Here is a 144,179-nt window from a genome sequence, read left to right on the forward strand (position 1 = left end):
CTAGAAAGAGCAGTTAAGCAGTTGTTAGCATCTCACTTAAACAGTGAACCGAAATCATTTAATTTCCTTATCATAGACGTAGACGAATTGCTGGCAATGTTTAAACAGATCGTGGTCTGGAGACGTAAGCACCTAGCAAGTGGATTAAGCGCGGCAAAGGCTCTCCGTGATTTACAATCAAAAATCGGAAAGTGCTGAGGAAGCAAAAGTTGTGGCGCTCTCGGTTCAGAGGAGAACTCTCAAAAGACGATAGGCAAAGTAATTTGAAGCTGACCGCCGGACGATTCAACTGCCTCTAGCAGACATTACGCGTAAGGACCACTGACACAAGATACGAGAAAAAAGGGCTTATAATGAGGCATACAGATAGTCGTTTATCTCTCTCCCTATTTGCAAGTGAAACAGGAAATAAAATGACGAACAGTGGCACAAGGTAGCCTCCTCCACGCACCGTACGGTGGCTTGCGGAGAGTCTATGTAGATGTAGACGTAGAGATTCGTGTGTAAGTGAAAAGGTGTCTGCGCGAAGCATACAACAACTACCAGCGTCATACCTTAGAATAAGATCTGTCCTCGAACCCGAGAAAACTCTGGTTCAGTCTACAATCGCGGAGCAGGTGTAAGGTTTCCATCCAGTCACTTATTGTGCCATCTGAAGATAGCAAAACGAAAGCCGAAGTTTTAAATTTGACGACCGTTGGACCATCGAACAGATTACAGTATGGACGACTTAGTATTAAGCATCCCTGGCGTAGAGAAACAACCAAAGGAGCTGAAAACAAATAGGTCACCAGGACCGGATAGAATCCAAATTCGGTTTTTCAAAGAGTGTTCCACGGCGTTGGCCTCTTACTTAGCTTGCATTTATCGCGAATCTCTCTCCAGCGGAGAGTCACAAGCGACTGGAAAAAGGCGCAGGTACTGTTGTGTATAAAAAGGGAAAAAGAACGGACCCGCAGTAATACGGACCTATATCCCTGACATCGGTTTGCTGCAGAATCTCCGAACATAAATTTTCTTGAGACTGAGAAGCTTATCTCCACGAATCAATATGATTTTAGGAATTCAGATTGCCCTTTTTTCACGAGATGAAACCACGGATGAAGGACAACAAGTTGATTCCATATTTCTAGATTTCTGGAAAGCGTTTGACACGGTGCCCCATTGTGGGCTGTTAAACAAGGTACAAGCATGTGGAGTAGTTGCCCAGATATATGACTGCGTCGAAGACGTCTTAATTTATAGAAAAATGGCTCTGAGCACTATGGGACTTAACATCTGTGGTCATTAGTCCCCTAGAATTTATAACTACTTAAACCTAACTAACCTAAGGACATCACACACATCCATGCCCGAGGCAGGATTCGAACCTGCGACCGTAGCGGTCACGCGGTTCCAAACTGAAGCGCCTAGAACCGTACGGCCACACCGGCCGGCTTTAATTTATAGAAACCAATAAGTTGTCCTCAACGGCGAGTGCTCATCAGAGACGAGGGTATCGTCAGGAGTGCCCCAGGGGAATGTGACAGGACCGCTGTTCTTCTCTGTATACATAAATGGTTTGACGGACACAGTGGGCAGCAATCTGCGGTTGTTTGCTGATGATGCCGTGGGGTATGGTAAGGTGTCGAGTCTAAGATAGAAGATAGAAGACAACTTAGATGTGATGAATGGCAGCTAGCCATAAATGTGGAAAAATGTAAGTTAACGTGGAATTTAGGAAACTTTTGGAATGAGTGGTTCCCCTGTATAGGAGACAGCATATGGGACGCTGGTGCGACCCTTTCTTGAGTACTGCGCGAGTGTTTCGGATCCATACCTGGTCGGATTAAAGGAAGACTTCCGGCAACTCACAAGGGAACCTCCCCATCGCACCCCCCTCAGATTTAGTTATAAGTTGGCACAGTGGATAGGCCTTGATAAACTGAACACAGATCAATTGAGAAAACAGGAAGAAGTTGCGTGGAACTGTGAAAAAATAAGCAAAATATACAAACTGAGTAGTCCATGGGCCACATAGGCAACATCATGGAGAATGTGAGCTCAGGAGCGCCGTGGTCTCGTGGTAGCGTGAGCAGCTGCAGAACGAAAGGTCCTTGGTTCAAGTCTTCCCTCCAGTGAGAATTTTACTTTCTTTATTTTTACATAGTTATTATCTGTCCGTTCGTTCATTGACGTCTCTGTTCACTGTAATAAGTTTAGTGTTTGTGTCTTGCGACCGCATCGCAAAACCGTGCGATTAGTAGACGAAAGGACGTGCCTCTCCAATGGGAACCGGAAACATTTGATCGCAAGGTCATAGGTCAACCGATTCCTCCACAGGAAAACACATCTGATATATTCTATACGACACTGGTAACGGCATGTGCGTCACATGACAGGAATATGTTGTCGACCCACCTAACTTGTACACTTGGCGAATGGGTAAAAAGATTCTTCTACCTTGCCCGATTTAGGTTCTCTTGTGGATGCGATAATCACTCCCAAAAAAGTGACGAAAACACAATAGTTTGTCACACAAACTGAAAATTAAAAAAATTAAACTTTTCACTCGATAGAGGATTTGAACGAAGACCTCTCGTTCCGCAGCTGCTCACGTTACCACGAGACCACGGCGCTCCTGTGTTCTTAGAGTCCTTGATGTCGCATATCTTCCCATGAACTACTCAGTTTGTATATTTTGCTTATTTTCTCACAGTTCCACACAACTTCTTCCTGTTTTCTCAATCGATCTGTGTTCAGGTTTTCAAGGTCTATCCACTGTGCCAACTTATAACTAAATCTGAGGGGGGTGCGATGGGGAGGTTCCCTTGTCAGAGGCAGGGAAGGTTTGATCAACACGCAAGAGTTACGGAGATGCTTCAGGAACTCTAATTAGTATCTCTGGAGAGGAGACGATCTTTTTCTCGAGGAACACCACTGAGAAAATTTAGAGAATAAGCATTTGAAACTGAATGCCAAACGATTCTACTGTTTCCAACATACATTGTGCGTAAGTGGTACAGGGCACCCTCCGGCACGCGCGGTAAGGCGGACTGCGAAGTGTCGATCTCCGGCGAGCCGGCCGGCAACAGGCATGGCTCCTGCAGTGCTGCAACGTGCGGACACTCTCATTCCAGATGATCGACGGATCAAAATCAAAACACCTTGCTGCGCAACTGAACGTCCCTGCTGAGTTACAGAGCAACGAAGGACCATCTGTGCGGAATTGCTGGCAGTACGAGACTGATTGTGACAATTGTTTGTGGAACATCGCCACAGGCGGTGAAACGTGGGTTCATCACTTTGAACGGAAAACAAAACAGCAATCCATGGATTGGCGCGACACCGCCTGTAATCCGACGAAAAAGTTCAAACACGCACACTCGGCTGGTAAAGTCATGGCGCAGTGCTCTGGGGCTCTGAATGAGCTATTCTGCTAGACGTCCTCCGTCACGGCACAACCATCAACTCTCAAGTATGTTATACGACTCTCAGTAAACTGAAGAATCTGCTTCAGGGTCTTCGTCCCCACAAAAATGCAAACGAACTTCTCCTTCTCCACGACAACGCAAGGCCTCACACATGTTTGTCCGTCAGAGAGAATATCACAAACCTCCTGATCCACAGCAAGACGTTGGCTTCGACTTCCACCAGTGTGGTAGTACAATGCGGGCATAAAGGCTCTCCCAGTAATTTGGCATAAGGCCGTCGCATTCAACGAAAATTACGTTGAACATAATGATTTCATAGTCAAAAGAGTGGGGAATAATATGTTGTATTGAAATCTTGATAAAAAATCGGCCTGCTTTCAGACAAAATAAATATGTTGCATTACTTACTGAACGCTCGTCGTACAAAGTTCTGCATACAGTCTTCAACATATCCTCAAATACTACAGTGCGAAAATTTTGTAAACGAAGAAATACAATGGCTGTAATGTGAGCAACAGTAAAAATTTTAACCAAGAAGAGAACATTGGAGTACGTAACAGAATTCATAAATTTGAGTAGCCATATTTCGTAGCTCAGAAACCAAAAAGGCATAAATAAGAACTACGTTAACTATATTGGAATTAAATTAAATGATAACTAAAGAGGAAAAATTTGGTGAAAAAGCTGGAAAAGAAATACAAATCTAATTCCACAGTGTGGTATGACAATCGGCTCTTCTGCGTGGGACTGAGTGTTGAACTCCTGGGTCGAAGAAAGAGCGCACATACATTGTCGAAGTACCGTAAAACGGAGAGACAGAGTAAGTAATGCAAATATAGTAAAGCGATGGTGTGCACAAGAAACTGACCTGCGGTTTGACAGGTTACTGTTGAATATTAAACATTGATGAAGAATATATTTTGTGATATCACCCCTGACTGCTATAACCACCACAAGTGCTTCTGATGCTTCACACTACATCGTCGTTACAGTTCAGTGGCCCTTTCAGTATAATGAATTTTAACTTGAACGTAGATTTGAATTAAACTTCTGAGTCTACGGTGCAGACTTCTATTTTCACTAAATAATTCCTCTGACTGCGCTCTGTTAATTTATTGTACGAAGGAATTTCGATTTGTAAGTTACACATTATTATGCCACGCTAAGTAACGTTTATTGAACTGGGCAATAAATTTCAGTCACACAGATACATGACTGTACTGATCAACATAGTCACCGAGTCTCAGTATACATCAAACGGAATGTCTTTTCAATCGTTCAGTTCCCTGGCGATTGAAATCTGCTCCTTCGTCACAAAGCCATCCGAGAACTGCTGTGTGAACGTCCTCACTGTTGCACATGCAGTGCTTGATATGGGAAGCTGGATAATTTGCTACCACCGAGGTGTCACCGCCAGACACCACACTTGCTAGGTGGTAGCCTTCAAATCGGCCGCGGTCCGTTAGTATACGTGGAACCCGCGTGTCGCCACTAGCAGTGATTGCAGACCGAGCGCCGCCACACGGCAGGTCTAGTCTAGAGAGACTCCCTAGCACTCGCCCAGTTGTACAGCCGACTTTGCTAGCGATGGTTCACTGTCTACATACGCTCTCATTTGCAGAGACGACAGTTTAGCATAGCCTTCAGCTACGTCATTTGCTACGACCTAGCAAGGCGCCATATTCAGTTACTATAATCTGAACAGATAATATTGTGAATCATGTACCGTCAAGAGCGACGTTCATCATTAATGGATTAAAGTTAAGTATCAAACTAATAACCTCCGCTTTCTGAATTCTAATTCCTTGTCATGTTCCAGACCTCACGGCAGTATAGTTCTTCCCTCCTCACGCCAGCCTGCGTGCGCTAAAACGCGTGCATTTCGGCCTCCTCTAGTAACACGGTGTTGGCTCTTCTGCCACACCACAACCACGGTTCTGAGTTCCACCATAAATTTGGTACAGAGTTCGTGGAAGACAAAAATTGAAGCACCTAGTGAGTGGATTCACTGGAACAACTTCTAGAATCTAACATATGAGACTGAAGACCCGATTCTCAAATTACTCATTGGTCAATGTACATGCACCTACAGAAGTATCAGATAACCAGGATAAAGACACATTCTTTGAGAACCTTGCGTATGACAGTGAAATAATTATTGGAGACCACAATGCACAGATTGGTAAAGAGGACCATTACCTCCTAGCAATAGGAAAGCACAGCCTCCATGAGTACACAAATGACAATGTCCACAGAGTCATTCAGTTTGCACTGTCACGTAACATGGCTGTAGGTAGCACTATGTTCCCACACAAAAGGATTCATAAAGCACCATGGTACAGCCCTATTCCTCAAACTTACTAGATGTACGTATAGCAGAGGAGATTCAGACCACTACCTCGTAAATGCGAAACTGTTGTGTTGTTGTTGTTGTGGTCCTCAGTCCTGAGACTGGTTTGATGCAGCTCTCCATGCTACTCTATCCCGTGCAAGCTTCTTCATCTCCCAGTACCTACTGCAACCTTCATCCTTCTGAATCTTGGTCTCCCTCTACGATTTTTACCCTCCACGCTGCCCTCCAATGCTAAATGTGTGATCCCTTGATGCCTCAAAACATGTCCTACCAACCGATCCCTTCTTCTAGTCAAGTTGTGCCACAAACTTCTCTTCTCCCCAATCCTATTCAATACCTCCTCATTAGTTACGTGATCTACCCACCTTATCTTCAGCATTCTTCTGTAGCACCACATTTCGAAAGCTTCTATTCTCTTCTTGTCCAAACTGGTTATCGTCCATGTTTCACTTCCATACATGGCTACACTCCATACAAATACTTTCAGAAACGACTTCCTCACACTTTAATTTATACTAGATGTTAACAAATTTCTCTTCTTCAGAAACTATTTCCTTGCCATTGCCAGTCTACATATTATATCCTCTCTACTTCGACCATCATCAGTTATTTTACTCCGTAAATAGCAAAACTCCTTTACTACTTTAAGTGTCTCATTTCCTAATCTAATCCCCTCACCATCACCCGATTTAATTTGACTACATTCCATTATCCTCGTTTTGCTTTTGTTGATGTTCATCTTATATCTTCCTTTCAAGACACTGTCCATTCCGTTCAACTGCTCTTCCAAGTCCTTTGCTGTCTCTGACAGAATTACAATGTCATCGGCGAACCTCAAAGTTTTTACTTCTTCTCCATGAATTTTAATACCTACTCCGAATTTTTCTTTTGTTTCCTTTACTGCTTGCTCAATATACAGATTGAATAACATCGGGGAGAGGTTACATCCCTGTCTCACTCCTTTCCCAACCACTGCTTCCCTTTCATGCCCCTCGACTTGTACAAATTGTAAATAGCCTTTCGCTCCTTGTATTTTACCCCTGCCACCTTCAGAATTTGAAAGAGAGTATTCCAGTTAACGTTGTCAAAAGCTTTCTCTAAGTCTACAAATGCTAGAAACGTAGGTTTGCCTTTTCTTAATCTTTCTTCTAAGATAAGTCGTAAGGTTAATATTGCCTCACGTGTTCCAACATTTCTACGGAATCCAAACTGATCTTCCCCGAGGTCCGCTTCTACCAGTTTTTCCATTCGTCTGTAAAGAATTCGCGTTAGTATTTGGCAACTGTGACTTATTAAACTGATAGTTCGGTAATTTTCACATCTGTCAACACCTGCTTTCTTTGGGATTGGAATTATTATATTCCTCTTGAAGTCTGTGGGTATTTCGCCTGTCTCATACATCTTGCTCACCAGATGGTAGAGTTTTGTCATGACTGGCTCTCCCAAGGCCATCAGTAGTTCTAATGGAATGTTGTCTACTCCCGGGGCCTTGTTTCGACTCAGGTCTTTCAGTGCTCTGTCAAACTCTTCACGCAGTGTCTTATCTCCCATTTCATCTTCATCTACATCCTCTTCCATTTCCATAATATTGTCCTCAAGTACATCGCCCTTGTATAAACCCTCTATATACTCCTTCCACCTTTCTGCCTTCCCTTCTTTGCTTAGAACTGGGTTGCCATCTGAGCTCTTGATATTCATACAAGTGGTTCTCTTCTCTCCAAAGGCCTCTTTAATTTTCCTGTAGGCAGTATCTATCTTACCCCAAGTGAGACAATCCTCTACATCCTTACATTTGTCCTCTAGCCATGCCTGCTTAGCCATTTTGCACTTCCTGTCGATCTCATTTTTGAGACGTTTGTATTCCTTTTTGCCTGCTTCATTTACTGCATTTTTATATTTTCTCCTTTCATCAATTAAATTCAATATTTCTTCTGTTACGCAAGGATTTCTATTAGCCCTCGTCTTTTTACCTACTTGATCCTCTGCTGCCTTCACTACTTCATCCCTCAGAGCTACCCATTCTTCTTCTACTGTATTTCTTTCCCCCATTCCTGTCAATTGTTCCCTTATGCTCTCCCTGAAACTCTCTACAACCTCTGGTTCTTTCAGTTTATCCAGGTCCCATCTCCTTAAATTCCCACATTTTTGCAGTTTCTTCAGTTTCAATCTGCAGTTCATAACCAATAGATTGTGGTCAGAATCCACATCTGCCCCTGGAAATGTCTTACAATTTAAACCTGGTTCCTAAATCTCTGTCTTACCATTATATAATCTATCTGATACCTTTTAGTATCTCCAGGATTCTTCCAGGTATACAACCTTCTTTTATGATTCTTGAACCAAGTGTTAGCTATGATTATGTTATGCTCTGTGCAAAATTCTACAAGGCGGCTTCCTCTTTCATTTCTTCCCCCCAATCCATATTCACCTACAATGTTTCCTTCTCTCCCTTTTCCTACTGACGAATTCCAGTCACCCATGACTATTAAATTTTCGTCTCCCTTCACTACCTGAATAATTGCTTTTATCTCGTCATACATTTCATCAATTTCTTCATCATCTGCAGAACTAGTTGGCATATAAACTTGTACTACTGTAGTAGGCATGGGCTTTGTGTCTATCTTTGCCACAATAATGAAACCGTGAGCTTGAATATCCAATGCAAGAAAAGTAAAAGTAAGATCCCAATGTAAGTACATGGTATCAAAGCAAAAAATGAAGACATCTCTAAAACGTACTCTGAGAAGGTTGCTGAAAATCTTGCATTATACACCCCTAGTGTAAGTGATAATTTGGATCAGGAATGTACGGCTTGCAGAGATGCAGTCATTGAGCCAGCAGAAGAAGTGCTAGGGAAAGAAGGAAATCAATCGAGGAATTCCGGGTTTGATGAAGAATGTAAGAGAATAAGTCAGGAGAACAATCTGGCATACAGGAAAATGCTTGAGAAATCGTATACTCGTCTAGCGGTAAGAAATTATCAAGATAAAAAGGAAGAACGGAAGAAACTGTATAGAAGAAAAAAAGGGAATGGAAAAGAAAACAGATTGAAGAACTGGAGACAACAGTAAAAACAAATAAAGGTAGAAAATTTCATCAGAAAATTAATAGCGAAGGAATATCATTTAAGCCGCGCATTAACCTGTGTAAAAGTAAAATAGGACACTGGTAACTGATGATCAAGAGGTATTGGAGCTTTGGGTAGAGTATTTCAGTGAACTGTTGGATGCTTCAGAGTCCCCTATTGAAGATATCCCAGTCTCCCCAGAAGATGATGTCATTGTACCTCCCCCTTCCCAAGGAGAAGGAACGAAGCAATTGTCCAATTGAAGGACATTAACCCTAGCATTACCAACGTATTTTTTGTTACATGTAATACCAACGGGGGGCCTCAAAAGCCCATAAAGAATACCACAATTTATTTTATCATAAATCAAGTTTATTTACTTCTGATACCTCTAATAACAATTCAAAATGCTTAGACATTGTTTTTGTATACTGGATAATAAAAGATGTTATTATAATAGGAATAAAATGAACAAATCACGAGATTCAGTTTATATATTTTTTGGAATAATGTTTCAAAATAGTGTTTTCTTATAAAAACGACTTTTTTAATTCGATACACTACATGAAGCAAACAAAATTTACTGTCTCATTCTGCAACGCATTTTTCACACAACACTGTCTTCCTGCAGTGTTTCCCACAGACGTGTTTGTGGCACTGAGAGCAGGTAACAGTTGACTTTCCCAGATTGTTGTACTTGATCTTTTTAGATGCAGCTTCTTGGCAGCATAGGTGGCACCGTCCACGTGTTCCTGGTTCTGCTGTTGAGGATGATGGTTCTACAGAGCAGCTGAGCTTCCATTGTGTGATGCTTTCCATTGCCATTATTACTGGCTTCTGAAGTCCATACAAATTTTGTGCCCGTTTATCTACTTGAGATCTTATTAGTTCGAGACCTAAGTTAGTGATAAAAACTCTTCTGCGGTTTAGCAAATTCTTTTTCCAATTCGGAAAGTTGAGGAGGAAGAGTGAATACGCATTTATTGCTGCTATGTCAATGAGTGTGTAGAAGAGGGACAAAGGCCATCTTCTTGTTCCTCTCTTTGTGTTGTAGTGTCTTGCCATCTGGTCTATGGTGTCCACGCCTCCCTTTGTAGAATTATAAAAAAGATTTATGTTAGTCTTTTTTGAGTCTTCATTCAACACCCCTTCTGAGTGATAAGTTGAAAGCATCAACAGCAGTCGTTTTGGCTTCTCGCGGACTAGCGTTGATGCAAGAGTAACTGGTGGCCTCTGTGTCTGAGGGTCAGTATAAGCAAAGATGGAAGAGTGTAAACTGCGGCCAGTTGTAGTCTTCAGCTCTTCAGGTATGTGTCGTCTGTTAGACTGTAGGGTGCCAACAAGTGTGAGATGAAAATCATTCCATAGAGTCTCAGCAAGCTCCACTGAAGTATAGTACCGATCTGTGGTAACATTACGGCCTGATTTTTCAATAGGTTTTATTAGTCTCTTTACAATTTCCATCGGTCCATTTGAATGCTGTGTATTTCCTGACTTGCCTGTATAGATGTCCATGCTGATCACATATCTAGTCTCAGAATCAGACAGCATTCGAATTAGAATGCCGTATTTTCCAGGTTTTTCTTTTAGAAACACCTTGAATGGACAGCGACCACGGAACAAAGACAACATCTCATCCACTGTTGTATGTAGACCAGGAATGAAATACAATGGAAGTGAAGAATTGAAGCTTTCAAAAATTTCCCTCATTGGAGCAAACTTGTCAGTCTGGCGACGAATTTCTCTTGTGTTCTTATCATCAAACCTCAATATTTTAGTCAATTCGAAAAATCGGGTCCGACTCATTGATCCATAGTACACTTGTCAGCCCTGAAGCAAAGACCATAAATCTTTGACAGGTATCTTATTGTCATGATTTGAACCCATGATTAGCAAGAGTCCTATATAACAAAATAACTCATCTTCATCTGTGTGCTGAATACCTAGTCGAGAAGCCTCTTCATTTGAGTGTAGTTTTATTAGATTCATAATTTGAGGTGTAAAAAAGAGCTGTATAGCCTCTTTCGGAGACGCAATTCTTCCTTGTTGTCCTAGCCCCATTCTTTCTCGCACCGTATTTTGTACAGAACGCCGATATTGTCGAGATGGCTTCGTAATATACTCTCGTCCACTTTTTGCAATGAATTTATCACATTCCGTATCATTATCATCTGGTGGATTGGCTTCAACCTCATCTTCATTCTCAGACGATGAATCAGTTCTAATTTCTTCCACATCATCATCCACTTCACTTTCCTCTAAATCTGATTCGTTCAAAACTTCTTCTAGCACTCTTTCAATGGAACTATCACGTAAATGATGTCTACTCATGTTGCTGGTTCAACAGCAGCAGAAACACTGAAAATAACAATGGTCCGCTTCATAATAATATGTCTGAAGGCAACAATGCCAAAATTCGTTTCATGGTAAGAATTTGAAACGAGAGACTCAACCTCGTAAATCTTTCCTTGCTATTACCAACGGGTGGGCTTCTAAGGCCCACAGAGAATTAAATCAAGTAAATGAATTTTAATTACATTTTTATCCCGAAATTCTGTAATGACTCAATAGTACATTCAATAACGAACAATTACCTTTGCTTTCAAGTTCATATATCAAAGGGTGTGGATACAACATAGAAAAACTGAGTCAGTGGGCCTACGAGGCCCCCCCGTTGGTAATGCTAGGGTTAAAGCACCAGGGACTGACTATATAACATCGGAACTATTGAAAGCTGGAGGAGTTTAGCTAAATCATAGGATCTACAAGATTGTGTGCCTCACCTGGGAAAAGAAACGGGTGCCAGAAGAATGGAATGTAGGGATAGTGTGTCTGGTGCATGAGAAAGGAGAGCTATTTGAATGCAGCAACTACAGAGGTATAACACTCTTATATGTTACATATAAAGTACTATCAAATATCCTGTTCAGTAGACTTTCATGCATAGCAAAAAACATTATTGGAAGCTATCAATGCGGGTTCAGACCAGTAAAGTCGACTGTAAACCAAATATTTACTTCTTCAATAAAATTCTTCAGGGTATCAGACCGCATCGTCATAATTTAAAATGCGCCAACGTTTCGGCCAGCGTTGCAGCTAGCCTTCATCAGGCCCTGATGAAGGCTAGCTGCAACGCTGGCCGAAACGTTGGCGCATTTTAAATTATGACGATGAGGTCTGATACCCTGAAGAATTTTATTGAAGAAGACAACGGCCGCGGAAGCCTACGCTTACAAATATTTACTCTCCGACAAATATTAGAAAAGACCAATGAATTCAATGTTGGTGTGCACCATCTTTTCATTGACTTTAAATCTGCATGACACAGTAAAACGGGACAAACTTTATGAGGAAAATGCTGGAATTCCGAGTGCCTGGAAAACTGGTGTGTTTAATAGAGGCCACCCTAAAGTACCCCCAGTGTACCGTGCGAGTGCAGTCCACGCTGTCCCCGGAGTTCCCCGCTCGAACTGTGCCAAGGCAAGGACGTGGGCTCCCCTGCCTACTTTTCAACCTGGCACTTGAAAAAGTGGTACGGGAATCGGGTATTCGGACAAGAGGTACTCTCTACTACAGGGTGTTACAAAAAGGTACGGCCAAACTTTCAGGAAACATTCCTCACACACAAATAAGAAAAGATGTTATGTGGACATGTGCCCGGATACGCTTAATTTCCATGTTAGAGTTCATTTTAGTTTCGTCAGTGTGTACTGTACTTCCTCGATTCACCGCCAGTTGGCCCAATTGAAGGAAGGTAATGTTGACTTCGGTGCTTGAAAGGCGACTCATTGCTCTACAGTACTAGCATCAAGCACATCAGTACAACAGATTAGTGTTCATCACGAACGTGGTTTTGCAGTCAGTGAAATGTTTACAAATGCGGAGTTGGCAGATGCCCATTTGATGTATAGATTGGCAAGGGGCAATAGCCGTGGCGCGGTACGTTTGTATCGAGACAGATTTCCAGAACGAAGGTGTCCCGACAGGAAGACGTTCGAAGCAATTGATCGGCGTCTTAGGGAGCACGGAACATTCCAGCTTATGACTCGCGACTGGGAAAGACGTAGAACGACGAGGACACCGGCAATGGACGAGGCAATTCTTCGTGCAGTTGACGATAACCCTAATGTCAGCGTCAGAGAAGTTGCTGCTGTACAAGGTAACGTTGACCACGTCACTGTATGGAGGGTGCTATGGGAAAACCAGTTGTTTCCGTACCATGTACAGCGTGAGCAGGCACTATCAGCAGCTGATTGGCCTCCACGGGTACACTTCTGCGAATGGTTCATCCAGCAATGTGTCAATCCTCATTTCAGTGCAAATGTTCTCTTTACGGATGAGGCTTCATTCCAACGTGATCAAATTGTAAATTTTCACAATCAACATGTGTGGGCTGACGAGAATCCGCACGCAATTGTGCAATCACGTCATCAACACAGATTTTCTGTGAACGTTTGGGCAGGCATTGTTGGTGATGTCTTGATTGGGCCCCACGTTCTTCCACCTACGCTCAGTGGAGCACGTTATCATGATTTCAAACGAGATACTCTACCTGTGCTGCTAGAACATGTGCCTTTACAAGTACGACACAACATGTGGTTCATGCACGATGGAGCTCCTGCACATTTCAGTCGAAGTGTTCGTACGCTTCTCAACAACAGATTCGGTGACCGATGGATTGGTAGAGGCGGACCAATTCCATGGCCTCCACGCTCTCCTGACCTCAACTCTCTTGACTTTCATTTAAGGGGGAATTTGAAAGCTCTTGTCTACGCAACCCCGGTACCAAATATAGAGAGTCTTCGTGCTCGTATTGTGGACGGCTGTGATACAATACGCCATTCTCCAGGGCTGCATCAGCGCATCAGGGATTCCATGCGACGGAGGGTGGATGCATGTATCCTCGCTAACGGAGGACATTTTGAACATTTCCTGTAACAAAGCGTTTGAAGTGGCGTTGGTACGTTCTGTTGCTGTGTGTTTCCATTCCATGATTAATGTGATTTGAAGAGAAGTAATAAAATGAGCTCTAACATATTTTCTTTCTTTGTGTGTGAGGAATTTTTTCTGAAAGTTTGGCCGTACCTTTCTGTAACACCCTGTATAAGTCTGTACAATGCTGGGATATGCAGCTGACTTGGATCTAATGAGAAGAACACTTAGAGATCTACAAAATGCGTTTTCAGCTCTAAAACTGTGCTGAGAAGATAGGCCTGAGAATTAAAGAAGGAAAGGAGAAGTATATGTATAATGACACTAACCAACCCCTACAGCCCACAACAATCCTCGATGGAATGACATTTGAGCGAGTAGAACGTTTCACCTATCTGGGCTCAGAGACAGAAGCAAATAGCAGGGCTTTACAGAAATTATGGATCGCATAAGCTCTCTAACCGATGCTGCTTTGGAATGTTGAGACATTTTGAATTCAAACTTTTATCACGAGGGACTATGTGCTGACTTAACAAAACGCTGATACGCCCAGTACTTACTTATGGCTCAGAAACATGGACAGTACAAAGTAGGGTGAAAACAGAGATCACACGGAAGAAGCATATTGAGTTGGATTTTTGGACCTGTATATGAAAATGGGACCTGGAGAAGACGAAGGAACGACAAACATTTGACTGCTATAAGGTTGATGATGTGGTTAAGTTCATAAAGCTCTGTAGACTGTGATGGGTGGGACGTGTAATGCGACTCGATGAGACAGATCCCGCAAGGAAAGCCTGTTGCAGTGAACCTGGAGGGAGAAGAGCAAGAGACGACGTAGGTGGAGATGGAGCGACGAGGTTGGAGAGTATGCTGCCCGAGACAGTTGCCGCAACTGGAGGTCCACGGCGAAGTCCAGAGAGGAATGGCAGAAAATTATTGAGGTGGCCAAGTCCCACCCTGGGATGTAGTGCCAATGGAAGAAGAAGAAAAACTTCCATATACACAACAGCCTCGAACGTTTGCATACTCTACAAATCAGTTAATGTGTTAAATATTAGACTTTAAGGGGGTAAGAGAGAAAAAGTCCAGGAAACCGTTGAAATAATGATTAACGTTAGTTGGAAGACGCAGACTGCTCTGATTATGAAACACTGGTTGAATACAGCCTGAGTAATCTGCGCTCCATCTTAAGCGAAATGTAGTTTTCCACGAATCTCAATGTTTATTACGTGAAATTTTCTGAACTAATTGTGATGCAATGGTATAAATTTTCAGGTTCGTTTAGTGGTATATACGGATACTGTCTGCAAAATGTGCTGCAAGTAGAAGTACTACTAAAGATCTAACAAATTAAACGCTGAACTTGGACTACATGAACAGAAAAAATGTCGGAGGGGACAAACATAATTTTATGTCATCAGTTTGTAGAAGAGTCAGCGAGAAAAGTTTCGTAAGATTTCAAGTTATGTGAATTGTGACTCTAGGAAACCCCTTACGTGGGCTCTCTTGTGACGATGAGCCACGGTTTCAATCTGGAACGACATGTGTAACTATTTCTGAAATACTTACTAACGTGTATCTGCAAATTCAGCACATTTGTGGAAGAATAAGGCACAGAAAACAAGACTTTTCTCTACGATCACTTTCGAAAATCGTTATGTTTCTGTTCCATTCGCTACTCAGACAGCCAGCGATACTGTTTACACAGACACTCAATAAATTCGGTGAATCTTTGATTTTTGAAAGCAAAATTTTTCAACATTCTGGTACCATAGGATTAATTCCAAGATAATTTGGCTGCGTACTTTTCATTAACACAAGGCTTGTATCTCTTTTACATCATTGAAACACGAATCCATTTTCTTTCAAACTCGCGTGGATGTATTTTAAGCCTAAGATATTCCTATGACTTCCAGCGCTTTTGAAAATTAAACAATTTCTTCACATATATTTGACCTGTTAATTAAAACTCCCTAATAATTAGCAGTCAAATTACCTTCCTCTCTGGTGACTAGGCTAGTAAGTGTGATTCAGTGAATATTCATTATGCTTTAGAAGGCTCTTTGTTAATGTCACCAATGACATACTGAGGCTCGGCACGAAATAAAATGTTTTATGTCATACCATAAAAATCAGCTTTATTTCAGATTGGCCAAGAGGAGTCTGACTTCATTTTTGGAGACGTACGTGACATTCATTTTTCGTTCATGTATTTCATAATAAGATCATAACCGCTACAAGAGATGTAACAGTGCTTCAGGCCTCTTAGGAGCAAGACGGCGTCAGCTGTCGGATGACGTGATAAACTCGCACGCTGCGATGCTCATCTGTCAGCTCACACGATATGTCTGTAACGTAAACGTAGTAGGCTAAATCAAACAAATCGTTTTGTATTACATTCAATAAAAATATTATTACGATAAACTCATTTCATTAACAACTTACAGAATGTCCCAGGGAAGTGTGATAAGGCCGCTGTTGTTCCGCAAATACATAAATGACTGGTGGACTGGGTGGGCATCAATCTGCGGTTGTTTGGTGATGATGCTGTAGCGTACGGCAACGTGTCGAGGTTGGGCGACTGTACGAAGATACTAGACGACTTAGAGAAAATTTATAGTTGGTGTGATCAATACCAACTAGGTCGAAATGTGGAAGAATGTAAGTTAATGGGGATGTGTAGGAAGAACAAACCTGTAATCTTCAATTACAATATTACTAGTGTCCTGCTTGACACACTGAAGTCGTTTAAATACCTGGGAGTATCGTTACAGAGCGATATGAGGTGGGACGAGCGTGTGAGAACTGTGACAGGGAAGGCGAATGGTTGACTTCGGCGTATTGGGAGAACTCTAGGAATGTATTATTCATCTGTAAAGGAGACCGCATATAGGAGGCTGGCGCGACCTGCTGTATTCAGGGAGACATCGAAGGAATTCAAATGAAGGCCACTAGTTTTGTTATCGGTAGTCTCGAACAACATGTAAGTGTCACGGAGATGCTTCGGGAACACGAATGACCATCCCTGGACGGAAAGCGACGTTCTTTTCGATAAACACTATTGAGAAAATTTAGAGAACCGGCATCTGAAGCTGACTGCCATACGATTCTGCTGCCGCCGACATACATTTCGCGAAGGAACACGAACATAAGACCCCCCCAGGGGGTCCACAACTCTTTTGTGGATATGTGCGTAGCGAGCACGGGACCCCGAGCTAATGTGGCCCTCCTTCCTTTCCGGGCTGCACACCTTCCCTTTCCGCATCCTTCCCCGTCCCCCATCTTCACCCCCCCCTCACCTCTGGCTCTTTCCTTCCCTTTCTCCCCCTCTGGGAGTATGGTTTGTGCCTACGTCCGGAGACGGACGCTCGAAACTGTTACAAATTCCTTGCTTTCTACACTTGCAGGTCTTCGTCCTTCCTCTGTCCTTCTCTTTTCCTTCCCTCTTCTCTTTGCCCTTTTCTCTGCTGCGGCGTTTGAGACCCCTCTTCTTTCCTTTCCCTTTCTCCTTTTTTCTCCCTGTGCGTGTCTGAAGGCCGACCCACGCACTCCCATGCGTAGCCGGTGACGGGGTAACGCGTAATTCCCCGCCCCGGGTAGACAGGTAGGACACGTACGTACCCCCTGGTAACGGCCAGGCCCAGGGAGGGGTGATTACCCGAGCTGATACCTTCCGAAAGTGCCGATTGGTCCCTCCGTCCGGTTGTCGGGAGGTGTGACCTGAGGTGTGAACAATCACCTAAGGCGGGAGTGCCCTCAGAGAGGGCCCCACACAAGGGAGGAGCGCGCCATCGGAGACGCCGGTAATCGTGGGGGATTCTTCCGCAATGGTTTCCTCACCTTCCACTTTGTCTGCTCACAAGCGTAAGTTCACTGAGTCTCAGCCACAGACAGTTCTTCGATCGTTGCCACAGTTCCTTGTTGTTTCTCGGTCTGACGAAGGTCACGACTTCTCCACGGTCAACCCTTTCATTATTCAGAAAAGGTGTCGACGCAATTGCAGGTCCTGTAAAGTCTTGTTCCAGATTACGGAATGGCACCCTATTCTTAGAAACAGTCAGTGCCCTCCAGGCACAAAAATTGCTGTGTACCTCACTACTACACACCTTCCCTGTCCGGGTGGAACCGCACCGTACTTTAAATTCCTAACGTGGAGTCGTTTATACACGCTCCCTCGATGGATTGTCTGACGAAGAAATTCGGCACTACCTGTCTGACCAGGGCATAACGGCTGTTCATAGAGTTATGAAAATGGTTGACACGAACATCATTCCAACCCGCACTGTCTTCTTGACATTTGACAAAGTTCAACTCCCATCGAAAATCAAAGCAGGCTATGAGATAATTTCCGTTCGCCCTTACGTCCCAACCCCTACGCGTTGCTATCGGTGTCAGCGGTTCAATCACACCAGCCAGTCCTGTTCCAATCCGGCCAAATGTGTTACGTGTGGCAAGGATGCCCATGAGGGTGCTTGTCCACCTCCATCCCCTCGCTGCATCAACTGTATGGGTGACCACGCTGCTTCCTCTCGAGATTGCCCCGTTTTTAAGGACGAAAAGCTCATCCAGGAAATCAGAGTGAAGGAAAAGGTGTCAAAATGGCTCTGAGCACTATGGGACTCAACTGCTGAGGTCATTAGTCCCCTAGAACTTAGAACTAGTTAAACCAAACTAACCTACGGACATCACAAACATCCATGCCCGAGGCAGGATTCGAACCTGCGACCGCAACGATCTTGCGGTTCCAGACTGCAGCGTCTTTAACCGCACGGCCACATCGGCCGGCGAAAAGGTGTCGACCTTTGCTGCTCGAAAATTATTCGCCAGTAGACAGCCCACCGTGCCTCAGACAGGAAAATACAGCACTGTCCTTGCTTCTCCTCGGCCAACAAAGGAGGTGGCCACGCAGACTTGCGACCTCTCCTTTAGTGCCACGGTCGTCAGATCGTCCAGCGCAAAGATCGCCCGTTCAACCTCACCACTTTCGCTTGCCCACTCTCTGGCTCACCCTTCGTCGGGTTCTGCTAAATCTCGAGCCCAAAAGTCAGACACCAAGACTTCGAAAAAAGAGCATACTCGTGAAGAGTTTTTACGTACCGCAACTTCCCAACCATCGGTTTCCCCTTCGTCTAAACATCATACTTCCAAGAAGGCTACAAAGAAACCCAGTTCATCTCCTTCTTCGCCAAGGCGTGTCCCATCTACAGCACCACCTGGCGGTAATCGCCCTCGGCCGTCTTCTGTGTCGCCGAGGCGCACTGCTGGCGGCCGATCAACCGGCCGATCGCTGGTGGCAGGAGCTGCTCCTGAACAACCTATGGATCAGGATCTTCTGCCTTCGGCTGAATGCCATTCCATGTTGTCGGTCGCAAGCTCTGAGCAGTCGTTGACAGCAACCTTGGTCACATTCCTCCATTTTCTGTTCACCCTATGTCCATTATCCACTGGAATATCCGCGGCATTCGAGCCAATCGGGATGAATTGTCGATCCTCTTACGTTCCTACTCGCCGGTCATCTTCTGTCTCCAGGAAACAAAGCTGCGTCCCCATGACCGCTTTGTTCTCCCTCCTTTTCAGTCCGTCCAATATGATCTCCCCTCTGTTGCAGGCACTCCAGCACATGGAGGACTCATGCTTCTTCTCCATGAAACTCTCCATTATCACCCGATCCACTTAAACACTTCCTTCCAAGCTGTCGCCGTCCGTCTTTCCCTTTCCGGATACACGTTCTCTCTTTGTACTGTATACATTCCATCGTCCACACCATTGGCACGAGCTGATCTCCTTCATCTTCTTGGTCAGCTTCCACCCCCCTATTTGCTGGTTGGGGACTTCAATGCCCACCACCCGCTTTGGGGATCTCCACATCCTTGTCCACGTGGCTCACTATTGCTAGACGTCTTCCACCAAGCGGATCTAGTTTGCCTCAACACTGGGGTCCCTACATTTTTGTCTGCCTCCACGACAAATTTATCTCATTTGGACCTTGCGGTCGGTACTGTTCCGCTAGTTCGGCGCTTCGAATGGTTCGCCCTTAAAGATAAACACTCGAGTGACCACTTCCCATGTGTCCTTAGACTGCAGCCTCAACTGCCATATATGCGCCCGCGACGCTGGAAGTTTGCCCAAGCTGATTGGACACTTTTTTCGTCTCTAGCGACATGCGATGACCGTCCCTTTCCCAGCGTCGACGATGAGGTCACACATATTACCGACGTTATTCTTGCAGCTGCGGAACATTCAATACCACGCACCTCCGAATTGCCCCGGCGCCCCCCAGTTCCTTGGTGGAACGAGGCATGCGGTGATGCAATACGTGAGCGGCGACGTACTCTCCGCGTTTTCCGCCACCATCCTACTTCGGCCAACTGTATCCGCTATAAGCAGTTCCGTGCGCGATGCCGTCGTGTCATCCGCGATAGCAAGAAGGCAAGCTGGAAATTCTTTATTATCTCATTTAACACCTTCACTCCCTCCTCGGAAGTTTGGAGTCGCCTTGACGGTTCTCAGGCGCGCCTAGTTTCTCCCCGATCTCTGGGCTCACTGTCGCGCATGATACATTAGTGGACCCCGTCGCAATTTCTAACTCGTTGAGTCAGCACTTTGCTGAGATTTCGAGCTCTTCAAATTACCCGCCAGCGTTTCTCCCGAAGAAACGTGCAGCGGAAGTGCGACCTCTTGCTTTCTCCTCTCAAAATCGCGAAAGCTACAATACTGTTTTCCCCATGCGGGAACTCCAACATGCACTCTCTTCTTCTCGCTCCTCCGCCCCAGGACCGGATGGTATCCACGTCCAAATGCTGCTGCATTTATCAACCCATAGTCTGCGTTACCTACTCCGCCTTTATAATCGAATTTGGACCGGCAGTACTTTTCGTAGACGATGGCGGGAAGCTATCGTCGTTCCTGTTCCGAAACCTGGAAAGGACAAACATCTCCCCTCTATCTATCGCCCCATTTCTCTCACGAGTAGTGTCTGTAAGGTTTTGGAGCATATGGTGAATTACCGTTTAGCGTGGTGGCTGGAATCCCGCAGTCTTTAACACCTGCCCAATGCGGATTCCGAAAGCATTGTTCTGCAGTTGACCATCTTGTTGCTCTCTCCACTTATATCATGAACAATTTTCTCCGGAAACGCCAAACAGTAGCAATATTTTTTGATCTGGAGAGAGCATACGATACCTGTTGGAGGACAGGCATCCTCCGCACACTGTTCTCTTGGGGCTTTCGAGGTCGGCTGCCCCTTTTTCTTCGCGAATTTATGGCAGAGCGCACATTTAGGGTGCGGGAGCGGACTCCCGGTGGTAGTAGGGAGGAGGGACGGCCTGCATACCCTACATCAAAGGAGGCGTCGAAAAAAATGTCACGGGCTGGATTAGCAGGCATGGAAGACAGATGGCTAGCATAACGGCTCAGAAGGACTGCTCGCCGATTGGACAGCGGAGGTTCAGCAGTCTCAGCATAAAGGCTTTCCACATGGCTGGTGTAAAAATCTCCAGACACTAAACGTAATCCACGGTGGTGGATAGAGTCGAGACGCCGAAGAATAGACGGCCGAGCAGAGGAGTAGACTATGCTTCCATAGTCCAATTTCGAGCACACTAAGGCGCGATAGAGGCGGAGAAGGACCACTCGGTCCGCTCCCCAGGAGGTACCATTCAGGACACGGAGGGTGATGAGGGATCGCAGACAGCGAGCCGAAAGATAGGAAACGTGGGAGGACCAGCACAGTTTTCTGTCAAATATAAGACCCAAGAATTTAGCGACGTCTGAAAACGGAAGGTTGACAGGACCTAGATGTAAGGAGGGCGGAAGAAACTCCTTACGTCGCGAAAAATTAACGGTCTTACTGGGAAAAAAAACGGAAGCCGGTTTCGATGCTCCAAGAATGGAGGCGATCGAGACATCCTTGAAGACGTCGTTCAAGAAGGTTGGTCTGTTGAGAGCTGTAGTAGATCGCAAAATCGTCCACAAAGAGGGAGCCCGAGACATCAGGAAGGAGACAATCCATAATTGGATTTATGGCAATGGCAAACAGTACAACACTCAGCACGGAGCCCTGGGGTAACCCGTTTTCTTGGGAGAAAGTACGGGAGAGAGTCCCCAAGGATGGTACCCCTTCACTTGTTTATCGTCGGTCATTTGCTGCTCTCTGTGCAAGGACGCCACATTTATTTACACCGACGGCTCGAAAACGTCGTTAGGTGTAGGGAGTGCCTATATCGTTGGCGACACCCCAACTCACTTTCGGCTTCCCGACTAGTGTTCGGTTTATACTGCGGAGCTTTACGCTGTTCTCCAGGCTGTCCACTACATCCGCCGCCATCAGCGGATACAGTACGTTATCTGCTCAGATTCTCTCAGCTCTCTCCTCAGTCTCCAAGCTCTTTATCCTGTGCACCCTCTGGTCCACCGGATTCAGGACTGTCTGCGCTTGCTCCACCTGGGGATCGTCTCGGTGGCGTTCCTCTGGCTCCCGGGACACGTTGGTATCTGTGGAAATGAGGCGGCAGATATTTCAGCCAAGGCTGCAGTCTCTCTTCTTCGGCCAGCTATTCAATCGATTCCCTTCGCCGATCTACGGAGCGTTTTATGTCGTCGTGTTGTTCATTTATGGCACGCGCATTGGTCGACACTTCCCCATAATAAATTGCGGGACGTGAAAGCTCTTGCTTGTGCTTGGACCTCTTCTTCCCGAACGCGTCGTCGGGAGGAGGTAATTTTAACTAGACTCCGGATAGGGCACTGTGTTTTTAGCCATCAACATCTTTTAAGCGGCGATCCTCCCCCACTCTGTCCCCACTGCTCTCAGCTGTGGACGGTAAGACACCTTTTAATTGAGTGCCCCTATTTTAATCCGTTACGCTCCCGTCTACAGCTGTCGCCTGATATATCGTCCATTTTAGCCCATGACACGCGCTCGGCCGACCGCGTTCTCAAGTTTATTAGTGCCAGTGAAATGACGTCAGTCATTTGAAGCTTTTTTTGGGGACAACCAACCCCTTTCTGTAGTGGATTTTTAAGCTTTCCTTCTGCTTTTAGTTTCTCGAATTTTATGACTTTCGTTCCCATTGCTGCTGGATTTCAATTTCGGTTTTTTACTGTTTCCTAAGCCACGGACCGGGCGCTAATGACCATAGCAGTTTTGCGCCCTAAAACCAAAACAAAACAAAACAAAAACGAACATAAGATACGAGAAATATAGGCTCTTACGGAGGCATGTAGATAGTCGTTTTTCCCTCGCTCTATTTGCGAATGGACAGGAAAGGGTACCCATCACCACCCACCGTAACGTGGCTTGTAGATGTAGATGTAGATGCAGAATCATACAATATGTAGGCAACATAGTGATACTGTGCAACATACGATTCCGAATGGTGAGAGGAATATCTAAGACCCGTCTCATGTCTTTCTGCCTTTCGCGTTGTTCATTACCTTTTGCCACTTGCTTTTTGCAGGTTTTATCAGCCTCGCAGAAGGAAGTATGTGATTGAATTCCTGACGTTTTCACGATTAATAAGTAATGATATGTGCCCGCACTCCGCACTCCTTTCGAAGAAAGCATAAGCATAGCAGAAGCAATTGTGGTGTCACCGCCAGACACCACACTTGATGAGTGGTAGCCTTTAAATCGGCCGCGGTCCGTTAGTATACGTCGGACCCGCGTGTCGCCACTATCAGTGATAGCAGACCGAGCGCCGCCACACGGCAGGTATAGAGAGACTTCCTAGCACTCGCCCCAGTTGTAAAACCAACTTTGCTAGCGATGGTTCACTGACAAAATACGCTCTCATTTGCCGAGACGATAGTTGGCATAGCCTTCAGCTACGTCATTTGCTACGACCTAGCAAGGCGCCATTACCAGTTACTATTGATACTATGAATCATGTACAGTCAAGAGCGACGCTCATCATCAATGGATTAAAGTTAAGTATTCCACCAGCTACGTCCTTTTTTTTTTAATTCTAATTTCCTTGTCCTGTTCCAGACCTCACGCCAGCCTGCGTGAGCTAAAACGCGTGCCTTTCGGCTTCCTCTAGTACCCGGTGTTGGCTCTCCTGCCAACCCACAACAGCAATAATTGCAGTTACCCCGGCAGCAAGGTACCTTTCTTACTAACATGAGTAATTCGTTGCTCCTCTTAAAATGAGTAGAAACAGTTACGTCACGTTTTATCAGAGTAATTGTATTTTGCATCTGGTGTGACAGGATTGCCACCGGAATCGCTTGATAGGCCTGTGTGTTCCTCAGACAATATGGAACGCCTCGCTACACCCCGCCCCCACCTCCACCCCCTCGCATAGTGCGTAACAGGCGACCCTGAGCCGGGCGGTCCCCCAGGCACGCCAGACGTGCTTCTCACTTAAATTTCACTGGAATTGATGACGTATGATTTAATTTCACTTAGACTGCCTCATTGTGAATTTTAGGGACCCCACGATTACGCCAGGTGTTACTCGTGACTCTTATTTTTGTTATTTAAATTCTTCCGCTCTTTGGGAGTGGATGATTACTACAGTGACCCATGTGTCTTGCTCATTACCTTGGCAAATGCGTGTAAGAGTTCTGGTGTATGCCTGTGTATATCTCTCTTTGTGCCATGAGTAGAGCAATTGTTTCTACGTTTTACTACGTTTCCCAGTGTTTAGCATGGCATTCATGTGTTTATTATGTATAACTGAGGCAGTTTAGTGCTTCGTGTGCATTGCATTAATTTTGAACGAATACTCTCGCCATGTTTATTTGTCCCACATGTGTGTAAATTCTTGTGAAAGAACTGAACTCATTTTACTATCGTTTGCGTTGTTATAGCTCTGACACTCTTTGATTATGCATTAAAATGGGGCACCACCCATGCTTAAATATGAAGGATATGTTTATCTGACAGTTAGTTTCTACAATCCTTTATCCAGATGGCACATATCTTCCATTGCTCGGACGGTTTCCTTTCCTATGTACCGGCGATCAAAAAGTCAGCATAAATTTGAAAACTTAATAAACCACGGAATAATGTAGACAGAGAGTTAAAAATTGACACACGTGCTTGGAATGACAAGGTGTTTTATTAGAACAAAAAAAAAAAAACACTCCATATTGCTAGACGCGTGAACGATCTCTTGAACGTGTCGTTTGGTGATGATCGTGTGCTCAGCCGCCACTTTCGTCATGCTTGGCCTCCAAGGTCCCCAGACCTCAGTCCGTGCGATTATTGGCTTTGGGGTTACCTGAAGTCGCAAGTGTATCGTGATCGACCGACATCTCTAGGGACGCTGAAAGACAACATCCGACGCCAATGCCTCACCATAACTCCAGACATGCTTTACAGTGCTGTCCACAACATATTCCTCGACTACAGCTATTGTTGAAGAATCATGGTGGAGATATTGAGCATTTCCTGTAACGAACATCATCTTTGCTTTGTCTTAATTTGTTATGCTAATTATTGCTATTCTGATCAGATGAAGCGCCATCTGTCGGACATTTTTTTAACATTTGCATTTTTTTGGTTCTAATAAAACCCAATGTCATTCCAAGCTTGTGTGTCAATTTTCACGTGTCTATCTACATTATTCCGTGATTTATTCAGTTTTCAAATTTATACTGACTTTTTGATCACCCGGTATATTGTCGCCCGATTAACAGACTTTCATTTAGCTTACCCTGCCATGATTGTTAGTACACATTAAGATACATTGGAGTGGTTCCCACATCTTATTAGTAAGCTAGAGAATGAGTTACCACGTAGATGCTACGTCATGAAAACCAAGTGAGTAAAATTAGGAAAACCAAATCGTCGATGTACCAACCAGTTTTTATGAATGAAAACACACAACATTGGTGTAATATTCTACAATGTATTGTAGAACGTTACACCAGTGTTGTGTGTGTTTCATTCATAACTGTGTAAAATATTCCACCAAGAACCGACGGAACAGCCAATGGACGAAAGTAAGCAGTTATTTTGTAGTCACAGAATGGGAGAACATTCAACAGTGCTAATCGATGACAACGATAATATTGACAGTGTGAGAAAATTATTCTCAGGTCAGATGCGTTGCTCCCACAACAGCCCACGCTCAGAGACTAAGGCATAAGCACAAAACCTCCTACAGCGTGGGAGGCGACAGTTGCGGAAGTCACTGAGGCGCCCGCCATCGACTGCCTGACGCTTTGGTTAATCCCGGAAGCCGCTCCGGCTGACAATTGTGAGCTAGCGCTTCCTCGACACCCACGACTCCTCTTCCGCCTGCAGGAGAACAGAACACGGGCATTTCTCCATAACTGCTGCACTTCACAGGGCCGTCTACGATGTCTGGACCTATATTATGCCTCACAGCTAAACATATACTCGGTGTATGTGAGTTGGAAAGATCTGTACTCTCACTTTCTGTGTTACATATGACCTTTCCATTATTGCCCTCTACTGGGATACCGTTATTTCTAGTTCCTTACATCTTTCAATCATCTTACCTGACAACATTCAAAGTCATTCAACTTACAGATTCCCTTTCTTTTTTCCTTAGCAATACAGACACCCTTTGTTTTAAATTGATTATTGCTTCCCAACAGACAAGCGCTTTCATACCTCGTGTGTAATATTGTGACTGAGGCAGCTGCACATACCATATTTCACTGGCATCAGCATCAGCACTTCCTTATCCCTCAGGTCATTCTAAGAATTACGACGTCCCGCCAAGTGCTGAAGCCAAGCAGGGAAGGGCCCTACCCCTCTCCTGCACTTCTGTACATTTTGCACGGAACAACACCCGCCGTGAGCAAACTCCTCCCTGTACTCCGAATTCGCGGGAGCTAGACCCGATGGCAGTTGCATGCATTAAATACTACCCCACAAACCAAGAAAACATAAAACGACACTAAATCCTACTGTCCTATTGTCACCAGTAAATAAATGGCTGCACTGAAAATATTGTTCTTCGTTCGATCTTTGTACCACACCAATAGCTGGCTCCACTGTTAAAGGTCGTTGGTTGTACTAGAGCGAAACGCAAATGAAACTAGTATTGACATACGTATTCGTCCGCAGCTCGTGCTTGTGCGGTAGCGTTCTCGCTTCCCACGCCCGGGTTCCCGGGTTCGATTCCCGGCGGGGACAGGGATTTTCCCTGCCTCGTGATGACTGGGTGTTGTGTGATGTCCTTAGGTTAGTTAGGTTTAAGTAGTTCTAAGTTCTAGGGGACTGATGACCATAGGTGTTAAGTCCCATAGTGCTCAGAGCCAATAAAGAGTGCCAATAAGACATACGTATTCAAATACAGATATATGTAAACAGGCAGAATAATGAGCTGCGGTCGGCGGCTCCTATGTCAAGTTACAAGTGTTTGGCGCAATTGTTAGATCGGTTACTGCTGCTACAATGGCAGGTTATCGAGATTAAAATGAGTTTGAACGTGGAGTTACGGTCGGCGCACGAGCAAGCTAGAGAATGAGTTACCACGCAGATGCTACGTCATGAAAACCAAGTGCGTAAAATTAGGAAAACCAAATCGTCGGTGTACCAATCAGTTTTTATGAATGAAAACACACAACACTGGTGTAATATTCTACAGTGTATTGTAGAATGTTACTCCAGTGTTGTGTGTGTTTCATTCATAACTGTGTAAAATGTTCCACCAAGAACCGACGGACATATATCCGAGGTAGCGATGAAGAGGGGATATTCCCGTACGACCAGTCCACGACTGTATCGTGAATATCAGAAAACCGGTAAAACATCAAGTCTCCGACATCGCTGCGGCCGGAAAAAGATCCTGCAAGAAAGGGACCAACGGCGACTGAAGAGAATCGTTCAACGTGACAGAAGTGCAACCCTTCCGCAAATTCCATCAGATTTCAGAGACGGGCCATCAACGCCTGTCAGCGTCGAACCGTGCAGCGAAACATCATCGATATGGGTTTTCCAAGCCGAAGGCCAGCTCGTATACTCTCAATGACTGCACGACACCAAGCTTTACACCTCGTCTGGGCCCGTCAACACCTACATTGGACTGTTGATGACTGGATACATGTTGCCTAGTCGGACGAATCTCCTTTCAAATTGTATTGAGCGGATGGCCGTGTACAGGTATCGAGACCTCATGAATCCATGGACCCTGTTTGTCAGCAGGGGACTGTTCAATATGATGGAGGCTCTACAATTTTATTTATTTATTTATTTATTTATTTATTGATTTATTTAACCTGGCAAGATTAGGGCCATCAGGCCCTCTCTTACATCTAACCAGGCATTATACTTATTTTACATTCATATGTTTTAGTAGGCATGTTAAACTACATCTAGTACAAAAAGTGAAATAAACAATTTGAAAGGTACACCTGGAAAAATACATACATATAGAGTTTATATTCTTAGATCACAAGTACTGTTATAATTAGACATTATTGAAGAGACAGATTTTAGATAGGAGTGCTGGCAGCAGGGAGTATGAGGGAGACTGACGGTGAAGGGAGGAGAAGAATAGAGAGACATGATGAAACATAATTAAGGAAATATAAAGAAAAAGAAGATTGCATGACTAATAGAGATAGATGAAGAGGAAGGCATCTCAGGAGCAAGGCAGGAGACGCTAGCTTTGCTATTTGACAGATGAGAGGATTGGCCTTGTACATTAATTTTGTGGAGAACTTTATGAGGATGATAGTAGGAAATGCTTCAACTTCTTCTTAAAAGCAGCAGGAGATTGAATTTTGCGCAAGGTAAGGGGCAGTTTGTTCCAGAGGCGGACAGCGGCAACTGAGAAGGAGTTTGCAAAAGTTTTTGTTTTGTGACTGGGCACAGTTAGGATACCAAATAAGAGTGACCTCGTGTTTCGATTATGATGACATGACAGGGTTTTAATCTCTGAAGCAAGGTACTGGGGTGCTAGCGCGACGAGGAGTCGGTGGAGTAGACATAGAGTGTGGTAGTCACGCAATTTGTCCGGCCGCAGCCACCCTAGCTCGGAGTATGAAGCACTAACATGATCATATCGGCGAATGTTGCAGGTGTAACGCACACAGGCATTCATGGTTAGCTCTAGCCGTCTTTTGTTTTCACTACTCATGCCTTGTTGAATCACATCACAATAGTGGAGGTTCGGTAGAACGAGTGCTTGCACGAGCTGGCGTTTGAAGTCCTGTGGAAATATGTTCCGAAACTTTTTGAGAGCATATAGACAAGCAGACGTCTTTCGGCACACTGCGACTGTATTCTCCGCCCAGTTGAGATGCTCATCCAAAGTTACACCCAAGTTCTTCACTGTTTTCTGATATGGTATTGGAGTACCGTCGAGCAGAATAGGAGGTAGCCGTTCGCGGAAATCTGAACTTATTAATTTCTGATGGGCTATTAAGATTACTTGCGTCTTTTTTGCATTTAGTTTAAGCCCCAGGTTTTTCGCCCATGTCACTACTGAAGACAGATCATCATTCATCTGAGCGATTGCAGTGTTTACATCTTCAGGTCTGACGCTTAGGTAGAGCTGGAGGTCGTCGGCATAGAAATGATATTTACAGGAGGACAGAACCGACGAAATATCGTTGACGTATAAAGAAAACAAAAGTGGTCCTAAGACTGATCCTTGGGGCACTCCCGAGGAAACATGTTTCCAGGAACATTTTTCATTTACGCAGACAACACATTGCTGTCTGTCTTTTAAGTAGCTTTCAAACCATCTCATTGCAAAATGGTGTGGGACGTGTGCAGCTTGAGTGATATGGGAACCCTGACACGTCTAATTTGACAGTTGACACATACGTATGCATCCTGTCTGATCACTTGTATCCGTTCCTGTCCGTTGTGCATTCCGACGGACTTGGGCAATTCCAGCAAAACAATGCGTCATCCCACACGTCCATAATTGCTGCAGAGTGCCTCCAGCAACACTCTTCTGAGTTTAAACACTTCCACTGGCCATCAAACTCCCCAGACATGAACGTAATTGAGCATATCTTGGATGCCTTGTAACGTGCTGTTCCCCACCCTCTCGTACTCTTACGGATTTACGGATAGCCCTGCAGGATTTGTAGTGTCACTTCCCTCCAGTACTACCTGAGACACTAGTTGAGTCCGTGCCTCGTCGTGTTGCGGCACGTCTGCTTGCTCGCCGGAGCCCTACACGATATGAGGCTGGTGCACCATTTTCTTTGGCTGTTCAGTGTAATAACTGAGTTGTGGACATATCAGTATACCGATGCAACCAATTCATACATTTAAAAGAGGAAACGTATTTATGTAGAAACTATTTAATTGTGTATCTCTGTATCAAGTGTAAACAAAAATATCTGTTACACGGACAACGGAAATAACTGTGTAAATGTTACGTACAGTGCGAGAGCATACAGGCTCGTATGCCAACCTTTACGTATCCGAACATTTCATGTCCACTCTATCGCTCTCTCTCTCTCTCTCTCTCTCTCTCTCTCTCTCTCTCACACACACACACACACACACACACACACACACATACACACACACATACACACACACTCACGCACATGCACATACTCCAATTTAAATATACCATTGTGTTTTCTGGAGTGCGTCCCTGCCATTTACGTATTTTTCACAGCCTCGTGTTTCTCATATCGCCCATGTCACATAAAGATTTTATAAGTACGAGGAATGAATCTTCTCACAGAATGTCAACTGATACTAGCTGTAAATGCGTAGAAACAGCTGGCCTAATAGCACCACACACTCCCTGGCAAGGCATTTCACTGTTATCAAATAGAGACGAACAAGAATTGATGCACATTGTTCTAGCATGGTTGCTACTCTCTCGGCCTACAAACTTCCAGTTTTGGCAGGGCTGTTTCTTATGGCTACAAATCAATCTCTAGATGCAGAATGAGAAAGGATATTCCGGAGACATGGCTTAGCCACAGCCTTGGGGAAGTTTCCAGAATGAGATTTTCACTCTGCAACGGAGTGTGTGCTGATATGAAGCTTCCTGGCAGATTAAAACTGTGTGCCGGATCGAGACTCGAACTCGAGATCTTTAGTTACCCAGTGTATGAGAATAAGAGCACTTAGCGACATGCAACAAACTTTACACGTAATTTCATACAGTTACGAAACTTTTTCTCTGCAGTGACACCCCCCCCCTCCAAAAAAAAAAAAAAAAAAAAAAGCACCTGCGGCATAATAGCGTACACAAACAGTGATCCAATACTGTGAAATGTTTTTTATTCCAGTCTCTGATCCCAATATGAACTCTTTACATGATCTTTAGGACATGGTGTAAAAAAGATCTGAGGATGGTCATTACGGACTGAAACCGGTCATCGTCTAAAGAATTCATACTGTGATCAGAGACTGGAATAAAAAACATATTACTTTCTTAATGTTAATTGTACTAGTGACACGTTTTGCAGGCAGTATTGAAATGTGCCGCTGAATGCACTTGCAAAAATATATCATTGTACTACACATTGTCCAGGAGACATGACGTCATAAACATTAAGCTGCCTGAAAATGAAACTAGAGAGTGAAATTCGCTTGTCATGCAGGTGCAATATGTGTACAAATGGGCGTGAAATATGTTAAATATCTGTGAAATACATTTGTCATGAGCGGACTCATCTTGAGTCTCTGGAACGATTTCAGTCAAATTTGTACACGTGTTAGTTACACTCTGTAAAGAAACACTGTGTGGATAAAAACAACCAGTTTCCTGTTTGGGTAAGTGTGATAACATGGTGAGACAAGGGAGGACGCTGTGATGGACGGACAGCGAGGAAGAAGGAGGACATAGACACAGATGAGAGGAGAAGGAGATCGACAGGGAATGGGGGAGAGGGAAATGGATAGAGAGATGTGAAAGCAGGAAGTGGACAGAGAAAGGAAAGAGGAGGGCATGGACAGACACAGGGGGAAGAAGAAACAGGCAAAGAGATTGGGCAGGGAGAGATTAACAGTGAGAGGGGGAGAAGGAAATAGACAGAGAATGGCAAGAGGAAGAGATAAAGATGGGTGAGAGGAGGAGATGAACACAGAAAGGAGAGGAGATGAAGAAGGATAGAGGAAGGAGCAGATGTACTGTAGGGGAGGAGCAGATTCACAGAGACAGTGGGCAGAGGGAGATGGAAAGAAACAGGGTGAGGTGGAGAAGGACAGAGGTTGGGTTGAACGTGATGGATAGGGACATGACAGGGGCGATGGACAGAGAGAGGAGGGGAGATGGATTAATAGAAAAGTGGAATAGATAAATACCAGTGCAACGCCGGGATTCTCAGCTAGTCATTAGAGAAAGCATTACGCATCTCTGGATTATATGTTCTATGAGCTGTGACACTCTACGATCTGTATCGCACATTAGCGTCACATACAACTGCGTCAACATTTCGTTCCCTGTAAGAATTTTGGATTGGCTTGTTTCGTCATTATTTACCTCTCTACTTTCACTATGCCTTGTGAAATTCATTGTCAGATTTGTTTCTCAATTCCCCACTGTACAATTAATTTCATTTTCTGCCTAATCTGAACTCATCTTCAATCACTATCGACTTCAAAATATCAACTAAATTCATTCCTCAATGCCACTCTTCTGCTGAATTTACTATGTATTTATTCTAGCGGCCTCCAAAATCAGATAACATCAGCCCTATGCGGATATGCAACACAAATGGCACAGAGTATGAAACAAAAAACACGCAATTGAAATATTGCTTGAAATGATAACCACATTCAGGCAACATGCAGCATAGGTTACGCATTTTGCTCATAGGTTTACTGCTGACAACTTGCCAAGCAAGTTACATTAATACTGAATAAAGGTTCTGAGAGAATCGGCATGGTCGTCAGATTTTCTCCTGATAATCCGACGAATACAGCTACGGATCGAGATAGTCCTTTAGATGAGAGTGCTGATTGATTGAGCTGCGCAACGGAATTTAAGAACGCGATCTCTCATGGGGCCCTGACCGCTGTATCCTGACCGTCTCAACCACCTTAGCCAGTGCTCCCTTCGGGTATGGGTTTCATTAATTACGAATGGAAATACATATCAGATATCGATGGAATCAAACATTCCTTATAAACAGCTGCGAATCAAGTAGTGCGTAGCTGGTCAAATTAATATGTAGGTAATTGTTGGCAAGGTTATAAGGGGGATGGATGCAGTACTTAGAGTATTCCAGTTTCCTCTCACTGTTATCCCAGCGCGACGTTAAACCACAAATACGCAGTGACTGCATGACGAGAAGATGGCGATAAGTGAAGCGAAGCGCACTGCTGGGGCACAACGACTCGTCGGGGGTTAACGACTTCCATAGAGTCAGCGAGGCGTGCCTACCCAGCCCTGTTGCGCCATTGCTGCAGCGTCATCTTACCCGTGTCAGACGAGGCTGGCGGCGAGCGTCTGAAGGGCACCCCACTCTCCTCAGTGGACGTCTACAGAGCCAACGTGTCCTCTATCATCCCTGTAGACCAAATCCGTCTTCCCCTGCCTCTGCCAGTTGACTCTCACTCCTGAATGTCTAAAATCGCACCTTGTCTTGGCATGGGGGCTGTTTATCGCGCGACGGTCGCAGGTTCGAATCCTGCCTCGGTCATGGATGTGTGTGATGTCGTTAGTTACTTTTAAGTAGTTCTAAGTGTAGGGGACTGATGACCTCAGATGTTAAGTCCCATAGTGCTTAGAGCCATTTTAACCATTTTTGTTTTTCGCGCGCCTAAAATTTTCCTAACAATCACCGAAATCATCTCCAACACAGGCTAATAGTATAAGTGGCGATCAAAGAGTTTCCGTTTGAGGGCATTTCTACAACATATATTCAACGTACCGCGGCTCTGTATAAGTAGCGATTTGTAGGCAAGGGATTACTGTGGCATTCGCGTCTTTCCGACTTGCGTGCGGTGAATGTGAAATATGGCGAAGATGTTGCCAAATGCGTCCAAACAGGACCAGCGCGCTGTTATCTATCATAAAATATTAGGAGTAACTGTCCAGAGCGCCCTTAAGTGGACTGATGACGTAAAACAGTGGGGAAAGCAGATACCAGCCTCAGATTCATAAAAAGAATGTTAAGGAACTGTAACTCATCCAAGAAAGAAGCGGCTTATAAGGCACTTTTTCAATCGATTCTTGAGTGCTGTTCATATATTTGGGATTCATAGCAGCTAGTACTGATAGAAGAGTTATAGAAAATCCAACGTCCCCCCGTCGGAGGTTTAAGTCCTCCCTCGACATGGTTGGGTGTGTTGTCTTAGCGTAAGTTAGTTTAAGTTGGATCGAAATAGTGTGTAAGCTTCGGCACATACGACCTCAGCGGTTTAGTCCCATAACACGTTACCACAAATTTCCAAATTTTTTTCCAAAATCCAACGAAGGGCGGCGCGTTTCGTGACGGGATCGTCCGGCGGCCGCGAGAGTGTTACGGAGGTGCTGAACAAACTCTATTGTCAGACGTTGCAAGACAGGCGTTGTGCATCACGGACAGATTTACTATTAAAATTTCGAGAGCACTTTCCGGGAAGAGTCGGATACATATTACTTTCCCCCGACATATATCTCGCGTAATGACCACGAGGAGAAAATTCGAGAGATTAGAGAACACAGATTCTTACCGACGATCATTCTTCCCACCCGTTATTCGCGAGTGGAACAGGGTTGGAGGGCTCATTTAGTGGTACAAAAAGTACTCTCCGCCACACACCATTAGCTGGCTTACGGAGTATGATGTAGATGTAGATTGTTTCCTTGCTGCCGGAAGAAAAACCCAGGTAGACTTCCAACGGAGAATGAAGACTGTGCACAGGGCGGCACGTGCGTCGAAAAGCATCGTTGTGGAACGGTGTGCGGCGAGGGCTGCTGCTGCTTCATGATGACGCACGCCCGCACATCGCGAATCTCGTAACGCAGAAGCTGCGCCAACTCAAGCGGGAGAGCCCCTTACCCGGCTGTCCGCGCAGGACATCGTGTGTCGGTGCGGTGATTGCCTGACCGCTCACACTCATTTTGCTCGGTTGGCACACCGATTCTGGACTCTACGGCCCTCGAACCCAAACTTTTTTATCGTCCCGTACTTATCTTTGTAATATTTTTCATCATCTCTCAGAGTCTCTGTAAAATTTTTCTCCCACTCAAACGCATTACTGTCCCTCTTTGTTCAAAAATTTGGACTCAGGACATACATCATAGGCCGTCTATCAATACAAGATCGCGCTTATCTCATCGGAGCATTTTCACCACTGTGACAAAACAAAAAGGGATAACGCCCTACTCCTCCTTTGTTGGCTTGCCGTGCCACCGCCAAACTCAGTGGTGTTTTGGGATCTCTTTCTAAACATGTTACCTGTGGTCGCAGTATATGCTTTTTCAAACCAAGACATGCAGACTCGCTTCTCTGGGATCCCTACACCACCGAGCAAGTTTTTCTTGTTAACCTGTGTCTGCGTGTGTGTGTGTGTCTGTGTGTGTGAGGTATGCACCGCAAGGCAGACTGGAGGAACGGGGAGAGGGGTTGCGTTGTAACACTGCGGCTGCGTCTCTGTGTGTCGCGTCCTCGCTTTGGCGTGTGCGGCCCGCTGCCCGTGTGGCCTGCACGAGGCGCCCTACCTCGGCTGTCCCCTGGCCGCCAGTCTGGTGTCCGGCTTGCAAGTTCGCCGCCTCCTGCGTCCCAGGGGCAACCCCTGGTGCGGCCCTTAACGTCTCTAGAGTGCTCACTCTCACTTTCTGTCGCCTCTCTGGGTCGACCACTTCCTTCTAGACACTGTGTTCGGCCACGGTTCATCCACTCCTGAAAGCATCGCCGAATAGTGGCATCCCATTCAAAGGTCTAGCGATTCACCAATTATTCCAACTGGCTTCACGTCCTCCCTAAAATCTTGACATACGCGTATAATGTTCATGCGCCTGTCTGTGAAGCGTAGTTACTGTCCAACAGACCACAAGGGATGAGCTTCGAAAAGACTTTCTGCCCTGGTATCGTCGTGTCCCCTATTTATTATCCTTGTCAGCTGCACGATGAAACTGCACTGAAGTGTCACACATTCATCCGTCGACCGCCAAAGTTTATAATTTTGTAGTTTTCATCGACAGACGTTCTACTCCCGTGTCTGACTGCCGTTTTGGTACCATCCCATCATACAGTCCATTAGTTATTATCACCAGCTCCTATCTTCATAGTTTTTTTTTTTTAAATTATGAATTTGGCCAGCTATGGACCGCATACAACTTAAGACTTATGATGTTTCTTTTTCTTCCGTTCTTCCCAGTACTTCTTCATTTTCTCGCCAACTGCTCGTCTCTGCTCATCTGTCCACACTCTCTTGGGTCGAGGTTTTGGCGCATCTTCTTCATAGTTTGCGTTTTCTATAAGTAGCCTAAAGTTATTCCTGTCACGTATTATTTCTTCTGTAACACCTATTTTGTTGGCGTCTTTCTTTACTGCTTCTACCCATCCTACAGTGTTTTTCAGCTTACTAACGTAATTAAAAATTTTCTTTGTAATCCGTGTTTCTTCCATTCCTTTTAAATGTCCATAAAATTTTAGCCGTCTCTTCCTCATTGTATCTGTGATCTTTTCTGTATTTTTGTATAGGTCTTCATTTCTCCTTTTAATCCACCTGTTTTCCTTGTTTTTCTCAGGACCTAGAATTTTTCTTAACATTTTTCTCTCTCTTTTTTCTAGTTCTCTTAATTCGCCTTTCTTATTCAATGTTAGGCACTCTGATCCATATGTTGCTTGTGTCCTAATAACTGAATTATAATGTTTAATCTTTGCTTGTATGGATATTGATTTCTTATTGTAGTAGTTTTGTGTTAATTTATATGCAAATTCCAACTTTTTTATTCTTTATTTGTTGTGTTATCCAGTCCATTGGCTTGGATCCACTCCCCCAGGTATTTGAATCTATCAACTCTTTTAATTTTTCCATACTTTGTTTTCATAAACTTTTCTGTATTTTTAGCCCAGTCTTTTCAGCAATCTCGTGTAACATATCAAGCATAACTGTTGCGTCTGTTCGGTTTTCAGTTATCAATGCCATATCATCCGCAAAGGCTAAACATTTTACTTCAAATTTGTTCTTTCCTTGGCCCATGCTTATACCCTTTGTGCCTCTGTTTTTTAATGTGTTTTCCCATGTTTTTACTACTTTATCTAAAGCCAAGTTAAAGAGAATTGGGGACAGTCTGTCACCTTGTCGAACTCCTGTTTTGATTTTGAATGGTTCAGAAATTTCGCCTTGAAACTTAATTCTTGATGTTGTATCTGTGAGCGTTTGTTCAACAAGTCTTCTGGTGTTTTCATCTATCCCAGATTCATAAAGTATCTGGAATAGTGTTTGTCTGTCAACTGAGTCGTAGGCCTTCTTGAAGTCTACGAAAGTAACTACTGTATTTTTATTTTGTATAGCTCTCACTCTCAAAATTGTTTTTAAATTAAGAATCTGTTCTGCACATGATCTACCTTTTCTAAATCCTGCTTGATAATCTCCTATATTAGGTCCGGCTTGTTCCTCTATTCTATTTAAAAGTGCTTTAGAAAGTATTTTGTATGTCACTGGTAACAAGGATATGCCCCTGTAGTTGTTGGTGTATGTTTTATCTCCTTTTTTATGGAGAGGGCGGATCAATGCTTGTTTCCAGTCACTGGGTATGATTCCTTTTGTCCAAATGTCTTTAATTACTTTGCGAATTTTCTGACATGCGGATAAGCCCCCTAGTTTCCACATTTCTGCCACTATCCCATCCTTACCTGGTGCTTTGTTATTCTTCAATGCTTTGATAATCTTTTCTATTTCTTCTACTGTAGGTGGTTCCGACGGTGGATTTTCATGTTGTGGTTTTTGAAATTGTAACCTGTCATTAGGCTCCTCACAATTTAATAGATTTTCAAAGTATTCAGCTAAGATTTGGCAGTTCTCTTTATTACTTAAAACCATTTTTCCATTTTTATCTTTAAAATGTAAGCTTGGTGACTGGAATCCTGTTAAAACTTCTCTGAAAGTCTTATAGAAGTCTCTAGTGTTGTTCCTTTTGAAATCAGAATCCATTTCTTCTAATGTGCCTTTGTCATATTTTCTTTTCACTGATCTGATCATTTTTGCTGTCTTTTTCCTTTCTTCTTTAAACTCTTCCCAGTATTCGTGTTTCTTATTACTGTTCCATTTTTTCCATGCCTTTAGTCGATTGTCAATTGCTTCATCACACAGCTCATTCCACCATCTGTGTTTTGGTATTCTTCGTGGCTGTCCCATTTCTTTAACTGACTCTATCATTGTTTCTTTAATTTCTTCCCAATTATCCATTTTCTTGTGTTTAGTATATGACAGAATTTGTCCTGCTTTTGCAGGAGAAATTTAGTGTTTACTCTTGGAAATCTTCTTGGTTTTGGTTTAGGTTTGTTTGGTGGGAACATGGTCTTTATTTCTGTCATATAATGATCTGAGTCTATGTTTAGGCCCTTCCTCACTCTGACATCCAAGATTTCCTTGTAGTTGCGAGTCGTTATTGCCACATGGTCCAACTGATATTCACCTTGATTTGGATTAGGTGACACCCACGTTTTTTTCTTTCTTGCAAGTTTCCTGAAACATGTCGACATTAATTTTAGATTAAACTCTCTACAAAAATCTATTAGTCTTTCCCCATTTCTGTTGGTTCTTGCATGTGCTGGATAATCTCCAACTACTGATTTAAATTTCATTTCTTTGCGCACTTGTGCATTAAAGTCTCCCACTAAAATTTTTATATGGTCTTTTGGTAATATGGATGTTTCGTGTTCAAGCATTTCCCAAAAATCTTCCACTTTGTCAACATTTGTTCTGTTATGTTGGTTAATAGGTGCATGTGCATTTATAATAGTGTAGCGTTTACTGCCTGACTTGAACGTCAGAAAAGAAATTCGTTCTGATGGGGAGCTAAAATTAGTTATTGATTCCGTAAGTTGCTGTTTGACCATAAACGCGGTCCCTAATATAGTCGTATTATTGGAATTTTTAATGGCTGGTTTTCCTTTCTTCATAGTATTAATAAATACATTTTAATTTAATTTAATTTAACTATCAGCAGCTTGTATCTTCACAGTATTAATGACACAAATTTTAAATAAATTAAATTTAATTTAATATTAAATTAAAATTTGTGTTACTAATACTGTGAAGATACTATCTTCATAGTATTAATAAATACATTTTAATTTAATTTAACTGTCACCAGCTTGTATCTTCACAGTATTAATGACACACATTTTAAATAAATTTAATTTAATTTAATATTAAATTAAAAGTTGTGTTGCTAATACTGTGAAGATACAAGCTGGTGATAGCAGCCAAGGGCGTGTATGATGGGATGGTACCAAAGTGGCACTCACGTATGACAGTGGAACGTCCATCGACGATAAATACAAAATTTCGTCAGATAAAGAGGAAGTTTGTTTTGCAATAAGATATATTAACTAGTCAGCTATGGATAAATAAGTAAAATGTGGGTTATGAATCCTGTGCAGATATAATTTAGTGAAAACAACCAATGGACTATACATATATCGTATAGATGCAAAAAATTTTTATCACATCTCTATTTTTCATTCCGTCACTTGCATTATGTTAAAGAGACCTGTTTATAGAAAATTTTCTAACGGATATCATATTATTTCCTTTCCTGCACATATTACAACATTGTTAATTAGTATTTGTTTCTTAATGACATGGTTGTACAACCCACCTTTTATGTACATGCAACTTCATCTTCATTCTTCTCTGCTGTTAGTTTCTGTAGATATCTACATTTTCGCTTTACTTACTCAGATATAGAAAAGAAGACGTGACATAAGGTATACTTCGCCCTTATCTTCTGCATGCTGGCCTCTTAATCTTCACCCCTTCCTCTCTACAAACCTTTAAGCATCCCACCCTTCCCACAATCAGCTACGACGTGCACTTCTTGCTGCCGTTGTTTCTGAGCAAGTACCTTGTTTGTGCGAATATCAACGACACAGTATTGGCTCCTGTGTGACCGTATTACCAAAACAACTAGATTAGTGGGATATCCCTTTTGTCTTTTATCATCGCCGTGACCAATCATTTGCGCGGCCTCTGGGGCCAGTTATTCCTGTTCTTCTTACCTTCCACTATGGCCGTTCGTCGAGTTGTGGACAGCACAAACACTTCGCCCCGCTCTATAAACTCCTTCTTCTCTCTCCGTCTTGTATGTTACCACTTCGGCCTAAATGTAACAAAACCAAACAAATTCGTATGTACTCTAAGCCGTCAAAGAAGACACGCACTTATACGTCGACCGTCCACTGCGCTCAGTCGTGCCGAAAACATAGCTATGTAGGCTTTCAATAGAAGAGTACTGCGGGTAGGCCGTTTTCGGTGGCGACCATCCTGCATGATTCTATTCGAAACTTCGTTGTTTTCGTTTTTTTTTTTCAACTGGGATCGAAGTGGTGATACTATGTCACGTGCCCAGTGACCCTTCCTGAGCACGGTGCTGTAGACGCTCAACGGCGAGCCTCATTCGACACGCTTCCTGTGCTGGTCGAAGACTGTGAGACAGTCAATTGGGCGCATACTTCCCAAAATTCCAGTCTGTCCTTAATGATGGCGAGGACACTGTCGATTAGAACGACCGCTTCTGCAGTGGCTGCTACTGTAACTGGCCAATTTTGAGTTATGAATGCATATACCGGCTGGACGCGGATGTGGGTAATGCGTTCCAGACAGCGCATCATCGGCGAACGACATCCGTCATACTCTGAATCGGTTGTGCCACACCTGCGCTATAGCAAATGACATGTAGACCTTCCATTATATCCTGCCTCGGTCATGGATGTGTGTGATGTCCTTAGGCTAGTTAGGTGTAAGTAGTTCTTAGCTGACTGATGACCTCAGATGTTAAGTCCCATGGTGCTCAGAGCCATTGGAACCATTTTGAACCTTCCATTACACTTGCGCCATTCTTCGACGAATCACCGTTGCCTGCACTCCTTGCGCCTCCAGGAAATGCATTACACGCCTTCGATCTATTAAAGCCTCCACTCTGCTGTTTTCAGCACGACTGATTGTGAGCACAGTGGACGGTCGTCACGTGCGTGAGCTAGCTCCGTCTCCACGTGTGTGGACACCCATGTACCTCTAGTGGCGAATTGTGGACCTCAGCACTTTTATAGAGACCACAGCTTCTTCCTAAAACTGTTTGGTTACTATCGTTTCAATTGTCCCTTGTTTGGTGAGCAGAGGTTCGACGTGCCGGATCATGGGCCATTGGGCGCCACCAGATGCAGGGCCTGGGTTCATGTCCGGATGCCTCCATTACCATATCATGGGCCAAAACTACTGTTTATGTCTCCTCTACAAATCGAGCACTGCAGTCTGTGACTTCGACGTCGAGCACCCTGCGCCCTTTGGGTGTGGACCCGAGCCTGCTGTGATAATTTTTCATCTCACAGTAGCACTTGCAACCTATGTCCTCAACTGCTCGCTCGTTGTATTCCAATCTCCGTCTTCTCCTTACGTTTTTAGCCTCTACTGTTCTCTCTAGTACCATGGGAGTTAGTCTCTGATGTCTTAACAGATGTCCTATCAGCCAGCCCCTTCTTGTTGTTAGTGTTTTCCGTGTATTGCTTCCCTCACCGATTCTCTGGAGAACCTCCTAGTTCCTTACCTTATATTCTGTCCACTTAATTTTTGACATTCCTCTGTAGCACCACATGTCAAATGCTTCTATTCTCCTCTGTTCCAGTTATCCAACAGCCCATCTTTTACTGACATACAATGCTGTGCTCAAAAAGTACACTCTCAGATATTTCTTCCTCAAATTAAGGCCTACGTTTGATACTTTTAGATTTCACTGGGAATGCCCTTTTTGCCAATGCTAGTCTCATTTTTATGTTATTCTTGCTCTGTACATCATGAGTTAGTTTGCTGTGTAGGTAGTATAATTCCTTAACTTAATCAGCTTCATAACCAGCAATCCTAATGTTAAGTTTCTCCATGTTCTCATTTCTTCTACTTCTCATTACTTTCGCTTTCTTCGATTTACTCTGTCCATAATCTGTTCTCATTAGACTCATCATTAAAGTCAACAGATCCAGTAATTCCTTTTCATTTTCACTGCAGATAGTTCCGTCATCAATGAGTCTTATCATTGATATCCTTTCGACTTGAATTTTAGTCCCGCTCTTGTGCCCCCTTTTCTGATTTCCATCATTTCTTCTTCGATGTATAGATTGAACAACAGGAGCAGAGACTAAATCTGTAAGGTGGTAGAATAAATGGTCAGATTCGCACCTTACATGAGATCTTTACAAATTGCAATGAGAAGGTGAAGATGACACCTAACGTAAATCGACAGTTATGAGAACATTTACCTATTAAAATGTAATGCAAAATGGGATGACAGCCAATTGACGGTAATTAACACACCATTCCTATACAATGCATGTGTTTGAGTGGAAGGTAGAACAGGGAACGCAAGTCGAGTCACTTTTAGTTTTGAAAAGTCAGCTCCACAACGGCGTAGCGAAGCCGCGCTGTGGGAGTTACGCCGGCAACCACTTAAAGCGGTGGCAGGAAGGAGGACAGCGACCCCGGGCCAGGTGATTCAAGCTGGAGGGCCGCTTGTACCGAGGGCACTGGTATAAGAGCAGAGAAGAAGTTTTAGAAAACTGCGTTTCAAAATTCCGATGGGATACGAACAAAAGTAAGTGACACATTTTCGTCCAGCGAGTGCGACACACAGAAAGGTCAATGTATGTTAGGCATCTAGAATGGGTACAAAAAGTCTGATTGGCGGAAACTCACTAGGAAGGAGAAAACTACCGAAGTTTCGACGCAGTTTGATAGAAGGGACGTTGCGATTGGTAGAGGGTGTTTCTACAAAATAAGAGGAACACTCCTGTTGGTCGAAAAAGCCATGACGTGAAAAAGGAACCCAAGTGGAGGGAGGCAGTTCAGCCATGAGGCCGGCCGCGGTGGCCGAGCGGTTCTAGGCGCTTCAGTCCGGAACCGCGCGACTTCTACGGTCGCAGGTTCGAATCCTGCCTCGGGCATGGATGTGTGTGATGTCCTTAGGTTAGTTAGGTTTAAGTAGTTCTAAGATCTAGGGGACTGACGACCTCAGATGTTAAGTCCCATAGTGCTCAGAGCCATTTGAATCTGCCATGAGGAGGACAAGAGAGAACGTTTGTGGGGGACTCTTCTCTGAAGTTGTAACGCCGGAAACGCATATCCTCCTATTTCCATCTATTGTACTGTGAATTTTTTCCTCATTTTGCTACCTGAATATATGACATTTCTGTGCCTTTATATATAGTAATTGTTTTACTGTTTGTATATATATATATATATATATATATATATATATATATATATATATATATATATATGCATTTTTGTCGATGTATAATTGGTTTGTTTCGTAAATATTATTTGTATTTTTACGCTGGGTCTTGCCTAGGGAAAACTGCTATCGAACGATTACATCGATAGGTCGTGTGAAGAATCAAAGTGTGTAGGATCTTTGGGAGTGTGAACTCTGCCGCGTGGAGCGCGGGCAGAGGGAGAGTCTGGCGGGAGTAGCGAGTGGAGCAGGTGTGTTGTGTGACGCTCCCGCGAGTTGCCGCGCTTTTGGGGTTTAGCAGCATGTAATTCCGCTCGACTTGCGATGATAGTTTCTGACATGGTGTCGCGGACGGGAAGCATTAGCTGGCGCACATCAAGAGCCCGTTTCGCCTGGTGACCGTGTCGAGAAGAAGGCGCGCCAGCATCCAGCTTCTGCAACAGCGACGGCCGACAATGAGTGACTGTCGCCACCTCCTCGAACGACGGCTTCAAACCTTCAATCAACCAACAAGGAAGACTAAAAGCACGTAAAGTTTCAGAACTGTATGGCAGACCTCAGCTTTTCAAATTGTTCCATTTGCCTCGCAAAATTACAGCAACTTAGCATGAACCTTTGTTGCTCACTGTCCCAATTGCATTGCCAAGCAGGGTCCCTTCCTTTTCAGAAATGAACCCGAGTGTCGTTGAAATTCAAACGCCAGCATTAAAATAATGTAATTAGATTTCACTGCTTTAATTTCAAAGTTCAGTTAAAGTATTCTTAGCTGGCTACAATATTTAGATTACACGAGCACAAATTAAGAGTGCGAGTTTTATTAGCATATTTTAGCTTACCTGTGACTGCAGCTCAGCTTGGTACGTACTAAATTTTACTGTTGTTAATTGTTCAGAATCATCTAATTCAAGTTCAAAGTTAAATCTCTTGTTTCTAAATTGCGTAGAGTCAAGTTGCTTTTGAAATGATTGTTGAGGTAGTCCAAGACTAACCGTATTTTACTGAATTTCGATGTGCTTCAGAAAGAAAGCTCACTATTAACTTCAGTCACTAAATTAACTTTCGATTTTCCGGCTTTATTAATTCTTTTGCTAAATGAAGTCAGAGTGTAGCGAAATTTATTACTTCTGACAAACTTGCAGTTTTCACACTACACGTGTCAACCTTCAGTCGCCACGCTTCTAGTGCATATTATATGTGTAATAACCTTTCTTTTTCAGCTACTATAGTAATTGTCCTCAGGACTGGCGACCGTGATTTCCCCCAAATCTCAAATATCCAATTACCGCTAGTTAATTGTTAACGTAACGGCCGCACATTTACTTTCTTTATTAACTTTACCCCTTTTCAAAATTAATTTCCACCAGTTTCATTTGCATTTTTCCTTTCATTTAGATGTAACCCTTTCCTCCCTTTTTACCAACAGATTAACTTCGGTGACGATTGCTTTCCCAAATTTCCATTAGGTACACGCGCTTAAATTTTTCACTGTCATTAAGGTCGATAAGTGAGGGGGAGGTTACACGTGGCGACCTGGTGACAGGACAATCTTCAAATTTGAGGTTGTTCTGGACACGAATTTTGCATTGTGCAAATTTCGTAACAAAGTACTGGTTACGAAATGGTCGATACGTCAGCGAGAATATTAGTGTGAGGAATCCTAATTAGATTTGAGATTTTGCATTAATATTTAAAATTAATAAAATGAGTGAAGGCAACAATTACCAAAATTTGGTAGACTTATATACGGAACAATCGGTCGGACAGTGGGAAACGCGCACCGCGGTACCCATTGTTCTGGGGCAGGCGGCTAGCATGAAAGACGCGACCGCCGAAATGCAACAAAGAGCAGAAATGGAATTCCAGACTTTAGAAAATGTTTCGGAATCGGAAGTGAAAATCAAATCTGAATCCCTTGATCACGAATACGAGGGGACAATTAAAGAGGAAGCCGCTACGGAAGTAAAACCGGTAGTTTCCGGGAATTTAACTGATTTATTGAATGTTTTGATTAACGAAATCAAGAGTCAATCGGCAGAAATTAAAGCTCTGGCTGCCAAGCAAGACGATCAGGCTGCCAAGCAAGAAGCTCAGGCTGCCAAGCAAGAAGCTCAGGCTGCCAAACAAGAAGCTCAGGCTGCCAAGCAAGAAGCTCAGGCTGCCAAGCAAGAAGCTCAGGCTGCCAAGCAAGAAGCTCAGGCTGCCAAGCAAGAAGCTCAGTCTAAAAAAATTGAACGAAAGCTAGACAATCAGAAGAAAGCTATTAATGTTGTTAACAACAATGTTGAAGTTGTTAACACAAAAGTTGATAAAATCAAAGACGATATTGTCGTGATTAATACCGAAATCGGTAATCTTAAACAGGAAATGATAGGCGTTCAGGCGGAAATTGCGAGCATAAATACTCGTTTTGATTCCGAAATTAGCAGAATCGAGAAAAGTGTAGGAGAAGCAGTTGCTCCGATCATCGAGAATAAGGTGACGGAACAAATTCAATTAGTGAAAAAAGAGGATCAAAAGAAGGTGGAAACTTTAGAGGCTTTAGTATCCGAAGTAGATACCAAAGTGACGAAGCAGGCTAATACCTGCGAAGAGAAAAAAAGGGAAGTAGAAACGCTTGCGACAACCACTTGCCAAGTAATTACGAGAGTGTCGGAATTAGAAAAGAAACTTGACGAAAAACAGAGCTATGTGCCAATCTGTGCACATAGTTCGGAATTGTTGACGAAATAGGAGCGGTTCGACCCCTTGAAAAAAGGCGGTATACACGCGACGGATTTCATTAAAAATTGTGAAAGACTTTTACCCAGATCATGGGCTAATGAGAGAAAAATTAATGCGGTTATCGATGTGTTGGCTAGTGATGCCAAGCGTTGGGGCTTAAACCTCAACATTACGAACCTGACTTTTGACGAGTTCAAAAATTTGTTTCTGGCTGAATACTGGTCAGAGCAAAAACAGCAAAGTGTCTGGCGCGAATTTGTCGTATCGAGGCCTTTCGATGCGAATTCGCGCGGCTTGATGAAGGAGTTTTGTGAGGGCTGGATCCGCAAGTTGGAATATTTGCGTGATCGCCGCACGGAATCCGAAATAGTCTGGGAACTCTACAAGAAGCTTCCAGATGATACAAAACGCTACATAGGAAGCAATTACAGGACAATCAATGATTTCCTGGAAAGAGTTGAGGACGAGGACAATTGGCGCAATAATCGCGACAGTGGTAGAGGCCGTGGTAACAACAATGGGTACCACAACTACGATAACTATGGCAATAATGAATACCGCAATCTTGGCAGCAATAACAATAGTGGTTCGGGCCGTAATGACAATCGATACAATGCAAATAATAACAGGAATGACGGAAACCAGTATCATACTAACGTGATACGGGCTTCACAGAATAGTAATAACGCCAGAGGGTGTGATCAGCCGCCTCAGCAGCATCCGGGGAGCGTATCTGCTGGGACGAGACAGGGAAACCATTAGCCGCGCCGGTGAGGGGCCGACCGGGCGTGGAGAAATTTTGGCAGCCCAATAACAGGAGAAAACCCAGGTGTCGTAGTTATGAAAATTCCGTGTGGAATAATCAACGGTGGGAGAGTGTGCCAGTGTTAGGAGAAAGGAGTGCGCCCACAAGTAGTAGATCAGCTGTATACACGGCAGTAGGAAGTACATTCACTGTCAGTGAGAACAATTTAAGTAGTGTTCCGGAAATCGATTGTAAAGTGGCAGCTGTAATACCCACAGCGGAACTGGAGATTGAGTTTAAGAATGATTCGCAAGTGTTGAGAGAAGATCAGATGTCGGATAAAACGTCCGTCATCGAGCGAGGGGATGCAGAGAGGGATGAGGTCTGGTTAAGGCAATTCGGTCGCTTATACGACGAACTAAGAGATTATAGGGGCCTGTATGGGAGAAGTGTTTATGGGGAGCGCGGGCAGGATTTGCCGCGTTTCGTCCCACAGGAAGATAGTGTTTGTGAAGTGATAGAAAGTTCTGGCCCTAACCGGCAGACTTTACTAGAAATAGTTGATGTTAATGGGGAGCACGAGCAAGATTCGTCGTGTTTCGTCCCGCAGGAGTTGGATGTTGAAGTAGTAACGGAAAGTTCTGGCCCTAACCGGCAGTCTTTACCGAAAGTTATAGTGGTAGAAGTAGCCGACCCATCCGACGCAAAACTCCAGTTTAAACATTGCGAAAGTATTGAGGAGAAAGATTACGAGAATTTTAGTGATAGCCGGACACGATTGGTAGAAAATCATGTGGATTGCAGCGTGTATGAGGTTAGAGCTGACATTATACGGTCAGACGATGGCAGTGTGGGTTGCGCAGATCCAGAGGAAGTAATTGCAGATACTACTGGGCACATTCCTCCAGGTAGATTGGCAGATGAGATCGATCTGACCAAAGAGGAATCAACGAAGGTGACAATTAGTGAATCGATAGCAAAGCAACACTCACTAGTTGACGAGTTACAGGATAAGGTTTCGGTATTGGAGGCGAAGCTACAGACTGAGGCTCAGGACAAACGTGTTGAAATTAAAACTGTATGTGAACAGAGGCTGAAAAAGCCGCCAGATAAGCCGGATTTAGGATCAAAGCCGGATGGTTTTTTCTGGAATGACCTGGATATAGACGAGGATTTATTGTGGGAAAATAAAGAAACAGTCGAGGACAACTGTAGACAGATAGTAGTGTCTGTTAATATGCACGACCTACAACTAAACGTGTTGATTGACACCGGTGCAGAATTGAGTGCTGTATCTGGGAAAATATTTAAGTTACTGAAAGACAGACCTGGCATCGTAGTTATGCCAGTAACAGGAGTGAAAATTATCGGTGCTACTGGGAAGGCCAGTAAACCGGTCACAAAACAGATTTTTGTCAACTTCGAGATATGTGGGGCACGATTTGAAAAAGAGTTTGTCGTCGTGCCAGACTTAACTACAGAAGTAATTATCGGGTTAGATTGGCTATTAAAGTACCGTGCGGTGATTAATTGCGAAAGCAAAACTTTGACATGTACCTCACAACATAAAACAATAGTAGTTAGCTTTGACGAGGCAGGAGACTGTGTGCACAGGCAATACCAGCCTATACACATTGTTAACTGGCCAGATGCTATTGATGTAGGTATGAATTTGAACTACTGTAATGTGACGAATCTCGGCATTGACAATAGTGTAGAAAGTGAATTGGAAAGTATTGTAGACGGTGTGTCAAACGTAACACACGAACAAAGACGAGGCCTGTATGAAGTGATAATGAGGAATAAGAGTGTGTTTTCAGACAAACCGGGACTTGTGGAAGGATATAAATGCAAGTTGCATGTAATTCCGCACGAACCATTCTTCGTGAGACCGTATGCTATACCGCTGTCCAAAAAGGAAGCAGTGCAACGGGAGATAGATAAGATGATCGAATGGGGAGTGATTGAAAGAAGTACGAGTCCATACAATAACGGTTTGGTCATTGTAGCAAAACGGGATGGTAGTGTGCGTATTGTGATTGACGCACGCACGTTGAATAGGGTCGTTCAACGTGAAACAGACAGACCAGAGAGTATGGAGGAGATTTTGCAACGTTTTCATGACGTTAAGTTCATGACTAGCCTCGATCTGACGGCTAGTTACTGGCAAATAGAACTCGAAGAAGAATCTAGGCCATACACTGCCTTCTTGTTTGCGGGCAGGTGTTATCAGTATAGAGTACTGCCGTTTGGACTTAATATATCTGTGTCCGTATTCATCAGGGCCCTAGATAAAGTGCTAGGACCGGCTTTGAGTTCAAGGTTAACTCTATATGTTGACGACCTATTGTTGGCCAATGCCACTTGGCATGACCATTGTGACCTGTTAGATGAAGTTTTTAGAGCATTGCGCCGTGGCGGAATGACTCTAAAGCTAAAGGAATGCGAATTTGTAAAGCAGGAACTGAAATTTTTAGGGCATGTAATTACCATTGCTGGTATTACGAAGGACCCAGAGAAACTAGAGGCAATAAGGAATTGTCCTCCACCCAAGTCTAGGAAACAGTTAAAAAGTTTTCTAGGGCTCACAGGATTTTACCGTAAATTTGTAAAAGGACAAGTGTTTAATGATGAAAATTTGAATAACCTCTTACGCAAAAATGTTCCGTTTGTGTGGACTGACGGGTGTCAGGCCGCTTTCGAGAGATTAAAAGACGAGTTGTTAAGATCTAACATACTATTTCATCCTGATTTATCGCTACCCTTCCATCTGGGAACGGATTCGTCGAATTACGGGGCGGGGGTAGAACTGTTCCTAGAAGTTGGTAAAGGAGAGGATAAGGAACACCGGACGATAGCGTTCGCGAGTCGAACTTTATCAAAAAGTGAGCGAAACTACACGATTTCTGAGAAAGAGTGTCTCGCTATCGTGTGGGGATTCAAGAAGTTCAAGGGTTACCTATGGGACCGTAAGGTGATTATTCATACGGACCATAAGGCGCTCACTTATCTGAAAGATTGTAAACTACTTCACGAAAGACTGACTAGGTGGTCGCTGTATTTACAGCAATTTAACTATGACATCTGTTACGTAAAAGGGACCGACAATTGCGTTGCGGATGCGATGTCGCGGTTGCCCGAGTCTAATCAAGATGTATTGAAAGAGGAGTCAGATGGAGTGGTCAAATTATACTATTTTAAAGAAGTTGAGGGACGCAAATTAATAGTGAACATCTGTAAGAATCTACGTCGTCATCAGAACGAGGATGGTTGTTTAAATATGGTGAAAACCCGATATGACGAAAGGAGTCCAGAAGGAGAGAAATTAAGGAAGTATTACAAGATATACGATCATATCTTGTACATACGTAAGGGTGAAGATAGTAATATTTGGCGGGTATGCTGGCCCACCAAATTCGTCACGGAAATAATAGACTACTACCATTTGGCGTATGGTCACTGTGGACCGAAGAAATGTACGGAAAAGCTGTGTGAAGTAGTGGATTTTAACAACATGTTAAAACGCGTTACTGACAGAGTGAAAACTTGCGATTTATGTCAGAAGGTGAAGGTTACCAACTGTACGAGTCGTGGTCCTATGCAAAGTATAAGGCCTAACGAAACCTTTGAATTACTGTGCGTGGACTTGTACGGACCTTTGCCCAAGTCATCAGGAAACTTTGCCTACATTTTAGTAGTGCTAGAAGCCTTTTCCAAGTTCATCAAGCTATACCCGATTAGGAAAGCTACAGCCAAAGCGGTCTATAGCAAGCTTGTGAACGATTATTTTGTTCATATTGGTAAGCCCAAGGCGATTCTATCAGACAATGGGGCACAATTTACTTCTAAGTTGTGGAATGAAGGCATGGAAAGTAATGGGGTCGAGGTGATCCATATTTCAGCTTATTGTCCGGCTGGGAATCCCGCTGAGAGGTATATGCGCGAGCTAGGCCGACTTTGCCGTACCTATTGCCATCACAACCATAGGGCATGGGGCAAATATGTAGCAGTATTTGAGAGAATTATGAACACCTTGAGACATGAATCTACGGGATTTTCTCCAGAGGAAATCCTGTTGGATGACAGAAGTAAAAGTTTAGTGGAAGAGATAATCAAATTCCCTCCACGGATTGACATTAGTATTGGTGTGAAAAACGATCGTTTGCGAGAAGTAATGAAGCTAAAAGCGGATGCTCGCATACGTCGTCATGACGCTAAAGCGCGTTTTGCTAAGTTTGCAATCGGAGACTTAGTACTTGTAAAAGCTCATGAGAAATCGAGCGAGATAGACAATGAAATCTCTAAATTTAAGTTTGTTTATAATGGACCATATAAAGTCATTAGTATACCTCACACAAATGCTTATTGCTTAGAGTATCCAAGCTCTGGAAAACGATTAGGTATACGGAATATTGTAGACTTGAAATTGTACCAACCTAGAATTGAATAATACCACAGAATGGGTAATTTGTACAGTATGTGAATATAGAGCGTAAGATTTAAACGATTTGCTAGATTGCCATGCTTCTGCCTGACCAAGAGGACATTAAAGAAGTTGTAATTAATAAGTAATTAACTTGTACTAAATGATTTAACAGAGAGTGATTATTTATCAATTGAAAAATCCAAGCTGCTAGTTTAAGTTTTCAGCTGAGTCACAGTAGATTAAGTAATGTAAATATGATTTTGTAACTAGTTGTAAGATTTCATGAATATGTGTTTTACTAGTCGTTGCCGATGTACTTAGACGCTGTTTTAAGTTTCAGGCTAGTACATGCGTGTGATGATGGACAGTGTTGAGTTATCCACTGTGATAGTGTTAATGGACTCCTTGAGATTACTCGGGAGTGAGTTTTTCCCAAAGAATTCAGTGAAGCGGACGTTCTGGAAATGCCGTTACACAGGGCGAGTGAGATCAAGCGTGCCGCACAGGCGGGCGCAACAATACTGACGAGGCGGAGCCGCTGTCGGCTTTTGTGCCGCTGTAGGCTCTCCGTGCCGCTGTCGGCATTCTTTGTACTTGCGGGTACGAAAGGCGGAATAGTTTTTCTTCCCGGACAGCTGATGTGAAAGAATTCTGCTGTCAATATTTATGTTTTTTTCGATCTACTGAATATTATTTTCTTGTTTAGCGTTAGGTGGAATCTCATGACGAGATAATAATTATGAAAAGGTTATATAAAATGTGTATTCTATGTAATTAATAATTAATTTGCGTATTTTGATCTACCTGTTTTTATGACCATGTACTCTGATTGATTTTGTAAATAGTATTCCATTTCTTGATAGTGTTACGAATTTTAATGATTTTGAAGTAGCTAAACCATTTTCTATGCTTTCTATGAATTTTAATATGTTGTCAACCTGTTTTATTTTGTGCAAGATGACAGAGTGGAATAAGATTAGGACTGTCTCCACTCAATTTTTATGGTCCAAAAATTGATTTATTCTTAATTAGACGAATGCTAAATTTTGATGATGTTTTGAGCATATGCATTTCCGCTGTTTCTTTTTTGGGACATTTTCTGAGTCTGTTTAGGTTACACGAACATCCTCAGACAATGTGGGGCACGTGTAACGCCGGAAACGCATATCATCCTATTTCCATCTATTGTACTGTGAATTTTTTCCTTATTTTGCTACCTCAATATATGACATTTCTGTGCCTTTATATATTGTAATTGTTTTACTATTTGTATATATATATATATATATATATATATATATATATATATATATATATATATATGCATTTTTGTCGATGTATAATTGGTTTGTTTCGTAAATATTATTTGTATTTTTACGCTGGGTCTTGCCTAGGGAAAACTGCTATCGAACGATTACATCGATAGGTCGTGTGAAGAATCAAAGTGTGTAGGATCTTTGGGAGTGTGAACTCTGCCGCGTGGAGCGCGGGCAGAGGGAGAGTCTGGCGGGAGTAGCGAGTGGAGCAGGTGTGTTGTGTGACGCTCCCGCGAGTTGCCGCGCTTTTGGGGTTTAGCAGCATGTAATTCCGCTCGACTTGCGATGATAGTTTCTGACATGGTGTCGCGGACGGGAAGCATTAGCTGGCGCACATCAAGAGCCCGTTTCGCCTGGTGACCGTGTCGAGAAGAAGGCGCGCCAGCATCCAGCTTCTGCAACAGCGACGGCCGACAATGAGTGACTGTCGCCACCTCCTCGAACGACGGCTTCAAACCTTCAATCAACCAACAAGGAAGACTAAAAGCACGTAAAGTTTCAGAACTGTATGGCAGACCTCAGCTTTTCAAATTGTTCCATTTGCCTCGCAAAATCTCAGCAACTTAGCATGAACCTTTGTTGCTCACTGTCCCAATTGCATTGCCAAGCAGGGTCCCTTCCTTTTCAGAAATGAACCCGAGTGTCGTTGAAATTCAAACGCCAGCATTAAAATAATATAATTAGATTTCACTGCTTTAATTTCAAAGTTCAGTTAAAGTATTCTTAGCTGGCTACAATATTTAGATTACACGAGCACAAATTAAGAGTGCGAGTTTTGTTAGCATATTTTAGCTTACCTGTGACTGCAGCTCAGCTTGGTACGTACTAAATTTTACTATTGTTAATTGTTCAGAATCATCTAATTCAAGTTCAAAGTTAAATCTCTTGTTTCTAAATTGCGTAGAGTCAAGTTGCTTTTGAAATGATTGTTGAGGTAGTCCAAGACTAACCGTATTTTACTGAATTTCGATGTGCTTCAGAAAGAAAGCTCACTATTAACTTCAGTCACTAAATTAACTTTCGATTTTCCGGCTTTATTAATTCTTTTGCTAAATGAAGTCAGAATGTAGCGAAATTTATTACTTCTGACAAACTTGCAGTTTTCACACTACACGTGTCAACCTTCAGTCGCCACGCTTCTAGTGCATATTATATGTGTAATAACCTTTCTTTTTCAGCTACTATAGTAATTGTCCTCAGGACTGGCGACCGTGATTTCCCCCAAATCTCAAATATCCAATTACCGCTAGTTTGCATTTTTCCTTTCATTTAGATGTAACCCTTTCCTCCTTCTTTACCGACAGATTAACTTCGGTGACGATTGCTTTCCCAAATTTCCATTAGGTACACGCGGTTAAATTTTTCACTGTCATTAAGGTCGATAAGTGAGGGGGAGGTTACAAAGTGGCGTCAAGTGCAGAACGGAGCGCTTAACGCTCCGTACGACGCAGAGAAGAAATTGGTGTGCACTCTGAGTTCACAACGGCTGCACTCCAGCTAAAATTAGCTGTAGCAACGTTTAGCTCCAACTGTGGAGAAACGAGCCAGCCAAATTAGTTAACTGTCCTTGCAAGAACTGAGAGGTCACTATAATATGCATGCTGCTCCAACCATGCACGCGTATATCGCCACATAATAAGACTAGGGCTGAGTACATGTTTCCTCGCATAACGAGAAACATAGGGAAAGTTTCTAATGGAAAGTTCAGCAAAGGCCACATTAGTTTTATAAGAGTTTCAGTGGGAGAGAGCAGCCTTGCAGACAGCAGCACGTCGCAGCTTAATGTAAATACCGCGTGCAGAGGCGTAAACTTCGTTGGTTCACCAGCATGCGTCCACTGTAAACTCGACCGGCCTTGGGTAATCTTGCACTCAAATTTGTCGCTTGAATAACCATCCACAGTAGACTTGATTGTCATCCTAAATAGTACCGAACTTTGAACCGGAATCAGACGATTTACGTAGTACTGACCAACATCATAATGTACGTGTAGGGGCAATTTTGTAAAGAAACGTCCAATTAAATTTCATATTATTGTGCTTAGGATTAATGTAAGGAATCTTTCAATTACACTTTCATAATATTGTGCTTAAGATTAATGTTCTTTCAGAGAGTTAGTATTTAACATTGTTGTGTATAAACTTATTTCACTATTTGATGTTGGCAAGATACGTTATTCATTGCGCTGTTTTTACGTTGGCGGGTTGAAAACTGTGTAAAAAGCTGTAATTTGGTGAGAAATGTTGCGTCATTAAACTTTTCATTTCACCTCCCACAGTTGTTCTCAATTCAAAACTAAAGCCACACCCTTACACATCCATGTCTTACATCCTTTTTAATGCGTTCCACTCTTATTGTTACCTCTTGGTTCTTGCACATATTGTATATTAGCCATTTTTCCCTACATCTTACCTCTATTTTTCTCAGGGTTCCGAACATCTTGCACCATTGTACATTGTCGAACGCTTTTTCCAGGTCAACAGATTCTATGAATGTGTCTTCCTCCCACATCAACCCTGCTCCCATTATTAACCCATCGGATTTAACCGTGGAGTTCCTGCTGCACTCTTAATGTGACAGCCCTTACTTTTAATTTCACCAAAGGTTGTTTTGACTTTCCTATATGATAAATCACTCGTTCCGATAATCACTTCATTTTCGATTTCTTCACATTTTTCATGTTGCCCTTTCGCTTTACCTTCCCAGCACTTCCTATTTATGTCATTCCTAAGTGACTTGTATATCTGTATTCCTTAATTTCCATAAACATTTTTGTACTTCCTTCTCTCGTCGATCAACTGAAGTGTTTCTTCTGTTACCCATGAAATCTTCGCAGTTACCTTCCTTGAAACTACGTTGTTCTCTCCAACTTCTGTGATTGCCCTTTTTAGAGGTATCCATTCCTCTTCAACTCAACTGCTTACCAAGCTACTGTTTATCGCTGTTTATAGCTTCAGATAACTTCAAGCGTATCTGTTGATTCCTTAGCACCTCCGTATCCCACTCCTTTGCACGCTGATTCTTCCTGACTAGTCTCTTAAATTTCAGACTACTTTTCACCATTATCAAATTGATAATGGATACGCCTTACAATCTAGTATCTGATATCCGACTCTTTGCCTGACCAGGATGTAATCTACCTGAAATTTTCCTACATCTCACGGCATTTTCCAAGTATACCTGTTCTCGTGTGACTCTTGAACAGAGTATTCGCTATTACTACCTGAAATTTATTGCAGAACTCAATTACTCTTTCTCATCTCTGATTCCTACTACAAAGTCCATACTCTTCCATAATCCTTTCTTCTACTTCTTCCCCTACAACCGCGTTCCAAGCCCATGATTATTAGATTTTATCTCCTTTTACGTAGTAAATTACCAGTTCGATAATCTCACACACTTTCTCTACCCCTTAATCTTTTGCTTGCGACGTCGGCATGTATACCTGAACTATTTTTGTCTGTGTTTTTGTACGGATGCTGATGAGAACAACGCTATCAATGAGCTGTTCACAGTAAGCCACTGTGAGTCATTCTCGGCCCTACCTTCTCATTCATAACCAATCCTATTCCTGTAATTCCACTGTCTGCTGCTGTTGCTATTACCCCATACTCCTCCGAACGGAAATCCTTATCTTCTTTAGATTTCTCTTCAATGACGCCCTCTATATCTATACTGGTATCCAAAATTAAGGCAACGAACCACTGTTTTCCCGTTCTGTGTCTAAGTTACGATATAATCATACCAAACGTCAACAGATGTCCGTAAAATCGTTTTCTACACGGAAGACGGTATTCCGGTCAACGAACACCCACGCCCGTGATGACCTCAGGGCACCCACCAAACGGGGTAGTGTTTGTCGGATTGCCCCACATCCACCATCGGCGTGTACACGGTCACAGGTGGTGTAGTATGGTACAGAGAAGATGCCTACCAGACTCTCTGCAATGTAGAGCCGTAGGAAGAATGGAAACAGAACAGTCGCAAACTGATGTGGCCCAATGGTTTAAGGTGAATCGTTCTGTTGTTTCTCGGCTGTGGCTACAGTTTGTAGAGATCGTAACTGTATACCAGAAACCAGAGCAGAGTCTACCACCCGTGACATCAGAAAGAGAGGACCGCTATTTGGCTTTAAGGGCATGGCGGTACCGCCTTAGTACTGCGCAGTAAGTGGAATCTGACCTCGCAACATCCAATGGACGCGTTGTATCGACACAAACGGTGTGAAGAAGGCTTCGGCAGAGTGGCTTTTACTGTCGGAGACCTGCTGTAGGTGTGCCTCTGGCGCGTCGTCACGGATCCCATTTGGTCTGCAGAGTGATTCTCGACGGATTCGCCTCTGCAGTGAGCGTGGAACACTATTTCAGAACCCAAACATTGTGGAAGGAGGCCGGCATCGAGGAGGATCCCTAGTAGTGTGAGCAGGGATTATGCTGACATGAAATTGACAGGTGAGTGGGTAAGACTTAACTGCTGTCACGTGTCGTGACGAGATCTTGGGACCGCATGTGCGGCTGTTACAAGGTGCTGTGGGCCCAGACTTTGTGTTGATAGAGAGTAATGCCCGACCGCATAGAGTATGGGTGGTCGTTGATATCTTGGAAACTGAATATATTGCAAGCGTGGCGAGGCCTGCTCGCTGTTCCGATTTGAAATCCACAGAGCGTGTCTGAGGTGCACTGCGGAGACCTGCTGCAACACGTCAGTGTCCACCAACCACTCCCCGAGACTTGTTACCAGCTCTGCAGGAAAAATGGACGTTGTTGCCTCAAAACGAGACTGATCACATCGTTCATTGCATGTCCCGTCGTTGTCAGGCCTGTGTTGCTGCCAGAGGTGGTCACATCTCATATTTAGCACATTAATCATTTGTCGGAATGTGTGAGCAAATCCGTTTAAGAAACTTCCTGGCAGATTAAAACTGTGTGCCCGACCGAGACTCGAACTCCAGGAAGTTTCATATCAGCGCACACTCCGCTGCAGAGTGAAAATCTCATTCTGGAAATCCGTTTAAGTTGGAAAAAACGAAGAACATTTTTCTCTGCCATTAAGCATGTCGCAGCTGTTGCGTTCTGTATTCCTTACATTGTTTCTACTTTAATATCACCTTTTTATACTGTTTTGTGGCAAAATTTCCGTTTGTTGCTTTAATTTTGGACACCAGTATATAATGAAATTAGCATTTCCCATTTTAGATTTTCTATCTTCCCTATCACTTTAAAAACTTCTGATATTCCACCTTCCAACTCTAAGAACGTTATCCTTCTGTTGGTTATGCAATATTTTTCTCATGCTCACCTCCCCTTGGCTAGTCGGAATCTTTTGCCAAGGGAGAGATCATCATGACACTTTTCCAATTACAGGCTACGTGTCCTGTGGATACACTTTATTGTCTTTAATGCAGTGGTTTCCATTACCTTCTCCATCCTCATGCTATTGACCACTGCCTCTTGGGGGCAGTTTCCCGCCTCAAGAACAAGAGAGTGCCCTTAACCTCTGTCCGCTTCTCCGCTCTCTTTGACAAGTCCGTTAGTAGACTGGTGGTGATTTCCGCGCTGTAAGGCTTCGGCCGCCATTGATGAGGATTTTTATTCAAAATTTAAGCAGTGACGCGCTCCAACCGAAGACGTTTTTATTACAAATCAAAAACCCTACGCCTACACCAGGAGTCGGTTATAATCCACTGGCAAATAAGTAAAGATTTCAACTTTCCCTTATAATATATTCACAAGGTAGCTTTCCTTTTGTGATACTTTTATCCAGGGCTCTGTACCGCAGGAAACCAGAATTGAAAACAGAAACAGGGAAGATTAATGTTTAAAGCCACATGCCCAACTAGGTAATTAGATGTGTGTGAATTCCTAATGGGCCAAAATGCTTAGGTCATCGGTCCCTAGACTTACACACTACTTAAACTACTTTACGCTAAGAACGACACACACTCCCACGCCCGAGGGGGGACTCGAACCTAGAGCGGGAGGGGCCGCGCAGTCCGCGACATGGCGCTCCAAACCGCACGGCCACTCCGCGCCGCCGAGGTCATTAGAGGCCGAGAAGAAACTCGGATTAGTGAAGAATGGAGAAGAGAATCGGCAGTGCCCTTTCGAAGGAAGTGTCCTAGCATTTGTCTTAAGCGATTTGTCGAAATCACAAAAAACTAAATCTGAATGGCCAGGCGCGGATTTGCACCGTCGTCCTCCCGATTGCGAGTCCATTGGGCTGACCGATGTGACATCTCGCGCGGTAGGCGAGAGTTCAAACCGATTAATAGATGTGCATAATGGGGCAGATAGTATTCCATATTTTATGTTTTATTTTTGAGTGTGTTGGCTCAGCTTCGTTTTGATATAGGATCCTTTGTTGTACTGCACTGTATAGGTTTTTCGTCATGACGTTACAGTTCATTGATAGCCTGTAGGGTGGTTGGCGCTTCTTCGGTTTGCTCTGTTGTTTCTCTAATTAAGTAACCGGTAAGATTTTCTGTCGCATATTTCCAATGATGCAACATATTTTTCATCAATACAGCAATGGATTGTGCCATAATATTGACTAATTTAATAACTTTAACTCCCCTTATCATTTGCAGGATTTCAAACGGGATTTTCACGTTTACGTCCAAACCAGCAGACTGCCATTTCTAACACGCATGTGTTGTTAAGGGAAACTGAAGCCGACGCTACTCTCTCGTACTTTCCGCAATTCGCTTGTACCTGCCGGGGCCGCACGTTTCTACTGCTCCGTAAAACCGCCGTCTGCCGTAACTGCCCACAGTCAGACTGCTTTAAAACCGAGTTATTGCTAACCAGCTATTGTCTCAAGCTCGTTTTCCTGTGCTGCGAAACCTTCTGACGGTGTGATGAAAGGCTCTTTCATCAGCATTATAATCGTTGCAGCTGATCCGCAGGAGTACTAACCTATTTCACTAACATCTGTGACAGATTTCTAGAACGTATTCTAAACTGAAACGAAATTAAAATTTCCATCGTTTACGACGATGAACTTCAGTGGCACGCAGTGCAATGCATTTTATGACGTGGAAGATTGCAAATATTGCTCGGGCTACACTTTACTAACGTCGGTTGTTCCTACAACATGCGAGTTCGATTTCAGAACACCCGTTCTATCCTCAGATAATCTGGGAACCAGTCACATATGTATCGATGTAGTGAAGTACGTATTTGCATTGACAGCCGATTATCACTGGTGTGCTGCCATACCACTTTACCACGGAAGTAAAATTATGCAAAATTACGCAGCAAGTATTTTCTTCTATTTTACAAAACATACGAAACCTAAACTGATCGTGGAGCATACCAGCCAAAACTAATGAAGCAGGAAAAAAATGACCCTTCAAGAGGAAACAAGCAACAATTGCAGAAGGTCCGAAACCAAAATCAAAAGCTTCGTGCGCAAATCTCTAGAACTCTTTCTAAAGGCAACGACATGGATTTGGTGTTTCTGTTTGCGACAAGATTTTGATTCAGTGTCACACTGATGTGCATAAAATAACATAGGATCATGCGAGATGTCGAGCCACCTTTAAAAAAATAAAAAAATTTAAAAAGGCTTAAATTTTCTTAAACTGTGCGATTGAGTAACCACAAATATCTAGGTTGCCATAAAAATATTTGAAAGTAACTATTTGTATAGGCAAATTGTTGATGGTGAACAGCAGGAACTAATCACAAATTTGTTTTATGGTACTTTATATGAATATCAACAAAAGCAAAACAAGGATAATGGAATGTAGTTCAATTAAGTCGGGTGATGTTGAGGGAATTAGATTAGGAAATGAGACACTTAAAATGGTAAAGGCGTTTTGTTATTTGGGGGGCAAAATAACTGATGATGGTCTAAGTAGAGAGGATATAAAATGTAGACTGGCAATGGCAAGGAAAGCGTTTCTGAAGAAGAGATATTTGCTAACATCGAGTATAGATTTAAGTGTCAGGAAGTCGTTTCTGAAAGTATTTGTATGTAGTGTAGCCATGCATGGACGATAAATACTTTAGACAAGAAGAGAATAGAAGCTTTTGAAATGTGGTGCTACTGAAGAATGCTGAAGATTAGATGGGTAGATCACATAACTAATGAGGAGGTATTGAACAGAATTGGGGAGAAGAGGAGTTTGTGGCACAACTTGACAAGAAGAAGGCACCGGTTGGTCGGACATGTTCTGAGGCATCAAGGGATCACAAATTTAGCATTGGAAGACAGCGTGGAGGGTAAAAATCGTAGAGATGAATACACTAACCAGATTCAGAAGGATGTAGGTTGTAGTAAGTACTGGGAGATGAAGAAGCTTGCACAGGATAGAGTAGCATGGCGAGCTGCATCAAACCAGTCTCAGGGATGAAGACAACAACAACAACATATGAAAGTACCGTTACTTGTTTCGAACTGATACAATTCATCATCGGAGAGCTCTCATGCTTTCGTTAAAACACATGTTGGTTTACAGTAACAATAATTCGCAGATACAAAAGTGTAATAAATTGTTTGCATTAAGGTACAACTTAAGTAGTCCACAAAACAAATTATCGATGCACACCACATGTCTTGCCTCACTTATAACTTATGAAAACAATTACAGAGCCGTTACAAAGTGTGTGAGTGTCAAAAATGGTTCAAATGGCTCTGAGCACTATGGGACTTAACAGCTATGGTCATCAGTCCCCTAGAACTTAGAACTACTTAAACCTAACTAACCTAAGGACATCACACAACACCCAGCCATCACGAGGCAGAGAAAATCCCTGACCCCGCCGGGAATCGAACCCGGGAACCCGGGCGTGGGAAGCGAGAACGCTACCGCACGACGACGAACTGCGGGCTGTGAGTGTCAAAGATGCAGTGTTAAATTTACAGTGATACATTACAAAGACATGGTGTTGCGGGAAAAAGGGGCGAATATTGCATATTTTACACCAAATATAGGGCCTTAAATACATAGGAATAAATGGAATTTCGTTTATTAATGAATTAAAATCTTCTTTACGAAAGTGTTAAAGAAATAAATGTTGATAAGGAAGTAGGTAAAAATCATCTGTTGTATTAACAGTAATGACAACTCTACATTAAAATTTATTAATATTTAGTAGCATAAAATTTACTGACCATATCCGATACATATAATATTATAAGACGCTTCACTTGATCTGCAGATAGGTGGAGGAACTTTATTTATATTGCAGCGCGGAAGGTACTTTGTGGATGCTTTTCAAGAAAGCAGACGTATCCAACTCAGTCTGCTCATTAGGATGTGATCAGAGGAGATGCGTGTGTGTGTGTGTGTGTGTATCTGTGTCTGTGTGTGTGTGTGTGTGTGTGTGTATGAGTGTGTGCGCGCACGCGCTCCTCGCGAAATCCGGCAGAAAAGTCGGAGAATCGACTTCATGGAATAAGCCACGAGTATTCTGCAATCACCAAATTCTCGTAGGAGGCTGTTTCATTGGGCCGTACATTCTCTCTGACCGACTGTATGGTCATACTTATGTCGTATTCTTGCGAGAGGTTCTGCCGGATGTGCTGAAAGATGTTCCCTTGCCTATTCGTCGCCGCAATCGATGTCAGCACGGTGGAGTCCCAGCATATTTCAGCAGTGGGGGAGGGGGAGGGGGGGCACATCTGCAGGCATCCTTTCCCGTCCACTGGACTGTGTCGCACTGGGCCTGTCCTCAATTGATTTATGCCTCTGGGGAGTATGTGAAGGGCCTCGTGCGTCAAACACCAGTTAGATCGCCGGAGGTCGTAGTGGGCAAGTTTGTTACGGCAGCAGGATGTCTTCGAGAGTCACCAGCTATCTTCGAGCGCCTGCGCCGTTCAGTGCAGCGTCGATGACAGGCGTGTCTCGATACATCTGGAAAAAAACTTTCAGCATCTCCTGTTATTGGTGTCCAGTTGTAACATATGACTAAATAACTGCAACGCCATTTGGCATCCCGGATGGCCTCTGCGACTCATGCTTCCCATGTGATTACAGATGCTTATTGTATGCTCGACGTGTCATGTCAGTTTATAAACTTTTTTTTTTTTTAGTCACCACCAGAAACGAATTTTGTCTTCTTCCTCGCAGTCAATTTTAACAGGAAACTTATATATTAGTGAAGTTGTGCTGATACTAGAATACTATTACACAGTCTTAATCGCCTGTATATCATATATTCGTCGATTAAAATATGCGAAGGGCTGGATATTAAGTTGTAAAGACAAACCTAAGTTTCTTGTGTATAAATATGTACATGTGTATTTGTAATTTAATTTTATAATATGTCTGTATTAGCCATACGCAATATAAAAAGCAAATAAATTAAATAAAACTATGCGAAATAAGGTCATCGAAGCTATTATCGCCACAAATGTAGCAGCTGGAGTGGTCTCTCTCATACGCCGTATGCCAGTGATCCCAATCTGTTTAACCGCCCAGTTTAAGTGAATGAAGATTTAGTCTGCAATAACCATAAAAAAGGCTCGAGAAATGACATTCAATTACCTTGGAATTGATTTATGATCAAAATGTTTTTATCATGGTCAGTTGTGTGTGCCCTTTTACTATTTCTTAAAGACACAGTAACCCAAAGAGTAAAACTGTTATATCCTAGCCAGTAATGCCAACCGAGCCCGCTGCCAAAAAGGTTGGCAGCATCAAAGTCCGGACGCCGTCCGCATAAGCAGCGCCAGCGAGACAGGAAATCGCCGCAAGTCTGCGCGCGCCACCACTGGCTTCTGGCTTCTTAAGCGCTGGAGTCGCGAGCGCTAGGACAGTTCTGGATTTGCCGCTCAGTTGTATACTCGCCACCGAATTGTGTACCTGCTAGTCAGTTGTGTGTTCATCGCAGCAGAGTTGTTGTTTGTCGTCAGCCGACGCTGACCAAGCCGCTCCGACTCGAACTAGACAGATTTCTGTAGACCATGTTCACCACTGTGTTCTGTATCGTCGTTAATAAAGATAAGTACCGACTTACATTTAATCCGAGTGTTTGGGTTTTATCTTTCTGTTCACTGTTCCAGCGGACCGGTCGGCCCGCTATTAAAAGTGTGGCGGTGACTTCGTAGGCCGTTTCTACAGCGAAGTGTTGTCGCTACGAAGGCCGCCACAAAACTGGCGACGAGGACTTCCGAACTCGTGTGCAGGGCTGGTTTAACTTGTTTCTTGAGATAGAACTTTGGGCGCTGGTTTAATTTGTGTTCACTATGTCTGCCGAATTACAACAGTTGATCTTGTTACAGAGTCAGCAAATACAAAGTCTGGTGGAAGCAATCGCCAAACAAGCGGCTAATCCACCACCACAAAAGGAACAAGCACAGGCAGCACCGCCTTTTCGTGCTTTTGAGGCATCACGAGAAGAATGGCAAGAATATTTCGCGCAGTTGCAGGCGCACATGTCAGTCTACAAAATCACAGGTAATGAGCGGCAGCTTTATTTAATTTCCACTGCAGGCGTGGAAGTCTATAGACTACTTTGTAAGTTGTTCCCGGAATCCAAGCCAGAAGCTTTAGACTATGACGTTGTTGTTACCAAGCTTGCTGAGTATTTCGAGTCGCGAGTTCATGTGGCAGCGGCCAGATTCAAGTTCTTCAGATTAAAGAAACTGCCACATCAATCTAATAAACAGTGGTTAACAGATTTACGGGGCCTCACCCGTCAGTGCCGATTTAATTGTGTGTGTGGAGCTTCCTACAGTGATGTCATGTTACGAGACGCTATTACTCAAAACATTGCAGATTCTCGTATTCGTGCTGCTATCTTAAAGTTGCCTGACCCGTCCTTAGAGACTGTGATGAACATTATTGAAGCCCAAGATACTTTTGACTATGCTGAGTGTGAGTTAGATCAGCCATGTATTTCTCAAATTGCCTGTGCTAAGCAAGTTATGTCACGCCCGCGGCCCCACCGGCAGAGTCAGACTGTAAACACTAGCCGGCCGCGTTATGTTAAACACATTCGTCAGCCGCGTGTGCAAAATGATAGACTTAAGTCTTGCCCTAAGTGTGTTCTTGCTCATCCTCGTGAACGTTGCCCGTTACGAAACGCGGTTTGTCACCTTTGTCAAAGGAAAGGACACATCCAGACTGTTTGTTTGCGTAAACGCAAGAACAATTCTAGTGCTGCCCAGCCCATGGATATTCATGTTCTTCAAAGCCAGCCCGCCCAGAAGGTCGCGTTTAAAGACTCTTCCACGGTTCGTGTGGGTAATAAACTTGTTCGGAATAAGCCACCCACCCGACCCTCTGCTATGCGACCCAAGCGTAATTCAAACGCTGTAACACATAATGTACAGACTGCAAGTGAAGCGGGAGTTGTTGTTCCACCCGCCCAACCCACGAGTTGTCGTAAGCAGCGAACACGCGCTAAACGCGCTGATTTTGTGTCTTCCGCCTCCGCTGCACCGATCCAGAGACAGTGTAATAAACTATTTGTGAAGCTACGCATCCAGGATACGACCTTCAATTTTCAATTAGACACTGGTGCGTCTGTGACTCTCATCAGTAGTGCTACGTATGCGGCTATCGGCCGCCCTAAACTTTCAGCGGCAAAACATTCTTTGGCTACTTATAGTGGCGAACAAATTCCTGTGTTAGGTGTATGTAGCGTGCCAGCCACATTCCGTGGCAATACAAAAACAGTTTCCTTCACAGTGCGCTACAGACAGTGTAAACATTTTCGGATTAGACTGTTTTGACTTGTTTGGCCTGTCTATCCAAGACAATGTGTTGCAACTTAATTCTGTTGTTGTTCCTCAAGACAGCATAACCGATTTGTGTAAACGATACAGTGACATATTTAAAGACGAACTCGGTTGTGCTGCGAACTTTGCCGCTTATATTACGTTAAAAGATAATGCTCAGCCTCGATTTTTTCGTGCTCGTCCAGTGCCTCACGCCCTCCGGGCACCTGTAGAAGATGAACTTCGTCGTTGGCAAAACAACGGTGTTATTCAACCCGTTTCAGCGAGCCAGTGGGCTTCTCCCTTAGTTATTATAAAGAAACCGTCTGGCAAGTTACGTTTGTGTGCTGATTTTAAGTCGACAGTTAATCCTCAGACTGTCATTGATTCTTTTCCTTTACCTAGACCGGACGAGCTGATGGATAAGTTAGGGGAAGCTCGTTTCTTTTCCAAAATTGATCTCCGTGAAGCATATTTGCAATTGCCCCTCGACGAGCAATCACAACAGTATTTTGTCATAAACACGTCGTTGGGGTTGTTCCGTTTTCTGCGTTTGCCTTTTGGTTGTGCGTCAGCTCCAGCTGTTTTTCAGCGTTTTTTGTCCCAACTTTTGGCTAATGTGCCATCGTGTTGCAACTATTTAGACGATATTGTTGTGTCCGGTCGGACGACTGCTGAACATTTCCGTAATTTGGAGTGTTTGTTTACAGTGTTGTCTCAGGCAGGCCTACGTTGCAACATCGATAAATGTTCATTTTTCCTTACGGAGATGGAGTATCTGGGACATGTTATTAATGCTCAAGGCATTCATCCCTCCCAGTCACATTTAGCAGCTATTCGTGATTTGCCCGCCCTTCGCAATCTGCATGAATTGCAAGCAGTTCTTGGCAAATTGACATATTATATTAGGTTTATACCTAATGCATCACAGATTGCTGCACCGTTGCATCGTCTCCACCGTAAGAATGTTCCGTTTGTGTGGTCAGCTGATTGCCAATCAGCCTTTCAGCAGCTTAAAGAGGCTTTATTGAATGATCGTTGTCTGGTCCATTACGACCCTAACAAGCCTCTGGTGTTAGCTTGTGATGCCTCTTCTTTCTGCCTCGGTGCTGTGTTGTCTCACCGAGTCGGTAACACCGAACGTCCTATTGCGTTCGCATCTAAATTGCTAAACAAAGCTCAGTGTACTTATAGCCAACTGGACAAGGAAGCGTTGGCTATTGTGTTCGGTGTCACAAAATTCCATCACTACCTCTATGGTAGACCATTCTATTTAGTAACAGATCACAAGCCCCTGACGTCACTGTTTCATCCGTCTAAACCAGTTCCTCAGCGGACAGCTCAGAGACTACAACGTTGGGCTCTTTTGTTATCACAATACCGGTATGAGATACTGTATCGCCCTACAGCTCAGCATGCAAACGCTGACGCGCTTTCTAGATTGCCGATTGCTGCGGATGATGTCTTCGATTCCTCTGACGACTCTTGCCATCAGATTGACGCCGATGAGCATCAATCCCTCCGGGATTTTCCGATTGATTATCGTCAGGTGGCACGTGAGACAGCTACGGATCCTCATCTGAGTTTACTATTACGTTTTGTTCAACGTGGTTGGCCGTCCAAGGCAAAGGACATATCGGATCCTGTGGTTCGTCGCTATTATCCGCAACGTCATCTGTTGTCTGTCTCGCACGGAGTTTTGCTGTTACGCACCGAGAATGACCAGCTTCGTGTAGTGGTTCCCCAAGTGCTCCAATCCAAGGTCCTCGACTTGTTGCATCAAGGTCATTGGGGAGTGGTCCGTACCAAGCAGCTAGCCCGCCGTCATTGTACATGGATCGGCATTGATAAGCCGATTACGCAGATGTCTACAGATTGTTCGACGTGTGCCGAACACCAAGCTGCTCCGCCTCAACGCTATTTTGAGTGGGCACGCCATGCCGGTCCCTGGCAGCGAGTAAATATTGATTTCGCTGATCCATATTGGCATTCACGTTGGCTCATCGTGATAGATGCATTTAGTAATTTTCCGTTTGTTGTGCCCATGCAGTCTACAACGTCTGCACAAACTATACAGGCGTTGACTTCAATTTTTTGTATTGATGGTCTTCCAGAAGTTTTAGTGTCTGACAATGGTCCCCAATTTACCTCTGCTGAATTTTAAAGTTTTTGTTCTGCCAATGGCATTCGCCATGTTCTTACTCCGCCGTTCCACCCTCAATCGAATGGTGCAGCGGAACGTTTTGTACGCACATTCAAGGATCATATGGACCGCCTTCGTGCTACGCACTCTCGTCAGCAGGCCCTCATCACGTTCCTGTCGTCGTACCGGACCACGCCACGCGACGGCCCTTCGCCTGCGGAGCTTCTCCACGGCCGTCGTCATCGCACCCTACTACGGTTGTTGCACCCCCCGGATCGACCCGCCGCTTCTGAGCATCGCACGCGTTTTCAGCGCAACGACGCCGTTTTTTTCAGAGTTTATCACGGTCGCCGACGTTGGGAACGTGGTACCGTCATAAGTGTCCAGGGTCGCGGTTTTTATACTGTTCAAGGTGCTACTGGGGTGCACAGGAGGCATCAGAACCTGTTGCGCCGCGCTGGCCGCCCGGATTCTGCCGCTCGTTCTTTGTCCACAGATTTGGTCCGCGGCGGGTTCCAGCCGACAGCCCGTCCCGTTGATGCCTCCCGCGCAGCTTCATCCGGGAGCGCCCCGGGTGGTCGCTCAGGCGCCTGCGGTCCCTCTTCAGTCGCCACCGCCTTCGGAGCAGATGGACGTCGACCCCTCAGCCGGGCCGCCTTCCCAAGCGGTGGCTGTGCAGCCTGTCCTGCAGCCGCTTTCCTTGGGCACCGCCAAGGAGTCTGACACCGCAGCACCTTGTCCGGCGCCCACTCAGCAGCCGTCGACGCAGCGTCAGGAGACGCTGCCTCTCTTCGTGGGTCCCGACGCCCCGTCGCGTCCAGTACCAGAAGCTGCGCCCGTGGTCACAGGCGTGCACCCTGACCTCGGTTTTCAGTCGGTGTTTCCCGAGGCCCCGCGCAGCCAATGCTGGGGTGCGGACCGGCGACTGCCACCGACAACAGTCTCCGCCCCGGTCTCTTCTGCTACGTCTGCGGCCAGACCCCTCCCCCGCCGTCGACGCTCGCCACGTCATTATTCAACGACGGTGCGGCGATTTGGGGGGGGGGGGAGGAGTGTTATATCCTAGCCAGTATTGCCAACCGAGCCCGCTGCCAAAAAGGTTGGCAGCATCAAAGTCCGGACGCCGTCCGCATAAGCAGCGCCAGCGAGACAGGAAATCGCCGCAAGTCTGCGCGCGCCACCGCTGGCTTCTGGCTTCTTAAGCGCTGGAGTCGCGAGCGCTAGGACAGTTCTGGATTCGCCGCTCAGTTGTATACTCGCCACCGAATTGTGTACCTGCTAGTCAGTTGTGTGTTCATCGCAGCAGAGTTGTTGTTTGTCGTCAGCCGACGCTGACCAAGCTGCTCCGACTCGAACTAGACAGATTTCTGTAGACCATGTTCACCACTGTGTTCTGTATCGTCGTTAATAAAGATAAGTACCGACTTACATTTAATCCGAGTGTTTGGGTTTTATCTTTCTGTTCACTGTTCCAGCGGACCAGTCGGCCCACTATTAAAAGTGTGGCGGTGACTTCGTAGGCCGTTTCTACAGCAAAGTGTTGTCGCTACGAAGGCCGCCACAAAAAAAACTATACTCCGTACAAGGAGGACATAGGTTACAGATGTTTTGGACGACAGTTGTTTACACAGTTGTATGAATATGTACTTAATTATTTTGAGTGGGTCAAGGATATGCTTCCTCCAGCCCGAGTTTGTCGCATGACCCAAAAGAAATACAGGCCATTAATATGCAATCACTTCACTATGTCTAACAACATGTGTTATATTTTCAGATACACATTTAACAAAGAAATGAAATTTCAATAATTAAACATAACCCATAACAAATAGTTTCTTAAGTAATGTTATACGAAACATATTTATAAATATCTCCTTAAATGATATTACTCACATTAACAGTACAGGGTCTCCTATATTGGGCCACAGCACAAATATCCTTAGGTACAAGAACAGTATTGTTAATCAATACTGAATGCGAATTCCGTCCTGATTTATAACCAATTTCGAAAGCTCTTGTATATTACCAATAACTTTTGTAAAGTGTCCGAACTAAATAGTTCCGATTCTTCTCTGACCTACTTTTTCTTATCTTCTTTCGCGATGTTTGTATTTTTTTCCAATACTCGTCGGAATAACTTTGGGAAAGTTGTGAAGAAACGCATTCTTTACCAGGTGTGATGTGTGGTTCAGACCATATCTTCTGTATTCTTGATCAAAATTTGTTTCAGTACTTGGAGATATCGCTCCTTGTTTAACTTGATATCGATGAAGAAATGTGGACACCAACGGAAAACTCTCGTCGCCTTGTTTTACGGTACGCTGCAAATGTTTCCACTTCAGCTGGTTTTTTGGTTTTCATCCCACTATATTTCTTCCATCTGTTGTAAAGACATTTACTTTTCCATCTTCAGAAACTGTAACGTCATTCCAGTACTGGTACCCTTACTCGTGGTCCCTCGTGAAGTGGAGCCTTTTCACTCGCATCGCGTTGGTCACTTACATCCCTTCCCTCACTATCGATCTTATCTGATAACCCAGTAAGCAGTCGATTCACTTACTTGCTTACTATAGTTTCGTAGCAGCCACCTTATAATTTGATGTAAATACCGTGCAATGAAGTTTACTACGATCTCTTTGAACAGATTTTAGTGCACTTACTCGTTAATTAACCTTAACCTTCACTCCACATAATGTGCAGTCCTCCTCCAGTTGTCTTACAGTATCCTGAACCTTACTCGTCAGCAGACTGGCAATATCTCTGCGTCTGTGGCTGTCGCGCTACGACGAATGACAAGACACAGCATTTGGAACGTCATGTTAGCCTCCACGCCTCCCACTGCGATTTTTTTTACACGACGCAGCAGCACTGACGGAAGAATATCAGGATAGAGGGAGGGCAGGGATGAAATGGTGGTACTGTAGCTCAATACACATTTGGTTCAAATGGCTCTGAGCACTATGGGACTTAACATCTATGACCATCAGTCCCCTAGAACTTAGAACTACTTAAACCTAACTAACCTAAGGACAGCACACAACACCCAGCCATCACGAGGCAGAGAAAATCCCTGACCCCGCCGGGAATCGAACCCGGGAACCCGGGCGTGGGAAGCGAGAACGCTACCGCACGACCACGAGATGCGGGCAATACACATTTACACAAGAGAAATCTAGCCATGCACTTCTGTGACCGTGTGTTAAAAATTTATTCTTCTACAACCTGTTCAAATAAAGGGTTTTCAGAAATATGTTTTCTAACATTTTGTAGTGACCTAATAACGCTTTCTTGTTTAACAGCTACTTCATTACGTACGTTCATTATGTACGTTTCACACAGGATTACTCAGCTGACATCGAAAATGACAGGTTTTGTTCAAACATTATTGACAACCTCCGTGTTGTTAAATGGTCCAGACGAGGAGTCTAAACGGGGCAGTACGCCATGGCGATCTTGGGAGAGAGCGGAAACGCCCGAGACGGAGCGAGACAAGAAAGTTTATTACTTTTTTACTAACAGGTATAGCTACTACAAACAGCATAGTGAACGCATTATTGTGGCCAAGATATGCACGAAGCCCACGCCTACAACAGAAGTACAAGTTTATATGCCAACTAGCTCTTTAGATGAAGAAATTGATAAAATGTATGATGAGATAAAAGAAATTATTCAGATAGTGAAGGGAGACGAAAATTTAATAGTCATGTGTGACTGGAATTCGATAGTAGGAAAAGGGAGAGAAGGAAACGTAAGAAGTGAAAGAGGAAGCCGCCTGGTAGAATTTTGCATTGAGCAAAACTTAATCGTAGCCAACACTTGGTTCAAGAATCATGAAAGAAGGTTGTATACATGGAAGAAGCCTGGAGATACTAGAAGGTATCAGATAGATTATATAATGGTAAGCCAGAGATTTAGGAACCAGGTTTTAAATTGTAAGACATTTCCAGGGGCAGATGTGGACTCTGACCACAATCTATTGAACTGTAGATTAAAACTGAAGAAACTGCAAAAAGTTGGGAATTTAAGGATGTGAGACCTGGAGAAACTGAATAAATCAGAGTTTGTACAGAGTTTTAGGGAGAGCATAAGGCAACAATTGACAGGAATGGGGGAAAGAAATATAGTAGAAGAAGAATGGGGAGCTTTGGGGGATGAAGGCAACAGAGGATCAAGTAGTAAAAAGATGAGGGCAAGTAGAAATCCTTGGCTAACAGAATAAATATTGAATTTAACTGATAAAAGGAGAAAATATAAAAATGCAGTAAATGAAGCAGGCAAAAAGGAATACAAACTTCTCAAAAATGAGATCGACAGGAAGTGCAAAGTGGCTAAGCAGGAATGGCTAGAGGACAAATTTATGTAGAGAGGCTTATCTCACTAGGGGTAACATAGATACTGCCTACAGGAAAATTAAAGACACCTTTGGAGAAAAGAGAACCACTTTTATGAATACGAGGAGCTCAGATGGAAACCCAGTTCTAAGCAAAGAAAGGACAGCAGAAAGGTGGAAGGAGTACATAGAGCGTCTATACAAGGGCGACGTACTTGAGGACAATATTATGGAAATGGAAGAGGATGTAGATGAATATGAAATGGGAGATATGGTACTGCGTGAAGAGTTTGACAGAACACTGAAAGACCTAAGCCGGAACAAGGCCCCGGGAGTAGACAACATTCCATTAGAACTACTGACTGCCTTAGGAGAGCCATTACTAACACAACTGTACCATACGGTGATCTAGATGTATGAGACAGGCGAAACACCCTCAGACTTCAAGAAGAATATAATAATCCCAATCCCAAAGAAAGCAGATGTTGAGAGATGTCAAACATTACCGAACTATCAGTTTAATAAGTCACACCCGCAAAATACTAACGAGAATTCTTTACAGACGAATGGAAAAACTGGTAGAAGCCGACCTCGGGGAAGATCAGTTTGGATTCCGTAGAAATGTTGGAACATGTGAGGCAATACTGATGGCTAAAATGGCTCTGAGCACTATGGGACTTAACAGCTATGGTCATCAGTCCCCTAGAACTTAGAACTACTTAACCTAACTAACCTAGGGACAGCACACAACACCCAGACATCACGAGGCAGAGTAAATCCCTGACCCCGCCGGGAATCGAACCCGGGAACCCGGGCGTGGGAAGCGAGAACGCTACCGCACGACCACGAGATGCGGGCAGGCAATACTGACCCTACGACGTATCTTAGAAGAAAGATTAAGGAAATGCAAACCTACATTTCTAGCATTTTTACACTTAGAGATAGCTTTTGACAATGTTGGCAGGAAAACTCAGTTTCAAATTATGAAGGTGTCAGGTGTAAAATACTGGGAGCGAAAGGCTATTTACAATTTGTATAGAAAGCAGATGGCAGTTATAAGAGTTGAGGGGCATGAAAGAGAAGCAGTGGTTGGGGAGTGAGGGAGGGTTGTAGCCTATCCCGGATGTTTTTCAATCTGTATATTGAGCAAACAGTGAAGGAAACAAAAGAAAAATTCGGAGTAGGTATTAAAATCCATGGAGAAGAAATAAAAACTTTGAGGTTCGCCGATGACATTGTAATTCTGTCAGAGACAGCATAGGACTTGTATGGAAGTGAAACATGGACGATAAACAGTTTAGACAAGAAGAGAAATGAAGCTTTCGAAATGTGGTGCTACAGAAGAATGCTGAAGATTTGATGGGTAGATCACATAACTAATGAGGAGGTATTGAATAGAACTGGGGAGAAGAGGAGTTTGTGGCACAACTTGACTAGAAGAAGGGATCGATTGGTAGGACATGTTCTGAGGTATCAAGGGATCACCAATTTAGTACTGCACAGTACTTGCACAGGATAGAGTAGCACGGAGAGCTGCATCAAACCAGACTCAGTACTGAAGACCACAACAACTACATACACTGCTCACTAGTTTAAGTTAATACGGTGTGCAACTGTTATTTTCCTTTATTCCTTAATTTATTTGTAACTTTATGTAACTTACTGTACTAATTGGTATTGCTATGTTATTACATGTACCACTATATCTAAGGCTTACACCGCGCCCCCTTTTTCGTTATTTATTTCATACTGGTACCATTGTTGTCTGTACACTGGGCCTGAAGATGGCGTAGTAAATCGCTGAATGTGATACCCAAATAAAATAAGTTTGGAAACTAGGTGACCGAAAGGTGTTTGATTTGACATTCTATACGCCTGGTCTTGCCTGTTTTGTGGCGTCTGCCGCCGGAGTTACGATAGCTATCTACGTGACGCGTCCGAGCTTATCGAACGAAGCTGTGATGAAACGAACTGCCGTTCTTTATATTTCCTCTACTGCCCACATCATTCCTACCTGATAACAGTTCCAAACTCAGCAGCAATACTCGAGAGTTGGTCGGATGTTGTATGCGTAGTTATAGACATTTTATGAATGTGACTGTTCCAATGACTGTACAGTAATTGTGTAATCAAACAATAACGAGTCTTCTTGCCTATTAGTGCGCAGCACATTTTATTTGTTTATGCTGATGGTCAGTTGTAATTCCCTGAACGGTGCGTCCATCTTCTGCACGTCTACCTACAGGGTGTTTCAAAAATGACCGGTATATTTGAAACGGCAATAAAAACTAAACGAGCAGCGATAGAAATACACCGTTTGTTGCAATATGCTTGGGACAACAGTACATTTTCAGGCAGACAAACTTTCGAAATTACAGTAGTTACAATTTTCAACAACAGATGGCGCTGCAAGTGATGTGAAAGATATAGAAGACAACGCAGTCTGTGGGTGCGCCATTCTGTACGTCGTCTTTCTGCTGTAAGCGTGTGCTGTTCACAACGTGCAAGTGTGCTGTAGACAACATGGTTTATTCCTTAGAACAGAGGATTTTTCTGGTGTTGGAATTCCACCGCCTAGAACACAGTGTTGTTGCAACAAGACGAAGTTTTCAACGGAGGTTTAATGTAACCAAAGGACCGAAAAGCGATACGATAAAGGATCTGTTTGAAAAATTTCAACGGACTGGGTACGTGACGGATGAACGTGCTGGAAAGGTAGGGCGACCGCGTACGGCAACCACAGAGGGCAACACGCAGCTAGTGCAGCAGGTGATCCAACAGCGGCTTCGGGTTTCCGTTCGCCGTGTTGCAGCTGCGGTCCAAATGACGCCAACGTCCACGTATCGTCTCATGCGCCAGAGTTTACACCTCTATCCATACAAAATTCAAACGCGGCAACCCCTCAGCGCCGCTACCATTGCTGCACGAGAGACATTCCCTAACGATATAGTGCACAGGATTGATGACGGCGATATGCATGTGGGCAGCATTTGGTTTACTGACGAAGCTTATTTTTACCTGGACGGCTTCGTCAATAAACAGAACTGGCGCATATGGGGAACCGAAAAGCCCCATGTTGCAGTCCCATCGTCCCTGCATCCTCAAAAAGTACTGGTCTGGGCCGCCATTTCTTCCAAAGGAATCATTGGCCCATTTTTCAGATCCGAAACAATTACTGCATCACGCTATCTGGACATTCTTCGTCAATTTGTGGCGGTACAGACTGCCTTAGACGACACTACGAACACCTCGTGGTTTACGCAAGATGGCGCCCGGCCACATCGCACGACCGACGTCTTGAATTTCCTGAATGAATATTTCGATGATCGTGTGATTGCTTTGGGCTATCCGAAACATACAGGAGGCGGCGTGGATTGGCCTCCCTATTCGCCAGACATGAACCCCTGTGACTTCTTTCTGTGGGGACACTTGAAAGACCAGGGGTACCGCCAGAATCCAGAAACAATTGAACAGCTGAAGCAGTAAATCTCATCTGCATGTGAAGCCATTCCGCCAGACACGTTGTCAAAGGTTTCGGGTAATTTCATTCAGAGACTACGCCATATTATTGCTACGCATGGTGGATATGTGGAAAATATCGTACTATAGAGTTTCCCAGACCGCAGCGCCATCTGTTGTTGAAAATTGTAACTACTGTAATTTCGAAAGTTTGTCTGCCTGAAAATGTACTGTTGTCCTAAGCATATTGCAACAAACGGTGTATTTCTATCGCTGCTCGTTTAGTTTTTATTGCCGTTTCAAATATACCGGTCATTTTTGAAACACCCTGTATATGCTGACACAGTTTTCTGGCTCTGTGACTTGTCTATGGACAACAACATCGACGGAAAAAAGCCTCATCGAGTTTCCGGCGTTATGCCTGGGTCATTTATGTGCATGGGCAGTAACTGTCTCGCAACGCTCCCTTGAGGTACATTCGAAGCCATTTTTTCATGTCTCTCTGTTTGGAACGAGGTAAGACTTTCTTTTAGCTGGGAATGCGTCAACCGAATGACAAAAGTAATTTGACATTCGCCACGCTCCCATTTTCTTTATTCGCCGATTGGATGTAATCCGGTAAGTTTAAAAATACGACATAAAAGCTGAAGTCCACATAAAGTGATTAGCGGGGGAGGGGGGTGGGGGAGGGGGTCTTGAGGTATCATCGTTCACCAGCCACCCACCCTTTATGAAATAAATTAAAAGACAAATCAATGGAATCACTTAGGTAATATGCAGTAGCATCTGAGGACACATAAGGAGCCGGGCTTTGTTACGCCATACCACGTAGACTGCAGTCTAGCTGCCTTCGATTCCAAAATCTAAAACAAAAAGTGTGACCTGTTTTTAATATTTGATGCAGGCCTCATTATAATCGTGAAAGTCGTAGATGTAGTTGCTTGATGTGGGCTAATCGGGCAGAATTTACCAGGTAACATCGGATACGAATTAAGTCACAGTTAACCTCACGAAAGCTATAGTCAAATTTCCAGTTTCACCCGATCAAATGCAACGCAAAAAATCGGAAAATCATTTGAAAGACTAGTTCACAAAATTTTCACAGCTTATTCGTTTATGTGGGAATTAGTTTTCTTCCCTAAACATTTGATCCAATTCCACAAAGATTATTTGCTTTTTTTTTTTTTTTTTTTTTTTTTACGTCGTGTCACTGGAAACAAATTTTTGAACTCTTGAACCGAGGAAAAACCATATGCAGATAGTTTAACAGGAAACTTAAAATATAACAAACGTATACTGTGTCTGACAGGTAGCTGACTACCCCTTTGCGGAAAATTAAAAAGTCAAATAAAAGCATTTTTCTACTAAATACGAGTTTCTTCCATTAAATAAGCTTTTGGGTCGTATTAATTATATTATCAGAAACTGAAGAACACCTTCAATCATTAGCGGACATTCTTAATACCACACTGTGACGGCTGTTGCCTTTACTGTAACGCAATATACAGAACTGCTGCAGCGGATATGTACTTTCTCAGTAAATAAGAACAATGTGAAACAAAAGTAAATAAGTCTTATTTTTTCTATTTTGCTGTATAATTACATAATTATGTTGTTTTCGTGCTTTTCAGTACCAAGACAGGTTTGATGCAGATCTCCATGCTGCTGTATCCTGCGCAAGGCTCTTCATCTCCGAATAACAACTGCGAAACACACCCGCTTCTACGTTTCCTGAGCCAGAATGTATTGTATCCATCCACCCATTATTTTAGTCAAGTTAGGTCATGAATTTCTTTTTCCCTCCATTGGATTCAGTACCTCCTCACGAATGACACGATCTTCTTGCCTAATTTTCAGAACTGTTGTGTACGACCACATTTCAAAACCTCTGTTCTCTCCTTGTCTATACTGCTTATCATCCACGTTCCACTTGTGTGCAAGGCTACTCTCCAGACAAGTTCCTTCAGAAAGGACGTCATCACATTTGAATTTATGTTAGGTTTTGACAACTATCTCTTTCTGAGAACTGATTTTCATCCTATAGAGAGTCTGTATTTTATATGTGCTCTACTTCGGCCATCACCAGTTATTTTGCTAGTCAGTAGCAATCGTATCTACTGATACAGCTTTCTATCTACTGATACTGTTTCCTTCAGCATCACGTCATTTAATTCTACTACAATCCATTACCTTTGTTTTGATTTTACTGATGTTTATCTCGTAACTTCTTTTCAAGACACGATCCACTCCATTCAGCTGTTACCTTTGAGAGAATAACAGTGTCGTTGGAAAATCTCAAAGCTTTTATTCCTTTTCTATAAAGTTTAATTCCTTTTGTAAATTTCTTCTAGGTTTTTTTTTTGCTCTTGCATGTATAGAACCTTCTTTCATAGTTCTGAAGCCAAGTATTAGCAATGATTAAATTATGCTCTGTGCAAAATTCTGCCAGTGGAGTTCCTGTTCATTTCATTCTTCCGGGCGATGTTTTCCTATTTCTTTCCTTCACTTCCTCTTCCTATTACCGAATTACAGTCCCTCATCATAGATAAACGTCCATCTCCGGTAGCTATGCGATCAATTTCTTTTATCTGATCGTGCATGCTTTCAATCTCATCATCATCATCTCCAAATTTAGTGGTCATATACCGCTTGCACTACTGTGGTGGGTGTTGGCTAGGTGTCTGCCTTGGCTACCACAAAACGTTGACTATACTGTTCAGACAATTACCCGCATTCCTAAGCTTCACTAATAGGCAGTGTACCTGCCTTCAGCCTACCAGTTTCCACTTTTAAATCCCCTAGCCTCCCTACCCGATCAACGGACCTAACATTTCACGCTCCAACCCATAGACTGCCAATTTTATTTCTGCTGATGACATTTTCCTGAGTAGCCTATGCCCGGAGATCCAGACATGGACTATTTTAGCCCCGGAATATTTTACCCAAGAAGATACCATCATCATTTACCTATAAAGTAGAGCTGCATGCACTCGTGAAAAATAACTGTAATTTCCCCTTGGCTTCAGCCGTGCGCAGTAGCAGCGCAAGAATGCTGTTTTGGTTGATGCTACAGGGCTAGATCAGTCAGTCATCCAACAACTGCAACTACCGAAAAAGCTGCTGCCCCATTTCAGGAATCATAGGCCAATCTGGCAGCTCCACACTAGGGGACTGATGACCTCAGATGTTAAGTCCCATAGTGCTCAGAGCCATTTGAACCATAAGCGTCATAAGCGTGACCACGACATTTAGTAAAGATATGTTCGTTGTCGTCTGCTGCACTTAGTATTTCCTTTTCTGTTCCTTTTCTGCCTCTGGAAACCCTGGAAAGTTTCTTGATGTCACAAGGCTTTCCAATGATATTACGTAAAACTATAAGATATCATAGTATCTGAATCAGTTCATCTCTTTTTGTAATGCCCTCTGTTATACTCCGCAGCTGTTATGATCGCAGCTGCGATGCTGCGGACTTGAAAAATAGTCTGCGAGACTAATTTTGCTGTGCAACTGATCACGGAAACGTCACGCCAAAGGTGCATAAGTTTTAGCTGTAGCTGAGTTTCCACACTGCCAACATAACCCGAAAATCAACGAAGCTGTGCAACTCTTTACAAGCTAGAAAGTAGTATGGCAACTTGATCTAACTGCAGAATCACTCACTGAGTGTTTCTCCTGAAAACAGACATATATTTTCATAGTGAAAACGTTGTGAAAATTATTGACACGCTTATTCCTTCGAACCCATATGATTAATACTTTCGCACTGTACATCGGATTCTCGCTATTCGCCATCCGAGTGTCCATATCATTGCATGGAAGCTATTCGAATGTCGAATGTTCTTGTAAACTTAATTTTTTCGTTGTGTTCAAAGTTTTGAAGCACATTTATGTGATATCACCGCCAGACACCACACTTGCTAGGTGGTAGCCTTTAAATCGGCCGCGGTCCGCTAATATACGTCGGACCCGCGTGTCGCCACTGTCAGTGATTGCAGACCGAGCGCCGCCACACGGCAGGTCTAGAGAGACTTCCTAGCACTCGCCCCAGTTGTACAGACGACTTTGCTAGCGATGCTATACTGACAAACTACGCTCTCATTTGCCGAGACGATAGTTAGCATAGCCTTCAGCTACGTCATTTGCTACGACCTAGCAAGGCGCCATTACCAGTTTATATTGAGATTATAATTCATGTATCAACAAGAGCGATGTTCTCCAATTGTGGATTAAAGTTAAGTATTCAAACAACTCCTTACTTTATTTAGTACACTCAACTCCTTTAATTGTTCCAGACCTCACGCCAGTCTGCGTGAGCTTAAACGCGTGCATTTCGGCCTCCTCTAGCAACACGGTGTTGGCTCTTCGGCCAAAACATCACATGGCGACGAGTGTAAAAACGGTCTTATTCTTTATACTTGCTTAAATTACTTGTGTCATGGCTTCGCCACAATCTCCAGATGTACTGTCCGAATTTTATCGATTGCAGAATCAGCAGACGCAGGCCTTATTGGATGCCCTTGGACAGCTCGTCCAGGGTCAACGTGCAATGCAAAACGATGCGGCGGCCGCCGCTCCACCGCTACCGCAGCCACAACACGAAGTTGCACCGTCCTTTTGATGCTGCACTGGAAAGCTGGACAGAGTGGTCACGCCAATTTGGATTCCATCTCGCCGCCTACAGAATTCAAGGTATTGAGCAGCAGCCTTTTTTGCTTTCTTGTGTAGGAGTGTCCACCTACCGTGTGATAGTGAAATTGTTTCCCCGACGCGACGTACCAACTGTGTCCTACGAAGAAATTTTCTCTGCATTACATGCATATTTCAAAGAATCGGTCAATGTAGTTCCAAAAAGGTATACTTTCTTTCGTACAAAACGTACAGCCGGTCAAACTAATCGGGAGTGGGTTGCCACTTTGCAAGGCCTTACTAGGGATTGTGCTTTTGAGTGTAAATGTGCACTCCCTTATTCAGATACTATGGTGCATGATGCAATTGCACAGAACGTTTCTGATGTTCGTATAAGGGAACAGATTTTGAAACTAGTCAATCCCTCCCTTCAACAAGTGATGGCCATATTGGATAGGCAAGACACACTTGACTTTGCTCAGGAATCATTTGAAACTTCGCCAGCCGTGTGTCACATTAACCGGCCCACCAGGCGAGCTGCATGGAACAGTAAACAGCCCTCGCGCCCGTCCACGCAGCTGCCGCCCAGCTCTCCGCTACCTGTGCCACGGAAGCAAGCAAATACAGTTCTTAAATCATGTCCGCGGTCTGCAACTAGACATTCGCGTGATAATTGCCCGTCACGCCAAGCTATTTGCTTTTTCTGTAATAAAAAAGGACATGTTCAGAGTGTTTGCCAGAAAAAGCTCAGATCGGACACTCGCATCCATTCCAGGCCCTTTGCTTCGCGCCGGAATCGGAATCGAACCAAGAATACTCAGGCTCGTGAACCTTCGCCCATGGACATTCATGTAGTTAATTCCACTCCGCCCAGTGCCGCTCTCTCTAACAGTGGCTGTGTTCGTCCCACAAATAGTATGCGTCGACATCGACGGAAATCCCGTCAAGTGGCAAGTGATTCTGTACCAGTGTCAGTTCACGTTGCACGAGACAGTCGCTCTCGTCGTCAGCAGGACAATAAACTTTTTGTAGACTTGGACATTCATGGCAACGTGATACCATTCCAGCTCGATACCGGAGCTGCAATTTCATTGATCAATAAAGACACGTACAAACAAATGGGCACACCTCCGTTGCGTGCCGCAAATGTTAAGTTAAATAGTTAATCAGGACAAGCCATCTCTGTGTTAGGACAGTGCAGCCTTCTTGCAACATACAAGGGACAAACAAAACTAGTGTCATTTTACGTACTTCGTTCTTCTTCTGCAGTGAACTTGTTTGGTTTAGATTTATTTCAGTTGTTTAACTTGTCTATAGCCAATCAGGTCCTCTCAGTGAACCAGACTGTGCCTTCAGCCAGTGTTTCTCGTCTCTGTGAAGAATTTGCAGCCATTTTTGCACCGGGCCTTGGTTGCGGTAAGAACTATAAAGCTCATTAGGAACTGAAAGTAAACGCGCAACCGAAATTATTCAGAGCGCGCAATGTTCCCCACGCATTGCGTGATGAGGTCGCAAGAACATTACACGATTTGGAATCACAAGGTGTACTTGAACGTGTGCAGGCTTCTCTCTGGGCCTCACCCTTAGTAATATTGCCAAAACCTTCCGGAAAATTGAGACTTTGTGTGGACTTCAAAGCTACAGTGAATCCACAATTAGTGATTGCAACTTATGCTTTACCCCGCCTGGAAGATCTTTTTGAGAAACTGTGCCCGGGTGAATATTTTTCGAAGTTGGACATAGCAGATGCGTACTTGCAAATACCAGTGGACGACGAATCCCAGCGCGTCTTGGTGGTTAACACGCATCTTGGTTTGTATCGATTCAAAAGACTGCCATTCGGGTGTGCATCCGCCCCTGCATTGTTTCAGCAATATCTGCAAACTGTTTGTGCGTCGGTCCCTACTGCAGCGAATTATCTGGTCGATATTGTGATCTCCGGAAAGACTGAAGAAGAACATTTAGCCAATCTCTGAACATTATTTCAGGTCTTGCGACAAAATGGTCTTCGCTTGCGGAAGGACAAATGTGTGTTTTTTGCTCGTGACTTACCCTATTTGGGACATGTACTCAATGCCCAAGGCATACATCCGAGTCCGGAGCACCTCCGTGCCATTCAAGACTTGCCTTCGCCGCAGAATTTGAAGCAGCTACAGAGTGTGCTGGAAAAAATCAATTACTAAAACAGTTGTGTGCCACATGCCTCTTCCATTTCAGCTCCGCTTCAACGCTTACGCCGTAAAGGTGTTCCGTTCGTCTGGACGGCGGAATGCGAACGCGCCTTTCGCCAGTTGAAATCGGCGTTGCTTTCCAATACTTGCCTTACGCCATTCGATCCCCATTAACCCCTTTTGTTGATGGTAGATGCATCGGATTTCGGGATCGGTGCTGTGCTTGCGCACAAAGATGGTTCACACGATCGCCCTATTGCCTTTGCGTCCAAATTGCTCTCGTCTGCGCAAAGAAATTATTCACAGATCGAGAAAAAAGCCTTGGCTCTCGTATTTGGTGTTACAAAGTTTCATGATTTCTTGTATGGTCGTCACTTTACCATCATCACAGACCACAAACCTTTGACATCGCTGTTTCATCCGAACAAGCCTGTACCTCCACGTACAGCGCAGAAATTCATTCGCTGGTCTATTTTCCTCTCGCAGTACCGCTACGATATCTTGTATCGGTCCACTGCTAAGCACGGAAACGCCGATGCGTTGTCCCGTTTGCCAGTTGCTGAGGGTAGAGCATTCGATTCTTGCGAACTTGCTTGCATGTTCATTGATGCGGAAACCGATGACGTGGTCGAATCGTTTCCGATTGATTTTCGTCGTGTAGCTACAGCCACAGCTGCTGACCCTGTCCTTGCTACCGTTTTGCGTTTTGTTGCTACTCAATGGCCCTTGTAAATGTCACGGATCGAGGATCCGTTGGTTCGCCGATTTTTTGGTCACAAGGAGAGACTTTTTGTTCGACGTGGTGTTTTGCTGTTGCGTTCTGATAATGATCAGTCCCGAGTCGTGGTCCCACGTTCGTTACAGTCCTCTGTCTTACGGCTTCTCCACCAAGGACATTGGGGTATAGTGAGAAAGAAACAACTTGCTCGTCAGCACTGTACTTGGTTCGGAATCGATGCTGCGGTTACGAATATGTGCTCTTCTTGCATGGCGTGTGCCGAACAACAGTCCGCACTACCGCGGAAATTCTTTGCATGGCCGAAAGCCACTTCCCCTTGGCAACGCTTACACATCGATTTTGCTGGTCCATTCTGGAATGCTCGATGGTTGGTTGTGGTAGATTCATTCAGTAATTTTCCTTTTGTTGTCCGGATGTCTTCCACGACGTCATCTGCCACCATCCAAGCGTTATCCGCTATCTTTTGTATTGAAGGTCTTCCCCGACTATTGTTTCCGACAATGGCCCACAATTTATGTCCGCCGAATTTCAGTCATTCTGCAGGGCCAATGGTATTCAACATCTGACGTCCGCGCCGTTTCGCCTCGGTCAAACGGCGCCGCTGAACGATTGGTCCGGACTTTCAAGTCACAGATGTTGAAGTTGAAAGAGTCGCATTCTCGGCAGGACGCGTTATTGCTCTTTTTGTCCTCGTATCGCTCTCAGCCCCGAGATGGTCGCTCTCCGGCTGAGTTGCTCCACGATCGTCCTCATCGAACCTTGATGTCTTTGCTACATCCGCCGCATCAGGTACCTGTGCAGCGGCAGATACCTGCTTTTGCCTCAGGCGACGTTGTATACTATCGCAACTATCGAGGTTCACGGCGTTGGCTCGCAGGGCGCATTGTTCGCTGCCTCGGCCGCGCTATGTATCTGGTTATGGGGGCCTCTGGTGAGGTGCGTCGGCATCTCAATCAGCTGCGCCTCTGTCGTCGCCTGGGTTCTGCCGCTCCCCGTCTGCTTTCAGCGACGGTGCCGTCCGGTCAGCGCCCTGGGGACCCATCTACTGGCTCGCATCATCCCCAGGTGTTACCGAAGCTGCCTTCCATTTTGTCCCATGGCGACGCGCCGCCGCCGCCGCCGCCTGTTCTCTCGCCGGCGCCGCCCGCAGTAGACGCGTCCCTGCAACCGCCGGGCGCCTCCCTGGGTCACGCGCCGCCGATCGCTTCCCGTGACCAGCTGTCCTCCGACATGGAACTCTTGCCCGCTCCGGACCAGATGTCGTCTTCGCCCGTCGGCTGCCCCGCCCCGATGAAGGTCGACCGTTCGGCCCCTCCTGTCTCTCTGCGGGCGCATACACCGCATGTTGGCGTGCACCCTGGACTAGGTTTTCAGGCGTTTCCTAGCTCCCGTCGGACCGAATGGCAGGGTGCGGGTGGCACAGCCTCGCCTGTTGTTAGGCTCCCCACCTCGTCGCATACGTCAACATGGGGTCCTCCCCACGGCGGGAGGAAGCCTTATAACACAACCGTACGCCGATTTGCGGGGGAGGAATGTGGTGTCACCGCCAGACACCACACTTGCTAGGTGGTAGCCTTTAAATCGGCCGCGGTCGATTAGTATACGTCGGACCCGCGTGTCGCCACTGTCAGTGATTGCAGACCGAGCGCTGCCACACGGCAGATCTAGAGAGACTTCCTAGCACTCGCCCCAGTTGTACAGCCGACTTTGCTAGCGATGCTATACTGACAAATACGCTCTCATTTGCCGAGACGATAGTTAGCATAGCCTTCAGCTACGTCATTTGCTACGACCTAGCAAGGCGCCATTACCAGTTTATGTTGAGATTGTAATTATGTATCATCAAGAGCGATGTTCTCCAATTATGGATTAAAGTTAAGTTTTCCAGAAGCTATGTACTATTTTTGGCTACTATAATTACGTTACCTTGTTCCAGACCTCACGCCAGTCTGCGTGAGCTTCAATGCGTGCATTTCGGCCTCCTCTAGCAACACGGTGTTGACTCTTCTGCCAACACATCAATTTATAGAACACTAAGCGTATCAAGACACCATCGCGTACAATAAACATACAGACCGCTTTGAAGCTCGTAACGCGACCGTCATGCTACTTTTCATCCCCTGAAAAACAACTGCTCTGCATTTCAAAGGGAGACTCCAGTCTAAAACTTCATTCTTCAAACACATTTAATGGCTATTTCACATCTCTGAAGTGTTTGCTCTTAGATCCTAAACTACATGGCTGTATTCCAGTTACAAGTACGTCTCAGAAATGTTTCAGATACGGACTGCGTAAGGGGCTGCGGCATGCCGAAAGATGCCAAAGATAATTTTTGTTTTCTGTCACCATCAAACAGAACCAGCTTTACTCCGGCCTTTATATAAAGTTAAACTGGGATAAACGAGTTACGAAATTTCCAAGAAAACTGAAACGTAATAATTGGCAGCCAATCGCTGGAAAGCAATTACTTTGTCTGTTGACTGTGTAAATATAAATTTAGGGAATACACTCAAGTCCTGTTCAATACAATCAACAAGCTCCAAGAAAACAGGCACTGGCTTACAGTCGTATATTCCTACCACTGAAGCTCCTCAAGAAGACTGTGAGTAGATTTTTATTCAAAGAAATCGAGACTGCCGCAGGGACAGGGAAGTTTGTGCTGGAAACGGGCCCTGGCCTTCCCCAGGACACGTCCCAGGTGGCGGGAGACAGTCCGGTGTGTCCTACTTCTGGAACACACTGCCACTGCCTACAGTGTCCCGGTCTCCTTGCAAATGTCAACACATCCCCTCTCCGTACCAGTGTCACGTCGTACAGCCGTCACGAACTCTTCACGCAGTCTCCTTTTCGTTGTTCTTGAGTTGCGTCTGCAAGACGTCCCACTTGTTGACAACAGATGTCAGCGGTGATCATTACGCCTTGGAAACTTTGAGGAAACTATTTGTAGTACAACCACACAGTCGCTGTTCCACCAGATGCATAACGTTATCTTTTTTGGGTGCGTTCAGGTCTTGGTGCGTGCAGTTGGTGCTTTGTTTGGACTCAAAAATCCCTTTCTTTTCCTTAGAATAAAGAGACCATTTCTTCTGGCCAGTAACGATACAAGATAGGAATGGTCGGTTTTACTGACGAGTTAATTGATGACGAGCAAGCAGAGACTCACATTTGCCCACCCGATGATTTTTGTGATTTTGGCTTCCGATTTCTCCACTGGGCACTCCATTTTCTAGCGGTCACATTTCCACTCACTATCTCAAAATGACGGCGTGTAAACTCAAATACTAATAGTGAACTACAATAAAAAAAATCACTTAGGTAATATACAGTAGTAAACGGAATACCAACATGGAAAAGAAAAACGTTACGGACTTACCCACCAACCTTAATAACCTCTGCTCTTGCGTGACGACCGAGCCGCGTGCTGCAAACCAAGGACAAGCTTTCTTTACTCAATCTTAAAACGCAACATTGATCGATTCTATGAAACATTCGACTTAACTATTTATCTTATAAATGTTTTTGCATTTATATTTTTATATACTTTAAGTATTTTATATTCGTTTTTAATCTTAACAATAATAATAACACTTTATCTGCTTTCCTGTCGTCGCATTACGTTCCGGGCAGCGCGCATTCAACTCTTGCAGGCCCTAGCGTTAAACCCTTGTTTAGCAGCAGTATACCCATAGGCTATACGTTATGGGCCCTAGAACGTAGAACTACTTAAACCTAACTAACCTAAGGACACACACACATCCATGCCCGAGGCAGGATTCGAACCTGCGACCGTAGCGGTCACGCGGTTCCGGACTGAAGCGCCTAGAACCGCTTGGCCACCGCGGCTGGCTGACGCTTATGCCACTATGTCATCCACATACAAATACACTCCTGGAAATTGAAATAAGAACACCGTGAATTCATTGTCCCAGGAAGGGGAAACTTTATTGACACATTCCTGGGGTCAGATACATCACATGATCACACTGACAGAACCACAGGCACATAGACACAGGCAACAGAGCATGCACAATGTCGGCACTAGTACAGTGTATATCCACCTTTCGCAGCAATGCAGGCTGCTATTCTCCCATGGAGACGATCGTAGAGATGCTGGATGTAGTCCTGTGGAACGGCTTGCCATGCCATTTCCACCTGGCGCCTCAGTTGGACCAGCGTTCGTGCTGGACGTGCAGACCGCGTGAGACGACGCTTCATCCAGTCCCAAACATGCTCAATGGGGGACAGATCCGGAGATCTTGCTGGCCAGGGTAGTTGACTTACACCTTCTAGAGCACGTTGGGTGGCACGGGATACATGCGGACGTGCATTGTCCTGTTGGAACAGCACGTTCCCTTGCCGGTCTAGGAATGGTAGAACGATGGGTTCGATGACGGTTTGGATGTACCGTGCACTATTCAGTGTCCCCTCGACGATCACCAGTGGTGTACGGCCAGTGTAGGAGATCGCTCCCCACACCATGATGCCGGGTGTTGGCCCTGTGTGCCTCGGTCGTATGCAGTCCTGATTGTGGCGCTCACCTGCACGGCGCCAAACACGCATACGACCATCATTGGCACCAAGGCAGAAGCGACTCTCATCGCTGAAGACGACACGTCTCCATTCGTCCCTCCATTCACGCCTGTCGCGACACCACTGGAGGCGGGCTGCACGATGTTGGGGCGTGAGCGGAAGACGGCCTAACGGTGTGCGGGACCGTAGCCCAGCTTCATGGAGACGGTTGCGAATGGTCCTCGCCGATACCCCAGGAGCAACAGTGTCCCTAATTTGCTGGGAAGTGGCGGTGCGGTCCCCTACGGCACTGCGTAGGATCCTACGGTCTTGGCGTGCATCCGTGCGTCGCTGCGGTCCGGTCCCAGGTCGACGGGCACGTGCACCTTCCGCCGACCACTGGCGACAACATCGATGTACTGTGGAGACCTCACGCCCCACATGTTGAGCAATTCGGCGGTACGTCCACCCGGCCTCCCGCATGCCCACTATACGCCCTCGCTCAAAGTCCGTCAACTGCACATACGGTTCACGTCCACGCTGTCGCGGCATGCTACCAGTGTTAAAGACTGCGATGGAGCTCCGTATGCCACGGCAAACTGGCTGACACTGACGGCGGCGGTGCGAAAATGCTGCGCAGCTAGCGCCATTCGACGGCCAACACCGCGGTTCCTGGTGTGTCCGCTGTGCCGTGCATGTGATCATTGCTTGTACAGCCCTCTCGCAGTGTCCGGAGCAAGTATGGTGGGTCTGACACACCGGTGTCAATGTGTTCTTTTTTCCATTTCCAGGAGTGTATGTTTACACGAGACCTCAACAAAGTCAAAGAACTGCATGATATGTGTAATGTGGAGCGCATAATTGATTCTAATACTTTACAGTGCTGCATGTGGAATTCAAGAAGTCAGGTCCTTTTATGACCATGGGTAAACATTTCATATGTTCCTGAGTCACAGTATTAAAAGACGTGAACTTTTGGTACCTTGTTATACCTTAAATAAACTTTGTCCAACACGCTTTGATTCGACATACCAGTCCGTTACAGACGTTCGTTATAATCATGTCGAGGCACTCACGGACCTGAGAAAAATGATATTCTTATCTTACAAAAGGGAAGAAGGAGGACAAGCTGTTGTCTTGAAAACCAATTAAAGAAATTTGAATTCGTTTTCAATTAGTGCCGCAATGAAAGAGTGTAGAATGTACTAATCGTTATCTCAAACTATGGAGTCAGGAAATATAGAATTTGACAAAGCGTGTTCTCTTGTGCAGAATGCAGCTAATAATTTATCTTGCTCTCAAAACAGTTTTGAAGAAACATTACCATCAGCGATATCTTTGGCAGAGGAGTAGGACATTTCACCACAATTTGAAAATAAAATTATTTGAAAAGCGAAAATACATTTTGATTAATTGTGTTAGGGCAAGCGGGCAGTGGATCAAAAAATGTATTTCGGAACGACTGTTTTTAATGGCTGTTTTGGAAGTATTCTCGCACAGTTAAAAATCGGATTTGAGAATATGCATGGTGTTAACCATTTACAAAAAATTTGTATTTACCCAAGATTTCTGTATTCCATTATCTAAATACTGCTTACAACAAAGAGATTCACAGTGCAGCAGTAACTCTTCGATGTGAATATGCGGGGTATTTATCCAATGAATATCCAGACCAGGAGATAGGTTTCAAAAACGCTGTAAGAAAAGGAATGGCCATATTAACCTCTACAGCTGACTTAACAAAATTATTAGTAATCGAGAATTCAATCTTAGATGGTAGTCTGCCACACCTTTTTTTTTTTTGTCATCAGTCTACTGACTGGTTTCATGCGGCCCGCCACGAATTCCTTTCCTGTGCTAACCTCTTCATCTCAGAGTAGCACTTGCAACCTACGTCCTCAATTATTTGCTTCACGTATTCCAATCTCTGTCTTTACAATCTCCGGCGGGAACTGTTATCATTATTAATATGTACTTCCAGTATGGAGAGAGAATAGAACAGCATATTGACCATCTAGTGAGTGTGGCCACGGCGTTGCGGGGACGCAAAATTATTATAACTGCCGACATAAACGCCAAGTCCCCCCTATGGTACAGTGGCACAAGGGATGAGAATGGAGTCAAAGCTGAAGAAATGATAATGGCTCTCCAACTAGTGGTGGCAAACAGACCAGGAAATCCCCCCACCTATGTGGCTGGAGGGGGACAGGGTACCAACATTGACGTGACGTTGGTCACGCCAAACACAGTAAATATACTCAAAGAGTGGAAAGTGGAAGACAATGCCACCACTAGTGATCATAATCTAATCACTTTCATTGTGGGAGATAGAGAGTGCCGCTGGGCCATGGGGTGGGAGGTGCAAAGGAACTTCAGGAAAACAGATTGGGAACGCCTAGCCAGAGAGTGCGACACCCCTCCATTACCAGAAGGAGACGAAGGACAAGACTTGAATGTGGACGACAGAGCAGAAGGACTGGTACGCGCAGTAACAAGAGCGATTGAGGCGGCCGTACCAACCAGGAGAAGAGCCGTGGCAGCCACACCGGCACCATGGTCAGCCGAACTGCAGGAACTACGTCAGTCAGTCAGGAGACTGAGGAAACACTACCAGCGCAGTGTCGTCTGGTGGGAAAAGCAAAGATGGCTCCAGTTATACCGGGAGGCAAAAGAGAATTTCCAAAAAGAATTACAAAAAACCAGAACAACTAGCTGGGAAAATTTTGTAACCAGTCAGCTGGCCCTTGACCCTTGGGGTGTGCCATACAGATTGGTGAGGGAGAAGATTCGCTCCCCAACAATGATATCAACGCTCAGGCACCGGGACGGGACGACGGAATCCTGGCAGGAAACTGCCGAGGTCCTCCTCCGGTCGCTGTTGCCTGACGATGATAGAAATGAAGACACTGAAGAGCAGCGTCAATTACGAGCAGAAGACCTTCATAGGTATGGAAATGATGTGGCGGTCCTCCCCATCTCTGAAGAGGAAGTAGATGCTCTTATCAAGTCCCTAAAGAAGGGAAAAGCCCCCGGGCCAGACGGCATTGTGGCGGAGGTAGTGCAGTTCTTAGCCCCACAGTTAGTTGCTCCACTCACACATATTTTCAATGCATGCCTCAGGCAAGGCAAATTTCCAAAAATATGGAAAACTGCGAATGTGGTGATCATTAAGAAGGGCCCTGAGAAGGACCCTGCAGAGGCCAAATCATACAGGCCCATTTGCCTGCTGGACGGCTTTGGCAAACTACTTGAAAAGCTATTAGCGAACAGGTTGACTGCTCACCGCATGCTGCACGGGGTGAGCGACAGGCAATTCGGTTTCAGGCCGGGGCGATCGGCATCTGATGCAATCGCCCTAGCGGCCGAGGTCTGTGGCTCAGCCCCGTGTAAGTATGTTGTTGGCGTCATGGTAGATATCAGTGGCGCCTTCGACAACCTGTGGTGGCCTTCGCTCTTCTCCTGCTTACGGGAGAAGGAGTGCCCAGGGCTGCTATATGGGTGTCTGAGGAGCTATTGTGAAGACCGGGAGGTATGGCTATCATCCCCTAACGGGAAAGTCCGGAAAACTATCACCAAGGGCTGCCCCCAGGGCTCCGTGTTGGGTCCTCTTTTCTGGGACATCCACATGGAGCCTCTCCTGGAGAGCTTACAACAGAGCGAAGACGTGCTAGAGGTGATAGCCTACGCTGACGACTTCCTCCTGCTGGTTGGCGGCCGAAGTCGCGAGGACATAGAGCCAAAGATAGAGAGAGCAATAGACATACTGCAACTATGGTGCCATAGGACCAAAATGACCATTTCACCAACCAAATCGACTTACTTACTACTCAAAGGACAGTTAATAAGAAACCCGACTGTGAGAATCAACGGAATGCCTGTTCTCAGAAGACGAGAGACACGTTACTTAGGAATCATCATCGATGAAAGGTGGAATTTTGCAAAGCACATAGAAACCGTGACCCAGAAAGCACTACAATCACTAAATAATCTGATTACCATAGGACACAAGAGATTCCACCTCCCGCCTCCATTAATTAAACTCTACCACAACAGCATACTGACGTCAATAGTGGGTTACGGTTCGGGAGTCTGGGCCCACAGGCTCACGAGGGTGGTGCCTGCTATGACGGTGAGGAGAGTACAAAGGAACATGATATTAAGGTCTGTGGGAGCTTACAGAACATCTCCAGGAGGAGCCTTGTTAATCATAATGGGACTCTGTCCCCTAGATATAAAGATTAGGGAACAGGCTGCCTGGTACTGGGTAAAAAAGGGGGTTATTACCAAGGTAGAAGAAATTATGGGAGCACCAGTCAGGGACAAAGGGGAGATCGGGGAAAGAGGGGTAAACCTATGGCAGGAAATATGGGAGTCGGATGATACTGGTAGAAGAACCTTTCAGTTCCTACCAGACGTAAGGGACAGACTGAAAATGAAGTATTTCGAACCAACACGGGGATTGTTCCACTTTCTCACCGGTCATGGCCCCTATCCGACATATCTTTGTCGGTTTGGGAAAAAGGCTACGCCTGCGTGTGACTGTGGCGCACCGGAGGGTACTCCCGACCATGTGGTTTATGAGTGCCCCCTTTTCGATGATGTAGCCGGGACACTGAGACGACAACTACCTAGCACAAACACCTATGACCTTTTAAGACAGGAAGAGACATTTCACATACTAAATACATTGGCAAATGAGGTATCACAAAAAGTATTGACAACTTTTTTGAGAGATCTTCATGCTTGAGTAATAGACAACACTGAATGCGACCACCGCCCCAATCCCATACCGCCGGTTCGTGGACATGTCGACTTACAGTTGGAATCCGCCACGATTAGGACCAGGGGGACTGGGGCAAATCCTGATAAAGACAACGCACCGATAATGACATAAAGTAGGAAGTAGACTTAGTAAATTAGAATAGGATAGTAAGTTAGGAACCTGCAGCGATAATTAACCCTTGCCCGCCCTGTGCCAGGGGCTTGCTCATAGGGATTAGCTCTATGAGCAGGGCATCATATAGGTTTATATCATCAACTGGCACAATTGTAACGCTGCAGGCAGTTAGAGTTAGAATTAACCTGTTGTAGTAATTAGAAATTATGCTAGCTAGTAAACTAAGAAGTAGTCTGCCTAGTAAATATCGTAGAACTGTCTGTAGATAAGAAAAACAAATGTTTAGTTGCTATTGTAAATGTAGGAAAATAGGACCCACTAATCATTAAGGTGGTGGGTTATTATTGTATAATTATTATGAAATGAAATAAAGAATTAAAAAAAAAATCTCTGTCTTCCTCTACAGTTTTTGCCCTCTACAGCTCTCTCTAGTACCATGGAAGTCATTCCCTCATGTCTTAACAGATGTCCTATCATCCTGTCCCTTCTCCTTATCAGTGTTTTCCACATATTCCTTTCCTCTCCGATTCTGCGTAGAACCTCCTCATTCCTTACCTTATCAGTCCACTTAATTTTCAACATTCGTCTATAGCACCACATCTCAAATGCTTCGATTCTCTTCTGTTCCGGTTTTCCCACAGTCCATGTTTCACTAACATACAATGCTGTACTCCAGACGTACATCCTCAGAAATTTCTTCCTCAAATTAAGGCCGGTATTTGATATTAGTAGACTTCTCTTGGCCATAAATTCCTTTTTTGCCATAGCGAGTCTGTTTTTGATGTCCTCCTTGCTCCGTCCGTCGTTGGTTATTTTACTGCCTAGGTAGCAGAATTCCTTAACTTCATTGACTTCGTGACCATCAATCCTGATGTTAAGTTTCTCGCTGTTCTCATTTCTACTACTTCTCATTACTTTCGTCTTTCTCCGATTTACTCTCAAACCATTCTGAGTACTCATTAGACTGTTCATTCCGTTCAGCAGATCATTTAATTCTTCTTCACTTTCACTCAGGATAGCAATGTCATCAGCGAATCGTATCATTGATATCCTTTCACCTTGTGTTTTAATTCCACTCCTGAACCTTTCTTTTATTTCCATTATTGCTTCTTCGATGTACAGATTGAAGAGTAGAGGCGAAAGGCTACAGCCTTGTCTTACACCCTTCTTAATACGAGCACTTTGTTCTTGATCGTCCACTCCTGGTTGTTGTACGTATTGTATATGACCCGTCTCTCCCTATAGCTTACCCCTATTTTTTTCAGAATCTCGAACAGCTTGCACCATTTTATATTGTCGAACGCTTTTTCCAGGTCGACAAATCCTATGAAAGTGTCTTGATATTTCTTTACCCTTGCTTCCATTATTAGCCGTAACGTCAGAATTGCCTCTCTCGTCCCTTTACTTTTCCTAAAGCCAAACTGATCGTCACCTAGCGCATTCTCAATTTTCTTTTCCATTCTTCTGTATATTATTCTTGTTAGCAGCTTCGATGCATGAGCTGTTAAGCTGATTGTGCGATAATTCTCGCACCTGTCAGCTGTTACCGTCTTCGGAATTGTGTGGATAATGCTTTTCCGAAAGTCAGATGGTATATCGCCAGACTCATATATTCTACACACCAACGTGAATAGTCGTTTTGTTGCCACTTCCCCAATGATTTTAGAAATTATGATGGAATGTCATCTATCCCTTCTGCCTTATTTGACCGTAAGTCCTCCAAAGCTCTTTTAAATTCCGATTCTAATACTGGATCTCCTATCTCTTCTAAATCCTGTTTCTTCTTCTATCACATCAGACAAACCTTCACCCTCATAGAGGCTTTCAATGTATTCTTTCCACCTATCTGCTCTCTCCTCTGCATTTAACAGTGGAATTCCCGTTGCACTCTTAATGTTACCACCGTTGCTTTTAATGTCACCAAAGGTTGTTTTGACTTTCCTGTATGCTGAGTCTGTCCTTCCGACAATCATATCTTTTTCGATGTCCTCACATTTTTCCTGCAGCCATTTCGTCTTAGCTTCCCTGCACTTCCTATTTATCTCATTCCTCAGCGACTTGTATTTCTGTATTCCTGATTTTCCCGGGACATGTTTGTACTTCCTCCTTTCATCAATCAACTGAAGTATTTCTTCTGTTACCCATGGTTTCTTCGCAGCTACCTTCTTTGTACCTATGTTTTCCTTCCCAACTTCTGTGATGGCCCTTTTTAGAGATGTCCATTCCGCTTCAACTGTACTGCCTACTGCGCTATTCCTTATTGCTGTATCTATAGCGTTAGAGAACTTCAAACGTATCTCGTCATTCCTTAGTACTTCCGTATCCCACTTCTTTGCGTATTGATTCTTCCTGACTAATGTCTTGAACTTCAGCCAACTCTTCATTACTACTATATTGTGATCTGAGTCTATATGTGCTCCTGGGTACGCCTTAAATTCCAGTATCTGATTTCGGAATCTCTGTCTGACCATGATGTAATCTAATTGAAATCTTCCCGTATCTCCCGGCCTTTTCCAAGTATACCTCCTCCTCTTGTGATTCTTGAACAGGGTATTCGCTATTACTAGCTGAAACTTGTTACAGAACTCAATTAGTCTTTCTCCTCTTTCATTCCTTATCCCAAGCCCATATTCTCCTGTAACCTTTTCTTCTACTCCTTCCCCTACAACTGCTTTCCAGTCGCCCATGACTATTAGATTTTCGTCCCCCTTTACATACTGCATTACCCTTTCAATATCCTCATACACTTTCTCTATCTGTTCATCTTCAGCTTGCGACGTCGGCATGTATACCTGAACTGTCGTTGTCGGTGTTGGTCTGCTGTCGATTCTGATTAGAACAACCCGGTCACTGAACTGTTCACAGTAACACACCCTCTGCCCTACCTTCCTATTCATAACGAATCCTACACCTGTTACACTATTTTATACTGCTGTTGATATTATCCGATACTCATCTGACCAGAAATCCTTGTCTTCCTTCCACTTCACTTCACTGACCCCTACTATATCTAGATTGAGCCTTTGCATTTCCCTTTTCAGATTTTCTAGTTTCCCTACCACGTTCAAGCTTCTGACATTCCACGCCCCGACTCGTAGAACGTTATCCTTTCGTTGATTATTCAATCTTTTTCTCATGGTAACCTCCCCCGTGGCAGTCCCCTCTCGGAGATCGGAATGGGGGACTATTCCGGAATCTTTTGCCAATGGAGAGATCATCATGACACTTCTTCAAATACAGGCCACATGTCCTGTGGATACACGTTACGTGTCTTTAATGCAGTGGTTTCCATGGCCTTCTGCATCCTCATATCGTTGATCATTGCTGATTCTTCCGCCTTTAGGGGCAATTTCCCACCCCTAGGACAAGAGAGTGCCCTGAACCTCTATCAGCTCCTCCGCCCTCTATGACAAGGCCGTTGGCAGAATGAGGCTGACTTCTTATGACGGAAGTCTTCGGCCGCCAATGTTGATTATTTATCAAAATTTAGGCAGTGGCGGGGATCAAACCCGGGACCGAAAACGTTTTGATTATGAATCAAAGACGCCTTCCCTAGACCACGGGTACATACCTGCCACACCTATGCATAGCATATTACCTGTTTTTATCTATTTATGTTTCAGTCGTATAAGGAACAGCATGTTGCCTGTTTTCAACTATTTCTGTTACTGTTTCTTCGGCTAAACGCTCAAACTTATAAAGAACTACCTTCGGAAATCTATGACTCACGACAGATTCAGTGAACAGACCATACACTCTACTGCGAGTGAAAGAGCTAGATCCATTGATGTTAGTGAAATTATCAAGACCTCCGCATCACAGAAAGCACGCAAAATAGTCCAGTTTGGCTGGAAAAATGACAACAGTGATATTTAATAAGTAAAAGTGCATCAAACAACAGATAAAGGTTTATTTATATCCTTATTGATTCTGAGTACCAGTCACTATAAAGCATTTAATTTTTAATAACATATACTGATATTAATGATTTTGATTAATAGTTTTTAAATAGTGAACGAATAATCCCTCTATTTATATTACATGGGATTATACAACACACTGAATTAAACTGCTATTTCTGCCTGTTGTAATGAAACATAAGTCGGTTACTAAGGTTGTACATTTTATGTTACGGGGCTTGGATTGTTGTTTAGCAGGGTGGCCACTATCACGTGCGTTACACCTCTGGTGTTAAACACAGTCCCGGCAAGGAGACCGTAACAGCACGGGAGGCGGCGTGCGGTCTCCGAGCGCAAGGCATGCCGAGGGTCGGCCCGCTGACCTCTGTCAAGGCCACGGCAGCCTCCCAGACAATGGACCATGGGCGCGCCTACCTGCCGCGTCACAACCGCCACGTCGGAAATGCCGAGACGTCGAGCGCCGACTGTAGGGCGCGAATTCGTGACCTGCCGGAGGCCTTCCGCACGCCCCTTCCCATCCACCGCCACATTTCGCGAAGCCACACTGCAGCCTCGCCTCTTTCTCCTCAGTGCAACCATTCCTCGAACCAATCCTCAGTAGAGGCTGACTGGGGGTTTTCTTGGCATTTAGTCATCTTCCAGAGTGTGCTTCGCGCACACGGGATTTCCTCTGAGTGTATTGTCAGCGCAACGGATTGTACCACGGGAGCGAAGCAGGATGTCTACAGGGCGGATCCGATGTATGCCGATGTACCATTTCAAATCACTCGGTACGCATACTCCTAGAAATATTATCACTGCTTCCAGTGATTCCTGCGAAACAGTGAAATCATATAGTGATGTGTCTTTCTGCCCATGAATTCACAACACGTTATATTTGCCACTCCCCACACTGATCGTGCACGCTGTGCAGATTTTCCTGCATTTTGTTACAGTCATATAGAGTCGCGACTTCTGTTTGCCACGGGTTCATCCGCGAAAAACCTTATGGCACTTTCGAAGTTTTCTACTAGGATAATTATGTACAATATGAATAACCTAAAAGTTGTAACGTAAACATCGCAGAAATGGAAAGTGCTGTTGTTGTGAGGTTTTGATAGGTAATAGGAAATTACGGCCTCTTAAGTAGTCACAAGACTCTACGCGGAGGACTAGGCGTAAGGGATTTCAAATGCTTCGTTTACTACTTTAATATATACATATAACTTATGAAGCAATCTTCGTTACAAATTACATAATCTTTGAAACTTCCTGGCAGATTAAAACTTTGTAACGGACCGAGACTCGAACTCGGGACCTTTGCCTTTCGCGGGCAAGTGCTCTACCAACTGAGCTACCCAAGCACGAGTCACACCCCGTCCTCACAGCTTTACTTCAGCCAGTACCTCGTCTCCTACCTTCCTAACTTTACAGAAGCTCTCCTGCGAACCTTGCAGAACTAGCACTCCTGAAAGAAAGGATATTGCGGAGACATGGCTTAGCCACAGCCTGGGGCTTGTTTCCAGAATGAGATGTTCACTCTGCACCGGAGTGGCGCTGATATGAAACTTCCTGGCAGATTAAAACTGTGTGCCGCACTGAGACTCGAACTCGGGACCTTTGTCTTTTGCGGGCAAGGGCTCTAACAACATTCTGGATACATAATCTTTCTCATAAAATTTAATATAAGGTTAGAAACATAGTGAAACAGAGAAATTACCCCAAGTAACAAGATACCTTTAAAAAATTATAAGCATTTTCTAATACAAATGATACTTTACAAAATTTTATAAGCATTTGTTATACAAATTAATGGATTACCCATATGCAGATGCCCCTGGATAAGATGAACACACAGTACTAAATAATGTACACTACAAATTTCCAAACTTAACAATGGACATGAGCCGTTCTTTAACAAAGCCTTAAAAATTGAAATTTTGGTTTGATTTAAATATATAATAACTTCCATTGCAGTTATAAATCAGCAAAGAGTTAAATTCCACAACCTTAGAGAAAATAGCCACATATACTTTCAAAGAAATGTTAATTTACTAAAGATGAACTTAGCCGTGATAGGACGGCAATAAGAATGATTGAGGACGCACTGTAACAGAGACGTCAGAAAGCCCTGAAACTTAACTCTCATGGAGTGCCTAAAAAACAAGTATGTCCGAAGCTGGGTAACTTGGCCTGTTCGCAATACAGATGAGTAGAACTGTGGCAGGCGCCCCGCCTCGGCCAACGCAGAATGCCGCGGCTGTGTGGCGGCAAGAAAACAGACATCGCGACCACCGGGACAGCAAGCTAGCGGGACCGACAGCCCTCAGGCTGGGTGACGTAAAGGCGCTATGGCCGCTGATTACCTGTTCTACCCTACGTCGGAAAGCTCGAGTCTGCTTGTCACCAGCACATCTAATACGTTATCTTCAAGAGACGTTTCTCCGATTGACTGCACAAGATATTTTTCAGATAAGTCACTTAGAACAATTTCACACGGTTCTCTGTGTCTGTTACCCGTCCTAATCACTTGAGCCTACCAATCTACACTGGTAAGTTAACACCTCCGCCTAAAACTGTAACATGACCAGGAAATTTACGTGAAATATTCTCCAAGTTTCTGCTCATATGGCCGGCCGAAGTGGCAGTCTGCTTTCGGCCGGTGAGCGGCGAGGACGTCTTGTTTACGTCCCGTCCGCAGAGTCGCGAGCGCGCGTAGTTTGTTTACTTCCTCGCCGCAGCTGATACTCGCGTCCGTTAACACTGAGCCGCCATGGCTTATTCGTACAGAAAAGCTACCATCAAGATCAGCTTCCAGCCCGACTACGCACGACCACGAGCCTTTGAAGTCGAACGATTCATCCGTGACGAAGTTCAAATACCAACACAGCACATCATCGGTATCCACCTATCCATCACAAGTAGCGTCGTTTACGTCAAGATGGTCGACGACGAGTTATGTCACGCAGTTGTGAACAGATTTCCGAACACTCTCAAGTTCAAACACTCCGATGGTCACATCGGAGAGGTTACTGTTGACCATGCTGGACTAGGATTACGCACACTAAGAGTCTTCGAACTCCCTTTCGAAGTACCACCGGACGTCGTTACCTCAGCTTTCCGCCCTTATGGGACGGTAATTAGCCACGTGGCCGAAAAATGGAACACCTTCGAGACGTACCAGGTCCTCAACGGCGTCCGACAAGTGAAAATTGAATTAAAGAAACATGTGCCGTCCTACTTAGTCATAGGTGGCTGTCGAGCAATAGTAATGTACAACGGACAACCTCGTACTTGTTCTGGTTGCGGCCAGGAGGGTCATGTGCGCTCGGCGTGTATTCAACGTCGGGTTACACAACTTCCATTGCAAGACACGACACCACCTCCTACGCTCACGGCCCTCCCCTTCAATTACGCAGAGGTGACACGATCGACCGTCATGACAGACGACAACCCCCCCGGAAGACAGAAAGCGTTAGAATGCGCACCTGTCGCCGGTCCAGGATTGACCAACCCCATTATGGTGTCTGCAGAGGTTGAAGAACGCCGCCCATCGACTCCACATGAAGATTCGGACGAGAGAATGGAACTCGACGCTAGGGTTGTACCGACCTCTGCCTTTATACCTGAGGGGGATGCTATACGGGAACCACAAACTCTTTCGGACACAGAAACCCACGTCCGCAAACAAAGGTCACCGAGAAAACATAAAAAGCGACGTCGCACACCCTCAGCCGATTGCCTCCAGCGGACGTCTTCTCCAGTTGACGACCGGACGGCCGACGAAACGACGAGGAAAATGGATGACACGAGGTCGCCCTCACCTGTCACTTTGATTTTGACAAACCCGATTCCGCTCTCTCGGACAAACGGATGGCCAGCACAGCGCCCGCCGTTGGTACACAACCGGAAACAACTGCGGATTCACCCTTAGTCACTCAGCCCACAAGTGTTCTACCGCAGCCACCGTTAACTTACGAACCTTGGGCGGATGACATTGAAGACGATTCTACGCCCCCTGTGGTGGACGAGGAGAGAGTTCTCTCCTCCCACACCTCGGCCCCTCCCGATGATGGCGTGGATGCGGCCAGCAGATCACAGGCCCCACCTTTTACGGCGACACTGACGGCGGCCCCCACTGCAGGAGACGATCTACAGACCTATCGCTTAACGACCATCAACATTAACACCATTCGGACACGTACGAAGTTGTCGCTGCTCCAAGACATGCTCAATGCAGCAGACGTTCACATTGTCTTTCTCCAAGAACGTCGCCGATTTCCCGGGTATGTATGGTTATACGGCTCATGTGTCCCACGCCTCGCCAACTAACAGTGGAGTCGCAATTCTCCTCAGAGAGGGCCTCGAGGCGGACGAAGTCCGATATCTCCCCGACGCTCGAGGAATGGCCGTAACGGTGCAAGGCGTCCGGTTTATCAATGTGTACGCCCCTTCCGGAACGAATCGCCGTCATGACCGATCGCTCTTCTTCGCAGAAGGAATAGCACCGCCTTTTCAGGGCAGGCACGATGACTTGATATTAGGGGGCGATTTCAATTGCACCCAAGCACCTAAAGATCAGCTGCCACGCCATTCACCGTGCCCCGAACTTGGGACACACATCGGCGATCTCCAGCTGGTAGATACATGGGAACATGTCCGAGGGAATAGACCGGGATACACCCATTTCACGAGTCACTCGTCTAGTCGCATCGATAGGATTTACGTCTCCCGTTCTCTCGCGGCAACGGTGAGTGACGCGGAGGTGTGGCCAGTAGCCTTTTCTGATCACGAGGCCTATATATGTGCCGTCACCCTTCGTCGCCAACGGGTGTGGCGCAGCCGACATCCCTGGAAATTAAACCTTGCTCATCTCGCTTCTCCGGATTGTCGACGCGCCATCGAAGACACGTGGAGTTTGTGCGTCCGCCACCTCCCAACGTATCCTACGTCGATTAGTTGGTGGTTAACCTCCGCCAAGCCGGCCCTACGGCGAATCTTTATTACTTATTGTCGTGAGACTGCTGCTTGGAAGCGGCAGACCCTTGATTTTTATTTCACCGTCCTTCGCGAATGCGCCTCCTTGCCAACCACACCGGAACGACAGTTGACAGTTCAGCGTGCGAAAGCACAGATCGTAGCCCATATGCGCCGACATCTCGAAGGGACGATCGTCCGAGCGCGAACACAAGACAGACTCGTAACGGAACGACCCACCATGTACCAGGCACGATGACTTGATATTAGGGGGCGATTTCAATTGCACCCAAGCACCTAAAGATCAGCTGCCACGCCATTCACCGTGCCCCGAACTTGGGACACACATCGGCGATCTCCAGCTGGTAGATACATGGGAACATGTCCGAGGGAATAGACCGGGATACACCCATTTCACGAGTCACTCGTCTAGTCGCATCGATAGGATTTACGTCTCCCGTTCTCTCGCGGCAACGGTGAGTGACGCGGAGGTGTGGCCAGTAGCCTTTTCTGATCACGAGGCCTATATATGTGCCGTCACCCTTCGTCGCCAACGGGTGTGGCGCAGCCGACATCCCTGGAAATTAAACCTTGCTCATCTCGCTTCTCCGGATTGTCGACGCGCCATCGAAGACACGTGGAGTTTGTGCGTCCGCCACCTCCCAACGTATCCTACGTCGATTAGTTGGTGGTTAACCTCCGCCAAGCCGGCCCTACGGCGAATCTTTATTACTTATTGTCGTGAGACTGCTGCTTGGAAGCGGCAGACCCTTGATTTTTATTTCACCGTCCTTCGCGAATGCGCCTCCTTGCCAACCACACCGGAACGACAGTTGACAGTTCAGCGTGCGAAAGCACAGATCGTAGCCCATATGCGCCGACATCTCGAAGGGACGATCGTCCGAGCGCGAACACAAGACAGACTCGTAACGGAACGACCCACCATGTACCACGTCATCCGAGAACGTACACTGCGAAGACGGGCGCTGATACATGCCGTCACCACTGAGGACGGCCGTCATCACACCACACAACGCGATATTGCTGCAGCCTTCTTCGACCATTACGCACGACTTTATTCTGCTCAATGTTCCGACCCGACGACGGTGACAGCAGTCTCACAACTGGTTTACGGCACTGTCCCACAGGATTTTCAAACTGAATTATTGAACGACATTACGGAAGACGAAGTTATCGACGCCATCGGTAAAGGAGCGGCGAATAAGTCTCCTGTCCCCGACGGGCTCCCTGTGGAGTTTTATAGAACTTTCCAGTATTTACTGGCTCCTAAGCTAACAGACATCTGTCGGGAGCTTACGTCCCCCGCGGTGCCGCTCCCAGCGACCTTCGTAGAAGGAATAATTATACCGGTTCACAAGCCTAAAGGTGGGGCTCGAATACAAGATTGCCGCCCGCTAACACTCGTCAACTGCGACATGAAGATATTCACCAGACTATTAGCAAACCGTCTACGACCGACCCTACCTTACGTCATCTCGCCAGATCAGACTTCCCTAGGGGGTATCAACAACATCCACACAGCACTGTGTCGATACCGTGACTTAATAGCCCTAGCCAGGGCACGCCGCATCCCGGGAGCGCTGGCATCACTAGATTTTAGCCAAGCTTTTGATCGAGTGGATCACGCGTACCTAACGTCGATTCTCCAGCACATGCAGTACCCACAGCAACTCACAGACGTCGTGATGCGCCTCCTCCGAGGGGCGACTTCCAAAGTGCTCGTTAACGGGTGTCTCTCGCAGTCCCTCCCGATCTTCCGCTCCGTGCGTCAAGGCTGCCCCTTGTCGACGTTACTATATGCTCTGGCACTGGAACCGCTCCTCTGTGGCCTCCGGTCTTACCCTACGTGACGTCACATTTCGCTGTACAGCATATGCAGACGACCTGGTTCTCGTGTTCCGCAATCCCGACGATGTCAACAGAGCACTAGAATGGATTACCACGTACGGTGTGGCTTCCGGCAGCTGTCTCAAAGTCGCCAAATCGGTCGCCATGGCCATAGGAGACGGGTTGACCCCAGCGTGTGTCGAACCCCTACAGCTTCGTGGCACTATCAAATGACTGGGAACAGAGTTTCACGACGACATACGGCGCACTGCGGCTCTTAACTACCGCCGCTTACTACAACAAATTCGGGTCCAGATCTTCAACCTTCGTCTGCGGACCCTCGACATTCTACAAAGGACACACTTCGCGCCTTCCACACATAGCGCGTGTTCTTCCAATACCGTTACTGATGGCTCGACGTCTATTACCGGCATTCGGAGAATACGTCAGTACAGGCATGCTCTTCACAGTTATGAGTCACTGACCCTTCCCCCAGAAAGGGGAGGTCTTGGTCTAGTCCATGTCCACGACAGAGCTGTGGCCCTGTATGTCAGCTCACACATCAAGCTGTGGCGCCACCACCCGGAAAGTTTGACAGGTTTGCTGTTGGAGTCCTTAGCTCCGCCCTCCCTTATGCCCCCACTGACGACGCAAGACATACCCCCACCCTTCTACTACTTCGGGAACTTTTACATTGAACACAGCTATGTCCGTATCGCAGTACCACCGACGAAACAGGCGTCGGCGCGGGATATATATCATGTCCTATAGCAGAGGCGCCCACCAAACATCGTGGAGACCAAAAGCCCTCAGGTTAATTGGAAGGTGGTGTGGAAGACGATTCACACGGTTCCACTGGACACTGCCGTCCGCTCCTCATGGTACATCACAGTCAATGGTAAACAGATCACCCGATCACGCCTCCACAAGATAAACATGGCGGAATCGCCTCTCTGCGTAGACTGCGGGATACCAGACACGGACGAACACCGTCTCACATGTGGCGTGGCAGCAGACGTATGGCACTTGGTGCGACAAATTTTGTCGTATTTTCTACGAGTGACTCCGAAACACATTACACCTCGGTTTCTACTATTTCCGGATCAACAGTATTTCCCGCGCGCCAAGACCAACGCTGTCACGTGGATCCGTGCGCATGCGGTACACTATTATTTCACGATGGACCTAAAGATGTATTCGACTTTTGGAAGTACCTACAAGAACGTCATTGCAAGATCGTACGGAACCCAAAATACAGACAGTATTTTTGTAATTACTTAGGGAGTGCCCTACGCGACCCTCCACGCAGCTGGATCATCAACAGGTAGGAGAAGACACCCATTGAGTGAGCTGACAAGACTAAGTTCGATTCTCGGTGGAATAACATGATATACGTGAAGACGTACCTGGATGATGATGCGTCCTGTATGAAGCACTTTTTTTTTCGTTTTTCCCCATATACATTACCTCGGTATATGAACGTGCCGAGATATTGTTTTCTTTTTCTCAGAGCACGATACGGTGCTAGATACATTTATTTTTGTTGTGGTATAAAGTAAAACCACATTAAGAATGTATTAAAAACAGTAAATAAAAATAAATAAATAAATAAATAATAATTCCCACAAAAGATCCCCTTCCCATCCCTGATTCCTTGATTCCTTGACGGACGAGGGGGACACTGTGACCAGGCCTCGGGTTACGACCCCTGATCGCTCTGCCTTCCCCGCCCTCCCTCACCTTCTATAAAAAAAAAAAAAAAAAAAAAAAAGTGGCCGTGCGGTTAAAGGCGCTGCAGTCTGGAACCGCAAGACCGCTACGGTCGCAGGTTCGAATCCTGCCTCGGGCATGGATGCTTGTGATGTCCTTAGGTTAGTTAGGTTTAACTAGTTCTAAGTTCTAGGGAACTAATGACCTCAGCAGTTGAGTCCCATAGTGCTCAGAGCCATTTGAACCATTTTTTTTTCTGCTCATATTTTCCGATGAGGCAGGCGGCGGGGGTGTCCATAAAAGCATCCGATGACCAAGTTTAATACACTTTTAACACTCATCTTCACATCAACTAAACGAACGATGCACTAATACAGCTACACGGGTTGATGCTGCAGATTCCACTGGGTGTATAATTAAACGGGCTTACGTTGCGAACGTAGCCGACTGTATGATACGCTGATAAAGTAAACAGTTTAATTTTGTAGATATAACTGCGCGTATGAGGCACTGACACAGTTTAACAGGCTGTTATTACCGATATACCCAATACAAGCATTCTTTTCTAACCGAGCTATTCATCTGTGTTTGATTACAGTAGTTGCAACTTCACGTTCTGTAGAAGCACGTTCTGAACCTTCTGGATGGTGTAGAGACAAGCGGACGTCTTCCTGTACATGCCTGAACAGCAAAATCGTTATACTTTGCAACTAGCCGGCCGCGGTGGCCGTGCGGTTCTAGGCGTTGCAGTCCGAAACCGCGGGACTGCTACGGTCGCAGGTTCGAATCCTGCCTCGGGCATGGATGTGTGTGATGTCCTTAGCTTAATTAGGTTTAAGTAGTTCTAAGTTCTAGGGGACTGATGACCTAATATGTTAAGTCCCATAGTGCTCAGAGCCATTTTTGAACTTTGCAACTACACGATCAGATAACAACAACAATAACAACAACAACAAGAGTACAACATCAACTGTTGTCAATGGACATTACTTTGGTCTTCCCCCTCCCCACTTACACATAAGTTCTTCCCAATTTCCGATATGAAACGAATACATCAGCATCATAGCACACATAGTTTACAAATCATAACGTAGTCTGATAATAGTTCAGTGACACTAATCGAAATTTCCACCACTCTTTGACATACCGTGACAGTAATACTACACAGGACATACTTTTCTGGTATTCTGAAAAGTATTATTTATCAGGAGCCGACTTTCGGTTTCTTAGACTACCGACCGTTGAAATCTGAAAATCACACTCACAGGTGAAGCGACATTCCATGCACACAGATATTACTGCCACAAATAAAAATGATTCATATTTTGGTTAAGCAGAAATTAATTATATTTAACGAGTAACGCGTGCAAATCGTTACAATTAACGACAAATGAAAATTTTCCAAAACTGAAACTTAATTTAACATATGGGAAAAAATAATATTAGTCACTTAAAACTTTTGTTTTTTTAATGTAATAGCTGACATGGAACATAAAACTCTAATACCCTCATAAACAGTATGTGTAGCATCATTTTGCGTATCTGGTGTATCTGTAAAGGTAATTGTGTTAGTCGCACACCATTTTTATCTGCGATGGCGACATTCGCTTGACACTTGACTATGCCTTAGGAGTCGCAATCCTCTGTGTAGGGGTCTGCGCGGATAAGGAAAGTGCAATCCGCATCCACAGCGCATCCGCAAGGTCCTAATCCGCAACCGCATCCGCATCCGCAGCAATTAATCCTTATCCTTATCCTTATCCACATCCGCATATATTTAAGTTTTGAATGAGTAATTAATAGTAATAGACAGTAGTACTTAGAATTATGGTATGTAATGACATAGTTATTGTTAGGGTGCCATTTCTGCGACAACTTAACTACTTTTGGATTCTTAAATCACAGGGAATGCTCTATACCTACTCTAAAGCAGACCATTCCAAACAGGAAAGCATTGGCGCTCCGGAGCACACACAGTAGCGGCTGGGATCTCGTGAGATTGGAAACGTTATTTAAAAAAATAAAATTCAATGTAATAGTATTAAATGATGAAAATACGTGTATAGAAACAATTATATTTCGCTGCTCTTGTACCAAGGCAGCTGAAAATGACGATGGTTTTAACTGTCACTAGCACATTGCATCATTTACAGACAGTTTTTTTGTACTCACTGCTTAGATGTGTCAAATTTTGAAGCCATTCATGTCAGCTGTTGATTGTATTACAGCTTACGCGTTGAGTCCTCGTCATTTCCAGGTGAAAATATTTACAGTATTAGGCCTACACTGCAAAACGCTGGCGCACCTGTGAAAAAGGTTAACTGCCAGCAATAATTGGCGTTGTCTGGAAGAAATAACTTGTCTTCCGAAGAGTCACAACAAAATCAGTGGTTATAGAAATTAGGAGTCCATTTAGCTTTAGCTAAAAATACGATTGAAATCTTAAACCTCACCTTTTGGCTGATTTATCGAATTAAGACTTAGTGATAAATGAAATGTCTGTTTCGTTCTCAACTAAACAAAGTTTTTCACACTTTAAAACATCCTCAACGTTAGTCTAAATTGCTAAGACAAAATTTGCAGTAGATTTCGCAGCTAATACTTTCAATAAAAAAATAAGTTTTTTTCAGAGTTTAACGGAACTGCAAACGATTTCAAGATGTCTATATAAGAACCACTGTCCCATAACTTCAAATGTTAGGCACTGTTCCCTGTTAAGCAATACCGAGTTACAGTTAAAATATTCAATTTTGTTACGAATTTCAGCCCTTATCTTTAGTAATTGGCTGGTAAATTAAAAGAAACATTATTATTTTGGATGATTTGAATATTTTGTAAGTTTTCTATGTGATCAGAATAATCTATCACGGGCTATCGCAGTCACAGCTTGTTGGTGGTCGTGAGCCGTAGTTTGAAGTCCCACTTGTAATTAATTACAAGGCCCGCCGTACCACCGCCCCGGCCGGGCTGTTTCACTGTTCACAAAGAGCGACAATGCTCGGCGGCTGCAAATGTTACTGTAGTGCACGCTAAAATTTAGGTAGGCACTTATGAGATCATCATTACCTAGTACAATAATATTGACGTGTTAGCTGTTGAATGTTCTTGTTGCGAAGAGCAAAAACTTAAAATTGAGCTCTTTAATATGAAAATTACAACAAAACAAATTGCTTGTTAAATATTTCCTTCTTTTGCCTAATGCTACTTTAATGTTCTTCTTGGGAATAGTAAAAATACTAACAATATGTCGAGGAAATTCTTTACTATAAATATTACAATAAAAACTCACAGGCTTCAGATTAAATATTTTCATCTTCTGCTTGCATCTGATTCAAATTCTGTAAAAGAAAGAATCAGATGAAAAAAAATTGTAACTAATTCAGATAAGCCCAAAAATACAGTGAAGTAAGAGGAGCTGTACCAGTACCTTTTTACTTTGGAAGATTACTATGCAGGAACATGATGTCATCAATCGTCTGTGGCTTCAAAGACGTGCGTCGGTCCTGCATTATTTGTCCCGCAGTAGAGAAGCTTCTCTCAGATGGCGCGCTGGACGCTGTAATGCAGTGCACGAAGTATGCGAGTTTGGAAAGACGCGGATAACGTTTCCACGTACATGCCACCAAGTATCAGGTCGATGCCTTCCGAAAATTGGACTGTATCATTCGTATATCTGAGAATTTCATCTGACGCAAAGTCAAGATCTCTCGTCGATTCATCTTCTGAGCAATCTTCAAATTCATTAATAAGTACGTCAGACTTCTGTTTTTTTTTTTTTTTTTTTTTTTTTGCAGATGTTTCCTGCTTATCCTTTAACTGTGGACAATTCCTCGCAACATAATTTTTCGCTTCCTTTACAGCTTCATCTTTTTCGGCACTGCTAAGAAATTTTAGGTTTTTATATTTTGGATTCAAAAACGTTGCAAGTTTATGGATTACTGTTATGTCCTATTTGCTGATTGAAATAGATTTGGCTGTACTCTTTAAATCTATCAGAAATGGGCTGTCGCTATCATTTTTTTCAAGGAAGGAGAGGTTTTAACTTCCACAACACACATAAATAAAGCGTAGGGGTTTTGGAAGCTTCGAGATCACAAGAAGCTATTTTAAATGGTGTCAGAAAGGTTATTATGTCTTACAACATCCTCTTGTCTATAGAATCAATCAAATTATCTTGATTTTTCTCTGACGAAATTGACAGAACTTCAAACCATTGTGAATTAATAGACTCAAACATATCCAATTTACTGTTCCATCGTGTGTCTATATCTCCTTTCAGTGACTTCTGAAGGCGATTCTGAAGACCAGATCTTTTAAAGAAAGTTGTGATAGCTCGACAGGAATTTATTAGTCGCTGCACGTCACTCTTCTCATCATTCGCGTCTCCTCGAGTCGTGTGCTCCAGCACAGTATTAAGAATGTGTGCCGAGCACGAGAGCCTCTTGTATTGGCGAAGTGCTGCCACAATATTTGGACCTCTACCCGTAACGAACACGATGTTATTCACAGCACTGAATAAATCGAACGACCGTAGTATCTTAATTAATTCAAGTTTAATGTTTTCTCCTGTTTTTTTTTTTTTAATCTCACTCTCAAAATTTATGGTGCACAACACTCGATCCTCAAGTTTCACTCCTCCATAATTAACATAATGTGCAGTCACTCCCATATAGTTTATTTTACGGTACGAATCAGTCCATAAATCGACAGTTAGTGCTCCACCTTTATCTCTGAATATATTCTTCACTTCTGCGGAGACAGTTTCACGCAGACGATCGGCCGTTTCCTTCAAATTTCTGGATATGGTGGTTGGATGAGGTAGCAGTTCCTTAGCACTCACTGCACCGTACTTGGGCCCCACATCAATAAGAAACTGTGTCGTCTCGAGAAACCCAGATCCACACGCAACTTCGAATGATAAAATGTCTTTGCTGACTAGATTGATAAGTTTTTCTGTCACGGCTGTCTTCAAATTTGGCGGAACTTCAGGAACTTTTACGTCTCTCTTGGTATTTAAATAAGTAATTATGCTACTTTGTACAGCCTCATACCAATGTTTTAGCAAATTTGAAGTTCCACTTTTGTGTCCAGTGTAGGAATATACTTTTTTACATGCAAAACAAGCCACTACATCTTTTATCTTTTCGTTGCCATCAAATACGTATCCGAATTTTTTTCCAAATTGTCGATTTCAATTTGTTTTCCTTCACTAATGTAAAATCACCTTTTTTCACCTTACACGAAATTGTATCCATCGCTATGGTGTTCAATTGAAGAAAGAACTCTCACTGATGTTTGCTACAATGCACGTTGTCAGTCGGTCACTACAAAGCGCTAACTGAAGGTAGCGGAAAATTGCAACGGGCACCTGTCTGGTAGACAGTGGGCAGGTTTGCCACCCAGAGAGCACTTCACAGGCCACACAAAAGACACGGTCGCGGAAACGGATTAGGCGCAGGTCTCTTGGGTACAGCTACGTCGGTCGTAGCCAGGGGCTGAGGACAACAGACATCCGCTCTACCCGGGCCCTGCAAGATTCCAAGAATGTCATCAGACTTGGAGTTCTCAGCTAACATTGCAACACACGTACTGGGCAGATGCCTTGCTCATTATCCGCAGATGACCCGCGGATATCCGCGCCGGTCGCGGTTTTATCCGCCAAGTAACAAATACCACGGATATCCGCGGATATCCGCGGATATATCCACGGATATCCGCATCCGCGCAGACCTCTACCTATGTGTGATCAGCAAACAAAAATTTTCAGAACGTCATCAAATTGTTTCCCATTTAATATTTCCTTTAATTTAGTAACTTTTACACTCATACTGTAATACCGGCATGTGAAATTGAGTTTTGTAAGTTATCGATGTGCACGTCAGAGAGAGAGAGAGAGAGAGAGCAGGTTATGTCGCTGTTAAACAATCTTTGTTCTTGTTGTGGCACAGTCTTTGCCTTTGCTCATGCTAATGCATTCCTAGTTGAAGTGTGGTAGGTGATGGACGTATTCACTAGGGCTATGTTGACTAGTAATGATAACCGTTTAAAGAAGGACGATTTACTGTAAAGGACAGCCGGACGTGGTGGCCGAGTCGTTCTAGGTGCTTCAGTTCGGAACCGCACTACTGCTACAGTCGCAGGTTCGAATCCTGCCTCGGTCATGGAAGTGTGTGATGTCCTTAGGTTAGTTAGGTTTAAGTAGTTCTAAGTCTAGGGGACTGATGACCTCAGATGTTAATTCCCATAGTGCTTAGAGCCATTTGAACCATTTACTGTAAAGGACAGGAAGGATGAATATGATGTATATATTAAAAGGCGAAAAGAATGTAAATTTCGAATGATCATTTTTTTCCTTTAAAGAGAAGATGTTTAGGCTAAGACAGCAGCACTGTGCAGCTAGTTTGCCGGCATGATTATTGTCAGCTAGTTAACTTGCTCAGAGGTAAGAGAAAGACTACCCTGCTTGCCTGAGTCATGCGTTAACATATCAACTGACGAACCTGTTTGTTTTTTATAGAAATTCTCTGTCGGCATTGTACCCTTTTCAAATCATTGTTCACTTTTTTAAGCATGGTATTGTTCATACCAATGTTATGTGTAAAGGTCACGCTTAAGTTTTACACTGTCATTCTAAATATATACGTCATTTTAAAATAGTTGTCTTGGAATATCATTTCATAAGAACGCTTGCTCTCCCCATCCCACTGTTTAAAGAAATCTGCTACTTCGCATTACCACATTGGATCTCGTGGTATGCAGCAGTTTGAATATTGTTGGGAAACTGTATTTAAAAATGGTATTCTAGTTTAGCCGCTGCCTGCTCGCTGTTCACTGCTGTGCTTTCGAGAAATCTGCAACGATGTTACGAAGACACGAGATAAGCGGAAATTTTGATTAGGGCCAGATAAATGTTTTGCCTCAGCTGTGAATTATAAAGACAAATTGTATTCAGACCAGTTGAAGTTCAATTCAGTTTAGCTTCAGTTTAGTTAAAGGTTAGCATACTAGTATAAGTTGGATGACAGTTTGTGGTTACATAGTTTTGGTGATATGCAGACCTGTAATAGAGAGGACGGTAAATTTGGGCTAAATTTCATTCAGAAGCAATACGTATGGAAAAAAAAACGGGTTGATACTGGAGGAAAGAGGCTCGAAATGCATCGCAGTATGTCAGTCTAAGACAAAATAAATTAGACGCATGGTGGCAGTACAAAGGAAACGATGATGTGATAAGTCACTGTACCTACAAAAGGCAACTACGGCCACTGCTAACTATTTCACTTTGATGACACATGTCACTGACTTTGACGAAGTTGTGTAATTATTGCAAACAGAGGTAAGGCTGATGTAGCGTAATGAATCTAAACTCATTTCTCAATGAGAAGAATACTTTACGAAAAGAGGACGGTAACCAGAGAGAAGTGAAGTGTGCACATTTTCGTAGAATAAATTTCCACATCCAACCTACACGTACGCAGATTGTATCCGCGCCTTTTACCGGCAGAGGTGGGGCAATTTGCACGCCCTTGCCCTTCTCCCACTCGAGTGCGTGACGTTCGCAGCAGTTCTCGTCTAGATCAACGTCAAAAGGGTCGCGCTCTTTTCTTGGGAAGACTACGCCACTGACGGAGTAATTCGGGATAATTGTAATTTCCAGTAACTGGATGCTGACATTGTGGAAGTACGTTTACACATAAGTCACTGATTGCAGAAGAGTGAGGGTATTGTCGTTGTTAAATCGGTTATAGATAGGAATATAGAAAAAGGACAACGGTATTCAGACTTGGATGCGCTGCACATTTACATAATCACAGCCTTATCAGGCTGTGGTGGCATAGTACACTCTGCTCAAGAAAAGTTTGGGATAGTATCGTAAAATGCAGTCTACCGTACTGCGGGTCACATTGATCTAGGCATTTCATGCCGGTGTGTCTAAAGTATGTAGAAAGTACAGAGAGACGGGAAATGTAAACGACAGACTTCGCAATAGTCGTCCTCGTGTGACAACGGGAAAGCTGGATCGTTACTTCCAACTGTCGATTCGCAGGTGCCCAACATTAGTAATGACTTCTCCCAGGCAACAGCGATTCGTATCTCAGACTAAACAGTGGACAGAAGTTTACATGAAGGTGGTCTAAACTTCAGAAGGCCAGTGGGAAGTTTAGTACTGAACCAACGGAACCGACGCAGTCGAAGGCTCTGGGCTCTTGCACATTAACATTGGACCACTACAAAATGCAGTGATGTCATATTTGTTGAAAAGACCAGGACTGTTTTGCAACCGGACGCTATTCGGGTTTGGAGAAGCTCTAGATGACAAACAAATGTCGGTATGTTCAGAAAGTTCTTCCATTTGCAGATGGAAGTGAAATGTTCTGGACGTCAATAATGATGAGACGGTGGACCGCTCTAATTCCCATCTACGGCAATTTGATTCGTCTGCGATGTCTGTAAGAGCTCCTACAAATGATTGTAAGGCCTTACAGAAGTGAAGTCGGTGACAACTGCATCCTTGTCGATGAGAACGCAAGACCTCACCGTACCGTGGCAGTGTCTCTGTATCTTAAAGGTGCAACATCAACCGAATCCACTGGCCTAACTTTTCTGAAACACTCCTCTCTACCTCCTTCATGTGCTTGCAAAGCGGCGTCGTACTTATACAAATCATGTAATTCTGAATAAAAATGTAAATTATGTTAATTATCTGCTGATAATTACTGGTATTGGTATGTATTTGATTTCTCGGTATAGATTAATTATTCTGATATTATGGGTCTTTATATTCTGATATAAGTTATGGGACAATTTCTCTACAAATTGTAACGTAACACCACACTATTTTGTTATAATTTGGATCAATTAGAACTGTGTATTATCTTCGCCTTTTGGTTAACGTGAAGTCGTTATGAAGGAATGTATAATTGAGCAGACCAAAATCGACGCCATTGTACGTTGTAATTACTTAATTGATATTACTTACATCAATTTATTTAATTAACCTCTTTATCAAGATTTCTGATAGTCGTTGGAACTGATGGCGGCCTTGGAATGTCGTGAGTGAATCTGCAGCCGGTCATAAAATATTTCAGAAACTCGCAGACATGAATGTGATTGAGCATGCATGGGACCCGTAGAAAGTGGCCATTGCACAGCGTCCGAATCCACACGACTATCTTAAGGACCTCACTGAAGCTGCCATTGAGGAGTGGGATCTCAAAATCCAAGATAAATGGTCTCATCCACAGCATGACTTGCAGAGTGGCAGAAGTCATTCTGGTGCGGGGATAACATACTGCTAAAGACTGATAATCATTGTCATGAGATGATTTTCACTGGGAGCCGCTACGGAGCGAAATAGAGGTATGTTTCAGAGAACTCAGTAATATTTAGACAATGGTTTACGCCTGGAAGCGGATATTAGCTAGCAATGTGAAGTAACATCTCATAATGAAAGTGACAAGCACAACGAGCCCGCTTTGTTCGTAATGATTTTATGTAACTAACCAAAATCATTTTTGTTTCCAGAAGGAGTTATATTTATTTTGTTAATAAGGCACTGTAGAAACCTCAATGGTTGTATTATGAGACGTTACTGTAGTAAAGTCTATGATATTCCAAACTTTTGTTGATATGTGTACTTGCCACTGCCTGAAATTGCCGATATAGTAATAATTTCCACACACATCATTTTCCGTGCTGTAAGTATGACTTACCGCATTCAAGAACGAAACCTCCACCTGCCAACCGATTCCTCGGTACACATTTTCACTGCCGCAGTGTTCCTGGGAGAATATACTCTATCATTATATGATAAGAATATTTGTATTTTATCACATTACAAGCAATAATTTTGTTTATTTACTTTCAATGTACAAGAGCAAAAATACAGGCAAAATTATTACATTTTTTTTATGGTCTTCAGTTCCGAACACTGGTTTGATGCACCACTCCACACTGTGACACTAATTTCTTTTTTCCGCAGTTCTACTCCGCAACTCTTCATTATTTATTCCATGTGTCAATCTCGCCTTCATCATTCTTCTGTGGCATCACATTTAAGAACCTACAGTTCTCTTCTTGTCTGAACTGCTTGTTTTTCACTACTTTTTACTACCTTTTCAACTACTTTTCCTGTCTAATTTACTAATCAAATTCTATTATCTGTGTATCATCAACATATGTTTTGGATCATCAATTTTTTTGAATCACCAGCACGTTAGAATAATGAGATTTATTGGCTCCTCGGTTATCAGCTGTTTTTTCTATCATCAACATCTATCTTGAATCATCAAATATTTTTAATCGCCAGCAATCAAGAGGTGAATCGGATATTTTGAACTATGAGCTGTATTGAACTATCAGACTTTTTGCATCATCAGATGTTTTAAATCATCAGCTATTTTGAATCATGAGATGCTTGAGCATCTGATATTTCTGAGCAGAATAGCTCCAATACTGTACACTATTGGCTTCAGTTTCAGTTAATTTGGAATGCCTTTTTGATTTGAGTCTTTAAAATTTTTAGTTATTCACAAGTCTAAGACGATATCGGGAACTGAAATCAGCGTTTAAGTGAACAGAAAATAAGTGATTGGAAGCGGCTGTGCTCCGTGCTGTGTGTACCAGATGGTGGAGCCAGACGATCTCTCTGCGATTTTCTGAAATATCTTATGATCGGCTGCAGATTCAGTCATGGTGTTCCAAGACCACCGTCAGTCCCAACGAGTATCTGAAATCTTGATAAAGGGGTTAATTAAATAATTGTATATAAATAATTCCAGTTAAGTGTCATCAATGATCTTGTGATGGAACATTTATTGCTCCTTTTCTATCGGAACTCCACAATCAGTAATTACAGATCCGATTTTGGTCTGCTCAATTATGCATTCCTTCACGTTAACCAAAAAGGGAAGACAATACACAGTTCTTCTTGATCCAGATTGTAACAATAGAGTGTGGTGCTACGTGCCAGTCTGTAGAAAAATTGTCTCCTAATTCATATCAGAATATAAAGACCCAAAAGATCAGAATGATTAATCAACATTGAGAAATTCAATCCATTTCAGTACCACTAATCACCAGCAGATAATTAACATAGTTTACACTTTTATTCTGAATTACTTGGTTTATATAAGTACGAAGCCGTTTTGGAAACACATGAGCCACAGAGAGAGAGAGAAATGGTTCAAATGGCTCTGAGCACTATGGGACTTAACTGCTGTGGTCATCAGTCCCCTAGAACTTAGAACTACTTAAACCTAACTAACCTAAGGACATCACACACATCCATTCCCGAGGCAGGATTCGAACCTGCGACCGTAGCGGTCACGCGGCTCCAGACTGTAGCGCCTAGAACCGGACGGCCACTTCGGCCGGCTAGAGAGAGAGAGAGGGATTTTTAGAAAACTCAGGAACATTGGACAGTCGTTTAGGTATGGAAGTGGGTATTAGCAAGCAGTGTGAAGTAACACCCGGAATGAAATTAATACGCACAACGAGCAAGATCAGAAACAAATCAATGAGGATCAATCGGAGCTTAGGAGAGCAGATAAGAGTGTAACCTTACGTAGGGCGGAAAATTTAAAAATTTCTGGCAATCTTAACCACCTGCAGAATGCAGTCTGGTCAGCTTTAGGATTAAGAAGTTCAAGAAACATGGTGAGTACTTTAAAAATTGAATGAGCAACTCAACAGTCACAAAGAGCTCTTTAAGGAATTGATTGAGTTCCTGGAGGAAAGAAACGAGGAACAAATAGGAGACGTGAATCAGAAACCATACGATTTATACGAGTAGCAGGATAAAACCTTGGATGAGGAGACAGATGATCAGACACAAGAATTAAATACGGAAATGGGCACATTATCGAAAAATGCTAAGGAGACAACCGAGAATTAAAAGAAGGTATTAATGCTAACGTCAACCAGGACAGATCCAATAAGCACACGTGAGAATGAAGTAATGAAGGCTCTGGCATAGGTTAAAGCAACTCAGGGACGCCATTAATCGCAGGAAAATGGTGACGTCAGACGCACTTATGAAAGGAAAGGGGAATAGCAGATTTTCGACAAGTAGTAACGGGAGACAGAACATAACGATTCAAGGTGAGGAGGATCGCAGGTGGGAAGAACAGGAGGTCGAGGAGCTTACTGACAGATTATGCCGCATCGGAGGAGTGTCGTCACATCCATCTCCATCAGTGTTTACGACCGCTACTGCAGAAACTACATCATGCGACGTGGACTAGGAGGAAATCACGATCACTTTATGTCGCTACAAAAGTACTAGTAATTTCCGGACGCTACGAACCGCCTACACCCGAAGCTATGGATTGAGGATTTTCACGAAACATTAACTTCGAATGTACATACTTGAAGGAGGAGGTAGCGACGAAAATGCAAGTAACTGCGGAAGACTCCAAGACGTATGTAGAATTTACGCGCACCTTCGTCGATGAGTATGGGTCAAAAGAAACGCAAGAACAAGTGAAGACAGGGATAATGATGACAGAAAATGTTGTAGAATAGAGGTGGCAGGGCCCCGTACAGTTTTTAAAAGGTAGGGCAGAACTGTATGGGCTAACGGAACCCAAACATTCTCGTTCGACGGAATTCTCACATAAGATTCGGAAAGAGATTACGATCGCTGCCGGAAACGTGCACGATATTCGTGAGTGGCAGTAATTACTGCAGGAACTAGGTTGCAGCAGAAGCGCCGAAGCGACGGGCACGTAAACTGCATTCAGACGAACTTTCCGCAGGAAAATCGACAAATGAGTAACCACAACAGGAGGGCGAGGCATCCACCACGACGCCTCGGAAATGACTGATTTAGGATAAACGATGACGGACACTGGTTACCACACCATCGGCCGGATGGCCGAGGAAACAACTGGCGATGTGACGACTGCCCAGACGATGGAAAACGAGATGACAGGCAAGAGGGAAGAGTGGAGAATGTTTAAGTACGTGTATCAGACCCAAGGAATAATCCCAGAAATGAGGAACAAAGAAACGCGCCCAGAAGCTAACTGTCAGCGGACCCTCCGGCACCACAATTAGCGACAGCCAGTTTGCCGACAGCATTATTCTGGAGTTCAAGAGAAACATTAGCAGAGGAGATTAAAGAATTTAATAAAGAAGCAGAGAAGATCACCTTCCCGATTTTAAGTGTGACACAGTGGAGGGGGTTGGGGGAAAGAGGTGCAAGTGACAGCCGACTCGGGCAGCTACGTCTCGATGGTAGATAAAGATCTACACTGAAGCAACAAAGACACGGGTATAGGCATGCGTATTCAAATACAGATATTTGTATATAGGCAGAATATGGCGCTACGATCGGTAACGTGTATATAAGACAAGTGTCTGGCGCAGTTGTTAGATCAGTTACTGTTGCTATAATGGCAGATTATCAAGAGTTAAGTGAGTTTGAACGTGGTGTTACAGTCGGTGCACGAGCGATGGGACACAGCATCTCCGAGGTAGCGACGAAGTGGGGATTTTACCGCACGACAATTTCACGTGTGTACCGTGAATATCGGGAATCCGGTAAAAGACCAAATATACGACATCGCTGCGGCCGGAAAAAGATCTTGCAAGAACGTGCCAGCGATGACTAAAGAGAACCGTCCAACGTGACAGAAGTGCAACCCTTCCGCAAATTGCAGCAGATTTCAGTGCTGGGTCATCAACAAGTGTCAGAATGCGAATCATACAACGTAACATCACCGATATGGGCTTTCGGAGCCGAAGGCCACTCGTGTACCCTTCATGACCACGACACAAATCTTTACGCATCACCTGGGCCCAAAATTGGACTGTTAATGACTGGGAACATGTTTCCTGGTCGGACGAGACCCGTTTCGGATTGTATTGAACGGATGGACGTGTACGGGTATGGAGACAACTTCATGAATCCGTGGATTCTGCATGTCAGCAGGGATTGTTCAAGCTGGTGGAGGTCCTGTAATGGTGTGATGCGTGTGCTGTTGGAATGATACGGGACCGCTGATACGTCTAGATACGATTCTGACGTGTGACACATACGTAAGCATCCTATGTGACCACCTGCATTCATTCATGTCCATTGTGTATTGGGCAATTCCAGCAGGACAATGGAACATCCCACACGACCGTAGAGTTTTGCAGCCTAAAACCATAACCAAAAAAAGTCCAGAGTTGGTACAGAGTGTCTCCAGGAACGCTCTTCTGAGGTTAAACACTTCATCTGGCCACCAAACTCCCCAGACATGAGTGTTACTGAGCATGTGTGGACTGCCTTGCAACGTGCTGTTGAGATTTCCACCGCCTCGTACTCTTACGGATTTATGGACAGTCCTGCAGGATTCATGGCGTCAATTCCCTCTTGCAGTACTTCAAACATCAGTCGAGTCCATGTCGCGTCGTGTTATGGCACTTCTGCGTGCTTCCGGGGGTCCTATACGATATTAGGCAGGTGTACCAGTTTCTTTTTTCTCTTCAATCTGTAAGAAGTGTGTGACCAGGGGAATCAGTGGCCATTATTTAAAATGCAGCCCTTGAAGATACGAGGTTCAGTGTACGGCAAATGTGAAGAAATTAGGGAACAGGTACTCCCGGATTTCGAACGTCGGTCCAATGTGTTTAGTTCAGACTTTTTATCAGCAAAAAATGTGACAGTGTTGACACAGGCTACATTTTGCAAAGCGTCATCTTGTTGTACTGCATTTGAGAGAGAGGTTTGCGCTGGAAAGAGTGAATGATGAGAAGAAGTTAATGGCAGCAGTGACGCTAGGCTTGCAAATGTTTTTGTAATAGGGTTCGGGAGAGTATCTGTGCTAGCATAAGTTCGGGTTACGTAGCTAGTCTAGAGTTATGGCCATGAATTTTGTACTTCGATGTGTCTGGGTCTCTCTTTTGTTCTAAGAAGCCTGTGTTAAGAAGCCTGTGTCAAGAAGCCTGTGTTTTTGCTTTTGGTTGGGTATACGTATACAGGGTGTCTCAAAAAACACCGACAACACTTCGTGTGTCGTGGAGGAAGGCAAAGTGATGGGTTTTCAAAAAAGAACCCATACTCGAAAATTCATGGCCCGGGCACTGGGCAGCGTTGAATTCTGAGAACGAAGGTTGTGACTGTTTGTTCCGATTCTCTTTGGTGTCTGAATACAGAAGGCAGGCAACCCTTTACCCATCTACTCACAACGACTCGACGACCTGAGCCTAGTAACATTCCTGCGCTTGTGCATCCCACTGTCTAGCTTGCGTGGTCTGGCAGAGCAGTAACGTTCTTGACAGCAGTGCGACATGTACCAGTACCCAGGTAAGGAAATGACCGATATGGTGCTGCATATAGCAAAGCGGACTGTAGTTGGAGTCTTACTTCAAGATTTTATGTGGAAAATTTTCCAGAGAAAGGCGCCCAGCATCGTTCCCAGTTAGTGACCATCGAGAGACGCTTGAGAGAAGCCGGAAAGTTGCACGTCGGTACTTCCTGCCTGAGGTGAGTGCATTGTAAAGCAATGTAGTGCCACTTTGTGCTCAGTACTTGCGACTAGTACTCGTAGTCTACTATTTCTCCGCTGGTAGGGGCTGAAACGTGATGCAGGTCGTCCACGCTCGACTCTAACACCATGTGCTGACAATGTTCGAAGAGGACCCAGCCACTGGCACTCGGCAGCTGGCAGAGGCGGTGTGCGTGGGTGAGACTGCCCTGTATACGGATACCAACTGCATCCACAGCAACTGCAGGAAATTCAGGCATTACGGATGAGTACCCACAGTGTCCTCAGTAGTATCTACAACAAGGCATACTCCAGCCACAGTTCCCGAGCTTGGTGATATTATCGGATGACTGCACGTGTAGTAGAGATGGATGCATGTTTTTTGGGGGGACGAATGCATCTTCGGGCGAACGAAAATCGGCTTGCACACATGATTCAAAATTACCAATACAGGCTTTGTACGAGTATTAACAGCCGGGGTATTAACATCTGGGCCAGGATGACTGGTGACCTTACCACTGGGCTATACCTGCTACCAAACAGGCTAACAGGGCAGATTTACCTCACAATTATTAGTGATGTTTTGCCCACTGCTGGAACTAGCTCCACTAAACGTTGGGAAGGACAAGTGGCTGCAACACGACGGAGCTCCACCACACTTTGATTTAGATGTGCAGAACCACATTAGCGTTACGTATCCGTATTGATGGGTTGATAGACGTGCAGTAGTTCCGTGACTAGCACGGTCTCCAGGCCTGACACCTCTCGACTAATTTCTGTGGGGTAGTATGAAAATTATGGAGGACCTTATTGCTCGAGGCCACGGAGCGACTGAAATACTTCAGAGACAACCGCAAGAATTGGCTCAAGTGGATGAGGATCGGCACCGCCGATTAGGCTCTGCACTGACGTATGACGTACGCAGTTCGACGTCCTTCAGTAATGTAGGCACTGCGATGTGCTTCTCATGTTGGGTTTATTGACGAAATGTGGAATGCATATCCACCTCAGACTTCTGCACTCCCCAGCGCCCAGCCGCGTGTTTCTGGACGTGGGTTGCTTCTTGGAAACCAATCAGTGTGCTTTCCTCCACAACACAGTAAGTGTGCCGACTTTTTCTTTTTTGACATCCATGAATGTTATAGAAGTAAGTAGATCTTACCGAGTACGAAGAATTATATGCCATAAAGTTATGGAAATGGAAACTCTACGCAGTTGCAAGTCGATCGATAACAATGACACTTCGCCCACAAAGAATTTAGGGAATGAAAAATTTGGAAACAAAAAAAAAAAAAAAAGACAGACACAGTACGTAGTCTCCAGATGTATGGTAGTAACATGAGGTAATCCTATGAGAAAAATATAAAAGCTATGTCGTCGAAGAAGTCGGTTTTCGCATGACAATTATATCAGTTATATGTTGATAGTTTCTGTTCTTTCGGACATGTCCGAAAGAACAGATACCATCTTCATATAGATAAGGCTTACCGGCCAATGATCTTCTTCAGCGAGGATGCACTCACATTGCTCGAACTCTTACGGGAATCGCTAGATTGACTGCCGCCAGGTGAGTATAGTGGGCAGGGGCGTTACAAAAGTAAAATGGAAGTGTGTGTCCGACGCGGAGCGTGCCAGAGGTGAGTCCCTGCAGTCGGAGTACCCCCTGTGTCCTCGACGGTGCAGTCGGACAGCCTGCCTTCGGCAGAGCAGCCATGCGGGCCCCGCTCGGTCGTCCACGCCGCTGCGCACGCTGTGTTTTGTTTACTTGCCCGTCATCGCGCTTCTCAGTCGAACAGGCTATAATCGCCAACTCTTACAGGTAGAACACTCTTAAGTTCAGCTTTCCAAATGAGTACGCACGACCCAAAGCACTGGCCGTCGAACGCTTCCTAAGCGAAAATGTGAAGAACCCCCGTGACGACCTCATCGGCATACATCTATCGATCATTAGCCTTTCGAAGTGAATGAAGATCAAGTCATTACGGCGATAAGCCTATACGGAAAAATCCAGACTCACATGGCCGAAACATGGGCACAGTTCACGACGTATCCGGAGCTTAATGGTGCGAGACAAGTCCAAACAGATCTCAAACGGCACGTCCCATAGTATATTTCTATCGGCGGCTGCTGTGCGGTGGCCATTTACGACGGGCAACCTCGGACGTGTTTCGGTTGTGGCCAAGGAGGCCATGTCCGTAAAGAATGCATGAAACGCCGCATAACACAACTACGGCAGGACGATACGAATACCGACCGAAGCACAACCGCCATTCGAGTCACCTACGCGGTGACACTGCACGTCCAGCCCTCACAAGACGCAGTTCATGAGCGTCTGTCTGGACCGATACACCCGGAGGCGTGCCGCACGCGAACATGACTTGCAGCCGGACACACCCGCGCTAGAAGATCACAAGGATACCAGCGAGAGTGTTATGGAAACACAAGATTGCATCACAACACCCGTTGCTTTTGTGCCGATACGACACGAAACACTTCCTTCCTCAGACACCGAAATACATTGCCGGAAGTAAAAGTCGCCCAAACGACGAAAAATCTCCGCAAGACATCAGAACCGACCACTGAGCCCCATCCGCAGGACGAAGAGATGGAACATAAATCTGACGGAGTACACGATTACTCTTTTTCCTCTGCCACGGACACGCGTCATCAACAAGACGGTGAGCTGTCCAACAGAGATCGTGAGCAAGCGCCGCGCCCAGAAGCCATGGAACGTTAACACGCCTGTCGTCACCGACGCAATTGAACCGACTCGGACAGCGCTGCCACCTCTCACCAATGTTGAAGCTGACGGACATTTTTCATGGGCGGATTACACGGATTTACCACCTCCACCCGATGTGGAAATGAAATCTGTTCCTCCGTTACACCAACACTAAAATGGGGGATCTTTCTACGACGACTCCTGCGACTACTATGCACTTCCAGAGTGCACCACGATAATCCACCAGCAACGAGCCTATCGATGGCACAGAACCCCCCAACAGGCATACCGAATAGCTACCAGCAATACCAATAATATCGGCTCACACGCTAAACTGCTCCGCGATATGCTAAGAGCAGCGGGCATCGACATCGCCGTGCTACAAGAACTGAGGACAGCAACTTGGACCGGGTGTTATAGAAACGTCACCCACGCCGCCCCGGTGCTATGGAACACACTGGTGCAACCATCCTCCTCCAAGAAGGGATTGCAGTTTCCGATGTCGCATTTCTCCCAATGGCGCTAGGGGTAGCCATAAAGGTTGAAAGAATCAAAATCATAAATCTCTATGCCCCATCGGCACTGATAAACGGAGGGATCGCTCCCAGTTCTACGCCTTTATTCCTCGACAGATATGATCATCTCATCGTAGATGGAGATTTTAACTGTGTTCTCGAGCGTACAGACCAATACCCTCATTTCACCACATGTCCGGAACTTCACTCGCTATCATCTTTGGTGGCACAGACGGACTTGCTGTCTTTGCTCTCAGGAGAGTTTATAGTTATAACAGTTAGGCACTGTATTGTTGCGAACCTATACGATTCTGGACTTCACCTCTTGGTTAGAAGTTGTCGTCGAGTACGCGCCGTTCAATAATTGAGAGCACTTCCTCTGCCTGTACTTACGTTGAGACGTTTTCTGAACATCCTTGTGGCTGGGAGTTTGCGTTTCTCGTCTGTGTAACACAGAGAGGAGAAGACAGTTTTAGAGTATATTAGTCATAGGACAACCTTCTGCCGTCCTAGTGTTTAAAAGAGTTTTCATTTATAGGCTGGAGTTCTTCTATCTATGCAGATGTCTACGACAACCAGTACACCGACGCACCAGGTGCAGTACATATTGTGATATCCCAAATCGCTTCGGCTTATTAGGGCTGTAAAGCTAAACAACTGTGATCATCTTAGATTATTTCTATGGAGATTCCAGACCACTGTAGATCATTTTTGAAAGTAGTGTCTTCTAGTGTTTGGTATGTAGATGATTTAAGTAATTTCGCATTATTGATATTAGATCTCTCAGTCATAATAAGGGGCAGAGTTGGGCAATTGATTAGTAGTTTTACTTAGGAAATGTAAACTTCGTAATATAAAAGTTTTCTTTAATCGATAATAAATGTATAAGCAGGAACAACATTAATGTTTTTTAGGATTAGTTGCCTTCATCATTCATTTATGTTTACATTGTAATTTATACAGTTAAAAGATCCTGAGACCTGCTTCAGGGGGTAGTCAGACAGGGTCAAATATTAATTTTAGCGTGATTATTTTCCGTTGTGCACATTCATTTTCACCCACCTGGAGTAGCATCTTGGATAGGGCGACCCTACCAGGATCCTACTTAGAGTCTTCTGATAGCAGTCATGAAGTGGTTTGGACCCTCAGAAATTTTCAAAAATTTTTTTTCCCATTTCATGTTTACATGTTAGTGATAGTGATCACCAGCTTGCATGTATAGCTAACAGTGGTAAAGTCACATGATAACATTAAAAATAATATTTGTGTATTTATTGTCTTTCTTTTCAGAGGTGTTGTGCTTCAGCCCACTGGCTTTGCTGGATAACAGTCATCCTAAAAACCGAGACTGCAGTACTATAGGTCTGTTTCCCTATTTCTTTCCCTGGCTTTTTTATCCTGGGAGTCTTAGAATGCTCGCTTGTCTCTTACTGCCTGCCCTCGATGTAGAAGGGGTTTGTACACCCCCTCGCCCTGGGACAGTCTTCTTGAAGGTCATGGGCTCAAGCCTCTTTAGTTCCCTCCACTTTTGTTTAGGAAGCCTCTCCTTTCCTTCTGTTCTCTAAGAAGTTTCCTCCTCTGAGCTCCAGACAAGTCTTTGATCTTAATCTGGTCCCACTTCTTAGTAACCCCTGTTTCAGCTGAAGGTATGTTTTACAACGGTTCAAGTACAAATGTGTCTCAAGTCTCATCTTGCCCCTCAGTATTAATAGTTTCTTTCATGTCCATTTTGGTCCCACGAGAGTTGGGGATCTAATCTGTTCACAAGACAGGAACCTCACGTGGTGCAACGCTAATTACTTACGGAGGTCGCCTGGTATCCCTGAGGCTCTATTCACGACACCTCTTCCCATGTACCACGCACCCCTCGGCACAGATCGCATCACACCTTGGGTTGGGCATTGAGAAGTTGGGAAAGGACAAAGAATGGATGTGAGATGACAGGTCGTTGTGGGACACAGTCTGATCCATCAGCCAAGACTTTACTGACCGTATGTTCCCACAGCCAGCATAGCCCTCAGTTTCCCGTGAACACACAAGCCTCCCCACCCACATGGACAATGCTACTCCAAGGTGGTGTCCCCTGAGAGGACTGTTAACAGTTCTCAACAGTTCTTGGAGATACATAAAATCATTACATCATCCTCTTATCAATTCGTAAGGTAGTCAAACAAATCAGAGACAGAACTCACTCATCATTGACATATGGCAGGATTCCTTCACGTCTGCTAAACCCTAGCAGGGCAGCGTTCTTTCATTTCTGATAATAAACCTCTAGGCAGCATTCCTACTTGGCTAATGGTATCTTGCATCTGGCATACCAGCAAAAATGAAACCACATTTAAAACGCTTCTCTTCATCACAGCAAGTACAGCAGTTACCTGTTTAATGTTTCCCTCCTCAGTATCTCCTGCACCATCTTTATGACTCCTCCTGATAATAATAGCACTTGAATGAAATTACAGTGAAATCCAGACCATCAGCTACTTACAGGCTTTGATGAAAATCAATGGGGACAGTTGAAAATGTGTGTCCCGACCGGGACTTGAACCCAGGATCCCCTACTTACATGACAGACATGTTTTCAGCTTTATTTTCCCGGGCAGGTGCTCTACCAACTTTTTTTTAAACGTCTATTGCTTGAAAATAAAAGATTACGTTCTTCATAAAAATAAAACAATATTCCTTGAAAACGTAAAACGTAAATGAGTAATATCTTTTCAACACTTTTCTTTAGGGGAGCACATGAGAAACAAAACAAATAGGCTGCAGACACAGAGCTATGCGGGAACAGGATAAACATGTGTTGAGGAGAAAAAAGAACTCAAAGAAATTAGGAATACTTTTTGCGCCATGCTCCACTTTGGCACGCCATCAGAACAAAATGCATTCTATCATTGACCATTAAAGAGGAACGTGGGGTCGTCCAGTCTTGGCTGGCACGTTTCGTTGATATTCCTGCTCCGACGTGGGTTGGTGAAAATACTCTGTAAATAGTTCGCGAAAGTGGCCCGATAGTGTCGATGTCGGCGAAGGGTGTGGTGGTGTACTTGAAGGCGTGTCCAAAAGTCCGCTGGATCGATGATATCGTCCCGGAAGAGGCATTTGATAGCCATGCCACTGTCACATGTGATGGCGTGCCACTTAGACGATGGAAAGCGTGTCAGGATATATCATCACTTTAGGAGAAACGTGATGTGGGGTACTCGGGGTAGAAAGCCACAATCTTCTGTACGGGGGTGCATACAGCTGCTGCTGGCCCACACTCAAAACGGCGTAGATCTGTATCTTCCACATAGCACTTGAGGTACAGGGGTGAGTCCACCAGCGCGAAGCAATGCAGTTTCTGTCTTTTAGTATACTTGCCGAAGGTGCCACAGCGCGATGGAGTCAATGGTGTGGTATGGTTGTTATGTTGTTTTCCAAATTGTAGGCCATGAAACCTGGAGGTTTAGAGGCGTTTACTTTCGGAGAAGGCGGTAGATGTCGCTGGTGGTCGTCTTCCTGGTCCCGGGGAACTCGGTGCATGTGTAGCTGTATTCCAAACAGAAACGGCCAATGTGGACATCGGAGGTGCGATGTGTGCCGAAAACGACGGTGGGCGTCTCGAAACAGGTGCGAGCTCGGTGGTCAACATTGCAGTAAAACTAACATTTTGGCTTTTCCGTAACCGGAGCGTAGTCCTGGCTCTCACGTTAACCAGATCGAGGCCACCATCCCTCTTCGGTAAGATGAGAGCACCATACTATGAATATGTGTCCAGAACATTTAACATACCCGAAAGCCACCTGTAGTCTGGCTGCCATTGTCGCAATGATGGGCAGAACCTGAGCGATGGGTATTGACGAAGGTGACTCTCTGGCACATGTTCAGCGGGCGTACTAGGTGATTTTGCATGTTTGCCCAGATGCGTTGCAGTAGCGCCCGAAAATTTATCGCTGAGGTGTGACGAATATCTCGCGTGTACACCAATCGGAGAAAGCGAAGGGTGTCCACCAGTTGAAAGGAGGCTACGTTGTCTGCGGGAAGGCCGCGGCCGAACTTCATGGCGCATGACTTTGTCACGTTCATAGCGCTCCCTGCTCCTGCACTGTAACGATTGATCCACTGCAGCGCAGCTTGTACGTCGGCCGCTGAACGTACGACGAGGGGCAAGTGGTCCGCGTAATCTCGGCAGCGGAACATCATCCCGGAGTGGAACACCTGTCAGGCGTCGTGGTAATCCGCAAATGAGTGGTTCCATTACTATGGCATAAAGCACCGTCGACATTGGGCAACCTTGCCGTACTGAGGGTTCTGTTAGTCTGCCATTGACGAGAAGCCTGGACGTTGCACTACGAAGGAGCCGCATTATCACTTGTGTGGACGTCGGGGGAATCGCCATTCGGTCCATCACTGCGTTGGGAATGCACGATTGTCGCGGTCGAACGCTTGATTGAAGTCCATGGAGATTAAAGCGCCTGGCAGTCGCGAGTGTGTTGCCACAACGATCACATCCCGATATTCACTGAGGGCTATCTGTTTACTAAGATCGCCGCCTAAGGATGTTTGTTAGTGGGAAACAGTTTCTCGTAATACATGTTTGAGTCGCACAGATAGAAGGCGTGTGAAAATCTTGAAGTCGGAGTTGAGTAACGTGATTGGCCGATAACTGTCGAGTCGTGTTCCTCCTGCAGGTTTCGGGACTGGTACGAGTGAGCCTTCCACGAATGTTGGTGGTGACAGTGGCGCGCCGGACAAAAGTTCCCAGTACATGTCTCTCCATTATGGCAGCATCAAATCTTGGAAGGTTCTGTAAAATTCGAGCGATAAACCATCCGGGCCGGGAGATCGATTTAGTGATCCTTTGTCCACAGTGCCATGGACGTCGTCAGTGGTCACTTCCACAGTCAGGAGCGTACAATTTATGTTGTGGGCAACCTCATCAATGGCCTCTGCACCGGCAGGTACTTCTTGATAGAGAAGTCTGTAGTGCGTTGTGGAGGCATCTCCAATGGCAGCTTGTTAAGTCCACCGTCGTCGATTAGGTAGGTCTAATGCTGTCACTAAGGCCTGTCAGAGAACATTTTAAACAATATGATGCATAGAAGGATCTTCGCCGGTAATCCTGTCTTGGTTGCGTGCTCGTACAATGGCTCTTTCTAGATGGCACCTGTTCAAGGTTAAAATCTTTACCTCGATGCGTTGAGCTTCTTTTAGAATGTCAAGGTACGTCGGATGGCCGGCTTGGCGCACAGTAACCACCGAACCAAGTACAGTGCTGGCGAGCAAGTTGTTTCGTTCTCACTATACCCCAATGTCCTTGGTGGAGAAGCCGTAAGACAGAGGAATGTAACGAACGTGGTACCACGACCCTGGACTGATCATTATCCGAACGCAACAGCAAAACACCACGTCGTACAAAAAGTCTCTCCTTGTGAGAAAAATCGGCGAACCAACGGATCCCCAATCCGTGACTTTGACAAGGGCCATTGCGTAGCAACAAAACGCAGAACGGTAGCAAGGACAGGATCGGCAGCTGTGGCAGTAGCTACACGACGAAAATCAATCGGAAAGGATTCGACCACGTCATCGGTTATCGAATCAATGAACATGCAAGCAAGTTCGGAGGAATCGAATGCTCTATCCATAGCAACAGGCAAACGGGACAACGCATCGGCGTTTCCGTGCTTAGCAGTGGACCGATACAAGATATCGTAGCGGTACTGCGAGAGGAAAATAGACCAGCGAATGAATTTCTGCGCTGTACGTGGAGGTACAGGCTTGGTCGGATGAAAAAGCGATGTCAAAGGTTTGTGGTCTGTGATGATGGTAAAGTGACCACCATACAAGAAATCATGAAACTTTGTAACACCAAATACGAGAGCCAATGCTTCTTTCTCGATCTGTGAATAATTTCTTTGCGCAGACGAGAGCAATTTGGACGCAAAGGCAATAGGGCGATCGTGCGATCCATCTTTGTGCGCAAGCACAGCACCGATCCCGAATTCCGATGCATCTACAATCAACAAAAGGGGCTTCTGGGGATCGAATGGCGTAAGGCAAGTATTGGAAAGCAACGCCGATTTCAACTGGCGAAAGGCGCGGTCGAATTCCGTCGTCAGACGAACGGAACACCTTTAGACGTAAGCGATGAAGCGGAGCTGAAATGGAAGAGGCATGTGGCTCATATTTATGATAATAGTCGATTTTTCCCAGCACACTCTGTAGCTGCTTCAAATTCTGCGGCGAAGGTAAGTCTTGTATGACACGGAGGTGCTCGGGACTGGGATGTATGCCTTGGGCATTGAGTACATGTCCCAGGTAGGGCAAGTCACCAGCAAAAATACACATTTGTCCTTCCGCAAGCGAAGACCATTTTGTCACAAGACCTGAAATAATGTTCTGAGAGTGGCTAAATGTTCTTCTTCAGTCTTTCCGGAGATCACAATATCGTCCAGATAGTTTGCTGCAATAGGGACCGACGCACAAACAGTTTGTACATATTGCTGAAACAATGCAGGGGCGGATGCATACCCGAACGGCAGTCGTTTGAATAGATACAAACCAAGATGCGTGTTAACCACCAAAACGCGCTGGGATTCTTCGTCCACCGATATTTGCAAGTACACTTCTGCTAGGTCCAACTTCGAAAAATATTTACCCGGGCACAGTTTGTCAAAAAGATCTTCCGGGCAGGGTAAAGCATAAGTTGCAATCACTAGTTGTGGATTCGCTGTTGCCTTGAAGTCCACACAAAGTCTCAATTTTCCCGAAGGTTTTGGCAAAATTACTAAGGGTGAAGCCCAGAGAGAAACCTGCACACGTTCAATTACACCTTGTGATTCCAAATCGTGTAATGTTTTTGCGACCTCATCACACAATGCGTGGGGAACATTGCGCGCTCCGAAAAATTTCGGTTGCGCGTTTACTTTCACTTCCAAATGTGCTTCATAGTCCGTAGGGCAACCAAGGCCCGGTGCAAAAATGTCTGCAAATTCTTCACAGAGACGAGAAACACTGTCCGAAGGCACAGTCTGGTTCACTGATAGGACCTGATTTACTATAGACAAGTTGAACAACTGAAATAAATCTAAACCAAACAAGTTCACTGCAGAAGAAGAATGAAGGACGTAAAATGACACAAGTTTTGTGTGTCCTTTGTATGTTGCAAGAAGGCTAAACTGTCCTAACACAGGGATCTTTTGACCTGAATAGCTAGTTAGCTTAACATTTGCGGCACGCAACGGAGGTGTTTGTATGTGTCTTGATTGATCAGTGAAACTGCACCTCTGGTATCGAAGTGGTATGGTATCACATTGCCCTTAATGTCCAAGTCCACAAAATGTTTATTGTCCTGCTGACGACAAGAGCGACTGTCTCGTGCAACGTGAACTGACTCTGGTACAAAATCACTTGCGACTTGACGGGTATTCCGGCGATGTCGACGCACCTTATTTGTGGGACGAACACAGTCACTGTTAGAGAGAGTGGCACTGGGCGGAGTGGAATGAACTACATGAATTTCCATGGGCGAAATTTCACGAGCCTGAGTATCCTTGGTTCGAATTCGGCGCGAAACAAAGGGCCTGGAATGGTTGTGAGTTTCCGATCTGAGCTTTTTCTGGCAAACACTCTGAACATGTCCTTTTTTATTACAGAAAAAGCAAATAGCCTGGCGTGACAGGTAATGCTCACGCGAATGTCTAGTAGCACACCGCGGGCATGATTTTAGCACTGCATTTGCTTGCCTGCGTGGCACACGTGGCTGAGATCCTGGCGGCAGCGGCGCGGCCGGGTGCGAGGGCTGTTTACTGCTCCATGCAGCTCGCCCGGCGGGCCGGTTAACCTGACACATGGCTGGTGAAGTTTCAAATGATTCCTGAGCAAAGTCAAGTGTGTCCTGCCGATCCAATATGTCCATCACTTGTTGAAGGGAGAGATTGACTAGTTTCAAAATCTGTTCCCTTATACGAACATCAGAAACGTTCTGTGCACTTGCATCACGTACCATAGTATCTGAATAAGGGAGTCCACATTGACATTCAAAAGTACAATCCCTAGTAAGGCCTTGCAAGGTTGCAACCCATTCCCGATTAGTCTGACCTGCCGTACGTTTTGTACGAAAGAAGGTATACCTTTTTGCAACTAAATTGACTGATTCTTTGAAATATGCATGTAATGCAGACAAAATTTCTTCGTAGGACAGAGTTGCTACGTCGCATCGGGGAAATAATTTGACTATCACACAGTACGTGGTCGCCCTGACGGATGATAACAAAAAAGGCTGCCGCTCGTTACCTTGAATTCTGTAGGCAGCGAGATGGAATCCAAATTGGCGTGACCACTCCGTCGAGCTTTCCAGTGCAGCATCTAAAGGTCGAAAAGTTGGTGCAACAGCGTGTTGTGGCGGCGTTAGCGGTGGAGCGGCGGCCACCGCATCATTTTGCATTGCCCGTTGACCCTGGACGAGCTGTCCAAGGGCATCCAGTAAGACCTGCGTCTGCTGATTCTGTAAGCGATAAAATTCGGACAGTACATCTGGAGATTTTGACGAAGCCATTACACAAGTAAATCAGGGCAATATCGATAAGAATGCGGTTGTGCCCCGTCGCCAATGTTTTGGGTTGGCAGGAGAGCCAACACCGTGTTACTAGAGGAGACCGAAAGGCACGCGTTTTAGCTCACGCAGGCTGGCGTGAGGTGTGGAACACGACAAGTAAATTAGAATTTAGTAAAACGGACGTAGCTGGTGGAATACTTAACTTTAATCCGTTAATGGTGAACGTCAGTCTTGACAGTACGTGATTCAATATCAATAGTAACTGATAATGGCGCCTTGCTAGGTCGTAGCAAATGACGTAGCTGAAGGCTATGCTAAACTATCGTCTCGGCAAATGAGAGCGTATTTTGTCAGTGAACCATCGCTAGCAAAGTCGGTTGTACAACTGTGGCGAGTGCTAGGAAGTCTCTCTAGACCTGCCGTGTGGCGGCGCTCGGTCTGCAATCACTGATAGTGGCGGCACGCGGGTCCGACGTATACTACCGTACCGCGGCCGATTTAAAGGCTACCACCTAGCAAGTGTGGTGTCTGGCGGTGACACCACAGACAGAGTACAAATCATGGTAAAACTTGTATTAAGGGGTAACGTATAAGAGCGGAAATGGAAAAGTAAAAAAAAAAAAAAATCACAGTAGTTTAAGGAACAAGAAATAAAGTGAACTGATGTAGTATAAATTTCTCATATGTTGGGAGCTAAATACACTTTTTTTTTCTTCTTTACAGAGTTACGATCTACAATTTTAAGAGAACCCTTGATATGAGTATCTAATGGGTTTATATGAGAGATCGATGGAAGACTCAGTTTCAGAAATGAAGCAATGAGTTGAAAGACCTGAATACCGCATACGAGTAAAAAAGTTATGGCAAAGTAGATATTGTGGCCACAGTAGTCTTGGGGTGAATGATTGTATAGGGCAGTGCATGAGTAAGTGAGAGAAAAATACCGAGTATTGGTAGACCTCACTGGTATAATATGCTGTGCACAAAATCAAGAGAGAATATCGTGAATAGCTAATGTAATCTCGCTTAAGCTCTCAAGCAAAGGAATTTTGTTCAATATTGTAAAAGCTTTCTACGAGATAAGAAATTGTCATGAAACAAATGTAAAGCTGCATACTGCCAGAAGTTAGCATTTAGTAAGAATGCAATTTAATATGTAAAGATCAAGAAGTAAGGAGATAAAACGATTAATTATTCACAATTATGCAGATGTAACTAAAGTAATATTTGAGTAAACGTATCGACAGTAACAGTGAAGGAAAATGTATACTGATGTAAAGTTATTACGAAAACTATTGCAAAAAGACTGTGAGAACAAATTCTATTTATATTCATGTAAAATTTAGATTTAATGAAGTTTGTTTGTAAATTTATTTGAGGTCATGCGAGTCACACGTTTGAAAGATGTTTGAAAGAAACACAGATGAGAGCTGGAACGAGAGAATGGATGGATGTTGAGCCATGGCCGAGCATCCATCACCTGCACTCACGGGACATGCAAAATCTGACCAGGCAGGCTGAGCAACATAGGAGTGTCTTCGATGTCCCTGCCTACAACTCGAAACCGTTTCCTGCAGTGACCTCACGCCCAGAGCTTACCTGTCGACAAGGAAAGGGTAGGCTCACGATGCAAACACCAACCCCCACGGATCTACCAGAATATTGCCGGCTCGCCGGCTGTGTCTTGCAACCTTTCCACTTTACAAGTAAGTGAATGCCAGCCGCAATATTTGCATACATAGTGTTTATGATTTCATGCGGGAAATTCACGTAACCTGTCAAGAAACTCCTGCATGTTAGCCAGATGATATAGATTATGTTTCCATGCTCAAAGAACAATGAGACCGTGGTTTCATATCGAATGATCATAGAAACGTTTGTGAAGTGAGAACAGATACCTGATGACTTCTTTTCACTAATAACGGTCACAATCCATAATGTTGTGTATAGTACGACGACACTTCATTGCCGCGCGGGATTAGCCGACCGGTCTTAGGCGCTGCAGTCATGGACTGTGCGGCTGGTCCCGGGGGAGGTTTGAGTCCTCCCTCTGGCATGGGTGTATGTGTTTGTCCTTAGGATAAGTTAGGTTAAGTAGTGTGTAAGCTTAGGGACTGAATACCTTAGCAGTTATGTCCCATAACATCTCACCATGAGACTTCTTCTCCAGTCATCATTGCCACCAGGGTTCATCTCCATACAGATGAGCTTGGTGACTTAGAAAGATTTCAGGCTGACATGAAGTTAGCCACAGGTGCGGGTCGTTGGTGTGTGACCGATGAATAATTCTGCAGCAAGTTGAGCCTCCATCTCCAGATTGCTATAGTTATATCGAGCCGTGACAGCGAGACAATCCGTAGGTACAGTCGCCATTTTACTGTCATAGCATTCCAAAGCGAGTTAACGTCAGTCTCATATTCGAACATGTGCACACGCCACGTGTCACTTGCCTTCACCATTGAAGGCAGAATAGCAAAGAGCGCGTTGACACACTCGTACCAGTCCCAGCTTGACGGACACATTGCCATCTAAAACATTCTCAATGTTGTTCATACGTAACATGGCTTTGTGTAAAAAAAAAAAAAAAAAAAAAGTAAAGCCCAGCTCTCCGTCATTTTATACTGTCCCAGAAATAGTAACGCTTGCTTTTTTGTTGTCTCAGATTGTATGCTCCAAAATTCCAGCCCCAACAGAACCTGTTTACCTAAATATCGTCAAAACCAGTCTTCCTCTCGCACAAAACGTGATAGCCTTCCTGCTCTCAGCATACGCAAATGTTCTCACCGCTCCTATATCACACCACAACCAATCGAGCATTTTCTTTCTGGGGCTTTCTGTGGTTATTTTGGAAAGATTGCTAAATTGCACCGATAGTTATACACCTCCAACCTGTTCTTTCTTGCTACAGACGCTACACTTAGTAGTTAAAAACTATTTTACACTGATCACCATTTTGTACCGACAACTAAACGTAGCAAAGTTGTCTACAGGTCATCAAATACATACGATATTCGCAAGAGCATTGTAGTGTCAAACCGATCTCCAACGATATTCGCAAGAATATTGTAGTGTCAAACCGATCTCCAACGATATTCGCAAGAATATTGTAGTGTCAAACCGATCTCCAAGTATGGAATATATCACCGAGTACTGTCTCGATCTAGTAAACATGCAATTCATATCCCACACCATATCAAGTCATCTCTTTACATCAGCGAACCGAAGCCACTCTCTCAGAACTGATGTACAAAGACAGGCTCGTTTCCACCTGGCAACCGGCCGCGGTGGCCGAGCGGTTCCGGGTGCTTCATTCCGGAACCGCGCTGCTGCTACGGTCGCAGGCTCGAATCCTGCCTCGGGCATGGATGTGTTTGACGTCCTTAGGTTAGTTAGGTTTAAGTAGTTCTAAGGGGCTTAAGGCCCATACTGCTCACAGCCATTTGAACCATCCCCCCGGCACAACATTATACCCAGTTTTTAAGTGCAGAACGTTGTAGTCTTAAGAGCGCATGTATATATGTTATCTCTCTTAGGAATACCTTCCAGGTGCGGATCCTAGACTCTAGAACAATAGTTTGCTTGACTTACGCAAAAATGCGTTGAGATCCATCTGTCTGGTGATTCATCACGTATAAAAATCAGTCCTCTATTGTTCTTCTTAACTTTCTGCTATTATATGAACGCACTTTGTAATCTGTTATTATATGTCGATAAGGGGTGCTAAGCTCCTCGACACGGTCGCATCTCGAGAAATCTCGTGCGCTTGGACGGGTTAGGACTCGGAAAGCTAAATTCATTCACGAGATGTGGAGTGTAGAGGTCTTCTTACGGTCAGTTGCAGATTAATTCGCTAACAGTGCTGCAGGGCTGGTTTGTCAATGACAGTGTGAGGATGGTCTTTTACCCTAAGACGGCGAGAATGTTCTGTGACTCCCATACGCTGAGAGATAGATGGTAACTATGCTCTAGGTGATAGAAATAAGTAGAGGGCTGTCTCATATACTTTGATGATTTATGTGTTCGATTATTAAGAGATAATGGACGTACTACTCAGTCATCTATTGATGTTCGCAATGATACTCGCAACGTAGAGAGGGCATGGTTTAGCTATGACACTGAAATTGGGGAAACATGCTGTCACATCATTGGCCGGTGCTGAACTTAGTGTAAAATTCTTCGCGCTATCAAGTCTGTTGCTTGATATTGCAGTATATCGACAGTGTCGCTTGTTTGAGTTGAGGAAGAAGTTTTGTGGGTGGGTGAGAACTTTTGGGGGTTGCTAGCAGATAAACAGCGATCGCGTACATGAGGCGGAGCCATCATCTATTCCGTCACTGTGACATATGAATTTAAATGTAGATGTCTTCAGTCACTTTCGGACGATAGGAAACTCTCCACAACGTTGCCAAACTTTTCTAGTTTCCTTATGTTGTAAGTATGTTTTATTTAAAAATCATCCAGTGTTATGGTATCCGCCGTAAGAATATGATTTACATTGTGTGACGTCTAGTTTTCTGTGAGAGGTCGTGGATCAGAGCGTCTTAATGTCAGTTTAGAAGGTGACACAGACCTCGAAGTCGTGGCAGAAAACGAAATGTTTGGCAATGTACAACAGCATGTTAAAAAACAGTCTTTGAATCAGGACCAGAGGGAGCGTCTCATACGATAATTCGCTTAGATTATAGGCGATTATGGTCTCTGCGGTATTTGTATATTTAATATGATTGTCTCCACAAAGCCAGCTGGGATTTGAGGTGTCGGACTTGTTGAACCGTTAGGAATGAATGGATGGCTGCACGCTACGCTATTCTGGGGAAGTATTGTGTAATGTCTTTCTTTGCGCTGGAGGCCCAACGTAGCTATACGTCATTGCGCCAGCATCGACGCCTAGGTGACTTGTAAATAGGATGAGCTTTTATAGTTCGTAATTTTTCTATGTTGGGGTGGGTAGAGAATAACGAAGATAGCATGTTTGGGGTCTGTAGTACTTGTATCTAGTTTGGGTACGCACCACATTGCGCGCATTTCCACCGAATGCTCATAACACGGCCCTGTTGCAGTAACTCAGCTCGATCAGTTTCTACACGGGTTGCAGAAGGTGTTGGATATGTCTTTCTCTGACTTAAACTTGCACTTGTGGAAAACTGTAGAAATGGGTGCGACTGCAAGATGTTAGGATGTGATTAAAAGGAGGTTGTAATTTTACTGTAGCAGAGAGATTCGAGGAAGGTGACTCGTTTAGAGTTATGACTGCGTGAAATATGATTGACTTGTGGGTGTGAGCCTATGCATGTATGTGTTTGAATGGACGTAATTTCTAATATATAGCGTAAGGTTAGAGATCTGAAAAGTTAGTGTATATTTTTCTTCTTAGGACCTCAATCAGCGCATCCTCTACTACTACTGTCTGTCATTGCCTAAAACTCAGCGGAACGTCTGATATGGTCTTGAGACAGAATGTGTTGCAAAAACTAATAAATTATGTAGTTGATGCGGTGTGATGGAGTCGCAAATAGCTCTTGGATACCACGTACCTTAGCCTAATGACTTTCAAAGTTCATTGAGTTTATCGCGAGGTTGCATCGTTGGCTCTTATTACCCACATTTCTACGATCACCGTTACAGTATTCCGTCACGGTATTTGTCCGAAAGACACCACCTCATTCAGAGGTAATGTCGCATTTCGATTCGTGAAGTGCTTATAGGTTTTAAGATGGATACTTGGGTGCACTTGTATAATGAAGAGCGGTTGTGAGAGTAACATGCAGTAGTTGTTGGGATCGGGACTTTTTCTTTAACATCTGCTCGATTACGTCTATGACACGATGGTATGACTCACAGGAAGAGCATAAGAGACGTGCACACCCATCGTTGATTTTCGGTCAGTATTATCTGGTATCGTATGCATTCAGTTATTGAGGAGGTAATATTATAGTTATTATTAGTGCTGGGTGTGTGATATGTTGGCATTTGAGCATCAGGTTTATAAAGTATATCTGTTTGTGTAAAGGAAATGTCTGTGTGCTGTTGTAGGGAGGGTATGGATTTGACTTGGAGTACTGTGATAGCAATGGGAGAGTATGTCTAGTGGTAAGGAAGGTACAGGTATTTTCAGAGCCACAGACGTCTGCTGGAGTGTAGGAATGTATCATAGCTTTTTACCATCTTCTAGACGACCGAATAGCGAACTAATACTTAGTATGTGCTGGGTGGCTTTTGTGATCAAATGTAACTTTGAGAACACGGTGCGTTTGCGGTAAATTGTTGGGTCGACTGCTTCTGCACATTTGGTGCCTTTCTTTAGTTGAGGAAAAATCGATTGTGGTGTGTTGGACACACGTTTGCCTGTTCTCTAGATGTGGGAAAGACCCTATTTGTTTTGTAAACAATATTGATCATCTGGAATCTGTTAGATCACCGACTTTGGTATTCGAGAGCGCAAATATCAATTTATTCTATTTGTTCCTAGTTAGTCAATGTCTTACAGCACGCTCCATGTCGCTAAGTATTGTCTTTGTGGAGAAATAATTTACAGTCTATACCTAGAGCATCATGCTGCGTTAGCGATCGGGAGGCTACAGCTGCGTGCTTGACATCGAGAAGTATGGAGAAAATTTTATAATATTACGGCGAAAATACGGGTGTTCTTTTAATCGGTGAGTCTGCAGATGTCTGTAGAAATGCGAGCAAGAAAGCGGAGACAGTAATGCGTTTGTATCAAGGTGAAACGAGCCTGTCTTTGCACATCAGTCCTGGAGCGTGACTTCGGTTCGCTGATATAAAGGGTATGATTTGTTATGGTAGGGGATATGAACTGCATGTTTACTAGATCGAGACTGTACTTGGTGATATATTCCATGGCTGGAGATCGGTTTGACATTCCAATATCCTTGCGAGTATCATGTGTATTTTATGACCTGTAGACAACTATTTGATGACCTGTTCACAACTTTGCGATGTTTAGCTGTCAGTGCGAAATGGTGATGAGTGTAAAATAGTTTATTACCACTGAGTGCAACGTCTGTAGAAAGAACAGGTTGGGTGTGTAGATTAAGGAAATGTCGGTGCAATTTAGCAATCTTTGCAGAATAACCACAGAAAGCCCCAGAAAGAAAATGCTCGATTCATTGTGATAAGATATAAGAGCAGGAAGGCTTTCATGTATGTTGAGAGCAGGAAGGTTTTCATGTTATGTCCTGGAGGAAGACTTGATTCGGCGATTTTTGGTAAACAGGTTCTGTTAGGGCAGAAATTTTGGCGCATACGAGCTGAGACAACAAGAAAGCGAGCGTTACTATTTCTGGGGAGCTATAAAATTATGGACAGCTGGACTTTGCTGATTTTTTTTTTCACAAAGCCATGTTATGTAAGAATAATACTGCGAATGTTTCCAATGGCGGTGTGTCAGTCAAGATGCAGCGGGTACGTGCAGTTGAACGCGTGTGTCACCACACTCCATGCTATTCTGCCTTCAATGGTAAAGACAAGTAGCGCCTGGAGATGCCTCGAATATGGGACTGGCATGAACGCGCATAGGAATGCTATGGCGACTGTATAGAGGCATACAACTTTCACCGGTGTTCGACGACGCAAGCTCAGGAACAGTGATGCATCCTGCAGGACCCCAGCTGCGGCCGCCTCACTTCGCGGGGGTTGTGGCACATGGCCTTAAATGGAGGTCTGTGAGGGCTTTGACAGCCGGGTCAACTGTATGTGCGATTGCATCTTCTTCGGTGTCTAGCGGATACGAATTTCTCAGGTGTTACATATGAATGGAATTTCTCTGGTGTTACGTATGAATGGGGGTGCCGCCATCTCATGCTTGTGGAAGCCGAGCAGGGCCTGTGCGCTGTTTGACATCTGACTGATGAGTCACTCATCGCTATGTCCTGTGTACTCTACTGGACAGGGGGCGGTGGAGTGTGCTTGCGTGCATTGATTGCATTATTTCGCCAGCGGTTCTGTAGGCCGTGCTATGCTCTATTTGGACAGTTTATAAGTACTGAGTGCGTCTACACATCGGTGTGAAGACTTATTTAGGAGCAGTTTGCTATTGTGTAATGAAATTACGACTTGGTTGTGTGTCTGTAGGCTGTGCAACATGGCCCCAGGCACATCAGGGTGGATCTTTTGTATCAGTGTAATAGATATACTCTATTGTTTTGATATAATCCATTATGGAGTCGAGGTAGTAGTTGTCGTTATACAGGTTATCACTGTTAGCATTCAACCGCGATTCTTATACATATTTTAACAACGCGTTTCAAGAGACAATGCTCTCATCATCAGGTTGTAAAATCTATGTCGTGAAATTAAACGGACTAAAAAGACAAAATACCAACTATTGGTGATGGTATTTTGTCTTTTTAGTCCGTTTGATTTCATGACATAGATTTTACAACCTGATGATGAGAGCATTGTCTCTTGAAACGCGTTGTTAAAATATGTATAAGAATCGCGGTTGAATGCTAACAGTGATAACCATACTCTATCGTTAAATAAGTTGTTTCAAAATAAGTAGAGTGCAGTCAATCCTTACTCTCCCCGACAGCCCAGAGTAGGCTGAGTCGTTTTGCCATCGTTTTCCCTAATCATCTTGGTTTAAATCTGAAACGCACGACAGCCTCCTCCGCTGGTGGTACTACTAGACCTTGTGGAGAACACACTGTTTGCTGCCATCATGGATAAATGTACTTGCATCATCAGTTGGTGTCACAGTGGCGTCCTCTGGCGGCGACGAGGTGTACTAAGCCAGTTGAGGTCTGAATCTCGTGGTGAATCCACTAGGTGGCGCCATCTTAGATTACGGTACTTGCGTCATCATCTGACGTCACTACAGCATCCTCTAGTAGCATCGATATGAACTAAGTCAGTTGGGCTATGGACTCAGTGGCGAATGTTGGTGGTGGTGCTGCCTCAGTTGGTTTAAATAATGACTGGTGTATGATTTCGACAGATGAGGATTAGCGAGTAAAGTCTTTTAGATGGATTATTATTTTGACAATTTAGGAATTGTTTGGCTATGTGGGAGTAAATGTATTGCATTATTTATGAGTGGTTTGCATGTGTGTAGGTTGTGCAATGCGCTATTTTTGGCGGTTTACAAATAGTGAAAGTGTGTGTAGAGCCTTATACATGAGTTATGCAGGTGTAGTTTGCAAGTCTGTATGCTGTGGGGCATGTAACAGTGTGTGTTCTGTGATACATATACTCCATCCCTAAATAAATTTCTTCCAAATAAATAAAGCACATTCCTTCCTCTCTCCTAGTGCGAGCTGGACCCTTTTACCAGCAACCCCTAGGTAGAGGTTGCGCCCTTGAGGCTTAGGGGCCGGCCGAAGTGGCCGTGCGGTTAAAGGCGCTGCAGTCTGGAACCGCAAGACCGCTACGGTCGCAGGTTCGAATCCTGCCTCGGGCATGGATGTTTGTGATGTCCTTAGGTTAGTTAGGTTTAACTAGTTCTAAGTTCTAGGGGACTAATGACCTCAGCAGTTGAGTCCCATAGTGCTCAGAGCCATTTGAACCATTTTGAGGCTTAGGTTAGTGTCAGTGAGCTTTGTTTGCACAATTTTATTAACTTGGTAGTGAACGTCCAACTGACCTTTCTTTACTGCCAGAATTCAAACTCGGCGGCGGTTCCTACGAAGAGGCCGTGGTCTGGACCTTGAAAAGTAGTTGAAACTAGGTAGTTGAAAGTATAGTGAACACCTTTTCCTACCTATATGAAGCCGAATCACGTGACTAATGCAGTAGCTAATAGGAGTGCAGCATTCTGGGGGTGCGGGGTGTTAGGTCATGAATGAACACCGCACTGATAGTGGGAAAATGTGAAACTTCTCATTAGACCATTGAATATTGAAATTGTAAATTGAATTATTGATTATGATTCAAATTGAAATTCGATGAAGTACTTAGGTAATTGATAGGTTGGATGCTCGGTGTGTGCGTTACTTTAGTTAGCATATTTACAGAAGACTGTGAGGCACGTGTATGGAGGTGGTGCCGAGGGTGTGTGACGTAAGTGGTCGGACGCCCGCGGGCCGGTGGCGCGGTGCATGTCCAGTTATAACACGCGCGCGAGAGAGAGACAGCAGACGATCTTGTGTCATCACGCGACTTCACGGTAGCGCCCTCTGGTGGGCACAATATGAACTAAGTCAGTTGGGCTATGGAGCTCGTGGTGAACACACTGGGTGCAACCATCTTGAATGACATCACTTGCTTCTGATCTGACGTCATGGTGGCACTCCCTGGTGACAGCGATATGAACTAAGCCAGTTGGAGTCCAGACCCAGTGGCGAAAACACATGCTTGAAACTGGTTAAATAATAAAGACAAGCCCATTTTTCCCGCCATTTTCGTAGGTGTGGCGCATTATCATGTTGGAATTTGAACTTCCAGCAACTTTTCTGTGGGAGGGGGGCATGGCACTACCCCCACTAAAATTCAAACTTCCCGCCAAAACCCGCCACCTTGGATGACGTCACAGGGTGTGTGTCTGTAACGTCACAGCCGCCATCTTGGATGACATCATCGCTACCATCTTGGGTAACGGTACTTTGTCGCCGAATCCGCCTTGTCCAAATACTGGTCTCGCCGTCGCAGTGGTTCAAACAGGGAGAATTTTGGTCTCTGGGAAGGCTATCTTAGGCAGTGTGCAGAAGGAGGTCCCAGCGAGCAGATGTGCCCACGTTGGTGTCGGAATATGGTGAAATAATATGGGAAATAAATGCGTTATAGCATCACAAACCAGGCACGAAATATCGTTTTGAATTTGATATAGACAACGAAACATTGAGAAACGCAGTAACTGTAGTAATTTTGTCTCAATAGATGACTGAACGTACGAAGGTATGAGAGTAAACATGTGATCCTGGCCATCAGCATAGTGCCATTTCTGGTCATCGATCATTTAAAAGGTTCAATCTTAGGGTTTACCGCACCTTTAGCAGTCACTTATTATTGGTAAATCCTTTAGAAGGTTAGTTCGAATTGGTTCGTGAGGTTATTTCAACTTTACGCAAACTTTTCTTTGTGACTATGGTACGACTAACAGTTCACTTCCCCGTGTATAACGCTTATTTCTATATTGAAGTTATTTCTGTATTAAAGTTATTTATTGAAAAAAATATAAGATTTCAGTGCATTTGTGCAAAAATATTAACCAAAACAGCTGCCATGCGTCATTTACAGTAAAATTAGGTAAATTCTGTGTACCATTTTCCATTTGTTTTTGAGGATTCTCTTTGTACAGATTCTGTGGCCACGTGATTCGTTCCAGTCTATGTAGCCACCACTTGTGCCCATAAATTATAATTTTGTGTCCCATTCAGTGCTGTTGCTAAGGAAGGGAGCTTTCCATTGAGAGTAATTTTGCGCATGAAAGGTCATAAATTTTTGTAGTTTTTGTGATGAGCGGTAGTGCCACAGGGTCTGCCGTGTGGGGCCATGTAAATGCGGGCATTGTGCAGAGGAACACGACGCAGTTTTAGGCCCTTGAAGAGGTGAATTGTTATGACTTGGCTCTGCAGTCTTTATTGTACAAGGAGTTGTTATGGAATTCAGATTGTTTAAATATGACTAAATTTCATACTTAATTTGATTTCTATGTGAGTTAGTCTTCAGTGTTACTTGTTTCAGTTCACTTTAGCAGGCCACCATGGCATAGTACACAGTAGATTCTATTTGGGTAGAGAGTTAACGTAATGACAGATCGCATAACCATGTCATAGTTAAATAGGGGACACTGAAATAAAATTCCTGCCAGGTCTGTGGTTTTGTGTACGTTTGAAGTGTATCAGTTTGATTTGTTTTTCTAGGGCCGGTACTTTCCTGTAATGCTTGTGTCCATTCAGAATTTCAGTTTAACTGCAGTTTATGGAATTAGGAGCGCGAGGGCGAATATCGAGGCGATATTTGCACGTTCTAGTTAACATGACCACCTAGGTAAATTTTCACTTATTTGTGTTAATAACTGCCAGTGTAGCCCTCAATGACTGATTATGAACTACGTTATTTTTGATAAGATAATCAGTGCTATGCTGATTTCATTTACCAGACGTTAACATTATGTTTTCACGTTTACTTTATCATAGATAGATACAGAGTGTTTGGCATGTCATTGAATTGTGTGTGTTGTGGGCTGAAATCTATTCCGTTGCATACTTTCCTTCACTACCTAATGGTGCGACCCCCTTAATTCAGTTGTAGGAGACCAAGTAAATCCCCGCTGGGAATAACTATATGCAGGATGCTAAATGTGAAAAGCAACTAAGAATTGGATTTGTTTGACTGATAGTAACTTAAAGTGCGAGGTTTGCTTAGTGAAAAGTAACGGTAACTTCTGCTTGTGTGTTAAACACGAGGTAACTGAGACAGGACTGTGAGGCTAGTCTTTGGGAAATAAACACGGTCTGTATACCAGATTACATAAACATTGATCTTGTTACAGAATATTCCATACCAAGGTAAATTACTAGCAATTGTTGCTATTTCATACAACTCATTAAATTGAAAAGTAAATAAGTTCAAATTAGAAAACAATGTAAACCTATGAGCAAACAGCAGATCTTCAAACTCCCTCTCTGCTGACTGTGGTGGGTTTTGACATGATCAAGACGCGTTATCCGCTGTGCAATAACTAACCTGGTTGGGATAATAAAAGCTCAATCGTTTCATTT

The 144,179-nt window shown here is 44.4% G+C and overlaps 1 protein-coding gene across 1 annotated transcript; it reads left to right on the plus strand.

The window, feature by feature from the left end:
- Positions 1-10,094: 10,094 nt before the first annotated feature.
- LOC126204388 (uncharacterized) lies at positions 10,095-88,266 on the plus strand. The gene is made up of 4 exons (XM_049938759.1): positions 10,095-10,140; positions 45,095-45,255; positions 67,576-68,031; positions 88,186-88,266. The coding sequence occupies exons 1-4, from the start codon at positions 10,095-10,097 to the stop codon at positions 88,264-88,266; spliced, it is 744 nt and encodes a 247-aa protein (XP_049794716.1).
- Positions 88,267-144,179: the final 55,913 nt, after the last annotated feature.

The sequence above is a fragment of the Schistocerca nitens genome, chromosome 9, assembly GCF_023898315.1.
Source record: "Schistocerca nitens isolate TAMUIC-IGC-003100 chromosome 9, iqSchNite1.1, whole genome shotgun sequence".
Taxonomy (NCBI): Eukaryota; Metazoa; Arthropoda; class Insecta; order Orthoptera; family Acrididae; genus Schistocerca; species Schistocerca nitens.

Coding starts and splice junctions, on each gene's coding strand:
- LOC126204388 (XM_049938759.1), top strand. CDS start 10,095: ATGGAAGAGTGTAAACTGCGGCCAGTTGTAGTCTTCAGCTCTTCAG. Junction 10,141..45,094: donor TGTAGTCTTCAGCTCTTCAG/GTATGTGTCGTC, acceptor GTCAATCGGCAG/AAATTAAAGCTCTGGCTGCC. Junction 68,032..88,185: donor CGACAACAGTCTCCGCCCCG/GTCTCTTCTGCT, acceptor TCTCTTGTGCAG/AATGCAGCTAATAATTTATC.